The following is a 144,179-nucleotide window of genomic DNA, read 5'->3' on the forward strand; positions in this document are numbered from 1 at the left end:
GAAAACGTACATCAATTCCATCACAGACGCCGACGCCAGCGTCTCTGTGAACACCGACGCGCGGCCGCTGATCGTGGACGGTGCGGCTCGCGGGGGACGAGATACAAGTCGACCGCGCGCCCTCAGGAGTCAGTTCGTGAGCGCACCTGACGATGGCGACATGTTTGATCGCCGAAACATTGCGCCCGTTGGACACTACGAACCGGCAGTACACCCGCGGGCTGTTCGATCAACAAATACGCCGGGAGAAACTGAAGAATCACATAGCAATTATGAAATTGTTCTATCAAGAAATCACGCAAAAAGTCAGTTAACATGAACTTCATATTCCTAAACATGTTAGGCAAGGTATACAGTCCACGGTAGTTTCCACTAAAAGCAGACCAGTCAACCCCATTTGTTTTCAGAATGTGGTAGATTGACAATTTCTGCAGTCTCGACCACTGCCCTTGGTTTCACCATATTAATATAACTTTTTTTTGTGGAGTTCAGTCGATATAGTGGAGGACATCGTCCACGTAGGCAGAGAACGAGTGAGATGGGAACTGCAGCAGTATCACGTCAGCGGCCACTTGTCTAGTGCCTGCAAGGGAATGTAGTACTCATGTCGATTTTAGTTACAAAAAAATCGTGATCAATATGAAACTTCCTTCTGCAGCTAAATGAATTTTCCCGAATATTTCATATCTGTAGAAAGTATGGTGGTAATTCTATGATTCGTTTAAGAAAATCACTTTTGGAACATTATGGTAATTCGTCTCACTAGTAAAGAACATATTACGATGCGTGTGAGCTTGCTGGTCTCGTATCCCAGCATCACGCAGACAGTTCGAGACATACGTACCATTTGTGGATGAGCATTGTCCTGTTAAAAAATTGCACCATAATGCTGTAGAATGAGTGGTAATATTGACGACGAAGGTGTCCTTGACGCACAGTTGTACCATCCGAGTTCCTAAATCACGACTGACATCATGCCCGAAGGTTCTCTATACTATGGCACTAGCAGTAAGTAACACAGGTGTGCCTTTCCAAACGATTGGAACAATGGCATCCTTACCCACGGTCACTTCCATACTCGCCGACGATGTTAATCCGGGGCAGAAACGTTTTTGATCAGCAGTCCACGCTTCCCGTTCACGGCACCACTGCAGATGTAGCTGTTTGTGGTGCGGTGCACACGGCGGCCTATGCCTGTGACGGTAATTCCACGCTCCTATTGCTGTTAGTCTCCGACCATTGGTGCAGTTGACACAGTATGTCTCAGGGAATCGACGACAGTGCTGCCAAAGCATATTACTAAACGCAGCCTTCCGAAATTCCTTCACCAGAGAAGGAGAAGTAAATATTCCAAAATTCGAATCAAGAACAGGTGCCAACATCAGTAACTAGGTATCCTCGGAGTGGTGAAGCAACTTAAATTACTTACTACAAGCAAATCTTCCAGTTCAGACTGTACACCAATTGCGTTCCTTTCAGAGTATGCTGATGCAATAGCTCCATACTCAACTGTCACATATAATCGCTCGCTCGACGGAAGATCCGTACCCAAAAACTCTAAAGTTGCACACGTCACACCAATATTCAAGAAAGGTAGTAGGAGTAAACCACTAAATTACAGGCCCATATCATTAACGTCGATATGCAGCAGGATTTTGGAACATATATTGTGTTCGAACATTATGGATTACCTTGAAGGGAACGGCCTGCTGATACACATTCAACAAGGATTTAGAAAACACTGTTCTTGTGAAAGACAACTAGCTCTTAACACACACGAGGTGTTGAGTGCTATTGTCAAGGAATATCAAACTGATTCCATATTTCTAGATTTCCAGAAGGCTTTTGACACTGTACCACACAAGCAGCTTGTAGTGAAATTGCGTGCTTACGAAACATAGCCTCAGTTATGCGACTGGATTCGTGATTTCCTGTCAGAGAGGTCACAGTTCGTAGTAATTGACGGAAAGTCTTCGAGTAAAACAGAGATGGTTTCTGGCATACCCCAAGGTAGTGTTATAGGTCCTCTGCTGCTCCTTTTCTATATAAAAGCTTTAGGAGACAATCTGAGCAGCCGTCGTAGGTTGTTTGCAGATGATTCTATATTGATATTGTAGGGTAAAAAATTGGCAATTAACCATTAAATAATGAAAAGTCTGAGGTCATCCACATGAGTGCTAAAAGGAATCCTTTAAACTTCGGTTACACGGTACATCAGTCAAATCTAAAGGCCGTAAATTCAATTAAATACCTAGGAATTACAATTACGAATAACTTAAATTGGAAATAACACATAAGAAAAGTTGTGGTGAACGCAAACCATAAACTGCGTTTTATTGGCAAGACACTTAGAAAGTGTGACGGATTTACTAAACAGACTGCCTATACCATACTTGTCCATCCTCTTTCAGAATAGTACTGCGCGGTGTGGCATCCTTACCAGATAGGATTGACGCAGTATATCGAAAAAGTTCAAAGAAGATAAGCACATTTGTACTGTCGTAAAATAAGGGAGAGGGTATCACTGAGATGAGAAAGGATCTAGGGTGGGATTTAGGTGGACGTCATTAAAAGAAAGGCGTTTTTTTTTCTTGCGACGGAAACTTCTCATGAAATTTCACTCACCAGCTCTCTCCTCCGAATACGAAAATAATTTGTTGACACCGACCTATATAGGAAGAAACGACCTTCACAACAAAATAAGGAAAATCATAGCTCACACGGAAAGATATAGGCACTAGATTTTTCCGCGCGCTGTTCGAGATTGGAATAATAGAGAATTATTGTGAAGGTGGTTCCATGAACCGTCTGCCAAGCATTTAAGCGTGATTTTCAGAATATCCATGTAGATGTAGATGTAGATCCATTACTTGTTTTCGGATTGTTGGTGCAGATGTGTAGGGAACAGATGTGCTTGGTGCATGGTACGGCGATTCTCCCTTCTGGTGGTCAGCGTGATCGATCGGCATCTTGGCAAAGAGTGCGCCTGCCCTCACATTCTCATGCAGTGCTACGCCAGACCACTGTCACATCTCACAGCCGCACAGAACTGGATATTGCAGGTGAAATGATGGTGAAACGGAAGCCCACAATGAGGCGCCTACCGCTGTCTGTCAGGTGCTGATAACGCTACATCACACGAGTGTGAGGCTTGTCCGTGTCTTTCACAGCGCTCACTCAGTATCTGGCGCTATTCGCGACCCTTACATATCCTATCAGGCCTGGAAACAACACTAAACACGAACCGTAATAATGCATTCTGGCTGACAGAGACAGAGAACTGCAACCCTAAACATTTACATACCAGTGAACAGGTACGAAATAACACAGAGAAACGATCGTTCCATCTGGGTGCTTCACTTTTTTTTAATCAGGCAGTTATGTCGAGTTGGGCACGTAAGAAGACTTCTTACAACAAGGTTTCCAGCACATATATATAGGGTGTTTCCGTAAGAGCGTGCAAAAATATAACAGGTCACAGAGAATACTCTACTGAGCAATTTGAGGTAGAGAACATGGGGTCGTAAAAGCAAGCTTAACGGGATATGGAAGTAGACTTGTCTATCGCTTTATGTAACATTACTGTTTTCCAGCTTATTTCCAACTAACATGCGTACAAGTCTACTGGTACTGTGCTGCTTCTTTACATCCTTTACTTCCAGCAAGGAGGACGAGCCTGATTACTAGGAAGTCTACCTGCCCGTCTGAATGGCCACCTCTACTTGCGCTTGATGCAAAGGGCTCTACCTGAGTAGTTGGAGAACATACACTTGGCTGTTCGTGAGGGGATGTGGATACGATATGACGGTGCACCGCCTCACTTTAGTGTGGATGTCGATGCTGCGTTTTTTTCGTCGCTGGATCGGAAGCGGAGGTCTTGCGAGACACCTCACCTGAATCCCCTTGATTATTTCCAATGAGGATATCTAAAGGCTCTTGTGCGTGAAACCACAGTGCATACGGAGATGGAATTAGTTTCTAGAATTGTAGCTGCCTGTGAAGTGATTCGAAACGCACCAGTGATATTTGTCAGGATCCGTCAGAATTTCGTTCGCCGATGTCATGGTTGCATAGAGGTTGATGTTAATCCTATTATTTCCTTAAGCTGGCTTCTCCAACGTCGGTTTCCGCACCTCAAACTGTTCAGTGGAGTATCCTCTAACTCTATATCCTGTTGAATTTTCGCTCGCTCTTATATATACTGGCCATTCAAATTGCTACACTAAGAAGAAATGCAGATGATAAACGGGTATTCATTGGACACATATATTATACTAGAACTGACATGTGACTACATTTTCACGCAATTTGGGTGCAAAGATCCTGAGAAATCAATGCCCAGAACAACGACCTCTAGCCGTAATAATGGCCTTGATACGCATGGGCATTGAGTCAGAGCATGGATGGCGTGTACAGGTACAGCTGCCCATGCAGCTTCAACACGATACCACAGTTCACCAAGAGTAGTGACTGGCGTATTGTGACGAGCCAGTTGCTCGGCCACCATTGACCAGACGTTTTCAATTGGTGAGAGATCTGGAGAATGTGCTGGCCAGGGCAGCAGTCGAACATTTTCTGTACCCAGAAAGGTCCGTACAGGACCTGCTACATGCAGTCGTGCATTATCCTGCTGAGATGTAGAGTTTCGCATGGATCGAATGAAGGGTAGAGCCACGGGTCGTAACACATCTGAAATGTAACGTCCACTGTTCAAAGTGCCGTGAATGCGAAAAAGAGGTGACCGAGACGTGTAACCAATGGCACCACTTACCATCACGCCGGGTGATACGCCAGTATGGCGATGACGAATACACGCTTCAAATGTGCGTTCACCGAGATGTCGCCGAACACGGATGCGACCATCATGATGCTGTAAACAGAACCTGGATTCATCCGAAAAAATGACGTTTTGCCATTCGTGGACCCAGGTTCGTCGTTGAGTACACCATTGCATGAGCTCTTGTCTGTGATGCAGCGTCAAGGATAATCGCAGCCATGTCTTCGAGCTGATAGTCCACGCTGCTGCAAACGTCGTCGAACTGTTCGTGCAGATGCTTGTTGTCTTGCAAACGTCCCCATCTGTTGACTCAGGGATCGAGACGTGGTTGCACGATCCGTTACATCCACGCGGATAAGATACCTGTCTTCTCGACTGCTAGTAATACGAGGCCGTTGGGATCCAGCACAGCGTTCCGTATTGCCCTCATAAACCCACCGATTCCATATTCTGCTAACAGTCATTGGATCTCGACCAACGCGAGCAGCAATGTCGCGATAGGATAAAGCGCAATCGCGATAGGCTACAATCCGACCTTTATCAAAGTCGGAAACGTGATGTTACGCATTACTCCTCCTTACACGAGGCATCACAACAACGTTTCACCAGGCAACGCCGATCAACTGCTGTTTGAATATGAGAAATCGGTTGGAAACTTTCCTCATGTCAGCACGTTGTAGGTGTCACCACCGGCGTCGACCTTGTGTGATTGCTCTGAAAAGCTAATCATTTGTATATCACAGCATCTTCTTCCTGTCGGTTAAATTTCGCGTCTGTAGCACGTCATCTTCGTGATGTAGCATTTTTAATGGCCAGTAGTATATATATATATATATATATATATATATATATATATATATATATATATATATATATATGTGTGTGTGTGTGTGTGTGTGTGTGTGAATGTATAATGTTAAAAAGCATCTTATTGGACAATCAGCCCACTAAAATGTTATGATGACTATTGTACAATAACGTTTCCATTATATTCATCAAGTGCCATTCACTTTTATGTTTCATAGCAATTTTGTTGTACAATGTGAACAACGTCTATAAAAAGGAAAGATAATATGTATGCATAACATCTCGGGAATAGAAGTGTACAATTCCAGCTGTTTCTAGTCCGTCACTTCATATGGCAATACGAGCAATATTTTTTATGAAATTAAGAATTATTATATTCCCAGAAAGGTATATTGCAGCTGATGGATACACACGGTCAATGTAATCATATCAGCACAAGAAGAATCTTCAGTAATACTCGTTGACCAAAGAGTGTCGCAGATTTATGCGGTAGTGCATCAGACAGCACTTTTCTGGAAACAAAGTCAGTGTCTTGGTTCGCAGATCTGTATTTGTGATGATCTGCTGCGAATTTGAGCTAGTATCGTCTGTTATACTGACTGAAGTACGAGTCGGGAGAATAGAGGTACTTTGCCGCTGGAAAGCAAATTCTCGCATCTCGTGTCGCGACGCACAGAACCCCTGTGCAGCTGATAGCCCGCAGAACACGGAGAATTGTCTCGACGATCTCTTGTGTTCTTATCGTCGCCACGGGAGCTCCCCGCTTTAATTTCACTTTCAGTATTACTCTCGACGAAGTTATTAGTCGATAAAGCCGTGACGCATCTCCACGAGGTTCAGCTATAGGTACACTGTTGTTTCCCGTATATGTAAATAACCTACTTCCTGCAGACAAAACAGAATTAGTTTCTTGGGCAGGCGGTAAGAGGATTTAAGTGAGAAAAGCACAAAAAGTGTCCCTTGATTCACCATCATTTGCTACGACCCAGAATTCAGCTTATTAGATCATGGTGAGGTAACAACTGGCTGAGATATAAACACTCTAGCGTGCTACTACAAACAAAACCAGCCCACGTCGGACTGCCGGAAAACAAGAAAAATCTAAGTGTTTGAGTTGTGATATAACTCAAGAATGCTCAAATTTAAGTGGCCTGATAAGATAAGAAATGAGTTCCTCCGCAGAATGTACATCTACATGTATGCTCTGCAAAAGCACTGTGTAGTAAACGTCAGACGGTATCAGCGAGGAAAGCAATATATGGAGGACATTGGCAAACAAACAGAATGGGCAGGATGACACAACGTGTGTTGAGGCGTCAGAGAACAGCTTTCGTGCTATTAGAGAGTACTCGAAAGAACTTGCCCCCTTCTAACAGCCGCGTACCGCAAGTCTCTAGTGAAACGGAAGGTTCCAAATAATTGGAAAAGAGCACAGGTAGTTCCAGTTTTCAAGAATTGTCGTCGAGCAGATGCGCAAAACTATAGGCCTATATCTCTGACATCGATCTGTTGTAGAATTTTAGAACATGTTTTTTGCTCGCGTATCATGTCATTTCTGGAAACCCAGAATCTACTCTGTAGGAATCAACATGGATTCCCGAAAGCGCGATCGTGTGAGATCCAACTCGCTTTATTTGTTCTTGAAACCCAGAAAATATTAGATACAAGCTCCCAGGTAGATGCCATTTTCCTTGACTTCCGGAAGGCGTTCGATACAGTTCCGCACTGTCGCCTGATAAACAAAGTAAGACCCTACGGAATATCAAACCAACTGTGTGGCTGGATTGAAGAGTTTTTAGCAAACAGAACACAGCATGTTGTTCTCAATGGAGAGACGTTAAAGTAACTTCTGCCGTGCCACAGGGGAGTGTTATGGGACCATTGCTTTTCACAATATATATAAATGACGTAGTGGATAGTGTCGGAAGTTCCATGCGGCTTTTCTCGGATGATGCTGTAGTATACAGAGAAGTCGCAGCATTAGAAAATTGTAGCGAAATGCAGGAAGATCTGCAGCGGATAGGCACTTGGCGCAGGGAGTGGCAACTGTCCCTTAACATAGACAAATGTAATGTACTGCGAATACATAGAAAGAAGGATCCTTTATTGTATGATTATATGATAGCGGAACAAACACTGGTAGCAGTTACTTCTGTAAAATATCTGGGAGTATGCGTGAGGAACGATTTGAAGTGGAATGATCATATAAAATTAATTGTTGGTAAGGCGGGTGCCAGGTTGAGATTCATTGGGAGAGTCCTTAGAAAATGTAGTCCATCAACAAAGGAGGTGGCTTACAAAACACTCGTTCGACCTATACTTGAGCATTGCTCATCAGTGTGGGATCCGTACCAGGTCGTCTTGACAGAGGAGGTAGAGAAGATACAAAGAAGAGCGGCGCGTTTCGTCACAGGGTTATTTGGTAAGCGTGAAAGCGTTATGGAGATGTTTAGCAAATGCAAGTGGCAGACTCTGCAAGAGAGGCGCTCTGCATTGCGGTGTAGCTTGCTCGTCAGGTTTCGAGAGGGTGCGTTTCTGTATGAGGTATCGAATATATTGCTTCCCCCTATTTATACCTCCCGAGGAGATCACGAATGTAAATTTAGAGAGATTCGAGCGCGCACGGAGGCTTTCCGGCAGTCGTTCCTCCCGCGAACCATACGCAACTAGAACAGGAAAGGGAGGTAATAACAGTGGCTAGTAAAGTGCCCTCCGCCGCACACCGTTGGGTGGCTTGCGGAGTATAAATGTAGATTTAGTTGTAGATGTAGAGTGGACGCCGCGGCAGGCAGCACCGTAGCAGTCCGAACACTCGACCTATTAAAAAACACAACTCACAATATTTGTAACAGTCACTGTACGAGTGGCACTTTGACCAAACTATTCAACAAAAACACCAAGTGGACCCTACCACGAAGTGCATGTGAGCAATGGGGACAGAAGTAACATGTACTTTGCACTCGACGCCGGTAATGCAATCATCGTTTAAGTATACATAATTATTATTGAACTACAATTAGCGGAAATAATGCACAAAAACAGTAAAAAGATAATGTTTCACTTTTCGAAACGGAGGTTGGTGAGTTTAATACTGTCCAAGATTCTCACGGCCTTCCTAAACCTTCGCACATACGTCGGTACATAGAAGAATTACTCCAACATTGTCAGAAAATCGCTGTCAATAACAAAGTAACCAGCTGTGGTTTTCAAACACCGTCAATAACAAAGGAGCTGTCACATACCACGAAGAGGAATATCGCAAGAGGAGAAGGCGGTGAAAGAACGTCGGCGCCAACCAGGACGCCACGACGATAGGAAGTGAATAAGCCTCGGGCGGGCATTAGTGGACAGCATTAGCAGAGTATTAGCATGGCCTAGCAGAGAGTGAGACGAGAACAGTTATTAGTGATCCATATCCATTGCTTGTTTGGACTTCGTCTATAGCGAAGAACATTACTGTTTGCATGTCGCCCATGGCTTGTGACACCGATGTAACTCCGAAGTTAAGTATTGACAATCTGCTTTGTTGAAATAAAAACTAATGTTATTTGCTTGAGTTGTTATATACAATTCCGAGAACGCAACATCCCTTACGCACCCAATACGAGACGATTGGGATCCAATAAGAAACTTGTGAACGACGTTCACAGATACAGACTCATATCCGCTGACGGCGTAAACACTGATAATCTGTTTTTTCTCTCCGTTTCGCCCAGTTTGCTCTGGGCAGAGGAACTGTAGTTCAGTACAGAAGAGTAAAGAAGTATCTCTTTTGCAAAATATGTCCTGAATATCGCCGGGCAGGGTGGCCGAGCGATTGTAGGCGCTACAGTCTGGAACCGCGCGACCGCTACGGTCGCAGGTTCGAATCCTGCCTTGGGCATGGATGTGTGTGATGTCCTTAGGTTAGTTAGGTTTAAGTAGTTCTACGTTCTAGGTGACTGATGACCTCAGAAGTTCAGTCCCATAGCGCTCAGAGCCATTTTGTCCTGAATATCGAGCACTACAGAATGTGCAGTGACCCAGCATGCAGTATGTTAGAAGCTCCGAATGGGCCCGTTTTGTTCTGCACCGCGCACATTAGCCTTTTTGGTGTCAATATTCGATTCGAAAAATATGTAAAATTATGCCAACCGGTTGGCAGATTTTTACATATTTTTCAAATTTGTGTATACGGTTGCTCCAAACGTCAGCCATGTTCAAAGTTGTAATATTCGATTCGCTAGTTGTTATTCCACAAATTGAGTGTAAAGGCACGTGACTCTATGGAAACGTCTTCCTTACAAATCCAACACATATTCCAAGTCACGAGCATTCACACTGGCTTACAGAAGCAGCACGGTATAGTGACAAGTAACAAACTGAACACATTACGCTACACAGAACCAGTCGAAATCAAGCGTTACTTCTACAGAATTGCACGAAAATAAACCTGACCTGGACATTACTTACAATAAGACTGAACATCACGGAACATGCTGTAAATTGTCACCATTGACGCCTATGCAGTGCTGTGCTCGATTTATGAAACTGTGAGACACGGGTAGCAGCTGTGCCTGAGGGTCATTGGTTGATTTTGGGGAGGGGACCAAACAGCGATCTCATCGGTCCCATCGGATTAGGGAAGGATGCGGAAGGAAGTCGGCCGTGCTCTTTCAAAAGAACCATCCCGGCATTTGTCTGAAGTGATTTAGGGAAATCACGGAAAACCTAAATCAGGATGGCCGGACGCAGATTTGAACCATCGTCCTCACGAATGCGAGTCCGGTGTGCCAACCACCGCGTCACCTCAGTGCCTGAGGGATAGCGACAATATCGCTTCCACTGTTTTGATGAACTGTGCCAGTGCGTGAGAATTATTTACGTACACCTAATCCTTCAATTTGTCCCACGTTCCGCATATGACAGAATTTTCGTCCCCACTGTTGTCTCCGTCATCTGTGCAGTCTGAGCGGCGTAAGGTAGGTATTTCTTTTAAAATATGATTAAAAACCCGTTACATGCAGTGATCTTATGAACGAACTAGAAAAATTGTATTTATTTATTCTTTATGTTTCAAGTTGGACGAGCGGTAATCGGAGCGACACGGCCAGGAAGACTTCGCTGTAAGCGCACCACCGGCGCGCCGGACAGCAGATGGCCACCCACTACGACAAAATACCGCCGTTTTGTTCTGCTTCACAGTGAGTATTATTATTGCAGTTGTGGAAAGAAAAAAACGGTGGATGATTTTAAGCTTTGCAGTCCGTGTTTGCCATTGTATCTAGTTTATACAAGGTGTTTCCGTAAGAGCATGCTAAAATTTAACAGCACAATTTAAGGCCGGGTTAAGGCCGGGAACCTGGGGTTGGAGAAGCCAGCGTAAGGAGATAATAGGAATGAAATCAAATTACTGTGTACTTTTATTTACGTCAGTTACAGTTAACTGCAAATACCATCAATGACACAATGAATGTAACATTTGCATAGTATCTTATAAAATGGGCTGAAACTGATGGCCACCAACCTCAATGCGACCATTACATCGGCGAACAAGGTTCTGACGGGGCCGCACAAATATCCATCATGCCTTTCGAATCACATAACAGGCAGCTACAGTTCCGGCAATTCCTTGTTTCCTTGCAGGAAAAAAGGAATGTACATGTAAATAAGCAATGTGTAAACTTGTACGCATGTTAGTTGCCAATAAGCTCGAGAAAAGTAATGTCCGGCCGGGGTGGCCGAGCGGTTCTAGGCGCTACAGTCTGGAACCGCGCGACCGCTACAGTCGCAGGTTCGAATCCTGCCTTGGGCATGGATGTGTGTGATGTCCTTAGGTTAGGTAGGTTTAAGTAGTTCTAAGTTCTAGGGGACTGATGACCTCCCACAGTGCTCAGAGCCATTTGAACCATTTTGAACAGTAATACTAGACAAAGCGGTAGAGAAGTTTACCTCCATCTCTTTCAGCTGGCTTCTCCGCCCCCAGGTTCCCTACCTCAAATTCTTCAGTGGAGCATTCTCTACGTTCTGTTTCATTTTTGCACGGTCTTACGGAAACACCCTGTATAGGATGGTTGCTACTGGTTGTAAAAGTGGATTTTTATACCAGTCAGATTGTGGAAGTAAATACTTTGTTCGTGAGAAGAGAAAAACATTTACGGTATGAAGAATTCATTTTGGCAAATTCGCAACTTGTTTGTAAAAAGTATAAAAACTAAAAATAAAGAAATTATGATATTTTTATACAGTTACGAAATGCATCAAATCAAAGATTACATATTGGAGCTTGTCGTCTCAATTTTATGGAAATGTCTGTAGCTTAAAATACGTACCAAGTTGAACTATAACAGACGTTGTTAAAAAGGAAAAGTGAAGTGAATTAACAATGTTGAACACACCACATACTACAAAATATTAATTCAATCAGTTCCTGAAATTTCACAATATGTCAGGTGCTAATTTTAAATCTTTGATCACACCATGTGCAACATCTGTGAAGTATTTACAACCATGTGTATCAAAAATGCCTCTTGGGTGAAGTGATATGTATTAACAGGATAGAGAAAAGACTGTTTGATGGTGCTAAAAAGTTAGAAGCGCTTTTCTTGGACTATGTGGTAAGTTTACACTGTTCATTTTTTCCACTATTTCGCAAATATTTTCCGCATTTGACTTACGAAATTCAAGTTCTAACATCAAACCTTTTCATGGCAGGAATATGCATTTCACCTCATTCAAGAGCAAAAATAAATGATGTATTAAGACAAGTTAGGTCTGATGCTGAATCCACAGGGTACGAAATGTATCGTGTGTAATAAAACACGAAAATTTCTGACTGAAGGCAATTTCTTTATTTCATACTTCCAGCGCATTGAAAACAGTCACAATTAAAGCTGCAAAATATGGATAAAATTAAATTATAAATTACATTAGTGGTTAACTGATATCAGCGAACAATAAACAACATTCTGAGTATTTTATCCTACGTCGTCGTCCAAATTACGAATCAATCTGCAAAGCGGTGTGACGTTAACCGACTGGTACTTCTAAATCACCGTTTCTAGTATTTCCTGTGATAGGCAGTTCTCCTACTCACTAACAAGGGTCGATCCCGCATCAGTATTGTAAAAATCTTCCGGACAAGTTTTATTTTGGCCATCCTGCATTGAAACATTCAGCCAACAAGCCTCATTAGCCAGTCAAGATTTGTGGCAAAGCACATGTAACGCGGAGCTACTTTCGCCATAAGTTTGTTTGTAGGCGGGTGAGATACTTCGGAACCGTTGTGAGGTCTGCGGCAAGTCGTTTCGTGCCTCTATGTGTGTTTCACTTGCCAATGTTCAGAAGTAATCAGCATTATTAGATGTATTGGTACTGACCCATAAACAGTTGGAGGCTAATGAGGAATGAAGAAGAGCGAAAGCGTCGCCTAAAACATGGATGAAGGGGAGAAATGTTGATAGAGATTGCTCTCTATGGCTCACGGGCAGTTGTTAGTGTTCGAATGGAATTTCTCTTTTCAATCTGAATCGTCAAGCCCATAATATTCCATTAAGATCTGACTTTCTACGTATAATTACAATGATTGTGGCACATGCCGTTCATTTAACTTCAGCACACAAATATTTGTTTTAATAAATGGGAGCTCCTTGCGCACATGCATAAGCTAAGCTAATAATACTTTCCTCGGTCTATTGTGGATCCTAAACGGAAATGAAATGTCTGTGCGACGCTAAGTTCCAACCTGTGTCCCTCTGCCAATGGTACTGTTGCAGGTTGTGACGTCAGGTGCCGGCAGGACTATGTCTACTGCTACTCTGAAAGCCTCTGTACGGTGCATGGCTGGGTATACATCGTAGTAATGTTATTGATTTTCTTTCGTATTCCATACGCGTACTGCGGGGCGGTCTACAGCGCCCTGTCACGGTTCGCGTGGGTCCTCTCGTCGGAGGTTCGAGTCCTTCCTCGGGCATGTGTGTGTGTGTGTGTGTGTGTGTGTGTGTGTGTGTGTGTGTGTGTGTGTGTGTGTGTGTGAGTGTGTGTTTTGTCCGTAGCGTAAGTTAGTTTAAGTTAGATTACGTAGTGTGTAAGCTTAGGGACCGATGACCTCAGCAGTTTGGTCCCATAAGATCTTACCAATTCCATACGCGTACTGAGTCGGGGAAAAGTGACTGCCGAAAGTCTTACCCGTCTTATTTTATTTTCATGATCCCTGTGCAAGATATTCGATGCGGGCAGCGTAATACTCGCACACTCGTTTTCGAATACAGGTCCTCTAAATCTACCCAACAGGGTTTAACTAAAAGTACATCGTCTTTCTTCCAAGAATTCCCATTCAAGTTCCCAGGGCATTTTTGTTGTACTTTCGTACGCGCTATACCGAATCCATGGAGAAGAAATAAAAACTTTGAGGTTCGCCGATGACATTGAAATTCTGTCAGAGACAGCAAAGGACTTGGAAGAGTAGTTGAACGGAATGGATAGGGTCTTGAAAGGAGGATATAAGATGAACATCGACAAAAGCAAAACGAGGATAATGGAATGTAGTCGAATTAAGTCAGGTGATGCTGAGGGAATTAGATTAGGAAATGGGACACTTAAAGTAGTAAAGGAGTTTTGCTATTTGGGGAGAAAAATAACTGACGATGGTCGAAGTAGAGAGGATATAAAATGTAGACTGGCAATGGCAAGGAAAACGTTTCTGAAGAAGAGAAATTTGTTAACATTGAGTATAGATTTAAGTGTCAGGAAGTCATTTCTGAAAGTATTTATATGGAGTGTAGCCATGTATGGAAGTGAAACATGGACGATAAATAGTTTGGACAAGAAGATAATAGAAGCTTTTGAAATGTGGTGCTACAGAAGAATGCTGAAGATTAAATGGGTAGATCACATAACTAATGAGGAAGTATTGAATAGGATTGGGGAGAAGAGACTTTTGTGGCACAACTTTACCAGAAGAAGGGACCGGTAGGTAGGACATGTTCTGAGGCATCCAGGGATCACCAATTTAGTACTGGAGGGCAGTGTGGAGGGTAAAAATAGTAGAGGGAGACCCAGAGATGAATACACTAAGCAGATTCAGAAGGATGTAGGTTGCAGTAGGTACTGGGAGATGAAGAAGCTTGCACAGGATAGAGTAGCATGGAGAGCTGCATCAAACCAGTCTCAGGACTGAAGACCACAACAACAACATACCGAAAAGCTACAATTCTAGCAGCGCGTCTTTGAAATCTTTCCTCTTCTGTTATAACGCCTACGTGATCAGGACTCCAAACGTTGGATCACTATTCCAAATTGATCGGACTGGCTTCTTGTGCGCGATTTACTTTGCAGATGTGAACTCTTCCAACAAACCTATATCTCCATTCGCCTTACTTAATACTGACGTTACGGGATCGTCCCATTTTCATTTCGTTTCTTAGCTTTAACCCTAAATATATGATGTGGCGTGCACAAAACGTTCTTTCTCGTTGTTTTAGACCTTATCTTACATTTATACACATTTAAGTAGAGGTAAAATCCATTACACGAAGAGGAAATTTTGTCCAAGTCGTTATCCAATTCCTCACGGCCATACAACAAAGATACTTTCCTGTACACGACTGCATCATCGGAGAACAAACTCATGGTTCTGCTGATCCTCTCCGGTAAATAGTTTATGTATATGGAAAACAGGGGTCCTATTACGCTTCGCTGGGGCGCACCCCAGTGTTACTTTCGTTTCTGTGGAAGATCCGCCATACAGTACAGCGCACTGCATTACGTTTGACAGGTGCAGCTGGCTTTCAGAGACTCTTACAGAGAAAATAACTCTAGAGATATCTCCCAAAATCGTAGGAAGCTCCCCGCAGCCAAACAGCCCAACAGTCAACGACGACTGCGTGGGAGCAGCAAGGGAGGCGGCGAGACCGTGAGCAAGCTTGCTTACTACCAGGTGTGACGTGGGATTTAGGGTCGGTACTCGCCCTGTGACAACCCCTTTTAACAGTCACGTGCACTCAGGTTTAGGTTTTCTGTGGTTTCCCCAAATCGCTTAAAGACAAATGCCGCGATGGTTCTTTGAGAAGGACGCGACGGATATCCTTCCCCAAATCCAACATGTGCTCAGTGATCTCATTGTAGAAGTGATTAGACATCCTTCCTTCCTCATGAGTGACCTTTGCAACTACGAATCGAGGAATAACTTTCGAGACTTTGTTCAGTAGACTTTTGTGATACACAGTTTCAAACAAAATGGACAAGACTTCGTAGAGACAATGGAAAAGAGATTGAGTCCTGGTTTAAGTGAAAATAAGAGGTGAAGGACTGGAAGGAAAGAAGGAAGTACCAAATCTCAAATCTTTGTAGGTGCGGAAAGCTGAATAAAGCCGGAAATTAGTTCAGCCAAATTTTTGCAAAGTACCTACCCGTCTTCAGAAAGGATAGATTGAATACATTTTCTGGTGGAGTGTTTATTGCTGTGAGAAGTAGTTTACTTCGTAGTGATATTGAAGTATATAGTTCCTGTGAGAGTTAGCATGGGTAACTGTTATACTTGAAACCGCAATAAATTATTAATTGGCTCCTTTTATCAAATCACCGACTCAGATGATATAGTTGCTGAACAGTTCAAAGAAAACTTGAGTGTCATTTCAAATAGGCAGCCACTCACACAATTATAGTTCGTAGTGACTTCGATCTACGCTCCATATGTTGGTAAAAATACATGTTTAATGTTGGTAGTAGGCATAGAACGTCGTAGAAATAGTATTAAATGCCTTCTGAAAGAATTATTTTGAACAACTGTTTCAGGAGCCCATTCGACGTCTAAATGATTGCAAAAATATACTTGACGTCTTAGCAACCAATAAACAAGACCAAATAAGCAACATCATGACAGATACAAGGATTAGTGACCGCAAAGGTGTTGTAGCTAGACTGGATACCGTAACTTCCAAAGCCACCAAAAACAAACGCAAAGCACATCTATTCAAAAAAGCAGATAAAAATTCTGTTGACACCTTCCTAAGAGACAGTCTCCACTCCTTCCAATCTGACAACGTAAACGTAACTCAGATATGGTGTAAATTCAAAGAGTTAGCTTTGTCGGTAATTGAGAGATATACACCGAACATATTTGTAAGAGATGATACCGATCCCCCATGGTACACAAAACAGGTTAGAACACTGTTGCAGAAGCAACGAAAAAAGCATACCAAATTTAAAAGAACGTAAAATCCTAAGGAATATCGAAGTTTTGCAGAAGATCGAAATTAAGTGCGAACTTCAGTGCGAGATGCATTTAATATTTTCCATAACGAAACACAGTCTCGAAATCTGGCAGGAAATCCAAAGAGATTCAGGTCATATGTAAAGTACACCAGTGGCAAGACGCATGAACACCTTCACTGCGCGATAACAATGGTGGTGTTATTGATGACACTGCCACTAAAGCTTAACTATTATACACGGTTTTCGGACATTCCTCTTCAAAAAAAGAACTCGAATTAACGACTTCCAACATGAGTAACTTAGAATCAGGTATCCTTGGTGTAGGGAGGTAGCTTAAAACATTCACGAAGGGCAAGGCTTCTGGTCCAGATTGTATTCTAGTCCCGGTCCTTTCAGAGTATGCTGATATAATACCTCCATAGTTATCAGCCATATACAACCGCTCGGTCGTAGAAAGATCCGTAGCCACAGATTGGAAAGCTGCGCAGGTAACACCAAGATAGAAAATAATAGTCGGCTGAATTACAGACCCATATTACTGACTGCGATTTGCTGTATAATTTTGGAGCATATACTGTTCTCCAACGTTGTGAATCACGTCGAAGAAAACGATTTATTGACAAACAAACAACACGAATTCAAAAAGAACATTCTTGTGAAACACTACTAGCTCTTTAAATTCACGAAGTAGCGAGTGCTATCGACAGAGGACGTCAAATTGATTCCATATTTCTAGATTTCCAGAACGCTTTTCATAAGGTTCCTCACAAGCGACTTCTCATTAAATTTCATGCCTGTGTGACTAGATTCGTGATTTCTTGCCAAAGAGGTCACAGGTAGTAATAACGGACGGAAGATCATCGAGCGAAACAGAAGTTATATCTGGCGTCCCCAAGGAAGTGGTATAGGCCGTTTGTGGTTCCCGATCTACATAAACTATTTAGGAGACAATATGAGCGATCCCCTTAGATTGTCTGCAGATGATGTTGCCATTTATCGTCATTAAAGTCATCAGTTGACGAAGACGAACTGCAAAATGGTATAGCCAAGATATCTGTATGGTGCCAAAAGTGACAGGTGACTCCACGTCACTGAAAAGTGTGAAGTCATCCACACGAGCATTAAAGAAAATCCGCTAAATTCCAGTTCCACGATAAAACACACAAATCTAAAGGCTGTAAACTTACATAAATACTTAGGAACTACAGTTACGAATAACTTAAATTGGAAAGATCACATAGATTAAGTTCTGGGGAAAGCAAATCAAAGACTAGGGTTTATTGGAAGAACACTTAGAAAACATAACAGGTTTACTAAAGAGACTGCTTCAACTACGCTTGTCCGCCCTCTTCATTATTGCTGCGCGCTGTGGGATCCGCATCAGATAGGACTGATGAAGGACATCGAAGAAGTTCAAAGACGGGCAGCTCGTTTTGATTATCGCGGAATGGGTGTGAGAGCGCAACGCATACGATACACGAATTGGGTTGGCGGTCACTAAAACAAAGGCCTTTTTTCTCTGCGGCATGAGCTCCTCATGAAATTTCAATTACCTTCTTTCTCCTCAGACTGTGAAAATATTTTGTTGGTGCCCGTCTACATAGGAAGAAATGATCATCGAATAAAATACGAGAAACTGAAGCTCGCACGGAAAGATTTAAGTGTTCGTTTTCTTCCCGCGTGCTGTTCGAGAGTAAAATGGAAGAGAAGTAGCTTAAAAGGTGGTTCGATGAACCCTTTGCCAGGCACTTAATTGTGAATTGCAGAGCAATCATGTAGATGTAGATATAGAACTAGATGTAGATGAAGGAAGATTAATGTTTGATATCCCGTCGACAACCAGAAAATTAGAGGCGGAGCAAAAGCTCGGATCGGGCAAGTATGGGACGGTCATCAGGTTGTGTGGATTTCAAAAGAATCCTTCCGTCATTAGGGAAACCAGGAATTAGGAACATAAATGCCTTAGGAAAACCGTGAAACAATTCCACATAGATAGATGGGCTCGGATTCGCACCGTGTTCTTCTCGAATGCGAGGCTACAGCTTAACCAATACGCTACCTCGCTCGGCATATAAAGCCCATGCATAATCTCCACCAGCCACCACTTCGCCACTGCTTGCATAACATTAATTTGTACCAATACTAGCTACTCCGAGTCATGTTCAGTCGCAACTATAGGGCGAAGGGAAAATTACTGTTGGTATGTCTCCATATACTCGGTAACACAATTTGTGTTATTCTCATGAAACCGACAGTCCCCACTACTACCACTGACTCGCCTCTACCGGTTGTTAGAGCATACATTACAATATGAAAAAAACATGAGCGTTTCGTATGTTGGTTTGCCCATCTATTCTTTCATCGTTATTACAAACAGGAGTGACCAGCATTTTCCGTCAAGTGGTAGTGTACGATACACGGTACATTCTGGAAACACTCCTGGAAAATATTGTAGCTCTCACTACGAAACAGATTCATTCTGTTGCATTTTCAGTGTCAAATGTAAGGGAAATTCATGACGTACCTTTCACTTTGAGCAGTCACTGCTTCCTTTCTGTATCGGGAGTACCGGTTCCAATAAGAACCTTTTATGAGTTTGTGTGTGGATGGAATTAGTAGTACGGTAGTTCCGACCTCTAGCGTCAATGAATCTTTAACAGTAGAACTTCGCAATATGGTTTTCTGTCTCTCGCCTTTGGTTCAGAATCTAGGCTGGTATATGAGAGATTGAACAAATGTTTGCACCCATTCGTCGCCTATATATAACCCGACCTTCCTAGGTCTTTCCCCCAGGTCTGTGGACAAAGTAAACTTCAAGGTTCAAATGGCTCTGAGCACTATGGGACTCAACTGCTGAGGTCATTAGTCCCCTAGAACTTAGAACTAGTTAAACCTAACTAACCTAAGGACATCACACACATCCATGCCCGAGGCAGGATTCGAACCTGCGACCGCAGCGGTCTCGCGGTTCCAGACTGCAGCGCCAGAACCGCGCGGCCACTTCGGCCGGCGTAAACTTCAAGTATAATTCTCAATGATCTACGACAATCTATAAAGGTTTCTGTTTCTCCATCAGTTTCCGTATAGTCTCTTTTCGAACAACAGAAAACCTATCTTTCAATCACTGGAATGAAAGCTGCCAGCTTCGGATATAATCTCACAGCTAGAAACAAACGAAAATCGAAGGTTATGAGGAAATATAGACCTTATAATTCATCTCGTATCCCAAAACGGGACGACTATGATGAAATATCAATTTTCTAATAAACGTAAACGTATCATTTCATGTGATTAATAATACAGATCCGTCTTATGTCGTTATATGACGCGCAACCACCAGTGTTTGAATAATATAGCATAGAAAAGTCGTCCTTGTCAATGAAAAAATGAGCACTATTCTTTTCAGTTAAATCAATAAAAAATTCAGAAGTAATGTTGAACACAGTTAAATAAATAGTCAGTCCCAAGAAGAAATTAAAAAAAAAAAGAACGAAACATTCAGGTCTCTCAAATGAACAACAGTTGCTGCTAGGGTTATACAGGGCGTTCGGAAAGCTGCTGTGTAATTACAACGTTTGTTGGAAAAGACATCCACGGGCGGCTATACAAACCTCAGCTCGCTTAATTTTATTGGCTAACACTTTCTGCGAATCTGATTGTGATATGCTTCTCAACAAAGAATTTATTTCAGGTATAAGTTACAGAAAGTGTGTAGGCGATTGCAATACAGTAGACATTTTGCTGCTCTCCACAGAATAAAGTCTGGTGGAGAAAGGCCTGACGAGTGGGGAGACCATAGGTTTTCTAAGGGAACACGTTCCCCAAAAAACTTTCCAAAAGACGCTTAGTGTTTCTAGCTGTGTGCCTAGAAGCGCCATCTTGCTGAAACCATGAGTTGCTGATTTCGTCATCTTTGGTCAACGAAATCATGGTTAACTGTTCATGGTTTCTTCAAAAATTAAAGATTCAGTTATGCTCCGTCTGGATGCTGCCACCCACACTCCAACTGTGATCACGCAGTGGTGTTTCAAGCACAGCACGTGGATTCTCCGTTGACCATAACCGTGTCTTTAATGAGTAAGCTTGAGCAGGCAAGTACAACCAGGCCTCGTTTGTACAGAAGGTGACATCACGAAATTCTTCTCAATAAACAATTTGCAGTAAGGGACCGAGCGAGGTGGCGCCGTGGCTAACGTACTGGACTCGCATTCGGGAGGACGACAGTTCAAACCCGCGTCCGGCCATCCTAATTTAGGTTTTCCGTGATTTTCCTAAATCGCTTCAGGCAAATGCCAGTATGGTTACTGTGAAAGAGCACGGCCGACTTCCTTCCGTATCCTTCCCTAACCCGATGGAATCGATGACCTCTCTGTTTGGTCCCCTCCCCTAAACCAACCAACCAACCAACTGCAGGAAAGGATTCGGTTTTCATGACCTGAGTCTTTCAATTCATGCATTGCTCTCAGTTTATACATTTCAATATTTGCGATGCTGCATTATGCGCGAGAGCGAGCCCGATACGTCTTTCGTGTACCAGTTTGCGAAAAAATCTTGCTGTGCTCTGCTACATAGATCAGAAACATGCAACAACAACTGTTCGTTTAATTTAGCTGGTCTTCTACTTCATTCACTGTGTAACACTGCTCCTATCTCTCGAAATTTGTCAATAAGTCGATGAACCACATTATGCTGAGCTGCAGCTGCTTCTGGGAACTTTTCAGCACGTACCTCCTGTACTAAAACTGTCTATTTATCGACGAAACACATGTTCAGCAAGGAAATATCTTACTCAGTTGAAACAACCATAACATGAAAGCAAATTGAACAGGTAAATACTTCACATCCCGTTTAATTACTTTCATCAACGGAACGAAATAGTTAAATGTTACGAAACAGTAGAACAAATTAAAAAAACTCGTGTATGTATGAAAAACAGTTCTCCTAACTTGTTTTCTGCAAATTTAGTTTCGAACGTCCAAAATAATGTACACCTGCAGTCCAGCGCGCGACGACTTTCCGAGCGCGCAGTATAAGAGCTCAAATGAGTGGAGACTGGCTCACATGATATGGTTAGATATGCCGGAGGATCTTCAAGTGTATTAAAATGAGTGCCTGCAGTCAGTGAATGGAAGAATGACGACATGCAGAGAAGACTACTTCGGGATAATTGACAAAATTGTTTACTCTGGGACTGCTGATGAATCAAATTGGAACAGTTCAATGACAAGTAACTGTCGTATTAAGTGGGCACGTACAACCTCTATAAAGCTCAATTCCGTTCCGGAAAACCCACTAGCAGCACATTCAGACGAGATTAGGGCAACAGCTCTTCTACATCTACATCTACATACATACTCCGCAATCCACCATTCGGTGCGTGGCGGAAGGTACCTCGTACCACAACTAGCATCTTCTCTCCCTGTTCCACTCCCAAACAGAACTACGGAAAAATGACTGCCTATATGCCTCTGTACCAGCCCTAATCTCTCTTACCTTACCTTTGTGGTCTTTCCGCGAAACATACGTTGGCGGCAGTAAAATTGTACTGTACTCAGCCTCAGATGCTGGTTCTCTACATTTCCTCAGTAGCGATTCACGAAAAGAACGCCTCCTTTCCTCCAGAGACTCCCACCCGAGTTCCTGAAGCATTTCCGTAACACTCGCGTCATGATCAACCCTACCAGTAACAAATCTAGCACCCTGCCTCTAAATTGCTTCTATGTCCTCCCTCAATCCGACCTGATAGGGATCCCAAACGCTCGAGCAGTACTCAAGAATAGGTCGTATTAGTGTTTTATAAGCGGTCTCCTTTACAGATGAATCACATCTTCCCAAAATTCCACCAATGAACCGAAGACGACTATCCGCCTTCCCCACAACTGCCATTACATGATTGTCCCACTTCATATCGCTCTGCAATGTTACGCCCAAATATTTAATCGACGTGACTGTTTCAAGCGCTACACTACTAATGGAGTATTCAAACATTACGGGATTCTTTTTCCTATTCATCTGCATTAATTTACATTTATCTTCAGCAGGGCGCCGAATCTGGACGCTCATTATACTACCAAGGAAAAATCGATTGCTTTAGAAATGTAGTACACCACACGAGACTCCCGTCGAGGATCACGTTCCTAACTTCTAAACACGGAGAGGGCTCGGAAAATGGCGACAGAACTTATACTTAACAGAACGGAACGTTGATACGACGGCCACGTCGTGGGCATCCGGTGGCGCACGGACTTCCGCACTAGAACAGTCAGTAGGTGTGCACGTCGAGGAGGAATGATTTAACAAATTAAAAATTCAGGAAGTTTGTTTCAGGGTTTATCCAATGACCTTTCTGGCACTGGACGAAGACGAAACAGTCTCCCAAAGGTGATACAAACTTTACGCGTTTTTTCACCGTGATGCGACTGTATACGATGAAAAACTTTCGTTCGCATTGACAGGATTTTGACGGACGCCTGTATTTTCCAACAATTGACCAGGTTATCGTGAGCCAACTGTGAAAATAATTCAGACACCAGGTTGCGACTAGTGAGCCTACGCTGCGGTCTGGCACAGTGACGGGAGACGAGACGAGGTGGACTCACCAGCAGAGAAGCAGCGCGTGCCATGTCGGGGCAGAGCAGCACAGTGCGTGTGGCGTGCAGCGGGGTGCGGCGTCGGCGGCGGAGGTCCAGGGCAGACTGGTGGGCGCGCGCCACCGCCCGCCGCTTTATACCGCACCCAGCCAGGACCAGACCAGACAGGTGCAGGGGGTGGCCAGGGGCCGCAGCGCACCGCACACCAGCCACCTTGCGGGCGCTGACTGCCTGCACTCGCAACACTCCACGCTCCGCAAGTCATCGCCTCTCTGCCCGACACGCAGCTGGCTCACTGCTTCTTTACATCACCCATCCTATGGGATGCTAACATACACTGTGTAAGTAGGCTGTTTAGGTTGTTATATCGGTAACGCCACGCAGCGCTCTGAAAATCACTGGCTGTGCTGTGTGCAGTCTGTGGCTGGTTTGCATTGTTGTTGGTCATTGTAGTGTTGAGCAGTTGGCTGTTAACAGCGCGTAGCGTTGCGCAGTTGGAGGTGAGCCGCCAGCAGTGGTGGATGTGGGGAGAGAAAGGGCCGAGTTTTCAGAGCGGATGATCTGGACGTGTGTCCATCAGAGACAGTAAATTTGTAAGACTGGATGCCATGAACTGCTATATACATTATGACTTTTGAACACTATTAAGGTAAATACATTGTTTGTTCTCTATCAAAATCTTTCATTTGCTAACTATGCCTATCAGTAGTTAGTGCCTTCAGCAGTTTGAATCTTTTATTTAGCTGGTAGTAGTGGCGCTCGCTGTATTGCAGTAGTTCGAGTAACGAAGATTTTTGTGAGGTAAGTGATTCATGTAAGGTATAGCTTATTGTTAGTCAGGGCCATTGTTTTGTAGGGATTATTGAAAGTGAGATAGCGTTGCGCTAAAAATATTGTGTGTCAGTTGAGTGTTGATCAGAATAGGTAAAGAGCGAAACGTCTGAGTACGTTCAGTTCTGCTCAGCTGTTTGAAAATAAAATAACGTAAGGGTTTTATCAGCACAGTAATTCATTAATTTTTCCAAGGGGACGTTTCAACTGTTACACGAAATGCACTGAAGTACCGCTTACGCAGGGTATAAAGACCACTGCAATGGTGCAGCTGTCATTTGTAACCACAAGGGAAACTCCCCATCGTACCCCCGTAAGGTTTAGTGGTAAAATGGCCGTGTGGATAGCCCGTCAAAAACTGAACACAGATCAAGCATGGAAACAGGAAGAAGGTGTACTGAAATGGGAAAAAAGAAGCAAAATACAAACAGTGAACGGTCCGAGCTCAACGTGTGCAACATCGAGTGAATTACAAGAATCTCAGCGTCCAATGCCGGCACGGTAGCTCAGCGTGTTCGGTCAGAGGGTTGGTTAGCTGCCCTCTGTAATAAAAAAAAAAAAAACTGAGTGAATGGATCAATAACGAACTTCAATGGGCGTCAGGAGACGTCCGCCACGAACGATTGCAACGAACTATAGCGAACAAAATGAGTTAAAAAAAGCGTGTTTGGTCAGAGGGTTATGCGCCCTCTGTAATAAAAAACTGGGTTAATCGATCAATAACGAACTTTAACGGTTTTTTTATGACGTCCGCCCCGAGCAGATGCAACGAACAGAAGCGAACATAATGCGTTTTTTTTAAAAAAAAAAAAGTCTGTGGTTATAGTTTTGGACTCCAAAGCGGAAGATCCGTGTTCAAATCTCCCTCGTGCCCCACTTCTTTTTTCTACAAAATTATGAACTTCCCGTCCAGTCACTGACGTATCTTTTCTCCTTCTGTAGTCTTGGAAATTGCCATCCTATGCACTCTACGTTTCCAGCATTTGTAGACTTAGAGAAAGCTTTTGACAATGTTGACTGGAATATTCTCTTTCAAATACTGAAGATGGCAGGGGTAAAATGCAGGGAGCGAAAGGCTATTTACAATATGTACAGAAGCCAGATGGCAGTTATAAGAGCCGAGGGGCATCAATGGAAGGCAGTGGTTGGGAAGGGATTGAGACAGGGTTGTAGTCTCTCCCCGATGTTATTCAATCTGTATATTGAGCAAGCAGTACAGCAAACAAAAGAAAAGTTCGGAGTAAGTATTAAAATCCATGTAGAAGAAATAAAATCTTTGAGGTTCGCCGATGACATTGTAATTCTGTCAGAGACAGTAAAGGACTTGGAAGAGCATTTGAACGGAATGGATAGTGTCTTGAAAGGAGGATATAAGATGAACACCAACAAAAGCAAAACGAGGATAATGGAATGTAGTCGAATTAAGTTGGGTGATGCTGCGGGAATTAGATAAGGAAATGAGACACTTAAAGTAGTAAAGGTGGTTTGCAATTTGGGGAGCAAAATAACTGATGATGGTCGAAGTAGAGAGGATGTGAAATGTAGACTGGCAATGGCAAGGAAAGCGTTTCTGAAGAAGAGAAATTTGTTAACATCGAGTATAGATTTAAGTGTCAGGAAGTCGTTTGTGAAAGTATTTGTATGGAGTGTAGCCATGTATGGAAGTGAAACATGGACAATAAATAGTTTGGACAAGAAGAGAATGAAGCTTTCGAAATGTGGTGCTACAGAAGAATGCTGAAGATTAAATGGGTAGATCACATAACTAATGAGGAGGTATTGAATAGAATTGGGGAGAAGAGGAATTTGTGGCACAACTTGACAAGAAGAAGGGACCGGTTGGCGGGACATGTTCTGAGGCATCAAAGGATCTCAAATTTACATTGGAGGGCAGTGTGGAGGGTAAAATCATAGAGGGAGACCAAGAGATCAATAGACTAAGCAGATTCACAAGGACGTAGGTTGCAGTAAGTACTGGGAGATGAAGGAGCTTGCACAGGATAGAGTAGCATGGAGAGCTGCATCAAACCAGTCTCAGGACTGAAGACCACAACAACAATGCACTGGTTATAGAATATCAATCATATGGTTAAAATACATTCGTTGCAAATAAATGTGATGAATAGTGACAGCAAGCAAGATGGTACACTGACCTCTCACAGAATGAAAACAATAAACAAACGGGTTTGAACTACGTTATAACAAATGAATTCAAGAATAAAAACTTCCAAAAAGGAACGCAAGAGTCATAATATGTGTTGCTAGTGCAGAACAAAGAGAATGTAGGTACGTGTGGAGGTTCCTTCCTTACATCTCGCCGTTGGAAATGGACGTTACTCCATGACACAGACACAAATTTGAATACAGGGAACAGACACACCAATGATACGATGAACACATCATAACTTCGAGAAAAATTATATATATGGACCACGGAGGAGATCTGAATACAGATGTCCCGCATCGCACTCCAACGTCGTGATCACATAACCACAATGCCGTGGCTCAAGATTTTGCACATCTTGAGCTTGGAGTGTTCACTCTTTCTATTTTGCTTCTTTTTTCCACAGCCCAATACACGTCCATCATGTTTTCATCATTGATCTGTGTTCAGTTTTTGACAGACTATTTGGAAATTTGTGATAAGGTCTTATGGAACAAAACTGCTGAGGTCATCAGTCCCTAAGCTTACACACTATTTAATCTAAAAGTAACTTACGCGAAAGACGTCACACACACACGCCTGAGGGAGGACTCGAACCTCCGACGGGGGGACCATGACGAGACGACTCAGACCGCACGGCTACCTCGCACGACTTTGATGGACTATCTGCCAGGCCTTCTTACCACTAAATCTGGGGGGTGGGGGTGCGATGGGGAGTTTTCCTTGTTAGGTGATATTCATGTGAAAAGTAATTATGGCTGTGCGACAGGAATCAACAGAGTTTGAATGTGGATGGTAATTAGAGCTAGATGTATGGGACATCCCATATCAGAAATAGTTAGGTAATTCAATATTCCAAGATCCACAACGTCAAGAATGTGCCAGTAATACGACATCTGAGGCACTACCTCTCACCACAGACAACACAGTGGCCCACGACCTTCACTTAACGACCGAGAGCAGCGGCGTTTCCATAGAATTGTTGGTGCTAACAGACAAGCAACATTACGTGCGATAACAACAGAATGTTGGACGTACAACGGACGTATCCGTTAGGACAGTGCGGCGGAATTTGATGTTAATGGGCTATGGCAGCAGACGAGCAATACCAGTGCCTTTGCTAACAGCATGACACCATCTACAGCGCCTTTCCTGGACTTGTGACCATATCGACCTTAAACGTCTGTGCAACCGTGGCCTCGTCAGATGAGTGCCGACTGCACTTGGAAAGAACTGAAGGTAGAGTTCGAGTGTGGCCCAGACCCCACGATGTCAAGGACAGCTAGTCAACAAGCCACTGTGCAAGATGGTGGTGGCTCCATGATGGTCTGGGTTGTGTTTAAATGGGATGGGCTGCGTCCTCTGGTCCAGTTGAACTGATCACTAACTGGGAATTTGTATGTTCGTATACTTGGAGAACATTTGCAGCCATTTATGGACCTCACGTTCCCAAACAACGACGGAATTTTATGGATCACCATGCGGCATTTCGCTGGGCCACAGCTATTCATGACTGGTTTGAAGAACATTCTGGACAATTCGAGCAAATAATTTGGCCAGCCATATAGCCTGACATGAATGCCATAGAACGTTTATGCTACATAATCGAAGGGTCTGTTCGTGCACAAAACCCTACACTGGCGACATTTTCGCAATTATGGGGAGCTGTAGAGGCAATGTGGCTTATTATTTCTGCAGGGGTCTTCCAGTGACTTGTTCACGCCACGTCGAGCTGCTGCACTACCCCTGGCAAAAGGAGGTCCGACACGGGTATTATCAAGTACCCCATGACTTTTGTCACCCCAGTTTATTATTTCTGAGCAAAATTCCACTGGACGGCTTCACCTTTCATTTCACTGTCCCAGGCAGTTTTCTGTCATAATTCTCCCTTTTCCTACCATCAAACTCCCATCCCTCATCCCAATGAAGTTTTCACCCTCCCTAATGAACTGAGTGATCGCTTTTACCTCATGTCACGTTTCTTGTGTGTGTGTGAAATCTTATGGGACTTAACTGCTAAGGTCATCAGTCCCTAAGTTTACACACTACTTAACCTAAGTTATCCTAAGGACAAACACACACATCCATGCCCGAGGGAGGACTCGAACCTCCGCCAGGACCAGCCTCACAGCCCACGACTGCAGCGCCTTAGACCGCTCGGCTAATCCCGCGAGGCTCACGTTTCTTCATTCTCTCCATCATTGCGGAGCCATACCAGGAAGCAGCAAAACTGGCAGCTGGGAATGGTAGATCAGTTCTCCTACCGCTCGACTTTCCATCTTTTGTGCGTGCCAGTGAGAACACATGGACCTAGTCAGGCTTGGTAAGTGACTAGCGTTGTTGACACAGCGTAATTTCTAGCATAGGTGGCGTCCTGATGGCGTCATGAGAAGCAACAATTACCGAACTAACTCTATAATAAACAGGAAATGACAAATTCAAATCAGTTATAACCCAAGACAAAATACTAAACCTTTTTTCACAAAGTTGAATGACATTACCAAGAAAAAATACAACACAATGGAAGCACTGTGTATTACACGCATAACAGAATAATGTAAGGGGCTACCAAAAAGTTTCCGTATGAAGGCCATACAGTCCAAAATCAGTGTACCGATCGGGCAAAATCACTATGAGCATTGAGGCAATCATCCCACCGATGCACGACATTGAAGACATCTGTTTGGTAAAACGCCCTGTCCTGCTGCATGAAGAACTCCGTCACTTCCTGATGCGCGTCCTCGACCGACACGAATCGTCGACCTTTCACGGCTCTGTTTAAGGAATCGTAGGTGGGATAATTGTAAGGAAAGAGGTCAGGACTGTAAGGCGGACAGTCGCGAGTCTTCCACCTGAGTTGACGTAACTTCTGCGCTACGACATTTGCAGTATGGGGACGCGAGTTAGCAGAAGGCAGCACGGAATTTGTCACACCATTCCACAACGGCGGTGTTTGACAGACATGCTGCCCCACACACATTTTTCATTTTCCGGTGATGGTCCTTCGGCAGCCAAGGAAAGAATAGCAGCATGTTGGTTCTGTTTGGACCCATCTGGTAATTACATAGCCATAGTTAACGTTTCCACATTTATTGCACGCACATCAGAAAGTCACCAATGCCGGCCCAGTCTCTTTCCCGGATGTCGGGGTCATACATCCACACCAGTGTGGGGCTACGTTGCATATACGCTGCAGCAGCGCCCTCATACAGAAGCTTTTTGATCGCCCCTTATATATCCCATAACCACAAGGGGACGCCAAACAGTTCTCATAGAAGAATTCCAACTCAAAATCCGTCAAAATAGAAAAGAATGTTTACAATTCAACACCACTAATGAACAACAAAATATAATTTGGAATTACAAAAGTAAAGAAATAACAGGCTCAATGAACATGGCCCAAAATCACCATCCACAGCACCAAGCTACAGGAAATTTTCAAAATCTCAATAATTTATTAAATCAGCCAAAATTATCAAATACCATGTTCCACTGTCTTTAGCACTCATGAAATATGTGAAAACGGCTATGCACTTCACTGTATATGGTAATCACACTTTAAGCAAGGGAAGAGGGTGGGGGGGGGACGATGTTTCTCAAATTTTTATCACGTTTATCAAAGGCTCCACTTGCTAATCATGGCAATATCAACGAAGAATTAATTTATAAATGCAGTTTGTTGAAACAGACCACGTAACCACTTGAGGTGGAAACTATTAAATAATTCCAGACTATTTGTTAGTAAGTTCACTGCAAAATCACAACGAACATTAACTGATCAAAGAGTGTCTCAAGGAATTAAAAGAAAAACCCCAGTGAAAAATACCATGCAATGATAAACAAATACCATACAATAATGTTTGAGAATTCCTTCAGAAGAACAAAACGTAAAACAAAATTTTAAAAGCCACCAAAATCTCAGCCCACATCACTACCACAATTTCATACGATATACGTAAGATATAAAACCCATGTTTTTAAGGTTCAGTCTCACATACTTTTCATATCACGGATCCAGAAGTTCTCACAGAAATCCCATCTCATTCAAATTTCACCTTCACAGAAACCGCGCTTGAAATAGTGCTCGAATAAAGGCCACAATACAAAAAATGCAAAATTATTCCCACAGTAATACTACTACACTCGAAGTTTATGACAAGAAATTCAGTGTTAAAACACGCTTATGCACTAAATTTCGCCACAGTTTACTAAAAACTGACACCGAACATAATTATACGGTAGAAAATGTAGAACATCTTAATGATTACTGTGCCAGGTTAATAATCCATTGAAATCACTTATTACCCATGAAATAGAACAGCTATGTTTTGTCGAACCCACAAGGACGGTGAACCAATAGCATGTTAGAACCAGCATTAGCAAAGTGGGAGAAATGAGAACCAAACCTCGACTAATATGTTGCAGATAGTTGAAGCCTTCAGAGCTGAATGCAGCAACACTTGTTAAAATTATGAATGTTCTCAATACTTGGCACATAACAGAAAAATTTCAATGAAAATGTATTGGAACATTAAACGCTGAGTAAATAGTCACACTCAAATGATATTCTTACTCAAATTATTTAAGAAAGAAAGCACACAATGAACCTGACTGACACATTTTACCAAAGGTTCTTAAATCAGTCCCTGCAGTTATAGTATAGACTATTCCTTTAACATCAGCAATCCCATTGATGCTGGATCTTAAACATGTACATAATTCTTAAGTAATGAGCACACAAACTACAAATCTACTGATCTAATTTCCTGTGAATCTGGATAAAATATATGTAAATAATTGGAAGATGCCTCAAAGGAGCTAATTTTGGCAACAGTTCACCAACTCAAAGTTAGGCTGAAAGGATTTCACATATGAACGCTCAAAGTTTCCCGTGACGCTGATTAATCTACCTATGACTGATCGGAAGATGCGCAGAAGATAAATAATCCTGGGATCAGGTAGGTAATTGAGAGTGAACTTGTGACAGGATTTCATGCATAATCAAAATTCCCAGTGAAACTGGGTAATATACACATCAATAATCAGAATCAAGAGCTCCTTCATCTGCACTGTTCGATGTGTTCGCCTACTGTCAACCATAAAAATGAAATCGGGCCCGAATTCAGCAGTGAAATGATGCACATGGGGAAAGGGTACAATGTCACGATGACAGTGACCCGTGAGTGTCTCATGGTCTAAGATTTGGAGGTCAATTCGCCCACTTAACATTATGCCTCTTACAGCATGAGCCGGCCGGTGTGGCAGAGCGGTTCTAGGCGCTTCATTCTCGAACAGCGCGACCGCTACGGTCTCTGGTTCGAATCCTGCATCGGGCATGGATGTGTGTGCTGTCCTTAGGTTAGTTAGGTTTAAGCAGTTCTAAGTTCTAGGGGACTGATGACCTCAGATGTTAAGCCCCATAGTGCTCAGAACCATTTGTACCATTTGATCTCACACCATGCCACCTGAACCACCAAAACGATCATGTTTGAGAATGCTCCTGGGTGCATTATGTACCCTCACATGGCGAGAGGTGAGAACAAGTAATACACGTAGGAAGAATGTCGAACATGATCGCTTCGGCGGTCCAGACGTTACGGTGTGGGGAAGCATAATACTGCCAGGGCGTACTGATCAACGAATCATTGAACGCAATACACTCACTGATCATTGTGAAAGTATACTCCTTCCACATGTGCGCCTTTTCAGGCCCTGACTTTATTTTTATGGATGACAGTGCACGACCACATCGAACATTGCAGGTGAAACAGTTTTTGGAGTGAGACGATATTCTGCGAACGGACCGGCCTGTCCGTTCAGTAACTTAAATCCCATCAAGAACTTGTGGGGTAAGTTGGCGAGTAGAGCTGCGATATGTCGACTTGCATCAACGACCATACAGTGCCTGTCAACCAAGCTGGTGGAGGAATGGAAAGCGCTACCACAAGAATTCCTTACTAACTTTGTGGCCAGTATGGGAACAGTATGAGAATGGTGGACATGAATTGCTAGGAAGAATTGTGACAGGTGATGAAACATGGCTCCATCATTTTTCACCAGAGACGAAGAGGCAATCGATGGAGTGGCAACATGCAAATTCACCCAAGGAAAAAAAATTCAAAACCACACCTTATGCTGGAAAAGTAATGGCTACAGAGTTTTTCGATTCCGAAGGACTTCCTTGTGGACATCATGCCAAGTGGAACCACCATAAATTCTGATGCGTACGTGACGACACTGAAGAAACTTCAAGCTCGACTGAGTCGTGTTCGACCACATCGGCAAAAGCAGGATGTTTTGCTGTTGCAAGACAATGCACGGCCACATGTCAGTTAAAAAACCATGGAAGCGATCACAAAACTCGGATGGACAACACTGAAACACCCGCCTTACAGTCCTGACCTGGTTCCATGTGACTGTCATCTCTTTGGGAAACTGAAAGACTCTCTTCGTGGAACAAGGTTTGAGGATGATGACTCCCTTGTGCACACTGCCAAACTGTGGCTCCAACAGGTTGGTCCAGAATTTTACCGTGCGGGTATACAGGCGCTGGTTCCAAGATCGCGTAAGGCAGTTGAGAGGGATGGTAATTATTTGGAGAAATGAAAACATTGTTCCTAAAGGATGTATCTACACACTGTAAAATTTTCAAACATGTAGAATAAAAGATGGATTTAAAAAAAAAATAGTGCGCATTCCTTTTGAAGTGACCCTCGTACTTCAAACCAATCACGAACAATTGTTGTGTGGGAACATGATGTCCATGATTGGCTGCGAATGCTCTCCAATAGCCGAACACAATCATTTACAGTCAGTGATCTGTTCAGGTGGACCACAGGTCCCAGTATATTCCATGTAAACACATCCCATACCATTATGGAGCCACCACCAGTTTCCACAGTGTCTTGTTGACAACTTGGGCCCACGGCTTCGAGGAGTTTGCGCCGCACTCAAAACTCACCATCAGCCCATACCAACTGCAGCCGGAATTCATCTGACAATGCTGCGGTTTTATAGTCGTCTAGGGTGCAACTGATGTGGTCACGAGCCCAGGAGAGGCGCTGCAGATGATGTCGTGCTGTCAGCAAAGGCACTCGCGTCGATTGTCTGCTGCCGTATCCCGTTAACGCCAAATTTCGTCGCACTGTCCTGACAGATGTGTTTATCGCACGTCCCACATTGCTTTCTGAGATTATTACACATAGTGTTGCTTGTCTGTTAGTACTAACTACTCTGCGCAACTGCCGCTGCTCTCGGTCATTAAGTGAAAGCCGTCAGGCACTGCATTGTCTGTGGTGAGAGGTAATGCACTATACGATCAAAAGCATGCAGACACGTGGCTGAAAATGACTTGCAAGTTCGTGGCGCCCTCCATCGGTAATGCTGGAATTCAGTAAGGTGTTGGTCCACCCTTAGCCTTGATAACAGCTTCCAATCTCGCTGGCATATGCTCAATCAGGTACTGGAAGGTTTCTTGGGGAATGACAGCCCATTCTTACGGAGTACTGCACTGAGGAGAGGTATTGATCTCGGTCGGTGAGGCCTGGCACGTAGTCGGCGCTCCAAAACATCCCCAAGGATGTTCTATAGGGTTCCGGTCAGGACTCTGTGCAGGCCAGCCCATTACAGGGATGTTATTGTCGTGTAACCACTCCGCCACAGGCCGTACATTATGAACAGGAGCTCGATCGTGTTGAATAATGCAATCGCCATCCCCGAATTGCTCTTAAACAGTGGGAAGCAAGAAGGTGCTTAAAACATCAATGTTGGCCTGTGCTGTGATAGAGCCACGCAAAACAACGAGAGGTGCAAGCCCCCTCCATGAAAAACACGACCACACCATAACACCACCGCCTCCGAATTTTACTGTTGGCGCTACACATGCTGGCAGATAACGTTCACCAGGCATTCGCCATACCCGCCGTGTGGGATTAGCCGAGCGGTCTAGGGCGCTGCAGTCATGGACTGTGCCGCTGGTGCTGGCGGAGGTTCGAGTCCTCCCTCGGGCATGGGTGTGTGTGTTTGTCCTTATGATAATTTAGGTTACGTAGTGTGTAAGCTTAGGGACTGATGACCTTAGCAGTTAAGTCCCATAAGATTTCACACACACACACACACACACACACACACACACATTCGCCATACCCACACCCTGCCATCGGATCGCCACATTGTGTACCGTGATTCGTCACTCCAACGTTTTTCCACTGTTCAATCGTCCAATGTTTACCCTGTTTACACCAAGCGAGTCGTCGCTTGGCATTTACCAGCGTGATGTGTGGCTTATGAGCAGCCGCTCAACCATGAAACCCAAGTTATCTCACCTCCCGCTTAACTGTCATAGTGCTTGCAGTGGATCCTGATGCAGTTTGGAATTCCTGTGTGATGGTCTGAACAGATGTCTGCTTATTACACATTACGACCCTCTTCACGTTTCCACTTCACTATCACATCGGAAACAGTGGACCTAGGCATGTTTAGGTGGTTGGAAATCTCGCGTACAGACGTTTGACACAAGTGACACCCAATCGCCTGACCACGTTCGAAGTCCGTGAATTCCGCGGAGTGCCCCATTCTGCTCTCTAACGATGTCTAATGAGTACTGATGTCGCTGATATGGAGTACCTGGCAGTAGGTGGCAGCAAAATGCACCTAATATGAAAAACGTATGTTTTTGGGGGTGTCCGGATACTTTTGATGACGTAGTGTACCTGAAATTTGATATTCTCGGCACATTCTTGACACTATGGATCTCGGAATATTGAATACCCTAACGATTTCCTAAATAAAATACTCTAAATAGAACATCCCATGCATCTAGCTCCAACAACCATTCCACGTTCAAACCCTTGTAATCCCCCTTATGCAGCTACAGCAGAGTCGTAAACCATTTCGCATGAATCACCTGAGAACAAATGGCAGGTCCACCAATGCACTGCCCTTTTATACGTCATGTACACGACACTACCGCCATCTGTATATGTGCATATAGCTATCCCATGACATCTGTTACCTCATTGTACACCCATATTGTGCAACCACTGCAAAATGCACGGCTTAGGGTTCCTGGAGCTATCTTCTCCTTCCACACACGTAAGGATCACGGGAAGATTGACTTGTTAAACGCTTGTGTGTTTTCTGTAATTAATCTTATCTCGTGATGAGCATGGGAACGAGGCGTACGGGGTTGTAGCACTTTCCTAGAGTCATCATTTAAAATCGGTTCTTGGAATAAAACCAGTACTGCAGTGCTGCTGTCGTTGTTGTTGTTGCTCTTGCGGTCTTCAGTCCAAACACTGGTCTGATGCAGCTCTCCACGTTAGTTCATTCTGTGCAAGTCCCTCCGTCTCTTCATAACCAGCCCAACCTACATCGAGCCCAAACTACTTTCTATTTCGTCTGGGTCTCGCTCTACCATATTTAACTGCCACAAATCTTTTCCTTAATAACTTGATAACTCCTCGATACATCAAGGTCTAGCCGGCCGCGGTGGCCGAGCGGTTCTAGGCGCTGCAGTCCGGAACCGCGGGACTGCTCCAGTCGCAGGTTCGAATCCTGCCTCAGGCATGGATGTGTGTGATGTCCTTAGGTTAGTTAGGTTTAAGTAGTTCTAAGTTCTAGGGGACTGATGACGTCAGATGTTAAGTCCCATAGTGCTCAGAGCCATTTGAACCATTCTTGTTAAGTCCCATAGTGCTTAGAGCCATTTGAACCATTTGATTGCTGCGCGAACACTATCTCCACGTACGCGTACTCCATAATTACTCTACCACGCAAACATTGGGGCTGCACGTGTGAGACGTACCCGGGGGTTCCACTGGGGGCCGAACTGCACGATAACCCTGGGTTCGGTATGGGGCGGCGGTGGGGTGAGTGGACTGCTGTAGCCTGTTGTGGGGTGAGAACCACTGAGGGCTACGGTGGGGACGAAGCCTCTCCGTCGTCTCTAGGTCCTCAGTCCCATACAATACTATACAGTTGAATAACATCGGGAATAGTCTAAAAATGGCTCAAATGGCTCTGAGCACTATGGGACTTAACATCTGAGGTCATCAGTCCCCTAGAACGTAGAACTACTTAAATCTAACCAACCTAAGGACATCACAATCATCCATGCCCGAGGCAGTATTCGAACCTGCGACCGTAGCAGCAGCGCGGTTCCAGACTGAAGCACATAGAACCGCTCGTCCACCGCGGCCGGCTGGGAATAGTCTACAATCTTGACTCACTCCCTTCTTAAATAATGATCTCTTGCTTGTCGTTCAATTCCTGTAACTGTAATCTCTGTACAAGTTGCAAATAACCTTCCGCCCCGTGCATTTTATCCCTGTTACCCTCAAAATTTCAAAGACTGTAGTCCAGCAAAAATTGTCAAAACCTTTCTCTAACTCTACAAATGTTACAAACGAAGGTTTCTCTTTCTTAAACCTACATTTTAGGTTAAGTCGTAACGTCAGTATTGCATTGCATGTACGGACATTTCTCCGGTATACAAACTGATCTTCTCTGAGGTGGGTTTCTATTAGATTTTCCATTCTTCTGTATATAATTCGTGTCAGTATTTTGCTACTATGACCTATTAAACTGATGATTTGGTAGTATTTAAATCTGTCAATACCTGATTTCTTTCGTATTGTAATTATTACATGCTTTCTGAAAGATAGTTTTACGACACGTGCTTGAAAATGACCGGCTTTTGAAATTGGCCAGTTGCACAGATAATAAAAAGAATACAGCCTGCTTGGACCATGCTTTCATTTAGGTAATAAGTTAAAGCTGTGGATCCCTAGAAAAATAAAATTTCAAATTTCTTGCTTAAGTGTAAGGGTTTTTTTGGCTTTCTCATGTGCAAATATAGTGCACACCAGGTGGAATAATTGTGTCGTCTTTCCCAAGGATCTCAGTAATTCTGAGGAAATGTCGTCTATCGTAAGGACCTTGTTTCCATTTAGGTATTTACGCGCTCTGTCATATTCTTCTCGCAGTATGATGTCTCCCATCTCAACTTCACTTACTTCCTCTTCTCGTTCTATAATATTTCTCTCAAGTTTGTTTCCCTTATGCAGATCCTTTCACCTCTCTCTTCTTTCTTTAGTACCAGGAAGCCACTTACACTCTTGATTTTCGCACAGCTACTTCTCTTTTCTTTGGAGATCTCTTTAATTTTCCCACAGGCAACATCTATCTTTCCCCTCATTATGCATACTTTTACAGCCTTGCAATTGTATTACAGCCATTCCTGTTTCGCCATTTTATCTTTCTGCCAGTCTTACTTTTTATACGTCTGTATTCCTTATAGCCTGTTTAATTTGCTGTATTTTTCTATTTTCTCCTTTCGTTAATCGGTTTCAGTATCTCCTATATGTCACAGGGATTTCTAAAAGGCCTTAACCTTCGTACCTATTGATCCTAATCTGCCTTCTCTATTTTATCTCTCAAAGCTATCGATTAGTTTTCTATTGCGTTCCGTTCCCCCGCGTTAGTCTAACATTGCTGTGAAACTCACAATAACCTTTAGTCCCTTGAATTTATCCAGGCCCCATCTCGTTAATTTCCTACCTTTTGCAGTATCTTCGGTTTCAATCTGCAGCTCATAAACAGCTCATTACGCAGTATGTATGCTAAACATATTTGCGTAAATAATGTGTAATTATAATTTGCTTCCTTTTCTACATGTCTGTAACAGTAGTTCCACTCAAAGATATTTCTTTCAAACAGTTCTTGGATAATTGTCCCATATGAAGCGACCTAGTGATAAATGGCCACCTGTAGAAACATGTTTGTCGAATGTGGGTGGCTACACCTTCGATAAATATTCTCTGTTGCACATCGTATGTATGCTCAAAGTAAATGTGTGATCGGAGTGCAAACATAATTTATGCCCCTTTGTGACATATCATTAACATCACATGCTCCAGAGCAAACCCTTACCACGGCCCCAGTGTTCTCTTACAGTGACAGCCTCTAGTTCATTTTTAACTGTTCGTCGTTTTGACGAGTACAGTATGCCTTATTGTGGTTGTGTGATTCTCCACTCAAAATGTGAAGGCGAATAGATGTATACGGCACGTTTGATGTCGAGACAGACAGGCTGTCACGCTGTCAGACACTGAGACCCATGAACGGACTCAGGAAGAAGAGAAGTTGACCTAATACACTGATGAGCCGAAACATTATGACTACCTGTTTAATAACGTATTGGTCCATATCTGAAACACAATACAGCAGCGATTATGCGTGTCATTGATTCGACTAGTTAAAGGTGTGTCTCCGGGGCATGTGGCACCAGATACTTACGCATAGGTGACGTAAATTACAGGCTGCTAATTTATGGGTGCAGAGGTGGTGCCCCGTAATAGCGTCAAAGACGTGTTACATCGGGTGCAGGTCAGCTGACTTTCGTAGCCAAGACGTTAACGTGAGTTCACTAACAAGTTCCTAAAACTACTGTACAACGATTCCAGCCCTGTGAACCCGAAAATTATCCCGTTGGAAGTTGCTATAGTCTTTGAGGAAGATACCATTCACGAAGGATTGCACGTGGCACGTAATGTTCACACAGTCCAGAGCTGTCATGATGCTTGCGACCACTACTGCGCGTCCCCTGGATGATGACACATCTGGATACGACCGTCTATATCTACAAAAATACTCCGAAAGCCACCATACGGTGCGTGGCGGAGGGTACCTTGTACCACTGAAACATCCCCTTAGAAAAAATCATGAATTACTGTACTGATAAACCTCTTACGTTATTTGATTTTCAAACAGCTGAGCAAAACTGAACGTACTAAGACATTTATCTCTTTACTTATTCTGATCATCACTAAACTGACACACAATATTTTTAGCTCAACGCAGTCTGACTTTCAATAATCCCTACAAAAGAATGGCCCTGACTAACAATAACCTACACCTTTCATGAATCACTTACCTCACAAAAATCTTCGTTACTCGAACTACTGCAATACAGCGAGCGCCAATACTGCCAGCTAAATAAAAGATCCTAACTAATGGTTGAAATGGCTCTGAGCACTATGGGACTTAACATCTATGGTCATCAGTCCCCTAAAACTTAGAACTACTTAAACCTAACTACCCTAAGGACATAACACAACACCCAGTCATCACGAGGCAGAGAAAATCCCTGACCCCGCCGGGAATCGAACCCGGAAACCCGGGCGCGGGAAGCGAGAACGCTACCGCACGACCACGAGCTGCGGACAAAGATCCTAACTACTGAAGGCACCAACTACTGATGGGCATAGTTAGCAAATGAAAGATTTTGATAGAGAATCAAACAATGTACACTCCTGGAAATTGAAATAAGAACACCGTGAATTCATTGTCCCAGGAAGGGGAAACTTTATTGACACATTCCTGGGGTCAGATACATCACATGATCACACTGACAGAACCACAGGCACATAGACACAGGCAACAGAGCATGCACAATGTCGGCACTAGTACAGTGTATATCCACCTTTCGCAGCAATGCAGGCTGCCATTCTCCCATGGAGACGATCGTAGAGATGCTGGATGTAGTCATGTGGAACGGCTTGCCATGCCATTTCCACCTGGCGCCTCAGTTGGACCAGCGTTCGTGCTGGACGTGCAGACCGCGTGAGACGACGCTTCATCCAGTCCCAAACATGCTCAATGGGGGACAGATCCGGAGATCTTGCTGGCCAGGGTAGTTGACTTACACCTTCTAGAGCACGTTGGGTGGCACGGGATACATGCGGACGTGCATTGTCCTGTTGGAACAGCAAGTTCCCTTGCCGGTCTAGGAATGGTAGAACGATGGGTTCGATGACGGTTTGGATGTACCGTGCACTATTCAGTGTCCCCTCGACGATCACCAGTGGTGTACGGCCAGTGTAGGAGATCGCTCCCCACACCATGATGCCGGGTGTTGGCCCTGTGTGCCTCGGTCGTATGCAGTCCTGATTGTGGCGCTCACCTGCACGGCGCCAAACACGCATACGACCATCATTGGCACCAAGGCAGAAGCGACTCTCATCGCTGAAGACGACACGTCTCCATTCGTCCCTCCATTCACGCCTGTCGCGACACCACTGGAGGCGGGCTGCACGATGTTGGGGCGTGAGCGGAAGACGGCCTAACGGTGTGCGGGACCGTAGCCCAGCTTCATGGAGACGGTTGCGAATGGTCCTCGCCGATACCCCAGGAGCAACAGTGTCCCTAATTATATGCTGGGAAGTGGCGGTGCGGTCCCCTACGGCACTGCGTAGGATCCTACGGTCTTGGCGTGCATCCGTGCGTCGCTGCGGTCCGGTCCCAGGTCGACGGGCACGTGCACCTTCCGCCGACCACTGGCGACAACATCGGTGTACTGTGGAGACCTCACGCCCCACGTGTTGAGCAATTCGGCGGTACGTCCACCCGGCCTCCCGCAAACCCACTATACGCCCTCGCTCAAAGTCCGTCAACTGCACATACGGTTCACGTCCACGCTGTCGCGGCATGCTACCAGTGTTAAAGACTGCGATGGAGCTCCGTATGCCACGGCAAACTGGCTGACACTGACGGCGGCGGTGCACAAATGCTGCGCAGCTAGCGCCATTCGACGGCCAACACCGCGGTACCTGGTGTGTCCGCTGTGCCGTGCGTGTGATCATTGCTTGTACACCCCTCTCGCAGTGTAAGGAGCAAGTATGGTGGGTCTGACACACCGGCGTCAATGTGTTCTTTTTTCCATTTCCAGGAGTGTATTTACAGAATGAGATTTTCACTCTGCAGCGGAGTGTGCGCTGATATGAAACTTCCTGGCAGATTAAAACTGTGTGCCCGACCGAGACTCGAACTCGAGACCTTTGCCTTTCGCGGGCAAGTGCTCTACCATCTGAGCTACCGAAGCACGACTCACGCCCGGTACTCACAGCTTTACTTCTGCCAGTACCTCGTCTCCTACCTTCCAAACTTTACAGAAGCTCTCCTGCGAACCTTGCACAACTAGCACTCCTGAAAGAAAGGATATAGCGGAGACATGGCTTAGCCACAGCTGGGGGATGTTTCCAGAATGAGATTTTCACTCTGCAGCGGAGTGTGCGCTGATATGAAACTTCCCGAGTTCGAGTCTCGGTCGGGCACACAGTTTTAATCTGCCAGGAAGTTTCATATCAGCGCACACTCCGCTGCAGAGTGAAAATCTCATTCTGGAAACATCCCCCAGGCTGTGGCTAGCCATGTCTCCGCAGTATCCTTTCTTTCAGGAATGCTAGTTCTGCAAGGTTCGCAGGAGAGCTTCTGTAAAGTTTGGAAGGTAGGAGACGAGGTACTGGCAGAAGTAAAGCTGTGAGTACCGGGCGTGAGTCGTGCTTCGGTAGCTCAGATGGTAGAGCACTTGCCCGCGAAAGGCAAAGGTCCCGAGTTCGAGTCTCGGTCGGGCATACAGTTTTAATCTGCCAGGAAGTTTCAATTTATTTACCTTAATAATGTTCAAAAGTTAATATATATGACATCCATCTTTACAAACTTCCTTTTTATGACGGACACACGTCCGCACAAAACTCCGTCATCTCTCTCCCCACATCCACCACTTCTGACGGCTCACCTCCAACTACAATAGCGAATATTCCAACAATGCCAACCAGCCACAGACTGCACACAGTACAGTCAGTGATTTTCATACAGAGCGCTACGTGGCGTTACCGACATAACAACCTAACCTAAACAGCGTTACAGACCACTACTAGTCATTCATTTTCCTGTTCCACTCGCAAATAGAGCGAGGGAAAGACGACTATCTATACTCCTCTGTACGAGCCCTAATTTTTCTTCTCTTGTCTTCTCGGCATTTATCTCGGTGGCAGTAGAACCCCCCTGCAGTCAGTCGCAAATGCGGGTTCTCTACATTTTCTCAAAAATTTTTAGCGGAAAGAACGTCGTATTTCTTCCAGGCATCCCATTTCAGTTCACGAAGCATTTCCATAATACTAGCGTGACGATTCAGTCTACCGGTAAAGAGAAAAAAAAATAGCAGGACGCTTCCGAATTGCTGCAATGTCTTCCTTTAATCCAAAGAGATATAGATACCAAACACCCAAACTGTATTCGAGAAAGGGGTCGGCCTTGTCTTCAGCGCGCGGTTTCCTTCATAGATGAGGTACACTTTCTTGGAATTCTTTCAATAAACCGAAGTCGATCACACGGCTTCAGTACTAGCAACCTTACGTGGTCGTTCCATTTCATATCGCTTTGAAATGTTAACTGACATGACTGTTCCAAGCAGCGCAGCACTAATACTATAGTCGGACTGGGTTGTTTTCTACATTTCCAGTATTTTCCATTCATCACACAAAATAGAAATTCTGTTTAAATCATCCTGTATCCTCCTAAGACCACTCAATGAGGACACTTTGCCGTACACTACAGTGTCATCTACAAAAACAGTAGCAGCTTGCTGCTGACCCAATGCGGCATATCGTTTATGTAATGTAATAAAAGAAGGTAGTCCTACATGTATAACACTTCCCTGCTGCACTTATGACGATACTTTTGTCTCTTATGAACGCTCGCCGTCCAGGACAAAAATGGTTCAAATGGCTCTGAGCACTATGGGACTTAACTTCTGAGGTCATCAGTCCCCTAGAACTCAGAACTACTTAAACCTAACTAACCTAAGGACATCACACACATCCATGCCCAAGGCAGGATTCGAACCTGCGACCGTAGCGGTCGCGTGGTTCCAGACTGAAGCGCCTAGAACCACTCGGCCACAGCGGCCGGCTCCAGGACAAAGTCCTAGGCTCTATCATTTAAGAAGTCTTCGAGCCATTCACATATCTAGGAACGTATTCTCTATGGACGGACCTCTTTTAACAGCCTGCAGTGCGGCACTATGTCGTACGTCTTCTGGAAACCGAGGAATATGGAGTCTTGGTAAGTTTCCTGAGGTATGTGGTACCAGACGCCTAGGAACAGGCCATGCAGTTCTAGTAAATTAAAGAGCAGTCGCTTCTGAGGTTGGAGATGGCGCCTAACAGCATCCCAGAGGTACTACCTCAGATTCAAATCGAGCGAATTTAGTGACCAAGACATCCACGTCAGTGCTCTATCGTGCTTCTCAAACCACTGCCGGACGATTCTACTCCTGCCATACGGTTACCCTACCGCACGATGCCATCGCCGTCGGAGAAGACGTCAAACGGGAAGGGATGCAAGTTGTCCGCAATAACGTTCACGTGGTTCCCAGCTGGCACGGTGCCTTGCATTACGACCATAGGTCCCGTAGGAGCCCAGGAGAATGTCTTCCATTTCATAACGGTGCCCCCACAGGCCTGCCACCGTGGCGCAGTTCATATTTTTAGCTGTCGTCCGCCTGGAAGATGGAGTATAAGGACGCGGCCGACGACCCAATGTAACAAGAAACGTGATTCATCCGATCAGCTGACACGTTTCCATTGATCCACGATCCAATCTCGATGAACTCGTGTGCACTGTAGTCATCGACCGCTTGCTCCAGTGCCTCGTGTTCAACAATGTTTGGTGACTGTGCGCTCCGGGACATTTGCCCCTACACCAGCGTTTTACTCTGTCTTCAAATCTGCCAGAGATCACTACCGATCTTACTTTACAGAGTGGCCAAGTCTGCGACATTCACGTTCTGTGATAAGGCGTGAGCGCCTAACACGATGTGCCTAATTTGTACTGTAGTCAGTTTCCATAGACGTTCACGACGGAGCTACACTAGCGGCGACAATAACTTGTCTCTTACCAGCTTTACTTACGTCAGTAATTTCCCTACTGGCGGCCCGAATCTTTGTTGGAATGATTCACCACTCGTCTCTACTCCACTTATAATGTAGGGGACGGACAAAAATATGGAAACATCAAAACTACACATTACTAAGGCCATTACTGTGTAGGAAACTAGTTGGGATTCGAAACAGCTTCCAGTCCTCTCAGAGTGGATAAGTACAGGTCTTGTATAGTTTTCAAGGGAATCTTACACTATTCTTCCTACAAAATAGTGGCAAGTTTAGATAACGATGCTGGAGGTGGATAGCGATTACGCAATCTTCTCTCCAAATAAAACAGCAAAGGCTCAATAGCATTTAGATCTGGTGACTTTGGTGGCCAGGTTAGATACGAAATTTCGTCCTTGTGCTCACAAAAGCAGTCCTAGACGACACGAGCTGTGTAAACAGGGGTCCTGTCATCTTGAAAGACTGCCTCACCACTGGGGAACAAACAGTGTACCACAGGATGAACCTGATCAACCAAAGTGGTCACATAATTGTTGGCAGAATGCGACATTACAATGTAACCCTGGGACCCAGGGATACCAAAATATGGCTGTACAAACCGCTACCGAACCCCCAGCACGTTTCACTCATAGGACATAAACTCGGCCAAAAGTTGGAAACAGTGTGATACGAGACATATCATACCAAACGACGTTGTTCTATTGCTCCGGAGTGGAGGTTTCTCGACATCGGCACCACGTTTTCCTGCACGAATATTTGCAACACTATATGTAAAGCTGGAGGGGGGAGAAAGGAAAGGAAGGATTACTGACGTCATCTGCATTGGCACGTCACTCTGAATCACGGGGACGAGTTAAAGTCCGTACCGGACTGGGATTCGAACTCGGGATCTGCTGCTTGCTAAGCAGGTGCGTTAATCCCTGCACCATCCGGGACACAGTGTTACCACAAGTGCGCGGACTATCTCGGCCGACGCGCATTCCCACAGGAGATCGGATGCATTTGTGCATCCGCACTGAAAGTGGACCAACTGTCCCTCTAGGCGAATCAGTTGTATAAATGCGTGGACCTGTCCGAAAGAATAGACCATTCATATAAGTTGCGTCACTGATGAGTGTTTTAGAATCTACATCTACTACATCTACATCCATACTCCGCAAGCCACCTGACGGTGTGTGGCTGAGGGTACTTTGAGTACCTCTATCGGTTCTCCCTTCTATTCCAGTCTCGTATTGTTCGTGGAAAGAAGGATTGTCGGTATGCTTCTGTGTGGGCTCTAATCTCTCTGATTTTATCCTCATGGTCTCTTCGCGAGATATACGTAGGAGGGAGCAATATACTGCTTGACTCTTCGGTGAAGGTATGTTCTCGAAACTTCAACAAAAGCTCGTACCGAGCTACAGAGCGTCTCTCCTGCAGAGTCTTCCACTGGAGTTTATCTATCATCTCCGTAACGCTTTCGCGATTACTAAATGATCCTGTAACGAAGCGCGCTGCTCTCTGTTGGATCTGCTCTATCTCTTCTATCAATCCTATCTGGTACGGATCCCACACTGTTGAGCAATATTCAAGCAGCGGGCGAACAAGCGTACTGTAACCTACTTCCTTTGTTTTCGGATTGCATTTCCTTAGGATTCTTCCAATGAATCTCAGTCTGGCATCTGCTTTACCGACGATCAACTTTATATGATCATTCCATTTTAAATCACTCCTAATGCGTACTCCCAGATAGTTTATGGAATTAACTGCTTTCTGTTGTTGACCTGCTATTTTGTAGCTAAATGATAAGGGATCTATCATTACACTTGTCTACATTGAGACTCAATTGCCACTCCCTGCACCATGCGTCTATTCGCTGTAGATCCTCCTGCATTTCAGTACAATTTTCCATTGTTACAATCTCTCGATACACCACAGCATCATCAGCAAAAAGCCTCAGTGAACTTCCGATGACATCCACAAGGTCATTTATGTATATTGTGAATAGCAACGGTCCTATGACACTCCCCTGCGGCACACCTGAAATCACTCTTACTTCGGAAGATTTCTCTCCATTGAGAATGACATGCTGCGTTCTGTTATCTAGGAACTCTTCAATCCAATCACACAATTGGTCTGATAGTCCATACTCTCTTTCTTTGTTCATTAAACGACTGTGGGGAACTGTATCGAACGCCTTGCGGAAGTCAAGAAACACGGCATCTACCTGTGAACCCGTGTCTATGGCTCTCTGAGTCTCGTGGACGAATAGCGCGAGCTGGGTTTCACACGACCGTCTTTTTCGAAACCCATGCTGATTCCTAAAATTTCTAGTCTCCAGAAAAGTCATTATACTCGAACATAATACGTGTTCCAAAATTCTACAACTGATCGACGTTAGAGATATAGTTCTATAGTTCTGCACATCTGTTCGACGTCCCTTCTTGAAAACGGGGATGACCTGTGCCCTTTTCCAATCCTTTGGAACGCTACGCTCTTCTAGAGACCTACGGTACACCGCTGCAAGAAGAGGGGCAAGTTCCTTCGCGTACTCTGTGTAAAATCGAACTGGTATCCCATCAGGTCCAGCGGCCTTTCCTCTTTTGAGCGATTTTAATTGTTTCTCTATCCCTCTGTCGTCTATTTCGATATCTACCATTTTGTCATCTGTGCGACAATCTAGAGAAGGAACTACAGTGCAGTCTTCCTCTGTGAAACAGATTTGGAAAAAGACATTTAGTATTTCGGCCTTTAGTCTGTCATCCTCTGTTACAGTACCATTTTGGTCACAGAGTGTCTGGACATTTTGTTTTGAGCCACCTACCGCTTTGACATAAGACCAAAATTTCTTAGGATTTTCTGCCAAGTCAGCACATAGAACTTTACTTTCGAATTCATTGAACACCTCTCGCATAGCCCTCCTCACACTACACTTCGCTTCGCGTAATTTTTGTTTGTCTGCAAGGCTTTGGCTATGTTTATGTTTGCTGTGAACTTCCCTTTGCTTCCGCAGCAGTTTCCTAACTCGGTTGTTGTACCACGGTCTTGCAGTTTCCTGCTTTTGGATCTCCCCTCGTGTTGATTTAGTGTTTACAAGGTTCGCATGTGCGACATTCAGTTCTGCATTGACTTTTGTTGCTTGTCGTCACACTATTTTTCGTCACAGTCCTGTTCAATGACCGTACATCCCAATTACTCAACGCACACTTTCGTCCGCATTGCGAATTGGCGGATGATGTTTTTCCTCTTTCCCTGTGTGGAGTATAAATCTTCGATACGGTGCCTCTTGAAACGCCGAAGGCTTCGGTTACGAAAGCACCAATCACACCAACACCAACAATTTGCCCACTTTTGAATTCATTTAGCAGAACCACACGCAGCGCTTTTCTGATCACGACTGACGCCTGAAACGTATTGAGGACATTTCACACGTGCCGTTGATGGACAAATATTCCAGGTTGGCTAGCATCTGTATTTATGATGAAGTATGCGTCTCTAGCGATGATTCCGTATTTTTGTCGAACCCGTGCATAGTAGCTGCTGATATGTGAAGTACTCACTATCCTAAGCGTTTCCAGTTGTTAATAATGTTGTGGCTCCACAGTGTGTACTGAAAGACTCACGTCTAGGTCATATTCCGATTTATATAAACGAATTACCAGTCCCGGCTTTATATCTATCAGTAGACGAGCACTGATGCACGTTTAAAAACCTGCCACTGCTCCTTCCACCAGCTGTACGACCTTTACCACTTATTACACTACTAGCCATTAAAATTGCTACACCACGAAGATGACGTGCTACAGACGCGAAATTTAACCGACAGGAAGAAGGTGCTGTGATATGCAAATGATTAGCTTTTTAGAGCATTCACACAAGGTAGGCGCCGGTGGCGACACCTACAACGTGCTGACATGAGGAAAGTTTCCAACCGATTTCTCATACATAAACAGTAGTTGCCCGGCGTTGCCTGGTGAAATGTTGTTGTGATGCCTCATGCAAGGAGGAGAAATGCGTACCATCACGTTTCCGACTTTGGTAACGGTCGGATTGTAGCCTATCGCGATTGCGCTTCATCCTATCGCGACATTGCTGCTCGCATTGATCGAGATCCAATGACTGTTAGCACAATATAGAATTGATGGTTTCAGGAGGGTAATACGGAACGCCGTGCTGGACCCCAACGGTCTCGTATCACTAGCAGTCGAGATGACAGGCATCTTATCCGCGTGGGTGTAACGGATCGTGCAGCCACGTCTCGATCCCTGAGTCAACACATGGGGAAGTTTGCAAGACAACAACCATCCGCACGAACAGTTCGACGACGTTTGCAGCAGCGTGGACTATCAGCTCGGAGTCCACGGCTGCGGTTACCGTTGACGCTGCATCACAGACAGGAGCGCCTGCGATGGTGTACTCAACGACGAACCTGGGTGCACGAATGGCAAAACGTCATTTTTTCGGATGAATCCATGTTCTGTTTACAGCATCATGATGGTCGCATCCGTGTTTGGCGATATCGCGGTGAATGCACATTGCAAGCGTGTATTCGCCATCGCCATACTGGCGTATCACCCGGCGTGATGGTACGGTGTGCCATTGGTTACACGTTTCGGTCACCTCTCGTTCGCATTTACGGCACTTTCAACAGTGGACGTTACATTTCAGATGTGTTACTACCCGTGGTTCTACCCTTCATTCGATCCCTGCGAAACCCTACATTTCAGGTGGATAATGCACTACCGCATGTTGCAGGTCCTGTACGGACCTTTCTGGATACAGAAAATGTTCGACTGCTGCCTTGGCCAGCACATTCTCCAGATCTCTCACCAATTGAAAACGTCTTGCCAATGGTGACCGAGCAACTGGCTCGTCACAATACGCCAGTCACTACTCTTGATGAACTGTGGTATCGTGTTGAAGCTGCATGGGCAGCTGTACCTGTACACGCCATCCAAGCTCTGCTTGACTCAATGCCCAGGCGTATCAAGGCCGTTATTACAGCCAGAGGTGGTTGTTCTGGGTACTGATTTCTCAGGATCTAAGCACCCAAACTCCGTGAAAATGTAATCACATGTAAGTTCTAGTATATTTGTCCAATGAATGCCCGTTTATCATCTGCATTTATTTTTAGTGTAGCAGTTTTAATGGCCAGTAGGGTACATCATTGAGTTCGTTGTTGAGTGCGACTCACAGCTACGCCTCCTGTGGGCCGGAGTTCTTATTAAAATCCGTTGATTGCTGTGAATCTGAAACCAGTAATCCGTTTAAATAAATCAGAATTCGATAAAAACTGTGAACCCTCCAGTTTGTTTAAATATCAAGATACCTGGTCCGCTCCAGAGGGCCACGTGACTTCATTTATTCATGTAATGTGATATAGTAGGTGCCCATCTACATTATATCTATAACTTCCTGTAATTGACGTTGGCTGGTGCTAACGCTGAGAAAATTGCACTTTTAACGCTGTTATCACAAATTTACGGTACAGGGGTGTTAAAGGTATCGTGGTGGCAGTCGGTTATACACGGTATGCCGCGAATAATTTTATTCTGCCATCATAATCAAAATTTACTTGAAATTCCCAAATATTGACGCGCTTATGATTATTGCACGACCCTGCTTTTTTCTTTGCCTTCGCACAGGCAGTAGTTCCCATTCTCGACCAGCGCAATCACTCTCTTGTATGCCAGTTGCAAAACGAATGGATTGCTATTATCGCCAGTGTGATGTAATGTTACGTTGTGAAAGAAAAGGCACATTTTAGTTTTGCCTCTGCAACCAGTGTCTAGAACATCACTAACAGAAACCTCAGAAAGTAAGACGAGACGCTAATGAAACTAACGAAACATAGAATAATTAGGAGCCATATTGAACCCTGAAGTCTGGCGGATGTGTATGAGTTTCTCGGGATGCTTGTTATCAATTTTCCCTCATACGCCATGGCAGGGGGTGTTACAGACGAAATTTTACAGTTTAACGGGGGCCCCAGGCGAAAGATTGTTAATTGTAATGTGTATCCCACGTTTCATTCTAGTAACCTTATCCTATGCCTAGTCCCTAATGTTTTCGGTGTTTAAAAAATAAATAAAATCCGTTGTCAGTAAGTCCGTCAGCAAAGAGAACCGTTATTTTTTTTATTAAATACTTTATCAACTGACTTACAACTTCTGAACGTATCAGAGTTTTGTGGTTGACTCGAATCTGTACCGACATAAGTTTCGATGAAATGTGTGAGGAAAGTAACAGTCAGAGTAGATGGAACTGTCAACACATGACTGGATTTAAAATTAGCGTGGACCAATGAGTCGCATTCAGCTGTCGCTCTAAGAGTTGTACAACACTAATTCTCATATTAATGTTCGACAATATAAAACTCGTAGTTATCATGTAACCATTAGGTATCAAATTAGCAGAAAAGTGTGTCAAATGTTGGGCAACGAGTAGAAACCCACGCGTAGAGACATGAAGTGACATGCTTTCAAGGTTCAAACGTAGGTAATGTAGGTGTCAGACCTCGATTCATTGTTGGGATATTGGGGAAAATGCAATAGGTCTATAAGTGATGTTGCTTACAAGACACTTCCTAAGATACAGCCCAAGAGCGTAGGTCTCAAACCAGACAAAACTAACAGAGAGTACTGTGGAATATTCCGTCGGTTCTTGGAGGACCATAGACATGTTAGCAATTTGAATACAAAACATTAATGTTTTGTAGTAACATTTATTAATTCGCTATGAATCGGCTTTCGGATTCTTAGGCCATCTTCGTATAACTTAATGTTGAACAGCTAGTGTTGTGTGGACTCTCTGTTCAACAATTAAGTTATCTGACAATGACCTAAGAAGCCGAAAGTCGGTTCATTACGAACTAATAAATATTATTGTGGAACATTAATACGTTGTATTCAAGTTACTAACAAATAGTATTAAACATATTCAAAGAAATGCATCACTAACGGCTGCAGGTTCGTATGACTCGTGGGAAACTGACACGAAAATACAGAGAACCCGCAATGGCTGACGCTTCAAGATAGACATCGGGCATCAATAGAAAATCCACTTACAGAGTTTCAAGAACTAGCATTAAGTGAGTAATATAAGAATACACAACAGCATCCTATGTAGTGCTCCCGAAGAGGCAGCGAAAACAACATTAGAGTAACTACATCCGGGCCACAGGCATTCCAGCAGTCGATCTCGTGTCTCACACTCAAGTGAAACACGAGTAAATCCTAATATATAATACAATGGATATTATTCTCTGTCACGCACTTCAAAATGGTTTTCAGAATACAGATGTAGAAGTACAAACGTGGGCTAGCTCTGCGGTACTCACGTGTTTCGAAGAGTGACGGTTAATTACGTCGCTAAATTCATTTGACATCTGTAAGACATGTTCTGAATAATATGAAGCGAATTTTGATGTAGTGGTTTCTTTGTAAAATTGTTTCAAACTGTTAATGAAATTTTATACTTATTATACGGGACAATATGAGATTATTTAATCCGTGTTACGTATGAATTTATTATAACTGTAGCGCTAGTAGTTACCGCCAAAGATAAAACAACCAGCTACTTTATCTCTGAGACAGATGAAGAGTGAGGTTACAGTCTGGTTCCTACATAGGCCGGACGTCATTTTGAGCAATACGAGGAAGCAGTAATTCGCATTGTGTAAGTCTACATGTTCTAACGAGATGTCTGTTTGATGAAAAAACGTAAGTGTTCTCAGGTTTTCTATGGTAACTATAAAAGAAAGTACAACCAATACAATTGCCCAGTCCGCAGCACTGTATGATTTTAGACCATAAAGATGAGAAAAATCTATTTTACTGTCAGTAGTGACTTCTTAAAAGTATAATCTTTTCGCTAATTATTGCGTTCGATGTTTAAATAAACGTTCCAAACAGTAAATTATAATAGTATTGCTCCTAAATAATGTGGAAATCCCGTGTTTTGTGTATATAAATACTGATATTTCTTACTGAAACAGTACTGTATGCTCCTGCAAATAACTTTTGCTTTCAGAAAACATCTATTTACATGGCGATCCAGTACTAGAACAAGCGGATATAAATTGAAAGTAAATTTGATAGAAGTAACGATCGCAGCCAGCGCCGTATTACGATCCTCTGAAGACAGCAGAGATACGCTTGTCCATGAACATCAACACTAGGTAAGGACGGTGTCTAATACCAACATTTCTTTGCTATACACAAGTAAAAATTTCTGCCAAATACGTAATGTAAATTTTGATAGTTTCAAATCCCAGCAAATTGATGAAGTACAACACAATAAAAAAGCAGAGTATTGTAAACGGTTTTTCAACTTACTTTCGCTTTATTAGCAGCCCATACACAATAATCACATCACTGGTGAAACGATAAATATTTCTGACAGTCAGTTAAATTGAATAACTGCTTTCTACTTGCAGCGATTTTCTGGATTCCTGCCAAACAGCCCTAAAATTTTGTGTCGCTGACACACCTGTACTGTTCCATAATTGAACTGAAAATAGTTTCTATCCACCGTTTTTGACCAGTCGTTTCAGAAGCATCTCTTCTTTCTAAGGCATATTCCGGAATTGTGAATAGGCTCTCAGTCATTGCCTCTCAATCAATACCACTTGTAACGCCGTAATATTTGAATGTTTGGCAGTAAGTGCCTGATCTTGACTCAGATGCGGTATATCAAAACAAACAAACACACACACAGGACGCAGTCTTTCCCTTGGAAAACCCTTCAGTCCTATTCACTGGGATATAATGTGAAGGGTACCAATTTGCTCAAGTTGTGCAAATAAATATAAAAATAGAAACCAATCCACTTTTTTTCCAAGTTAGAGATGTATCATGTAGGGAAAAACAGCATACCTGTACGTGAAAAATGGCCGCGATATGTATTCTGTCTCTAAAAACCGACCTTTTCAGTACACTAATACTTCCTTAAAATAGTGAGCACTGTGGTTATTTGTGTGATTTCTGTTTCGGTTCTGTATTACAAGTTTATGTGTTGGTTGTTCATTTTTATACATGTTGTAGTTTGATCTTGTTTCGATAATGTATTATCAGAGCATTCCGAAGTCAGGGAATTTTGCTTCAGACCATGCTTAAGATTTGAACTAGAATATCCGTGCACTGCGTGGCTGTACTGACAGTGGAGTCCTGGCATATAAAAAAAAGCATTATCGTTCAGCTTCTTAAGAAAATATATAAGAACTTTCCAGTAACTGCTGTCTGATCTTCAACACTCTTATCCAAGAAGTAATTGAAATGATCGGCGACCCCTCTGTATAAGCACGATAGTAGGCCGGTAATAGTACTTTGTATTTACCTGATTATTCACATATACAGACGACGTACTGTTCTATAACAATCACATATGAATATCTTGTGGGTATAAAATTACGTTACTGGAAGTAAGGTCGTACAATCATTAGCCGCATACCGGCGTTACATGGCGTGAAGTGACAGCTTATTAATTATTCGTAGAAATGCTTTCGCTTGTCTTGTAAAGTACTGCATGTCGTCATTTGTGGCCAATTCGCGGACGAATGTCACTCGACATTCCTAGCCAAGAGAACGATGTATAAAACGAATTATTGCTACATTTAAACTATTTCGAATTGGAGATAGTTAGGTTGGTCTACAATACAATTTTGCGATGCCGCTCTACAGGCATAGCACGGTCCCCACAAAAGCAACAAATTTTTCGAGACAGCAACATAGTGCCTCCTCACTCACTTGGATGCAAGAGTCGCAGCAGGTGCGGCGCAGTGCAGCCACAACGGTAGTTCGTTCTACAGTAGTACAGTTCGGGCGTTGTTATCACTAGTTTTATTACAAATTCTCATGTAAGAAAGAGAAACAACACAAAAACGATTGTGAGGAGATTTTCTGTAGCAAGGTCTCCTCAGCCCTGTTAGCATTCTGCTGCGAACGCTCCTTTACCTGCGAGTTCAAAAGTAGCTGGTGAACAAGAATACTTTTGCAGGTTTTTTTCATTTTTGTTAATCTCCTGCAAAAGACCAGACTAAAATTTTGTAATGAAATAATAAGTTGGGCAATGTGTTTCTAATGTTCCTTTCGCACACTCCGAGCCAGCGTTTTATAGCATGAGCCAACAAAAAAGTATTTTCGTTTTACTTTTCTTTTGGGGAATAGTTTACTTCTATTATTTTGCAGGCGCTGACTCCATATATGACCTCTATGACTCACCGTTTTGGCATTATGCGACTTCGTTATAAACCGAAAAATGCATAATACATGTAATTAGAATGAAAAGTAGTTTAAGGGGAGTTACAACGGAAATTCTTTTCACATTTTCGGATTTTTATCTCATTATGAAATTTGCAATTTTCCAAATAAAATGATATGTATATAACTTATAAACTCGCATGGGAAGTATTTCTTTTTTAATACGATCAACACCGGTTGAAAATGTTGAAATTTTTACGTGCATTACTTGAAGATCTAATAAAATCGGTAATTTACTATAGAAGGCTGTGGGTTGCTGTGTTATAAAGGTTAAACTACGTGTTTGTATTGGCCATGTCCAGAAGAGATGGGCACCAGGTTGAGGAAGTTGAAACAAAGTTTGAGAGAAAAGAAACTTTCTGACGGTAAAACCATAAGAGGCAGGCTGACAGATAAAATGATTGATGAACTACAGCAGTATTATGAGATGGCCACTAGAAATAATACTGAAGATTTGTTGAAAATGAAGCAGGCAGTATGGGCTACCTTCTTCCACAGACTGTCAACTGGTGAAAAACCGATACACCACCTTTGCCCTCCTGGATCTGAATCATGGCGCAATTACTGCAATGCCCAGTACTCAAACAGTTAATACGGCTACGAACATTTCATCCCAGCAGCAGTCAAGGATATCATAAAACCTATTTACAGAGACCTGGAAAATCCTGAATTACTGAAGAAGTGTCTGCATGGTCAGACACAAAATCCCAATGAGTCATTCAATATGAAACTTCCCCTTTGAACAATTTATACAGGACTGTGCTTAACCTGACACACAATATTTTGTTAGCGCAACGCAATCTGACTTTCAAAATTCCCTACAAAAGAATGGCCCTGACTAACATTAAACTATACCTTTCACAAATCACTTACCTCACAAAAATCTTCGCTGCTCAAGCTACTGCAATACAGCAAGCGCCACTACTGCCAGCTATATAAAAGATTCAAACTATGGAAGGCACTAACTACTGATAGGGATAGTTAGCAAATGAAAGATATTGATAGAGAACGAACAATGTATTTACCTTGATATCATCATATATAAATATAGCAGTTCATGACAAATTGCAAAACTCCGCCATCTCTCTCCCCACATCCACCACTGCTGGCGGCTCACCTCCAACTGCGCAACGCTACGCGCTGTTCACATCCAGCTGCCGCTGCCCAACACTACAATGGCAGACAACAATGCAAACTAGCCACAGACTGCACACAGCACAGCCAGTGATTTTCATATTGAGCGCTACGTAACGTTGCCAATAAGAAAACATAAACAGCCTACTTACATAGAGAAAACATAAACAGCCTACTTACATAGCCCCCATGCTCCCAACAAAAAATTTTACAAAATTTTTTTGGGCAGTGGACAATAATGATTTGATAAAATTTTTCATAATTACAATAACAAAGAAATCAAATGCACACACTTATTGATACAACGTTGGTCAAAAGCTAAAATTTTGTCACAGTCCATAAAGACAGTCCTGATCATTCGTTACGGTAAAATATCAGTGTTTTTCTCAAAGTCTGAGCAGTAAAAGAAAATGCACACGGAAGTAGTGGATTTCCATGCAGTCTTGAAGAAGTAGTGTTGTCCTTCCAACGGAAAGACAGTGCTGACTCTCGACATGCAGACAAGTATTGGGTCACAACAGAGCAAACCCACTGCAGAGTCAGTCGAAGTTTTGATGAATATTGGTAGGTAGGTCATCACAGAGCAGACCCACCGTAGTCCTGGTAGAGATTACGATATTGGTGGGCCACCAGAGGTGCAGACCCACTGCAGTCCTTGTAGAAATAATGGTATTGATGGATCATCAAAGATGTAGACCCACTGTAGTCCTTGTAGAGATAATGGTATGGTGGATCATCAAAGGTGTAGACCCACTGTAGTCCTTGTAGAGATAGTCAGCAGCCATCTGTTGTGACTGTGCAGGTGCACAATCACCATTGAAGAGTCTTGCGGATAATATAGCAAGTCCATCACCACCACTTGTGCACTCACAAAGTTTTTTGGAATTGTCCTTAGAACGAGCAATGCTGTTATCCAGTCCCTTGCTGAATTATCAACACACGTGCAAACACTATCAGTTCCTACTTCTCACATATTGTCCATATACTATGACCAACAGAAACGTGTGCAGTGAAATGTAACTTACATGTTAATAATATCATGAACTGGTGACAATTACAATTTTATAACATAAGAATACAATAACAAAGGTACAAAATACATCATTAAAAACATAACTATACAGATAACATTTGTAGTAATAGGGGCTTTACAAAAGAATAGAAATAAACATATACGTCAGTGTTACAGGAATTATGACATGAGTACATACATAGAAGATCAGAATAATTATTGAAACATCAACTTCACACATGAGCATTTAAACAGAATGAATAATGTCTAACATATTTACAAAGTAAATAACATATTATTAATGCCAATTATATTTGAGGATAACAGTATTCCTCATCATAGTGAATGTAGCTTAATATTAAAAGAGAAAAAAATTCTATGAAACTACACAGAGACAGGAAGAAAACAAATACACAAGGGTACACAAACACGTACTGGGATAACACAAAAGGAAAGGACAGGGTTCGTTTTCAGTGTAACAGTTGGTACTGCAGTCCATCCCAAAACTTCATTCTATAGATCTTTCGTCTTATTTCAACCTTTGCTTCCACCAAAAAAATCTTATCCAAGCATGCTTTCTGTATTCTGTTCATATTTCTTTCAAAATAATTATTTCTGATTGTACAATACTCATTTGGGCCCAAATCCTTTTTATATAACTTCGCAATGCATTCTTTACCTATTCTCCATAGTCAGTTTCTCATATAGTCTACCCCCTCTTAAGCTAACTTAAATCTACTGAGCTCAGATGCTAAACTAAGGGACGAGGCAATGCAGCAGCACGTAAAACAATTATTATAAACAGCAATGAAAAAAATGGAAAATTGCAAAGCAAGCTACAGTATAAATTAGCAAAAGTCAAATTCAATAACACTATGCCTGGCAAACAGCAGCAACTTATACCTAAACATGACATAGCGCAAGCGGAAAAAATATTACACTAAAATGGCCATGTCTAATACCTATGTCACATCTTAACATTAGAGTGATGCATCACAATTTATTCTACAAAAGAAATTACCAAGTACTTGAAAAGAAAATTATGAATGCAGTTCCTGTGAAGGTAAATGTCGCTTTGTGCTCCCTCATTTTTTTTGAAAAAAATTATTATACACTCGATCTGTAGACAGAAAATATTTATATTAGTACATCTATAAAATTTTATTTTAACCAATGCTGCAGTGCAGCTAGAAACTTGATATTAAACAAAATGTGTAAATAAATACATAAAGCAAGCCATATGGCATTTTTCTTAACTAGCAAGGCAATAGCTGTGAAATGTTTCTCATCGTTTCATTAGGCATTTCAGTAAATATCATAAATTACGAGCTCCACAGTATGCTTTCAACAAGGAGATGTCAGTAGCGCGGACAATGGCCTTCCCTTTCTTTTTTTTCTACCTGTGCTTCTGACGAGGCACTCACACTAATGGCTTGTTCTCCAGGCGTCTGACACACCTGGGTGCCCACGACGCATTATGTGCAGGTGGTCACTTAACTTTCGTACGGAAATATTTACGACAGCAGTTTCCGCTACAGTGACAGTCATATATACAAAATTTCACAGGTCGAGAATTTACTTTGCAAATGTGTAGAAACAAAATCCTATGAATATAACAGTGTCCAAAAAAATTTTCAGTGGCATTGTGATACATTCACACATGATTCACACATGTACACACATTTCATAATTCTAAAGTACGATTCTTGGTTTCCAACATCCTTTTCCATAAGTCAGAGTCCCTAATCACTATTCATTACTCCTTACCTTATTACACATATTTATATTCGTCGACATGTCAACCTTGCGACGACACTTCAATATTTCATCATAATAAATACATAGCATAACCAAATTCCTCATATAGCACCAGCTTATTAATCATAAACATACCTCAGCAGCATAATACACATCGTCGTCGTAAAAAAATAACATCATAACACCTCAGTCAAATCTCAAAATCGTCGTAGCTTCCTCCAAGAATTAAAAAATTCTCTGCTCATGTCAAAAGTGTCATCTGCCTCAAACGTACTTTAAAAATCATGAATCCATACCAAATACATCATTCAAAGCTCTCATAGAATCACAATGGTTCCAAAAAAATATGAACAGTTCACAAAGTACAAACAACATACAATTTTGTAAGTGTGAAGTTATCCAACGGTGTAATTACGTAAACGTCTGTCACTGATGTAGTAAAATAAATGCTTGTCTCTCTCAGGTAAATGATCAGATAGCTGTGTAATTCTGTGTTAGAGAAATATGGTACCGATGTGTAACGTTGTATAAGCAAATACCATATTAGCTAGGGCTCCTTGTGCTTGCCAAACACATGATACACAAAGTAAGCGTGTACCCCCCTGAGGATAAATGTAATTATACTCCCAGGTGTTACAAATTACCGCAATGGAATGAAATGTATCACGGAAAACTTTCTTTGTAATTCAAAAATCTTTAAAAATAAATGTTTTAAGTACAAAATTAATCACTCAAATACGTGTACTGTAGCGCTAAATGTGCGTCTTGTTGCAACATAATCTGTGTGGAAGTGTCGTAGTTATCGTCCTCCGAAAGCTAAGTTCTGCATAAGTCAATGTACTTACCTCATAATACACAAAAGTGAAATGCTTTGCGTATAGATATCGTAGTTATTACGCTTATTGTTGTAATGAAGAAAGTACTGTACAGTAACGTATTGTTATGCCACGAAAAAGGCTGTCTCATTGTTGCTATACCACAAAAGTTACTACTAAAACATGTTTTTCTTCCTAGAAGAATTCAGAAAACTGTGCAGATATAAAACAGATACACTGCAAAAGCAACATTGTGAATTGTCACTCATTAGTAGCGTCGTGATAACATCGTGTAGCTGTCACATAAACTAACCACTGTGTCCTCTGGTATCTCACAGAAAGTACTTTAAATTCAGAATGTATTTTCAAGTAAACCAAAAGTTGCATTAAAATCTCATTAGCAGTACCAGTATGTGTCCTAAGTATGTAAGCCTGATAGTCGTTACGTAATCGTGCAACTAACAAGCAAGAATGTACAATTAACAACACTGTGTCGTCTGTTCATTATAACAATGCATTCGTAATTTCTGTTTAAATAAGTTCTCTTGGTTCTAGACTGGATATTTAACTTCAAACATTGTTGCATGTTAACAGTTTCTTAAGTCTAGTAATGTAAAGTGAAAAGTTTTATGGCAAAGACAAAGTTAAAAAGCAGATTATCTTTCAATAAACGGTTTTACATGTGAAATGTGGTGTAAACCTTTACTCTTCCTAGTACGCAGACTTTCAACTTCAACGCAATTATCATGTGGTATACGTCGGTAAAGAATGCTAAATCTTTTCTCAAGGCTAGCGTCTATGTTATTTTTCTCTGAGCCAGCCGGTGCACGTGGGTGCCTGCGGCGCGAGTCATTGTCTGTCTCTTTGTTGGCGCGCGTTGTTATTGGGATTAGGAGACCTAACTTCTACAAATTCGCCTTGCCGAGAGGGCCCAGCTCTGTTAGAATCCCGCCAGTTCTGATGAAATTCACGTCTGTCGTTTTGTCGGTAGTTTACATAGTTTCTTGTTTGTCGGTCATGTGGTGGAGAATTTCTCCCTGAATCGTAACTCTGCGCCGAACTGTTGCGTCTGAAGTTATTCTGCCTCCCTTGATAATACTTGTTTTGGTTCCCATATTGTCTGTTTCTCTGATTGTCTCTGTGATAGTCATTACTACGGAAATGCGATCTTTCTCTGTAACTATTATTACTCTGCCAACGGTTGTCGTATGGGTGGTGTCTGTTTTGGTCACGATTTGCGTTGTAAGAATAGCCTTGTCGTGTCCACTTATTATTTCTTTCATCGCGGAATTGCGACGGATATGACCTGTAATTGTTATGTTCCTGTTTCCGCTTTCCGCGATTGTCAGTGTCAGTTTCTAATTCTTGTAAGAGTCCTTGAAATGCTTCAATGTCGTCTTTGCAACATCCTGCCAAAATAATATGTCGTAAATGTTCAGGCATTTTGATTAAGCAAATGCGGATGAGTTCTGAGGGGCTGTATGGGTTTGACAGGTACTGATTCTTGTGCAACATGTCTTCAAAATATTTCACAAGACTGGAGAATTCAGATTGTTCGAAATGTTTCATCATTATGATGCCATGTTTTACGCGGTCTTGTGTGGCTTGAGACCAATACGCTGAGAGGAAGGCATGGTAAAATTCTCCTTCACTGTGGCAATCGTGAATGACCGATCGCATTCTTACAGCTGGTTCATTCTCTAAGTAGCCACACATAAATTCTAATCTGTGTTCCAACGACCAGTTGGGAGGAAAACAATGAGAGAATTGATGGAGCCATGCTTGTGGATGAATGTCGTTGCCAGAATTCTTAAATGTTTTGAATTTACGTGTAGTAATGAACAGCTTATAGTCAAAATCATCATGTCGGCGAGTCGCATATCGGTCATTGTTAGGTCGTGTCGGCCGTTCCATCTCAAAATTCGGTGCACATTGCCAATTTCTTTCATAACTTCCGAAATGCCCTGTGTTATTATTTTGTGGCTGTTCCGTATTTCTGTGTCCCTCTTCCCGTATTGGGGCGCGAGTATCCTCTGAAATACGTAATTCTTGTATTACCTGTGTCAGCTGATCTCGTACTTCTCGGATTTCTCTTTTGTACTGTGTATTGATTTGATTTTGAATCTGTTTGAATTTTCTAATTTGTTCATACTCTTCTGTGTCAGTGAAGGCTACAGGTCTTGTGTCATTCAGATCATCATCTACCTTTGTAGATAAGTTAGTGACCTTATCCGAAAGTTCGGCTACTTTCTCCGATAGTGAACACATTTCCTCAGCGTGTTTTTCTGAACCAAGTTTCAGGGTGTCCATTTGTGTTGAAATCGTATCTACTGTGTCCTTTAAGTTTTCTTGAGTTTTTACAAGTTGCGTAACCGAATCGGTAGATGCAACTGAGTCAATTTTAGCTTGCAAGGTGTTGTGATTTTCATGAACAATGGTTTGCAGTTCTTTTATGGCTGCTTCGTGATTCTGTAATACATTTTCATGCCGCGAAAAAATGGGTTGAAAATGCTCACAAATTTGGGGTTTTTTGTCATTACAGACTTTTTGACATTTCGATTCAATGTTATGTAGCTCACTAGTTAAATCTTCACGTGTTTGTTCAAGTGTGGTGTCTAACTTTTGAAGATTTTGTCCCATTGCGTCTAACTGTTGCTGTGTTTGTCTCTGGTGTTGTTCCATTGTGTCTAACTTTTGAAGATTTTGTTCCACTGTGTCTAACTTTTGCTGTGTTTGTCTCTGATTTTGTTCCATTGTGTCTAACTTTTCAAGCTTTTATCCCATTTGTTGCATTAATTGTAATAACAATGCACTGGTGTCTGAAACATGTTCCTCAGTGCTTTTCGACAGTGAATTTGCACCGGCAACATTCACATTTTGACGAGCGGAAAATGTGTCTTGACTCATTTGAGAAAACGGTGAGAACCCAAAACCTGAGTCTGTAGTATTTGCAATATTGTGTTCTGTCATTCCCGATACCTGAGGCGAGCTGTTGCCGACCAATCGATCGATAACGCTTCCCTGTTCACTACCTGTTTCACTGTCTACACCATTGTTTGCCGCCCGCTCCATTTCCCTATGCGCAATTACCAAATTACTACTTTGAACATTAGTTAATTCATTACCCAGTGGTGCTGGCAAGCTACGCTCGTCGTCACTATCATTTCTCAATTTACTTTGGAGCCTAGTGTTACGTTTTTCACACGCCATAATTGTCACAATATTTCACACGATAACACAGAAAAGCACAATTTGAAGTGCAAAAATAGGAGAACACATTAACATAGCACTGAAAATAATATCTAGTTAATTGCAAGCGTAGCTGCGAAATACTTGGTGCAAATCTATATGCATGCCACAACTGTTTTACTGTACAACAATGAAAGGCTACAACTACAAAGGGGATTCTCTCTACAATTACGTGCTAGCAATAAACAAAAGCTACACTAAGTACACAACTACAAGAAAAAATCAGAAGATTCCAGTGAGGTATCCTGGCAGGGTCGCCATATGAAACTTCCCCTTTGAACAATTTATACAGGACTGTGCTTAACCTGACACACAATATTTTGTTAGCGCAACACAATCTGACTTTCAAAATTCCCTACAAAAGAATGGCCCTGACTAACATTAAACTATACCTTTCACAAATCACTTACCTCACAAAAATCTTCGCTGCTCAAGCTACTGCAATACAGCAAGCGCCACTACTGCCAGCTAAATAAAAGATTCAAACTATGGAAGGCACTAACTACTGATAGGGATAGTTAGCAAATGAAAGATATTGATAGAGAACGAACAATGTATTTACCTTGATATCATCATATATAAATATAGCAGTTCATGACAAATTGCAAAACTCCGCCATCTCTCTCCCCACATCCACCACTGCTGGCGGCTCACCTCCAACTGCGCAACGCTACGCGCTGTTCACATCCAGCTGCCGCTGCCCAACACTACAATGGCAGACAACAATGCAAACTAGCCACAGACTGCACACAGCACAGCCAGTGATTTTCATATTGAGCGCTACGTAACGTTGCCAATAACAAAACATAAACAGCCTACTTACATAGAGAAAACATAAACAGCCTACTTACAAATAATCGTATATGGACTTGTTTCCCAAAAAAGGTTTTTGTTGGAATGAAGACACTAAAGTGGGGGGGGGGGGGGTCAATCATGCTGTTATTGCTTTTCATGAAGGCAGCATTGGTAGGGTGAAAGTGCTACAGCATATGGGAAATAATCCTGCTGGAGCAAATTGCATCAGAGAACTTGAACGGATTGACAAGGTTCGCACTGATAAAGCAGCACAGTTGGCCACTGAGGAGTCCAGAAAGAAGGAAAGAAGAAAAAACTTGTAAAAAGATCAAGAGAATGATATACGATATGGTGCAGGGTGCTTCTGAATGACAAAAAATAAAAAATTAAGCATATATGAAACTTCAGAAGCCGTTCCCGAAAATTTACATTTTCTGTTGCATTTTTCCCTAAATCTCAGAAACCACTTCGAGTAGAGTATTCAAATTTTCAGGGAGTAATAACATACATATCCTGAGTCTACTGAATTAAAAGAAGAACATAATGTTATGTATAATTAAAATTATTTAGGATAACGTACTAAAAAAAGTACACAAAATTTTAACCGTGTAATTAAAAAATTGTATTTCCGAAAGCAGTGGCTGAAATGCTGCTATTTGCAGCTCAGTAGACTCAGAACATACTGTTTAATGGTCTGTAAAAGTTTCATGGCAATGGCAACAGTGGTTTCTGAAATACAGGGAAGCCAAGTCACTAAATTTAACATTGGCGGGATAGGACATTCCAACTCCCCTTAATTTTCGATATGAAAAATGATAATAATGAACTACAAATATGAAATACCCCTTTATTTTACATTAATGATGCCTATATTGGCTTATGTTTCGCGTTTCACATGTCTTAAGGCGACTAATAATAGCTATTTCTCTTATGAGTTGCCTGGTGTATATGATGACGTAATGACCAACATAATCTCCTACCGTATTGCTGTTTCGCCGGCCTTGATATGGTCTCTGTATCACTTTAATGTCCTAATAGAAGTGCACATCTTGTTTCTCACTGACGTCTCCCAAATACTCACGGAAAAGATCCAAATAACTGTTCAAATTGCCTACATTCTTTACGCTCTCGGACTTTTGCAAAGTGTTGGCTGCTGTAGAAATATAAACTGAATTCTTCTTGTTGCTTAAGAAGATTGTAAAAACCTCCTCCTGTGATACCAAGTCACTCTTTCACTCAAAGTCATTTTTTATTCAACGTTTGAGAAGAACATATTTTTCCAAATGTGACGTTCAGCAAACCATCTTCGTTGAAATTCGAGGAAACTCCTCGCAGAAACACTCGAAACATTTTCCGTTTTTGGATAAGACCATTACATACTGCTTCATTCGGCCAAACGTGATGTGTAGAGGTGATGATACAATTTTGATCGGATAAACACGATTCTTGCACAAAAAGAAGAAGTCCCAAAGAACATGTTACAATATCTACTAACAAGTGTATCTAGTGTCACCGAAACTTCAAGTTACTATTAACAGAAAGATTTACATAACTAAAATAGCTGAAATGAATTATTTAATGTTCAACTGAACTGTAAAAAACAGTCGAAGTTACTGTCCTTTTCTTATCATATTAGGATTCTCCGCGCTAAAATTACAAGGACAAGTCACCTACACTGAAAAAGGGCTCTAATCGTTGGCCTATGCAATTATTAACTTTCTGCAGGTTGTGACGAACTTTAATTGTTCTTATAATTATTACAATCCTCATTTTCACTGACGAATATGGGGACGATTCTGGAACAATGGAAGCTTCACTGTGTTTCGAAAATCTGAATCTTCACGTTTACCATGGGGCATTTATTTTACACCTTGGAGAAATATGAGTGTACAAGATCCAAGAGAAACATATTTTTGATGAAGGGGACACTGACAGTTAACCGTTTCTACTGTTTTCTCATGACTAGAAATATAAATTCATGTAGCAATACGTCACTCAACTGTGGTAATAAACGCTTTGTCACCACTACCAGAGAGCAGATAACATGTGGTAATAACTAACCTAGAAGGGTTAACTACTAGTTTAGCTGCAGGCTCTTCCGTGTTAATGAAAATGGAAGACCTCAGTTGAGACTCTGGTATACTGATGTCTTTCTACCAAGTTGTGTGAAGGAAGAAATACACACTCAGCCCCATTCACACGATGCGTTTATTGATGTAGTTCCACATCAGTAAGTCTGCAACTCCGTGGCTCAAAAGTAAAGTAGCAAATTACAAGTCTCGGGTTCGAGCCCCGGTAAATACCACGGTTTTTAAGCGTCACTTATTACTTCTTTCACATTCGTTTGTTGATGTGAAAAATGTAGAGTTGCATCGTGGTTTGGAGTCCACATTAAACTGCAAATCTCCATATAACTGACTAGGTAACTCAGTTCAAAGATCGTATGAAGGGAACGGAATAGCACTTCCAGCAGGAACATGCTTAGGAAAGGTCCGTGGTGTTCAAAACAATCTTCGGATTATGACCGCTTTACTTTCAGTCTAGTACATTTCCATCTTCAACAAACTTCTTCCGATAATTAGTAGGTGCTTTAAATATCTAATAACGATACAACACAGTGCTGTTCATTTTACTTCTCAGTTCACTTATAGTATTATAATTTTTAAGCAGACGATGATCAGTTTGTTTGTAAAATATTGTACAAAATTTATCAAAAGTGATTAGTAAGCTACATAGACTGTGAGTGGTTCAATCAAAATTCACAAGTGACAAAGCATAGTAACTTTAGTCACCTGTCACTAACACAGGAAATCGAGTACTGAGTGGCGGTCAACGATTCACTAACCTCGACGTTCAACCACGACTGACTTGGAAGAACAGGTAGACAATGAAGTAATTTGGTGTAGCTAGAAGCTGTACAATCAGAAAGTGACAAAAATGTTAGGCTCTGTTTTATGAGGTGGAGGCGTTAATGGTGACTGGGATTTCAAAAACACACCAAGTACTTTCTGCAAACTCTAATTTTCTTATACGTATACTGCACAAAAGTAACATGTTATTGTAGGAAATATAATTAAATGTTTCTCGCGACATCTGAATCTCATCTTTATTTCCGTTAGTGATGGAAGCTGAAGAAATGAATTAAAATGTGTGCCATGGTCAGAACTTGAATCTGTGTCTAACAGCCATGTATGCTAGCGATTACACTACCACAGCACTACACCTAGCATAGCTGCACGGACTACCCTAGTTCAATGTCCTGCCTAACACAAACTTCAAGGGGAAAATAAGCTGAAGATGTGAATTGAAGTTTGTGCTAGGGATGGCACTGCACTAATATATTCCATGGACCTACGTCAGCTGTAGAGCTGTGTGGTGTAATGGCTAACATCCCTCCTTTGTAAGCAATGAAACGTGAGTTCAGGTCCCACCCATGCCAGACGAATCTTCCAGGCCACTACTGGCCACAAGTCTGGAAGAATCTCTCCGAAAAAGCCATACCTCCAGAAGCTACGTGGTACAAAGTCGTACACAAGACGATACGCACAAACGAGCGCCTAGCACGCATCGGCATGTGTGAGTCGCCGAAATGCGAAGCGTGCAACCGAATAGACTCCCTGGAACACCGCTTCACATGTCGGACAAGCCAGCAGATATGGGAGACATGTAGAAGAATGGTGGCACACATGAACAGGGCGGACCACCGTAACATAGAAATCACGGCTCTCACCATCCCAGAGGCAAAAAGCTTCCCTCGGCCAAAGCGCGTCGCGACCATGTGGACACTTGCTATGACAGCGCATGCTATAATCACCAAAAAGCAGACGGACGCAGTACAGTTCCTCACAGATCTCTGGGAGGAGCACAAAAGTGCCAGGCAGAAAAACAACTATCGCCAGACGTTCCAGAACTATCTGCAGATCGAGCTGGACGCCGCCTTCAAAGACGCCCTCCGTCCCCACACGCCGCGACCGCCGCCGCCGCCGCCGCCGCCGCCACCGCCGCCGCCTCCACCACACCGGCACACGACGCCGACACACCACGTCCTCCCATAGGCCCTCAAGAACTCACCGTTTGCTGACACAGACACCCTCCCATCCTCCAACACCCTCAAAGTGCGTGTTTAATGAGTGTTTGATTGTGCTTGTGTGACAAGTGGCAGAGCATCATCTGCGTTCTCACATGTGAAAGAGTGCGATACAGCAATCATATCGTCACACAACTAGGGAAAGTGCTTAAATATTGGTGATCTCCTGCGTGTCAAAAAGGTGATTATGTAAGTACTGCACAAATTCAACTAACATTCGTTTTAATAATCGTGGAAACCATAAACAGTTGTGACTAAAAGCAAAATGACGATTCGCAATGATTTATTATCATATATCAAATGATTTCCTCTCACTTTCTCTCCCTCTCCCTCTCTCTCTCTCTCTCTCTCTCTCTCTCTCTCTCTCTCTAACACACTCTCTCTCCATCTATCTACCTATCTCTCTCTCTCTCTCTCTCTCTCTCTCTCCATCTCTCTCTCTCTCTCTCTCTCCCTCCCTCCCTCCCAATCACTATCTCCCCCAACCACAATCAAACTATCCATATATATGAATATACATTGTTTTGTTGAGTGTACCATGGAAATATGTCATAGTCCATAGGTTCAACCAAATTTAAAGGACGCCATCTTTTGGCGCCAACCAAATTAATCTCATTAAATGCCATTAAATACTCATAAAAAAAGTACAGCACCAATAAGTGCACATAGAACTGGAGCTGAAAAAAGACTAGAAAACAGACAAATATAAAATAAAAAAATAAGAAGTACGTATTTAGAAACAAATTTGCTTAATAGAGAGAACTAAATCATAAACAAAATACAAGAAAGACTATAGGAAAGAAAAGATACGATTACTGTATGTGTAAAACCTAAACGTGCCTTTGATCAAGCAATGTATTTGTTAACTTGTAAATAAAGGTTACAAAAAAAAATTGCCACAAATTTTAATTCCTTTCCTCTGCTTCCATCATTATCATATTCTAGAAAAGCTGAACTATCTTGTACTCAGAATATTTGGAGCTATACAATTATAAGAGTAAAATACTAAGAGGATTGCATTTTTTAGGATTGGAACAACCTGGAACATGGAAATTGTGAATATAACTTTTAAATATACGGTTTCTGGAAGAAGTTAGATGTTCATCGAAAAGTGGAGAATGTGTACTTTGAACTAATGTATTTCAGTCCTAAAACAAATAATTATTAGCGTGGTCAAATTTTGAGAAGCACATTGTTTTAGAGAATTATAAATTAGGTATGGTACAGTAAATAAAATTTCTGCCCAAAAACTAATTATACAGTGTAGCCCAACATTACGCTAGCACAGGAAAGGTTCAGTTAAAGAAAGGAATAGACCACAATTCTCAAACATGATTGACTTTATTAAAATATAACTCTATGAGCAAGTTTCATTCCTTGGTACTTATTTTAAAAAATACAGAATCATTGCGCTTCCAGACTTGATCATACGCAAGGGTAGACAAACATCAGCTCATTTAGTATTGAACTTTTAGGCAAGCTATTAAAATAATAAAAGACTAAAATATATTTTACAAAGCAGTAATATTTAAACAATCAATACCAAAGCAATCAGAATCCAATAAGCCTGGTACTTCAACTAGAAGAATAACTAGGCCAGAATATAACCTTTGGTCTTACTCTAAGCCGGCATCTACCAATGAGATGACGATTAAAAAAAATCACAGAGCATAAAATTTTAACACAAATTTCCTCATAAAAACATTACGCTAATTAAATGCAGAAATCTTTCAAACAAATTCAAGCTGACAAGTAAATTACTTTAGAGTTAACATCTGCAATAGTTCAACACAGGATCATTAAACAACATTAAACAAACTCTTCATTTTAAAATTAAGATACCACTCACGCAACTACAAATGCATCAAGATATAGTGGTTACAATTGGAGGCGTATACTTAAAGCAGATGAACAGATAGAGAAAGTGTATGAGGATATTGAAAGGGTAATGCAGTATGTAAATGGGGACGAAAATCTAATAGTCATGGGCGACTGGAATGCAGTTGTAGGGGAAGGAGTAGAAGAAAAGGTTACAGGAGAACATGGGCTTGGGACGAGGAATGAAAGAGGAGAAAGACTAATTGAGTTCTGTAACAAGTTTCAGCTAGTAATAGCGAATACCCTGTTCAAGAATCACAAGAGGAGGAGGAATACTTGGAAAAGGCCAGGATATACGGGAAGATTTCAATTAGATTACATCATGGTCAGACAGAGATTCCGAAATCAGATACTGGACTGTAAGGCGTACCCAGGAGCAGATATAGACTCAGATCACAATATAGTAGTGATGAAGAGTAGGCTGAAGTTCAAGACATTAGTCAGGAAGAATCAATACGCAAAGAAGTTGGATACGGAAGTACTAAGGAATGACGAGATACGTTTGAAGTTCTCTAACGCTATAGATACAGCAATAAGGAATAGCGCAGTAGGCAGTACAGTTGAAGAGGAATGGACATCTCTAAAAAGGGCCATCACAGAAGTTGGGAAGGAAAACATAGGTTCAAAGAAGGTAGCTGCGAAGAAACCATGGATAACAGAAGACATACTTCAGTTGATTGATGAAAGGAGGAAGTACAAACATGTTCCGGGAAAATCAGGAATACAGAAATACAAGTTGCTGAGGAATGAAATAAATAGGAAGTGCAGGGAAGCTAAGACGAAATGGCTGCAGGAAAAATGTGAAGACATCGAAAAAGATATGATTGTCGGAATGACAGACTCAGCATATAGGAAAGTCAAAACAACCTTTGGTGACATTAAAAGCAACGGTGGTAACATGAAGAGTGCAACGGGAATTCCACTTTGGAGGACTTACGGTCAAATAAGGCAGAAGGGATAGATAACACTCCATCAGAATTTCTAAAATCATTGGGGGAAGTGGCAACAAAACGACTATTCACGTTGGTGTGTAGAATATATGTGTCTGGCGACATACCATCTGACTTTCGGAAAAGCATCATCCACACAATTCCGAAGATGGCAAGAGCTGACAAGTGCGAGAATTATCGCATAATCAGCTTAACAGCTCATGCATCGAAGCTGCTTACAAGAATAATATACAGAAGAACGGAAAAGAGATTTGAGAATGCGCTAGGTGACGATCAGTTTGGCTTTAGGAAAAGTAAACGGACGAGAGAGGCAATTCTGACGTTACGGCTAATAATGGAAGCAAGGCTAAAGAAAAATCAAGACACTTTCATAGGATTTGTCGACCTGGAAAAAGCGTTCGACAATATAAAATGGTGCAAGCTGTTTATAACGATATGTTTACGTAATGTGTATACATAAACATACAGTTATAAATGTCCCCGTTCGTAGTCGCTAATTATGGCAATATGTTTACTTTTGTGCTGTAATATACAGCTATAATCAGCGGTGGAAACGTATTTGCGAACGCCGACCGTGTGCGGCTGTTTCTTGTTGGATCGTCTGATCAGTCGGAAGTTGCATTGCAGAGGAGAGTAAATGCCTGTTAAAAATATAATTTTTTTTTTTTGACGGAGTGAGACATAGATTCTATATTAAATAAATAGTCCATACACCAATTCCATTTAAATCTGAATTTATGGCAATTAATAGATGAACTTACACTCCAATGAAAGATTTAACATGGATTTCGTTTTCACTGGCACTTCTCGTAATGAAAGCAATACCTTTGACGTTTTCACATACACGTCGCACAATAAATCTACTGCTATGCACTTTTAGTATTACACATTTACTTTACACTAAAACAATATTATTTTTAACGATAATAATACGGCGGCAAGACAAGCGCGTCCGACACAAGTTACAAGAGACAAGAGAAGAATGAGTAACTGTTCATCGAGAATATCTCGTACCTCAAAAAAAAAGTGTAAAAGTGTTCTTTTTTTGTACGTTTTTCGCGCCGCGGTTTTCAAAGTCAATAACTCACAGCATCTCTGACGGCGCTTCGACAATAAACAAGTTACGTCACAGGTCGTTCACCTTTTACATTGTCGCAACATTATTTGCTAACTGTAGCTGTTGCCGAGCGACTGCTCGATTAGTGAATGGTTTAAAATGATAAGGCAATCACATAATGTTACATGTTCGAGATTCTGAAAAAAGTAGGGGTAAGCTATAGGGAGAGACGGGTCATATACAATATGTACAACAACCAAGAGGGGTAATAAGAGTGGACGATCAAGAACGAAGTGCTCGTATTAAGAAGGGTGTAAGACAAGGCTGTAGCCTTTCGCCCCTACTCTTCAATCTGTACATCGAGGAAGCAATGATGGAAATAAAAGAAAGGTTCAGGAGTGGAATTAAAATACAAGTTGAAAGGATATCAATGATACGATACGCTGATGACATTGCTATCCTGAGTGAAAGTGAAGAAGAATTAAATGATCTGCTGAACGGAATGAACAGTCTAATGAATACACAGTATGGTTTGAGAGTAAATCGGAGAAAGACGAAGGTAATGAGAAGTAGTAGAAATGAGAACAGCGAGAAACTTAACATTAGGATTGATGGTCACGAATTCAATGAAGTTAAGGAATTCTGCTACCTAGGCAGTAAAATAACCAATGACGGACGGAGCAAGGAGGACATCAAAAGCAGACTCGCTATGGCAAAAAAGGCATTTCTGGCCAAGAGAAGTCTACTAATATCAAATACCGGCCTTAATTTGAGGAAAAAATTTCTGAGGATGTACGTCTGGAGTACAGCATTGTATGGTAGTGAAACATGGACTGTGGGAAAACCGGAACAGAAGAGAATCGAAGCATTTGAGATGTGGTGCTATGGACGAATGTTGAAAATTAGGTGGACTGATAAGGTAAGGAATGAGGAGGTTCTACGCAGAATCGGAGAGGAAAGGAATATGTGGAAAACACTGATAAGGAGAAGGGACAGGATGATAGGACATCTGCTAAGACATGAGGGAATGACTTCCATGGTACTAGAGGGAGCTGTAGAGGGCAAAAAGGAAGACAGAGATTGAAATACGTCAAGCAAATAATTGAGGACGTAGGTTGCAGGTGCTACTCTGAGATGAAGAGGTTAGCACAGGAAAGGAATTCGTGGCGGGCCGCATCAAACCAGACTGACGACCAAAAAAAAAACTTAAAGCAGGATTACACAGCTTTCCTAACATTACACACGTGCTGCCGCTCTTGGTACGAGCCCTTTTACTCTCCAACAATCGACAGGCCCAGCTCTCCCGTCTCCTCAGGCAGATCGTTGTACACACGGGAGAGAACACAAAGTAACAAGACAAGCTTCTAAAACACGCAAACAGATGATGTTAATTCAACAAGCCTCAAACACATGTTCATACGTGCTTCAGGGAACACAGGCCAGACCATAATGACAATTTAAACTATGGCCTGGAAAGCTTCAAGCAACCAATTGGTACAGTAAATAAAATACACTCCTGGAAATGGAAAAAAGAACACATTGACACCGGTGTGTCAGACCCACCATACTTGCTCCGGACACTGCGAGAGGGCTGTACAAGCAATGATCACACGCACGGCACAGCGGACACACCAGGAACCGCGGTGTTGGCCGTCGAATGGCGCTAGCTGCGCAGCATTTGTGCACCGCCGCCGTCAGTGTCAGCCAGTTTGCCGTGGCATACGGAGCTCCATCGCAGTCTTTAACACTGGTAGCATGCCGCGACAGCGTGGACGTGAACCGTATGTGCAGTTGACGGACTTTGAGCGAGGGCGTATAGTAGGCATGCGGGAGGCCGTGTGGACGTACCGCCGAATTGCTCAACACGTGGGGCGTGAGGTCTCCACAATACATCGATGTTGTCGCCAGTGGTCGGCGGAAGGTGCACGTGCCCGTCGACCTGGGACCGGACCGCAGCGATGCACGGATGCACGCCAAGACCGTAGGATCCTACGCAGTGCCGTAGGGGACCGCACCGCCACTTCCCAGTACATTAGGGACACAGTTGCTCCTGGGGTATCGGCGAGGACCATTCGTAACCGTCTCCATGAAGCTGGGCTACGGTCCCGCACACCGTTAGGCCGTCTTCCGCTCACGCCCCAACATCGTGCAGCCCGCCTCCAGTGGTGTCGCGACAGGCGTGAATGGAGGGACGAATGGAGACGTGTCGTCTTCAGCGATGAGAGTCGCTTCTGCCTTGGTGCCAATGATGGTCGTATGCGTGTTTGGCGCCGTGCAGGTGAGCGCCACAATCAGGACTGCATACGACCGAGGCACACAGGGCCAACACCCGGCATCATGGTGTGGGGAGCGATCTCCTACACTGGCCGTACACCACTGGTGATCGTCGAGGGGACACTGAATAGTGCACGGTACATCCAAACCGTCATCGAACCCATCGTTCTACCATTCCTAGACCGGCAAGGGAACTTGCTGTTCCAACAGGACAATGCACGTCCGCATGTATCCCGTGCCACCCAACGTGCTCTAGAAGGTGTAAGTCAACTACCCTGGCCAGCAAGATCTCCGGATCTGTCCCCCATTGAGCATGTTTGGGACTGGATGAAGCGTCGTCTCACGCGGTCTGCACGTCCAGCACGAACGCTGGTCCAACTGAGGCGCCAGGTGGAAATGGCATGGCAAGCCGTTCCACAGGACTACATCCAGCATCTCTACGATCGTCTCCATGGGAGAATAGCAGCCTGCATTGCTGCGAAAGGTGGATATACACTGTACTAGTGCCGACATTGTGCATGCTCTGTTGCCTGTGTCTATGTGCCTGTGGATCTGTCAGTGTGATCATGTGATGTATCTGACCCCAGGAATGTGTCAATAAAGTTTCCCCTTCCTGGGACAATGAATTCACGGTGTTCTTATTTCAATTTCCAGGAGTATAAAAAGAAATTAACCACACTTGATAAACCATCAAAACACGGGCATTTCACTACTAAGGAAATTGTTCAGGACTGGCAGTGCTTCCAAACACAGTGCATGCGCGACCCACGCCTCCTTGCGGCTGTGCGTTCACTCTCTCTTCACGTGCTCGTCTCAGGCGCGCGCTGTATAAGCAAACTTTACGCCAGACGGGATCGATAATCGCTAGGTCGATGTGCACACATCATACAGCTATCACCATCTCTCTGAAACCTAGGCCAGGATTTAAAATAACTTAGAAAATACTATGAGAATAGTAATGTATGAATTTTGTGTAATTATAATGTATGCATCACGGATGAAAGAAAGCAGAAAGGGGAAAACTTTTGTAATAGGAGTGGTATGACACATAACAGGATAATCCAAACTCGCTCTGCTACAACACCAATAAATTGATATCAAGATCGCACTGCTTTCAGGTGCTGGTGTGACACAAAAATCGTCTGGCAACCCGTTTACAAAACCTTGTTCAGTTAGCCACAGGAGTATGATTCATCGACAAAATACTTCAAAATATAAAACATTGAAGTTACTGTCAACAAAACGGATTGGATTTTATTCATCATTTAAGATACAAACCACAGTAAATAGATGAGAGGCGCAATGAAGAGCTTGATTAGAATCATATGTCTGCCAGTCGATCTAGAGCAGAAGTAACTAAAGGCTTTTGTCTCGTAGATCATGTGCAAATTTTCCTGTTTTGGGTAGAGCCTCTCCCTTTCATAACTTGATTTTTTTCGAATTTTTCACCTTCAAATGTACTTTTAACAGCTGATACACTGCTACTCACTTTGATAAGTTTAACTGTAGGAATGTAGAGAGGAAACATAATAATGTAAGTTTATACATTTATTAATTTAAATAACACAAAATGGAAGTATAGTAAACTTAATACTTTAATGGGTGGAACGAGCCTGATTTTTTATCACTAATTTTTCAATATTTTGCTTCAAGTTAGTAAGGTTTAACTTGACATGACTTGGTCTATGATTTGCTGACCGTTTTACTTTTATTTGTAAGAAGACCGGCAAACGATCCACGAAGTATAAGGCTGGAAAAACTATCAAAAATTTCCTCTTGATAATCCATGTTACAGAATAGGTAACAGGCATGTATCTGAAGCCAGCATTGCTGATGCCCCTCGCTATGCTGTACCTAAAATTTTTCGTTGGTGCTTATTCCTATCAGTTCTTCTTGTGATATGACATACGTTTCTTAAATATAATTCTGTGGACTGATAATCCTTCGTGGTGTTTCCATAGTAACAACATCCTCAAACTCAGGATTTTAAACGCTGAACATAAGGTGGAATGCCATCATCATGACTGTTTGTCTATGACAATTTGGAAACTGAGAAAATTCACGGCGTCCATCATTTTCCTTCATTAGCTTCATTCTGGCAAGAAAATTGAAATGATGGGTTTGGTTTTATCAAATTTAGGCTGATATTTTGTAGCTGTAAGTTAATCTCCTAAAATTTGTTAAAGGAATGTGTTAAATAACTTACGTGTGGTTTCCCTTTCATTAAATTTTGTTTTAAAATTGGATCTATAGGATCCAAAAACTTTGAACAGTTTCAAAAAGTGAGAAAAATCTTATCAAACATAGGCCTTTTGACAGCCAGCGTAGTTTTGTTTGTGAAGGAGCTATTCATCAAAGTTCTCGCCATTTTCTCCACGTAACTGTGCAAATAACATAGAAACCAACCTGCTGTTTCGAATTTTGTTCATTATGTTAATGACAAATTGAAGAAACTGATGCAATCTACCATTCTGACCTTTTTTTGACTAAACATTGTCGCTGGATGACGCAGTGTATTGAAAACACTCCAGTGTGTTTTGTTTTACATGGCTAATAAATCAACGATAGAGCCCAAACATGACAGGTGTACATCTGATTTCGGAGGAATATTTAACGAATGGATTGCGGGCAGTTCTTCAGGGAATTCTTGATCCAGAAAAATACAAATAACACCAATAACAATACTTCATTAGCAGGTAAAGTTGATTCGGGACATTATACTTGAACATCTCGCCGACAGCGAGATCATTAGGGATAGTGCAGAAGCTCGCAATATGAAGGATGGAGAAGGAAGTCGACCGTGTCCTTTTCAAAGAAACCATCCCAGCATTTGCCAGGAATGATTTAGGGAAATCACAGAAACCTAAATGTGGATGGCCGGACGTCCTCCCGAATGCAAGTCCAGTGTGTTAATCGCTGTGCAGTCTCGCTCTTTTAAAGTTGATCTTTCAGCTTTATTGAGAAACGGGTCATTATCACATAATTACACTAGATGCTTTCAGTATCATAACTCATGTCATCAATACGTCTATTAATGTTGCTGTTGCTCAAAGGAATTCTCTGGACTATATCACAAACAGGACAGTTTCTAAAACATCTTCAGTGGCTGGTAAAATTATGGTTCCTTCATGACACGCGGTTTTCAAGGTTTGCTGTAAATAGCGAGATATTGTGAGGCCCACAAACCATCATCTCTTTGGGACGTCGAAGCAAACATACTGTCACCGTGGGTCTAGTTTGAAGATTTTCTTTGTGTATTTGAAAATATTTCAAATCTTTGCCTAATTGACTCCTTCTCAGGTGATCCTCCGGCTCTCATGATTTCATAGCATCTTTGATTAACACTTTGTTGCGTAAAATACCCATAGATAACCGTCTCCCTGACAACGATGAAATGAAGCCAAACATCTAATAATCAACATTTTACTGTGTACATTTCTTTTTAGATTTGGCCATGTTTAGTATCTATTATCCATGGACAAAAATTAAGCAATTTGGGTAAATACGTTACGGCACAGGAATCAGACTCAACCGTCTTAACCACACCTCATGATAGTTGCGTCTCTACGCTATGGTAGCAACTACAAAAGAAAAATTTAATAATAAAATTATTTATTTGCTTATCTCTGGCATTCCCAAACATGACATTGATTCACTTTAACTTGTATGGTATCTAACTACAGTCTGTTTACAAAGAGATGAAAGAGGGTTCCCTAGTTCTGGATCGGCAGAAGTCTGCCAACCTTGCATATGTAACATCAGATCTTGCATATGTAGTCATTGTGAAGAGATTGCTGCTCCGTGTTGTGTCACAAATTAATACCTCTCTAGAAGAGTGACGAAACTGTTCGCGGCCCGTCACAGGCAGCGCCAGATATCCTTTCAGCTCCTCAAAGGAAGGCCAGGAATGGTATTTATACGGAGTGGAGCTGGAGAACTAATAACGCAGCTGAATGTTGCGAGCAGGAGAGCGAAGATAAAGAGCTGTTCCGCCTCCTCTCGTGGCAGACGAGACGAAAAGTGACGTTCAGGTTTGTGAGAAGCATTCATAATTTTGGTTGCGACATTCTCAAATGGAATCCACTCTCGTGGGCCCCCATTTACAGCTAATACACCCCAATTTTTTTCCGTGATATGCACCTCTTGTAGGTTGGAGTCGGCCCTTGTTGGTTGATAACGTTTTTGGAATCACTGATGCAGAGGTAATAAAAACACACGCATAACCACATGCTGATTTCCATTTTAATGTAAATTTCCATTAAATGTAAAGGACACCTCGTAAGAAGAAAGGTCTCATCCAGTAGAGAATTTCTATTGGTTTTAGCACATTACATATCAAAAGTGTAAGTCTGATTTCAGGAGGCAGGCTTAATAGATTATTTTAGCCCTCTAGCTCCACAAGCAGCAACCAAATGTACTTACTTATTGCAGACGGTGCCGTGCGTAGCACAAAATTTCATATGAAGTCGCCTGTCGCGTTCGTACACTGTTCACCAAGGAAGCACCCTCACCGTTGCAACGAAGCATCTCGCAATACATTCGCGAACTGTGAAAGTCGGAGCCCGTGTATGGGGGAAACCACAACTGAGAAAGTTTAACACGCTATATGGAACTCCAGACTTATTACACTCATGTCAGAGTGTACGCCGTGTTCACTATTTATGAAAAGTTGAGGGTACAGTTACAGTTGGTCACGGATGATGAAGACATACACAATTCTACAGTCCTCGCTTGGAAATTGGGGCCTCTCGAAGATTCGTGAGATGTAAAATCCTCGTTAATATACTGTCATAATTACATAAAACCACTAGTACTCTGTTGCCACCACCATAGTATCTTTCTCAGACTTTACAGAGTTACTGCCACCACAATTTATTAAGATTTAATTCGACAAGAAACATTGTTACTGGATCAGAATCTGAGTCTTTAAATGAATCTTTGTTCATAAATGACTCCCTACAAATTCATAAAAAAAGGTGTCAGTTTGGAGTCCTTTCCTAATCGGAAAGTGTAGAAAAATATGTAGTGAACGAGGGGAAACATCAACGTTGTTTCAGTGACAATATTGGGAAGTTACTTCGGTATCAGAGAGCGTTCGACAGCAGTCCTTGATGACAATCAAATGTTGAACAAAGTCAAAACAAGCAAGACGTTTTGATATATGCGCAACATTTTTACTTTAGAGCGGTGAATAAGACTTTTAGCTTTACGTAAAATGAGTCAACAGCTGTTTCCACATTTATAGTTCGAAGCTGTGGTGAGATGCATAGATGAGTTACCTTTACCATTCCTCCACTCTCCTGTGCACTCGCTAATGATGCATACCAAGAGCGAAAGTCGGTAAGTCTCCATATGAATGAAATCATTATGTGTAGATACCGTTGGTAATGATGGAATCTACACCAAGGACGATTAAATGAAGCTCAAAATGACAAATTAAATCTCTAGAATTTCCTTCAACAGGAATATTACAATACCTACGGTAATTCTATCTATACCAACTATTTCGTAGGTCGATAAAAATGTCAGAGTAAGTAATGGTTTGAGAGAAAATACTAACATGTTGAGGCTTTTACGACCTTTTCAAGGCGAGCGACAACAAGCAGCACATGAAAAATAATAACCCTCAACTATTAGTTTAATGATTATTAGAAGCAAGGAATATGTACATGGCGTACGGGAAACAAATGCGCAGTGCTAAAAGCTACATACAATGCGCACTCTGAAATAGGCATACCAGCTTCCTGCTACATATACCAATAATATTTAATCTATATCACTAACTTGGAAAGTGCTTCTACGATTCAGGTGTATGAGAATTAAACGTAGGCCAATGAAGCCGTTAATAACTCAGTGGATCAGTATTTATTTCTCACAGATCGTTGCTGCTCTAAGTTGCTAAAGGACTAGGAATCTGGGAACCCGCTTTCTGTTTGCAGCACTTGGAAATTTGTCCCTTCTCCACTGGCCGTCACGTGGAAGATCAGCTCAAGGGCAGTCACAGTATTTCGCAGTTCTCTTAATATGAAAAAACCTGACACAGACTGGACTAAACGCAACTAATTTTGTTTTGTTCAATACGTTGGATGAGTTATTGTATCAGTGTGTGTCCAACAAACTATCGCTCACTCGTCGAATATTAAGATATTTGTTCGGTTCAAGGTTACAACTAGTGATAAGCAGAATTTGTCTCAGCATGCAGTGGAATCGGAAATTCCCACGATAGTTTACTTGTACGCCATCCGCTACAATGTCAATACCGTCCACACAGAGAGAGCATGATTTCCTCTGTTTCACCTTGTATTTTGCGCTGAAGAAGTCTCAAAAGTACACAAAAAGAAGGAATCAATAGCTTACGTCACTGTTCGTTTCGATACTTTTGTTCCATTTTATCGAGGTATCGATACAAATTTACTTATTGCTATCGATGCTATTTACCTCATCGAATCTTGTTTTAGGATGCATCTATGAGGTAGCAAAGATGAGCAAACAACAGATGGTGAAATAAGTCAGTAGAGAATTGAAAAAATCAACCAAAAGCGCATGTAAACTTTAGATTCTATATCAAGTCACGTTAAGACTTACTCTCAGAAAAACTTGACAGCACGAGTTCCAGTATGAGTCAACACACGTCTTACTACCTACAACCTAAAATAAACTATGACGAGCTAAAACATTATGATCAGCTCTTAATGGCGTGTTATTCTGCACTTGGGACGTAATACAGAAGCCATTCTGCATAGCATAGATTCGAAGAATCCTCGGCAGTTTTCTGGACGTATATGGCACCAAGTGACTACACAGTGTCTCGTAATTTGCGTAAATTACTGGTCGGTGCATTGTGGGCACGAAGCTCCTGCCCAATAGCGTCACAGATATGCTTCCTAGGGTACAGACGAGGTGAATTTGCTGGCCAATACGTCACGTGAGTTCAGTACCATGCTTCTCAGACTACCGTAACTTGTTTCTGGCTATGTCCCACGGAGAGTTATCCTGCTGTAACATGCCATCACCGTCGGAGAAGACATCAAGCGTGAAAGGATGTAGATGGTCCGCAATAATTTCACGTAGGCCTATCTGTCGTGGTTTCGATTCCACCAGACGCATATCCCCCATAGCAAAATGCTGCCCACCACCGTCCTGTGCCCGTGGCGTAGTGAAGGTTCCGAGCAGCATTTAGCTTGGATTGCGGTGTATCTGGACAGAACCATCACCTGCGGTAACAACTAACTTCATATGACCAGGTGATGCGTTACCATCGATCAATGCTCCAGTCTCGATCGTCCCATCCTCACTACAATCTTAACTGACGATGCCGCTGGATCAACATTGGACGACATAGGGGTCATCCTTTGCGGCGCCGGGTAATAACGATGTGCCTTTCTAAAACTCGCTTACGTCAATGGGTCACCCCATTTGCTGTCCGTATCGTTGTTAGAATGATTCGCCATTCCTCTTTTCTGCTTTTATATACCTTCCTTACCGCTTACGGTGATTGCAACACCTCTCCGTCACGTAGTGGTAAGTGGCCTTAATGTTTTGGATAATTATTGTATATGTCGTGTAACTATCACTCACGCGGGGAAAACTGACTAAATTCAAACGTACACTACCGATAATTTTTGCAGCGCACGGTTCGTGAAATGAACATGTGAGACGCCATTTGTTTTCCGCCTAATACACTCTTAGTAGAAAGCTGACCCATAACGAGAGAGCTATAAAAGCTGGTCTCAAACTGATACTCATACAGGTACTGACTGAAATATACCCGGATGTCAACGTTTAACGAGGACGTAGTTGGGCTCAAAGAAGCCGGATGGAGTACTAGGCGAATCGCTCGAGATTTAAATGGGAGCGATGTTGGCAGGAATGGGTGAATCATGACCGAACGCGGCTTCAGGAAGGAAGCAGTCGACCTAGAGAGACGACAGAACATGACGATCGGACAATCGTGAGAGAGGCACTCAGAGCCTCTGATTCATCACTATCATCGTTTGACGTGCAACTGGTGCTTCAGTGCCCACAATGACCATTAGTAGGAGCTCACAGAAAGGGGTCTGAGCTCACGGCGCCCCTTGTGTCCAATATCATTGACCTCTACGCACCAACAAGCCCCTATGCAGTGGTGGTTCGAATGGCTCTGACCACTATGGGACTTAACATCCGAGGTCATCAGTCCCCTAGAACTTAGAACTACTTAAGCCTAACTAACCTAAGGACATCACACACATCCATGCCCGAGGCAGGATTCGAACCTGCGACCGTAGCAGTCGCGCGGTTCCTATGCACTGGTGTCGGGAACATTCGACTGTAATCTCACCCTTACACCACAGCGGTACGTCGGGTACGTCGACAACGTTCTACAACCCTTTTTGTTGCCATTCATGGCAAGTCATCGTGGGATGACTTTTCAACAAGATAGTGCTCGCCGTCGAGAGGAGTGAGTTTCTACTTCTTGTCTTCGTGCTTGCCAAACGCTACCTTGGTCAACTAGGTCACAGGACCTGCCCCCAAAATTTAAACGTTTGGAGCATTATGGCAGGGCCGTCGAACTAGCTCGGGATTTTCACTATCTGAATCGCCAGTTGGACAGAATTCGGCACTATATCCCTCAGGAGGACAGCCAAAAACTCTATCAATGAATGCCAAGCCGAATAAGTGCTTACATAAGGCCCATATGCGTTAGTGACTTGCTTATTTTGTGAAGCCCTTTCTCTCGAGCTGATGGTCCACGCTGCTGCAAACGTCGTCGAACTGTTCGTGCAGATGGTTGTTGTCTTGCAAACGTCCCCATGTGTTGACTCAGGGATCGAGACGTGGCTGCACGATCCGGTACAGCCATACGGATAAGATGCCTGTGATCTCGACTGCTAGTGATACGAGGCTGTTGGGATCCAGCACGACGTTCCATATTACCGTCCTGAAACCACCGATTCCACATTCTGCTAACAGTCATTGGATCTCGACCAACGCGAGCAGCAATGTCGCGATACGGCAAACCGCAATCGCGGTAGGCTTCAATCTGACCTTTATCAAAGTCGGAAACGTGATGGTACGCATTTCTCCTCCTTACACGAGGCATCAAAACAACGTTTCACCAGGCAACGCCGGTTAACTGCTGCTTGTGTATAAGAAATCGGTTGGAAACTTTCCTCATGTCAGCAGGTTGTAGATGTCGCCACCGACGCCAACCTTGTGTAAATGCTCTGAAAAGCTAATCATTTGCATATCACAGCATCTTCTTCACGTCGGTTAAATTTCGCGTCTGTAGCACGTCATCTTCGTGGTGTAGCTATTTTAATGGCCAGTAGTGTACTTATCGCAATGACACCGCTGAAAGGAACGTACGTTTAATCACTTTTGTTTTCCGAAATGAGAGTCGGACATGGTTCCCTGTGGATGATCGCATCACACTATAGCGATCATCTTGTGCATCAACAGAGGCGAAACGTAGTGTTCACATAAGGGAAGAAACAAGGTTTTATAAGACTTAAGAAGATTAAGATGAGAGAAATGAATGAGTATCTCAAACAGAATCAGACAGAATTTACGTATTTTGCATGAATTCAGGTACATTACAACAGCGCGAACAGTTTATCCGAGAAGAAAAGTGACGGAGTTCCATTGCGAAAAAATTTAGTTAGAAACGTATTTATGCAGCGTATGACATTAACAGAAAATTTCGATGATAGTAATTTCAAAAATGAAAATACATATTTGCGTCATTCCAAACACCATGTCTGAGAACCAAGGATGAGATTGTATTACCAGGACATTCCAGAACCAACCACTGACAAGGAACCCCTTAAGTAGTGAGATCACCAGTTCAGTCTTAGTAAGGCTCATTTGAAAGTGTTGTGTTAACAATTATGACGGGAATAGTTATAATCGTGTGGGGATTTGTAGGACTGCCCATGATAGGTCAGGGGAGCACTACACGGAGAAATCAGTGACTCGGTTAGGGTAGCAGAGTATTTGTGGAGTGCTTGCTAGGTTGAGGCCAGGAGGTAGTTCGTGGTGCTCTGATGACCACTCGCCAGTCGATACGCAACAAGGGAAGTCAGACGGCGTTCAGAGCAAAGACACTTCGACTGTCAAAATTTTATCAGTAATCTGTCGAAGTATTCGTAATAAAGTTCCCTCCAGGAAAGTTCCCGCACTCACATTATTTTTGGACCAAGAGCTGGCTGAAACCTCAAGTGGAAAGTTCTGACATACTTAGCGAGTCGTGGAGTGTATATCGGAAAGACAGGTTAGAGGCTATAGGATAGTACGTGTTCATTGTAGTTGATAAAAATGTTGTCTCTGTTGAATTCGAAGTTGAGTGTGACAGTGAAGTTATCTGGTCATGTATAACAGATGTAGGTAAACCAAGTTAATTGTTCGATGGTTTTACCGGCCACCCGACTGTGCTTTGACTGTTCTAGAGTCATTCAAGGGAAGTCTACGGTCAATAGCGCGTAAATAGCCAGATCATGCAATACTGGTTGCAAGCGACTTTAACCTGCCAAGTATAGACTGGAATGTCCATGTATTCATTTCGGGGGAAGGAGTGACGGGGGTTACAGACAGATGGTCATGCGAAATACTGTACTTTTGAACACGTTTTATAAAAACTGTCTTGAGCAGCTAGCTAGGGCGCCCAGACGCAATGGAAATGTCTTAGATCTTGTAGCGACTGAGAGGCCAGATCTTATCGACACTGTCAGAACAGAAAGGTTGATTAGCGTTCATGATGTCATTATACCAACTATGGTTACGAAAGTTAATAAATCAGTCAAGAAGGCTATTAGAATGTTTCTGCTGGATAGAACAGATAAGCAGTTGTTAGCATCTCACTTAGAAAGTATTGACAGTAGAAAGTAGTTCCAGTAAGATGGACGTACAGGAATTTGGGCAAAGTTAAATCAGATTTAAGTCGTGGTCTGGAGAATTATGTCCCTAGTGAGTGGATTAAAAACGGAAAAGACCCACCATGGTTTAATAACGAGGTTCGTAAGATGCTGAGGACGCAGAGCCTGTTGCAGTCCCGGTTCAAAGAGAGCGCACAGATGACGACAAGCAAAGGTTAGTAGAGATTCGTGCGTCTGTGAAAAGATTTATGCGCGAAGCAAACAACTACCACCGTCACACCTTGGCAAAGAACCCGAGAAAATTCTGGTCATACGTAAAATCGCTAAGCGAGTCTAAGGCTTCCATTCAGTTCTTTGTTGACCAGTCTGGTGTGGCAGCTGAACATAGCAAAACGAAGGCTGAAGATTTTAATTTCACGTTTGAGAAATCGCTCACACAGGGGAATGGTACAAACATACAGTCATCTGCCCATCGAATAGACTCCCGTATGGACGACATAGTAATAAGCATACGTGGCGTAGAGACACAACTGAAAGATTTGAAAGCAAATCAATCACCAGATACAGATGGAATCCAAATTCGGTTTTATAAAGCGCACTCTACGGCATTGGCCCCTTACCTGCATTGCATTTATCATGAATCTCTCGCCCAGCTCAAAGTCCCAACGACTGGAAAAAAAGTGGAGATGACTCCAGTATATAAGAGTAGTAAAAGAATGTACCCGCAAAATTACAGACCGATATCCCGAACTTCGGTTTGCTGCAGAATCAGTGAACATATTCCCGTTACGAATATAATAAACTTACTTGAGACTGAGAAGCTTATGTACACGAATTAGCAAGGTTTTAGAAACCATCGCTCTTGCAAAACTCAGTAGAAGGCAATATGTGGCGCGTTGAATGTCGTATGCATCATTAGCCTTTTGAGACCTCGCACTCAAGGCGTTCCTTGTGAATAACTCAGAATTAGTACGTAAGCACAATATGTTTTTAGAATTATTTTTGAACATTGTACGTGGAAAAAGCGATCGTTAAAACTATATTATAATTATTTCAGTAAAGGCAATCTTGATCTCATAGAAGTCGTTTATTTCATTCGGTGACCGGTTTGTTGGATTACCATCAGAGCATTTTATTTCATGGCTAAGCAGTGTTCTGTACGACTCTCCTGAGCGGGCTGCTCTATGCTACCGTTTCTTACTGTCGGTAAGGAGTAAGGGTTCTATAAGAGATAGAAACTGTTCACCGAATGGAATAAATAACATATACACTACCAAGATTGCTTTTATTGAAATAGTTTTGGTATGTTTTTTCTGTCCTGTTTGTCGCCTTGGTTGTAGCGAAATAATGACTTTTTTGCAGTATGAGTTGAAGATTCCTTGAGCAACGTTACCTGTGCAATACAGTTATTATTTATCTGTTGTACTCTTGACGATCTTTCACAGTATCTGTTAAATATCAGTTATTGTTTTTGTCCCATCTTAAGGCTACTGCACACTGTGTGTTATATAAAAGGTGGAAACTTTATCAGCTACTGCAGAAAGAACAAGTTTATGTACGTTCGAGGGAAGTGGAGCAGCAAAGCAGGCAACAAGATTTAAACTGTGCGTGGCGCAGCAGTGAACGTGACAGAACACACGTAATGAAGAGAGAAGAAAAGCAAGCGGTATTACAGATTAAGAAATGCAAAGAAAAGGAAGCGTACCTGCGAGAAGGCGGGAGCATTCGCCCTGCTGTTTGATAGAGGGAAACTGGTTAGATATGTTAATTATTCTAGAAAAAAGTTACGAAACTCAGGGAAGGGAGTGTTCCAACTTTTCCGAAAATGCTACAGACCACTGAACTGTGCGCCAAGTGCAGGGTAGCTTGTTTCACAGGTGGCGGCAGTAACAAAGAGGGACATTGCAGATGTTTTTATTCTTGGGATCGGCACAGCGAGGTTACTAGATCATTGTGGCACCGTATTCTGATTATGATGAGATGGCAGCTACTGGTTGTCTAATGCGGCGCACCAGGCCTGATGAGAACTGAGGAGCGGATGGTAGTCACAAAACCTGTCTGCCCCAATAATAATAACTTGGCGTCTGAAGCACTGACATGGTCAAGTAAACGGATGTGCAGACGCAACACATAGTCATGCCGATTCGGTTTTCACGGCGAATATGGAGGTTCGACAGAACGATGGATTGAGTAAGTTTACGTTTCGCATTCTCTGGAAATGTGTACTGAAATGTCTGGAGGACATAGAGGCAAATGGAAGTTTCCCTGGACGTGGCGACTGTATTTTTTGCCCAACTGAGCAACTCGTTCTAAGTTGCGCCGAAGGTTTCCATCGTTTTCTGATACAGTACTGACATACCGTAAGAAAATTTGGAGGCAATTGTTCGTGGAGTTCGGAGATTTTAAATTTCTTACGGGTACTCAAATTACGCGAAATTTCTTCGGGTTTAGTTTAAGGTCCACATTTTCGCCCGGTTGAAAACTGAAGGCAGGCTGCCAGTCATCTGGTCTATTGCACCACCAAATTATTTCACGTAGGTGACACAAATTGGGCAGGCATCCAGTTTCTCATCGACATCCACACTTCTGCAAATATTTGTTACTATGTGAGATAATGTTTGTAGATTTCCTTCGTAAACGTGTCCTCGTGGACCCTATGTTTTTAACTGTTCATACGCCTTATACTAGGAACACCTCTGGTCGCAAAAAGCAAACGTTCAAATATTCAAAATCGTTACAGCGATCTCATTCTGTGCGTTGCATCGAAATGAAATTCAGAGTCCTTCTCAAACTGATAACGAGACGAAAAATGGAACATTGCCTGTGTGTTTCGGATGACAAGAGACAAATCGTAATAAGGCGATAATAACAATAACAATAATAATAATATCGTAACAATCAAGAGCAAAGCATCTTTCAAAAACGAGCATTTCGGCAGTAGTAATGCTTTTCTCCCCAACGAATGACGCTCTTAAGAAATGTACTCCCTTCTTCGATTGATGCAAAACGTACATCTGTAAGTGATTTTCTGCTTTACTGCCATTCGTTAATGTTCGGTGACTATTCTCGTGCACACCATTCTCAACTTGTTTTTGTACTGTATGAAACACAAAATAACAAATAAAATAACTTGCTTCCTCACCGCCATGTTTTAGATCAACATTTTCCATCAATTTAAAAAATTCCGTTGCACTGTAGCCGCTTATTTGTTTATTGAAGGCATTATTTGGCCTCATGAACTATACTGTGCGCTGCTCAAGACATCCTGAAATAAATTCGCCGCGCGGGACTAACCGAGCGGTCTACGGCGCTGCAGTCATGGACTGTGCGGCTGGCCCCGGCCGAGGTTCGAGTCCTCCCTCGGGCATAGGTGTGTGTGTTTGTCCTTAGGATAATTTAGGTTAAGTAGTGTGTAAGCTTAGGGACTGATGACCATAGCAGTTAAGTCCCATAAAATTTTACACACTTTTTTTAAAAATAAATTCACAAGTGCTCACTAAGGAATGAATTTGTGATCTCCATTGCCTTAAAGCAGGATGGAAGTGATGTGTGTACGTGTGTATTTGTGTGTGTGTGTGTGTGTGTGTGAGAGAGAGAGAGAGAGAGAGAGAGAGAGAGAGAGAGACAGGCAGACATACAGAGAGGGAGGGGGAGAGAGAGAGGGGGGGGGGGGAGAGGGGTGAACCGAGAAATCGCAGTTTTGAAAGTTCTTTTTGGGAACTGGCCGCGACAAGTTATCGCACTCATAAGCGCTGCACAACTAAAGTGCATTGCTCTCTCCGGTATGTCGACAGCGCTTGGTGTTCAATGTGCTGCGGTAGAAGACCTAGAGGAGAATATGTAAGGACACGTAGAAGCGTTCCAGAATAAACACTCGTGTTGCCAAATGCATGTCACTGCTCTTCGTTCCTGGTCGGACGGAATAAAAATGCACGTTAGTGAAAGTTGACGCAAGCGGGGAAAGAGTGCCCTCGAAGTGATGAGACGCGCAGGAAGTGGAGGGCCTGGTAGTCGGGCGGCGCGGCGTGTTTACACTGCATTCTCCACGCCGGCGGCCGCCAGATAAGAGGGAATCTCTGGTGAAAGACGAGAAGAGCCTCTCCACCTCTGCAGGTACGCCAACAAGACACACGTCGCGGCCACAAAAAACCGGCCCGCCGTGCCCGGGCGCTCAGCGCTCGCCCACCTCGTGGCTGCCGCAGCCGTTGCTCTTTTTGGGAGGCGAGCCGAGCGGCGGCCAGCGCGGCGCAGGTAGGCAGGAGCTGACCCAGTTTCCCACGGAGCTGCCGCCGCCTGCCGGCTATGCAACCCGTCGCTCACGCCGACGTTCGTTCTCAATGGAGACCACTCTCGCTTAGTACAGCTACCTGTTGGATATCATATGCATTTGTTACTGAGCAGCGAGTGAGCTGTAGGTTCAGTCGCCTAATTTCAAAAGTTATCCCTATCATTCGTGCACACAGGCACCTTTCCTACGCGAAGTATTAGAGGTGTGTGTAAGTGTAAATGTTCCCGCGAGACTTGAAGTTCCATTTCGTCATTGCCTGATAGCTTTCGTTAGTCACATGTATAATTTATCCGCGTATGCAGTTCGTACCGAATCGGTATTCAGCAAGCCTAGTCGGCAGTGACGTGGAGTACCGAATACGCTATGGCACTCGCCATACATCCTTCTCCGCGTGCACTTCATAACCGGCTGGGGCCGAATCGCCAGTGTTGGTAAGACTCCATTTCCGTACTCCCAGACACGTTTCACATGCTGCTGCCTTTGAATTAAACACTGTGCGAAAGCAATAGATGGCGTGAGCTCGTGAATGACCTGTGCGGGAACTGCAAATCGCCGACATCAACATTGGTTCGACGTACGTACGTTCAGTTCGACTATAAGCTTAAATTGTCATCTCAGATGAATGCAGAGATTAATTATATTTTAGAACAGCTCGTCATACTGTTCGTATGAGTTCACATTGACGACAATACGGTAAATTTTCTCATTGCGTATCGAAATCATAATGTAATGGAAAACAAACAAAAACTGTGATTTTTTGTTTAAATAGAAGAACCAGGAAACTGCACAAGAAACACAACTTTTCTAAAAATGAAATTGATTTTCAGTTGAAGTGGTTTGAACAAAGATACAAACAGAATGTCATCAGCATGTTATGCTCACAGTGTCCTGTCACCAGCGTGTTACGCACTGTTCATATGTACACTCAGTTTGTAGCTATGGAAATCTTTTCTGTGGAACATACGAGCAAAATATGATGACAGTTTCATAGTACAGTGCCACAGAAATACTAACCGTAAATACCAACCTAGCTCTTTGTAAAGATCGGTTCAAAATATTGGGAATTTAAACTACATTGTATGAGTACATTTAGATTATTTTAAGCCAGGAGCCAAGAAACAAGGCAAACCGTTAGCTGTACAGACAGGCCATGCTCTTTAACTGGAGGATCGACTACAAATTTCAGAAGACACATAATGAGATTTACCAACGAAAGTAACGAGTTACAAAGACCTTGCAACGCGTATATTTCTCGACAATACTGACCACATACGGTAGAAAATTTCGTTGCATCTTTTACGGGCCTAGTCTGTAGTGGAAGGTTCGCATTTTTACCGCAAAACGAAGCAGGACGATGTGCCCCAGAGTGCAGTATCCCTACAGATGCTAAGGCACAAGTATTTTGAGACACCACGGAAACAGTTCTCTACAGACAACTAACAATTAAAGGAAATTCCTACGGCTATTTCGTGCAGGACAATGGAAGAGCACACACCACCAATGCGACAGCATCAGCGTTTGTAAAAGGACTTTACAGCTTTGAAACTTTGTGTAGATTTATAAGTATGAAAAACAGACCTGGTTTGTGTCATTTCTGCAGCAAAGTAGTACATCAAGTTTTTTGTGACTTATTGTCGCGTCCCAGCACAGATCTGTAGTGCGATCGGAACGTTGACGACAATCAAGAGGGTTGTTGGGGTGTCCACGTTTGTTGTCGGAGATGAGAGGGAGAAAGCTCTTCGAGGTGAAACTGGTTGGTTATTGGTTGCAATGGTAATCTTTTTAGGATTAATGGCAGGATGGGTATGCTGAAGAGTTCGGTGTTTATTTAAGTAATGTCTTTATTCTCTTTGATAACTAATAAAAGAGGTGCCCGTTCCTAGCCCTTTCTGTATTACTTGTCAGACTCAACTTATTCTTATCAACAGGCCACTCGCCTAAGCTTACAAGAGACAATTACTATTCCATAAATTGTTCTTGTTAATTAAGAAGCTACAAATGCTAGCTGTTCCTTGAGACAAAGACAGATCGTCTATGTTCAGAGCTATTCGCCGGAATAGATAATGATTACTTATCTTGCAGTTGATGTGCGTGTCTCCAGATCTGATCATCGACTTCTCACTGCGAATATTACTTCTGCATACTCAGGTTGCTGCTGCCTGGCGTACTAATGCTCTCGAACTCCTCCGTCAGACTACTCCATCAGAATTCTCCGTTAGATTGACTCTTCTCATTTCATCTCTTGCTTATATACCGTCTAAGTTGCGGCTGACCCTCGATAATAGCCTTTCGGGATATTTCCATTAGCCGGCTCCCTTGACACGTAAATACTTTAATGTTGAATTTCTCCTAGAGGTTTCCGCTCGACGTTACCACTTAAGTATACTGGAAAGCTTCTGTTGATGTCAGGGCTTGTATCCCTTGGCGCAGTCTCAAATAGTTCCATCACGTGTTTAGTCCGTGATCTGACGGGCTACTGGAGGTTCTTACTTTACGTAACATATGGAAAACTTCTGTTGTCGTCCAACTGCAGTTCAAATAATGTCTTAATGTGCGTGTTTTGATCTTATGCGTCTTATCTCTCTCCCCTTCACAAATATTCTCCACTAGGGTTTCTCAGTGCTTAAACTCTGAGGCTTCGAACTTCATGAAGTGACAATTGTCCTCTGCTCATTTCATCTGACAAGTAATGCTTAAAAAATCATTATTAATTTGTTTTTTTCTTGGGACTCGAAATAGCTAAACATCTTGAATGTGACTCAAATCGATTTCTTGCCAAACTCGCTCCAGCATATCAGGAGTAACTTATTCAACTGAGACGTAGATTCTTGCTCAGAACTGTGCTAGAGAAACGAGCAGCGGTGATACAAACATAGTATCCTGGTCGAATTCCTACAAGAATAAATCGAGGGGGGTCAGTTCCGGTGAAAGTGTGGAAACGCAATCGGCGCACCTCGGCCAATCCATTTACCTGGAAAACAGTTATTGAGGAAATCCTGGACATCAGTCAGGTAGAGAGGTGAGGCATGGTGACTGAAGTGTAACTGTGCCGCGTCCTTGGTCAACTTCATGTCAGCGAGATTAAAAAGACTTCCAGCATACTACAACACACTATTTCGTAGATTATTTTCTCTTAGTGAAAGAGAGAGTGGTAAATTTTGTTGTTTCTCAGTGCACAAAACAAGTTACATTTTGTGCTATCACGACCATGTTCTCAGGTTTGCCGCGGACTTTCTGAAAATAACGTTTACACTGGAATATTCGTCCTTATCTATTAGATGTAACATTTTCCCGTGAAAGTCCTGACGAGCAATCGTATCAATGTCTTTTAGCTCTTGCACTACTATTAATTTGTACGGTTTGAGATTTGAATGTCTTCCGAAATATGCCAAACAGTAACATGTGTACGAGCTGCTCGCGAGGTGCACTCTGGGTCGATTTTGTAGGAATGTTAACAAAGCTTTGGTCTACCTTGCTCTACAACGTCGTCAGACTGAGGCGATCAGCATGAGGTTTCTTTTGTGCCATACCGAGCGCCCAGCTTCAACAAAACACTTGTGCCATCGTAAATAGCACTACTCCTGAGAGGCTCTTTATATCATTCGGTACGAAAATTTCGTTGGACAGTCGTCTCCGATTCTTCAAAACAAAACACACATCGAGCACCTTCGTGATCACCGAAGGTAGCCATCTTTTCGTCAGTTGTCGCTAGCGTTTGTGGTGATGCGATCCGGTTGTAGAGTGCTACGTGACTCAAAACTTGAAATATTTTCCTACAAAATTACGCCAAGACTAGGTTTATAACTCATATGAATAAGTTTGTATGAATTTTCAAGTTTGCAAATTCCCCTCATAACCAGGTGTTTTTGATAGTACGAAGTATCGAATGAGTGCAGCAATGGTTCATAGTGAAAAAAAAAAAAGGCGCTCCAATATACACCTCTTCATCATGATCACATTCCAATATCCAGTTGCAGTACTCAAGTTGGTCCACAGTATCTGAAATGCTCAGTCGATGCAGTGCTGCTGCTTTGTCAACTTCCAGATTTAGTTTGTGCACCAGATCCTACCAGTCTGAAGTACTAAATGGCGCAACGGTTTTCTCGGCCTTCTTTTTCTAAGGCCTACTTGGCTAAAGCCGATACGCCACCTGACGATGTGTGGGGAATGCCCTGCAGTGTATGCGGCGACTGGGGCCTGCCTCTCTGTTGCTGGTTCCACAGCTACGTCGGACACACTGAACTCCTTGGTGGGACATGATGTCATTCTGTTTTGTACTTAGCGCCTTCTTTTCTTTATGTCAAATAACGTCACAAACCTGTATTTTATCGTTCAATACGACTAGCGTTTTCACAAGTGAGGAAATTTTCATAAGAAAACGCTTTTTAAAACATCTATTCTTATTTATGCACTGCGCCGCTTTTTTGCAAGAGCTAAAGAAGCTTATTATTTCATATATGATGTCTCTGTCGTGAGAGAGAAATAGTAGGAATAATACCAACTCCTCATCCAACCTCTGCAAAGTGTTACGAAAATACTAGCAATAAAATACAATTTCTAAAGACACAGTAACACAAAATTCACCACTATACCATGAGCGTGCAAGACGACAATAGGTTGATTTGAGACGTTAACAAATGACACACCCAACCCTTCAGTGTCAAAAGTTTCTTCCAGACAATGCAAGACGTTGTTGTTCAATGGCATGCCATTCTGTCGACTATTGGCGTGAATGCCGCCATTTGAAATAAACTGTTAGTTCTCATCCACAGATCGTTTTCGAACGATATTAGGGAGGACGGCTTGGTGTCTTTAAATCTACATCTACAGTTATACTGCACAAGCCGCCACATGATGTGTGACGGAGGGTACTTCAGTTACCAGTGTCTTTTCCCCATGTACTGTTCCAGTCTCAAATGGCGCGTGAGAAGAATGATTGTCGGTAAACCTCAGTATTAGTTGTAATTTCTCCGATTTTTTTTTCTTCTAAATCGTTTTGCGATTGCGAGGCGTTTGTTGGAGGAACTAATATTCTGCGTGACTCTTCCTGAAATGCTCTCTCTCTCTCTCTCTCTCTCTCTCTCTCTCTCTCTCTCTCTCTGTCAGTGACCAGAACACGACGTAGGCATTTCGAATGACTAATTTTTAGTTTAACAGCTACCGCATCACACTAGGGAGTTATTTCGTGTATATAATCCACTTTGCTGAACATTCTCGTAAAGCCGGGTTCACACACGCAAGTGATGCGGTACGACAGCTCGTGACTTTCTGTAGTGGCATCATGAGCTCCCGTTCACAAATTCTACGTAGCTGCGCAGCTTTCGATATGGTGTCAACTGAAATCATATGATCGGGTATGAGTGTTACAGTGTCCGTTATGGTATTAGAGCTGTGACAAGAGTTAAACACAAGGAAGCCGAAACACAAATGTTGGATCTGAAAATAGACCACAGAGACGAAAACACGGTATGCAGTGCCAACAAGCAAGCGCTGGCATGTCAATACCATCTGCAGACACTCCACTCTTCTAAGATTTTGCAGTGGTATTGTATTCGCTTATGTAGGCATTTCGAATAACTAATTTCTAGTTTAACAGCTACCACATCACACTAAACAGCTATTTCGTGTATATAATCCACGATTTATACAACGCTTGGTCTCACAAATCACGAAGTTTATACGATTCGCTTTTTTGGTTACGTATATTACGTTTATTTATTTGTTTATTTATTTTTATTTTTCGCTTTTTTGGTTACGTGTATTAGGTTTATTTATTTATTCATGCAAAATTTTTTAAGATTGTGGGATACGTCCTTAATTTGCAAATACTGCCCACACACACACACACACACACACACATTCACACACACACACACACACACACTCAAACGCGCACATACAGACACGCGCGCATGCTCACTAATGCAGAAGAACGTAGCTTGCTGTTCTTGTAGTTCCAGAAGTTGAGAAAGTGTTCCTGCCGACCACTGTTTTCACATTTTTCAATAATAAAGTGAAAACACACTGAAATCGGATGGATTACAGCAACAATTACTCCACGATAGTGCGACAGAATACTCATGTTTCGAAATACTGCCACCAGGTAGCAGTGGTGGAAAGAAAATGGCGCAACAAAACACAACCAAGTTGCACTTTTTGTGGCATGAGAAATGCTGCGTCTCTTAAGTTGTCCAACTAAAGACTGGAAATTGGAACTACACTATGCCACTAGTTGTGGCGACACTATTGTTACGTGTGTGGAAACGGGTAACACTCTCGAACCGAGTAAATGATCCCGTAATGAAACGAGTGGCTCTCCATTGCATCTCGGCTATGGATCCTACTTGGTAAGGGTCCCATTGTGTCGAACAGTATTCAAGAATCGGTCGGAGGAGTGTTTCGTAAGCAACTCGTGTCGTGGATAAATTACATTTCCTTCCCTTGAGATTCTCCCTGTGAATCTCAGCCTGGCATCTGTTTTTCCTAGTATTTGATTGATATGGCCACTTCAGGTCACTCCTAATGGTTATGCCTAGATATTTCACGGTAGTTACTGTTTGCAGTGAGTTGTCTCTAATGGTTTAATAGATCAGTAGCAAAACTACGCTCAATACGTTCCATTTATTTACGTTCACAGTCAGTTGCAAGTCTCCGCAACAATCGTCGATCCCCTGCAGGTCTTCCTGCATTTCGCTACCGTCTTCTGCCGCTGCAACTTTCCTACAGACAGCAGCATTGTCCGCGAATAGCGTGACGTAGCCTCGGACTATTAGCCACTAGATCATTAATACACACATCAAAAAAAGTTTTGTATCACCCCAGTTCCCCGAACACCTGAAGATAGACATTGACTTTAGATGTTGTATCACAGACACAGTCCCTTTGACTTCAGAGATATCACACAACCCGCCCAAAGATGTAAACAACCATGAACGAGCAGCGCCTATTAGACGGAGGGGGTCAACAGCCGATCACTTCCAGTCATTCCACCAGGAAGGAAGTACACGGCTCGTGTTGTATGTAGTTCAACCATGCCTAGACGGTCAATACCGCGGTTCGATCATGTCTGCATTATTATTTTGTGTCAGGAAGGGCTCTCAGCAAGGCAAGTGTCCAGGCGTCTCGGAGTTAGCCAAAGCTATGTTGTTCGGACATGGAGGAGACACAGAGAGACAGGAACTGTAGATGAAGTGCCTCGCTCAGGCCGTCCACGGGCTACTACTGCAGTGGATGACCGCTACCTACGGATTATGGCTCGGAGCAACCCCGACACCAAAGCCATCATGTTGAATAATGCTTTTCGTGCAGCCACAGGACGTCGAGTTACGACTCAAACTGTGCGCAATAGGCTGCATGATGCGCAACTTCACTCCCGACGTCCACGGCGAGGTCCATCTTTGCAATCTCGACACCATACAGCGCGGTACATATGGGTCCAACAACATGCCGAATGGACCGCTCAGGATTGGCATCACGTTCTCATCACCGATGAGTGTCGCATATGCCTTCAACCAGAAGTGTTTGGAGGCGACCTGGTCAGGCTGTACGCCTTAGACACACTCTAAGGCACACTGCTGTTTTGGGGTGGCATTATGTCGGGCCGATGTACGCAGCTGGTGGTCATGGAAGGCGCCGTAACGGCTGTGCGATACGTGAATGCCAGTCTCCGACCGATAGTGCAACCATATACGCAGTATATTGGCGAGGCATTCGTATTCATGGACAACAATTTGCGCCCCCGCCGTACACATCTTGTGAATGACTTCCTTCAGGATAACGACGTCGCTCGACTAGAGTGGCCAGCATGTTTTCCAGACATGAACTCTATCGAACACGCCTAGGATAGATTGAAAAGGGCAGTTTATGAACGACATGTTCCACCAACCACTCTGAGGGATCTACGCCGAATCGCCGTTGAGGAGTGGGACAATCTGGACCAACAGTGGCTTGATGAACTTGTGGATAGTATGCCACAGCGAACACAGGCACGTATCAATGCAAGAGGTCGTGCTACTAGGTATTAGAGGTACCGGTGTGTTCGCAATCTGGACCACAACCTCTGAAGGTCTCGCTCTATGGTGGCACAACATGTAATATGTGTTTTTCATGAGCAATAAAAAGGACTGAAAGAATGATTATGTTGATCTCTATTCCAACTTTCTGTATGGGTTTAGGACTCTCGGAACCGAGGTGATATAAAACATTTTCTGATGTGTGTATACATTGTAAACAGTAACAGCCGTATAACACTCCCTTGGTGTACTCTCGAAATTACCTTTGCATCTCACGACTTTCTTTCCTGGCGTGACGTCCGCTGTCGATTGGCCTCACCCAGTGCAGTTTCTGCCCACGGGTGGAGCTGTGCTGGTAGGCGGCACCTGTGCCTGCCGCCAGAACGGACGGAGCAGCCGCTGACTGCAGCCGCGCTCGGCAGCCACACACTACGGCCTGGTTAGCCTAAACTGTCGGCGCATAAATTCATATTTATGAAGTGGTATCTCGGAGGGAAACAAGCGCAGCCTCTCCGCTTAATGGAGCTGGCCGCCCCGGCGCGCCGAGATAAAGGCGAGCAGAGAGCAAAGGCGCGCTGAGCAGGAATGCGGGCGGCCCACCCCGACGTCTTTATGCTGCGATTATGAGCGGCCTCACCTCGTAAATCCAGCCCTCTAGCCGGGCGGGCCGTCAAGCAAACAGTTTCGCTCACTCCCGCTGCCAGAAGTAGAGTAGTCAGTTAGCCAGATACGCTGGCTGGCCAGAAACCTCTGTGGATCCCAATGCACGCACTGTAGTTGACACCAGAAATCTGGCTTCACCGCAACCTTTTGTGACTTTATTATAGTTCTTTGCTGAGTGTTTGGCGCCAGGAATACTTGTTGTTCAAAATGGCTCTAAGCACTATGGGACTTAACATCTGAGGTCATCAGTCCCCTAGAACTTAGAAATACTTAAACATAACTAACCTAAGGACATCACACACATCCATGCCCGAGGCAGGATTCGAACCTTCGACCGTAGTGGTCGCGCGGTTCCAGACTGAAGCGCCTAGAACCGCTCGGCCACACCGGCCGGCAATACTTGTGGAGCAGTAGTTCGTTGCAAAGTGATTTTTTCAGTCCGTCACTTCAGTTACGTTACTACAATCCACCAACAATACCGCCCGCATCTGTACCCTGCAAACTAGCCTCTGGTGCTCGGCGGAGCGTACTTCGTATACCATTGTCACTTCCTCCCTTGCCTGCTCAGACTGCGGAAGTTGCGCGGGAAAAATAGCAGTTGGTCGACCTACGTCTGAACTTGAAGCTCTAATTTTAATATCATGGTCTTCCGACGAAAATTATGTAACACGAACAAATACACCAAGCGCCAAAGAAAATGGTATGGGCATGCATATTCAAATACAGACATGTGTAAACAGGCAGAATACGGCGCTGCGGTAAGACAACAAGTGTCTGGTGCTGTTGTTAGATCGTTTACTGCTGCTAACATTTAAGTGAGTTTCAACGTTGTGTTATAGTCGGCGCACGGGCGATAGGACACAGCATCTCCGAGGTAGAGATGAAGTGGGGTGGGGATTTTCCCGTACGACCATTTCACGAGTGTACCGTGAATATCAGGAATCCGGTAAAACGTCAAATCTGCGACCGGATCTGCGGCCGGAAAAAGATCCTGCAAGAGCGGGACCAACGACGACTGAAGAGAATCGTTCAACGTGACAAAAGTGCAACCCTTCCGCAGACTGCTGCAGATTTCAATTCTGGACCATCAATAAGTGTCAGTGTGCGAACCATTCAACGAAACTTCATCGATATGGGCTTTCGGAGCCGAAAGTCCACTCGTGTATCCTTGATGACGAGTGCGCCTCACCTGGAATAGTCAACACCGACTGTTGATGACTGAAAACATGTTGCATGGTCGGACGTGTCTCGTTTCAAATTGTATCGGGCGGATGGACGTGTACGGGTATGGAGAGAACCTCATCAATCCGTGGAACCTGCATGTCAGTAGGGGAGTGTTCACGCTGATGGGGGCTCTATAATGGTGTGGGGCGTGTGTAGTTGGAGTGATATGGGACCCTTCATACGTCTAGATACGACTCTGACAGGTAACACGTACGTAAGAAAATGTTCAAATGTGTGTGATTTCTTAAGGGGCCAAGCTGCAGAGGTCATCGGTCCCTAGGCTTACACACTACTTAAACTAACATATGCTAAGAACACCACACACACCCATGCTCGAGGGAGACGTACGTAAGCATCCTGTCTGATCACCTGCGTCCATTCATGTCCATTGTGCCTACCGACGGACTTGGGCAATTCCAGAAGGCCAATGCGACGCACCACACGTCCAAAATTGCTACTGAGTTGCTCCAGGAACAATCTTCTGCGTTTAAAGACCTTCGCTGGCCACCAAACTCCCTAGAGATGAACTTTATTGAGCATTTCTGCGATACGTTGCAGCTTGCTGTTCAGAATAGATCTCCTTCCCCTCGAACTCTTACGGATGTATGGACAGCCCTGCAGGATTCAAGGTGTCAATTCCCTCCAGCACTACTTCAAATATTAGTCGAGTCCATGCCACGTCGTGTGGCGGCACTTCTGCGTTCTCGCGGGGGCTCTACACGATATTAGTTTGGTGTACCTGCTTCTTTCGCTCTTCAATATATTCTGCGTGAGTTTTATGGGAGCGCACACTCTCGGTATTTGAACAGTCGAGAACACCGTAGCGCAAAACGTCTCTCTTGTACCGCCTGCCACTAACATTGGATTAGAATATCCGTCACGTAGCGTGCTGATCTTCTTTACGTCCTATTTTTTTCCTGTATCAATTCTACCTGGCAAGAGTCGAAGGATGAGCGACTGTATTCAAGTATCGATCGAAGAAGAGTTTTTACAGTACCTCCTTCGTTCGTGCCGTATACTTCCTGGGAATTCTTCCTATGAATCTGTCTGGCAGCTGTATTTTCTGTTATTAGGTTTACGTAATAGTTCGAATTTATGTAGTTCCGTTCGCTTACTAACACGTATTTACTAGACGGACTGTTTCCAGTGATTGTTCAGGAATCGTCCAATGAAACAATAATGTGTCTTTCCGTCTATTTATGCGCTGTACATACTACTGAAAACACATGTACAACGGGAAGTAAATCGTGTTCCACTGATTTGTGCTACTCCCTGTTGACAATATACACTAGTTCCGTCCTGCTTCTTAAGCCCCCTCTTCTTTTTGCGGAGTGTCTGCCAATTTAGATTTTGTGTCTGCCAATTCAGATTTTCAACATTCATTTTGCTGTCAGTTGCTAGGCAAGCAAGTCTGTATTATATCCGCACTTCCTGTGTTGACCCTCGATAACATACGGTGCTCTGGTCTACTAGGACTCTCACACACATGATGATCCCGAATTCTTTGTAACAAATCTGTTTCATCGAAAAATTTTCCATTACCCTTCATTTCCAGTACTCTGTCAGTTTATCTTCAACACAGACAAAAAGATCGTCGGTCCCCATGCTCCCAGGTACTATTAAAAAGTTATTTGCATGTGATGGACAACAGCTTCCCTGTCTTGTCAACTAGCAGTTCATAGGTTGTAGAATGTACAGGTCTCTCAATTTCAAAACCATTTTCACCGGTTTCAGCCATTTAAGTTCGGTATTTCCCTTTCAAGCACGTAATACTGTAATCCAGTCAGGTTCAGGTTATGATTTTTGTGATCAAGTATTTTGTTTAGAAGGTGAGGGAGCTAGGAGGTATCAAAAGCTTTCCGCGATCCAGGCATTAACGTGGACCACACCATCAACAGCTGCTGTTTTGTTCGACTCGATTCCCGAGCAATACGTGCCGGTTCCAACGCTGCTTCGCACGTACTGGTTAGGGATGGGCAAGTTTTTAAAAGAATCGATGTATGTTGTGTCAATATTCATACGACGTTTATGTTATCGAGACACATACGTCGAAATTTCTATGTATAGGTCGATATTTCCTATATTTACAGGAATTTTTAAAAAAATTGATCGAATTCAAGAAATGATTAACTTATATACTTAAAAACTGACCAATACTTTACTATATCCAACATTTACCAGTGAAAGTTACACAATTTACAATAAAATCAATTACGTACAAGAAACTAGTTAACGAAACCAATAATCATCACCAATGTACACTGAAGTGCCAAAGTAACTGATACACCTGCCTAATATCGTGTAGGGCTTCCGCGAGCGCGCAGAAGTGGCGCAACACGACGTCGCATGGACTCGACAAATGTCTGAAGTACTGCTGGAGGAAACTGACACCATTAATCCTGCAGGGCTGTCCATAAATACGTAAGAGTATTAGTGGGTGGAGAACTTTTCTGAATAGCACATTGAAAGGCATTCCAGATAATGCTCAATAATGTTCTTGTCTGGAGAGTCTGGTGGCCAGCGAAAGTATTTAAACTCAGAACAGTGTTCCTGGAGTCCCTTTGTAGCAATTCTGGACGTGTGGGATGTCGCATTGTCCTGCTGGAATTACCCAAGTCCGTTTGAATACACAATGGACATGAATGGATGCAGGTGATCGGACAGGATCAGACCTGTCACCTTTCAAAGTGGTATCTAGACGTATTGGGGGTCCCATATCACTCCAACTACACACGCTCCACACCATTACAGAGCTTCCACCAGCTTCAATAGTCCCCTGCTGACATGCAGGGTCCATGGATTCATGAGGTTGTCTTAATAACCGTACACTTCCATCCGCTCAATACAACTTGAAACGATACCCGTCCGACCAGGTAATATGTTTCCAGTCATCGACAGTCCAATGTCGGTGATTACGCGCCCATGCGAGGCATAAAGCATTGTGTCGTGCAGTCATCAAGGGTACACGAGTGGGCGTCAGCTCCAAAAGACCATATCGATGATATTTCGTTGAATGGTTCGCACTCTGACACTTGTTGATGGCCCAGCATTGAAATCTGCAGCAATTTGCGGAAGGGATGCACTTTTGTCACGTTGAACGATTCTCTCCAGCTGTCGTCGTTGTCCCGTTCTTGCAGGATCTTGTTCCCGCTGCACTGATATCGGAGATTTGATGTTTTACCGGATTCCTGATATTCACGTTGCACTCGTGAAATGGTCGTACGGGAAAATCTCACTTCATCGTTACCGCGGAGCTGCTGCCTCCCATCACTCGTGCACCGACTGTAGCACCACCCTCAAACTCATTACAACCTTGATAACCTGCCATTATAGCAGCAGTAACCGATCTAACAACTGCACCAGACACTTATGGCCGACCACAGCGCCGTATTCCGCCTGTTTCCTTATCTCTGTATTTGAGTTGGCATGCCTATACTAGTTTCTTTGGCGCTTCAGTGTATATTAACTGAACTCCCGTTTGATATGCTCCCTTGCAGACACAGTCGTTTTAGAAATTCATATCAGCTTGAAGCCAAACCAAATACTGTTATACAGGTATTAACACCTTTTGCACACAGTCACAGACACACAGGTAACAGCGTGTGGACTCTGACACACAACGCACTGACACTGTGTTCAGTTCAACTACGAGTATATACAGTACGTCACATCGCGATAACCAGCGAACAATAGCAGAGCACCTAAACAACTAAAGACGCAGCTGGTAGGAGTGTTCGAGGTTGCGCCATTCTTAGGTGGATGTTCTAGGTGCTGCGTGAATAGGTGCGCCGTATTGTCAATAGATGGCATGCGCCATGTGATATGCGACACTGAGCTGCGCCGTTCTTGGGAATATTGTTCGTGCCAGATGTGCCTGACAAATGACGAGCCAGCAGAAATGAAATGGCTGGCGAGAGAGAAGTCTCGGCTTCTTGGAAGTGAAGCACTTCTGATACGTGTTCTGAGCGAATAATATTGTACTCACCACATACATTTCAGACAATAGAGTTCATTTTCCATTTAATAACAGTACGGTAATGTATCTTATTTTTGTGCTAGTGTACGTTACCTGTACTGCACGTTTAAACGCAGCCAAAACCTCTCAGACAAACAGAAGCTAAACGATGTCAAAGTTAGCGTAAGGAGGGCTATGCGTGAAGCGTTCAGTGAATTCGAAAGTAAAATTCTATGTACCGAGTTGACAGAAAATCCTAGGAAGTTTTGGTCTTACGTTAAATCAGTAAGTGGCTCGAAACAGCATATCCAGACACTCTGGGATGATAATGGCATTGAAGCAGATGATGACACGCGTAAAGCTGAAATACTAAACACCTTTTCCCAAAGCTGTTCCACAGAGGAAGACCGCAATGTAGTTCCTTCTCTAAATCCTCGCACAAACGAAAAAACTGCTGACATCGAAATAAGTGTCCAAGGAATAGAAAAGCAACTGAAATCACTCAACAGAGGAAAGTCCACTGGACCTGACGGGATACCAATTCGATTCTACACAGAGTACGCGTAAGAACTTGCCCCTTTCTAACAGCCGTGTACCGCAAGTCTCTAGAGGATCGGAAGGTTAAAAAAGATTGGAAAAGAGCACAGGTAGTCCCAGTCTTCAAGAAGGGTCGTCGACCAGATGCGCAAAACTATAGACTTATATCTCTGACGTCGATTTGTTGTAGAATTTTAGAACATGTTTTTTGCTCGCGTATCATGTCGTTTCTGGAAACCGAGAATGTACTCTGTAGGAATCAACATGGATTCCGGAAACAGCGATCGTGTGAGACCCAACTCGCTTTATTTGTTCATAAGACCCAGAAAATATTAGATACAGGCCCCCAGGTAGATGCTATTTTCCTTGACTTCCAAAAGGCGTTTGATACAGTTCCGCACTGTCGCCTGATAAACAAAGTAAGAGCCTACGGAATATCAGACCAGCTGTGTGGCTGGATTCAAGAGTTTTTAGCAAACAGAACACAGCATGTTGTTCTCAATGGAGAGACGTCTGCAGACGTTAAAGTAGCCTCTGGCGTGCCACAGGGGAGTGTTATGGGACCATTGCTTTTCACAATATACAGGGTGATTCAAAAAGAATACCACAACTTTAGGAATTTAAAACTCTGCAACGACAAAAGGCAGAGCTAAACACTATCTGTCGGCGAATTAAGGGAGCTGTAAAGTTTCATTTAGTTGTACATTTGTTCGCCATTTCAGCCAATAAAGTTTTTGGTCCCTTTTTCTTCGAAGGTGCTACTGTAACTGGACTACAGTATCTGGAGATGTTAGAGAATTGGCTGTTCCCTCAGCTCGAACAGGAAGCACAACAATTCATATTTCAGCAGGATGGAGCGCCACCACATTGGCACTTATCTGTCCGTAACTACCTGAACGTCAACTACCCGAGGCGATGGATCGGCCGCCAGGCAGCCAGTGACAGAGCACGTCATCACTGGCCTCCAAGAAGCCCTGATCTTACCGCCTGCGATTTTTTCTTATGGGGGTATGTTAAGGATATGGTGTTTCGGCCACCTCTCCCAGCCACCATTGATGATTTGAAACGAGAAATAACAGCAGCTATCCAAACTGTTACGCCTGATATGCTACAGAGAGTGTGGAACGAGTTGGAGTATCGGGTTGATATTGCTCGTGTGTCTGGAGGGGGCCATATTGAACATCTCTGAACTTGTTTTTGAGTGAAAAAAAACCTTTTTAAATACTCTTTGTAATGATGTATAACAGAAGGTTATATTATGTTTCTTTCATTAAATACACATTTTTAAAGTTGTGGTATTCTTTTTGAATCACCCTGTATATAAAAGACCTAGTAGATAGTGTCGGAAGTTCCATGCGGCTTTTCGCGGATGATGCAGTAGTATACAGAGAAGTCGCAGCATTAAAAAATTGCAGCGAAGTGTAGGAAGATCTGCAGCGGATAGGCACTTGGTACAGGGAGTGGCAACTGACCTTTAACATAGACAAATGTAATGTATTGCGAATACATAGAAAGAAGGATCCTTTATTGTATGATTATTTGACAGCGGAACAAACACTGGTAGCAGTTACTTCTGTAAAATATTTGGGAGTATGCGTGCGGAATGATTTGAAGTGGAATGATCATATAAAATTAATTGTTGGTAAGGCGGGTACCAGGTTGAGATTCATTGGGAGAGTCCTTAGAAAATGCAGTCCATCAACAAAGGAAGTGGCTTACAAAACACTCGTCCGACCTATACTTGAGTATTGCTCATCAGTGTGGGATCCGTACCAGATTGGGTTGACGGAGGAGATAGAGAAGATCCAAAGAAGAACGGCGCGTTTCGTCACAGGGTTATCTGGTAACCGTGATAGCGTTACGGAGATGTTTAGCAAACTCAAGTGGCAGACTCTGCAAGAGAAGCGCTCTGCATCGCGATGTAGCTTGCTGTCCAGGTTTCGAGAAGGTGCGTTTCTTGGTGAGGTATCGAATATACTGCTTCCCACTACTTATGCCCGCATCTCGTGGTCGTGCGGTAGCGTTCTCGCTTCCCACGCCCGGGTTCCCGTGTTCGATTCCCGGCGGGGTCAGGGATTTTCTCTGCCTCGTGATGGCTGGGTGTTGTGTGCTGTCCTTAGGTTAGTTAGGTTTAAGTAGTTCTAAGTTCTAGGGGACTTATGACCACAGCAGTTGAGTCCCATACTGCTCAGAGCCATTTTAGCCACTACTTATACCTCCCGAGGAGATCACGAATGTAAAATCAGAGAGATTCGAGCGCGCACGGAGGCTTTCCGGCAGTTGTTCTTCCCGCGGACCATAAGCGACTGGAACAGAAAAGGGAGGTAATGACAGTGGCACGTAAAGTGCCCTCCGCCACACACCGTTGGGTGGCTTGCAGTGTATAAATGTAGATGTAGATGTATAACGTGTTGATCCAGCCAGTCATGAGGTGAGAGAAGAGCACATTCAGCGCCATAGTTGGGAGCAGGGATGTATTTAGCACCATGCACCTATCATTTGCACTGACAGAAACGTCACAGGAAGTAAGAAGCTCTCATAAACATGCAGTAGACAGGGTGGTCCATTGATTGTCACCGGGCCAAATATCATACGAAATAAGCGTAAAACGAAAAAACTACGAGGACCGAAACTTGTCTAGCTTGAAGGGGGAAGCCAGATGGCGCTATGGTTGGCCCGCTAGATGGCGCTGCCATAGGTCAAACGGATATCAACTGCAATTTTTTAAATAGGAACCCCCATTTTTATTACATATTGGTGTAATACGTAAAGAAATATGAATGTTTTACTTGGACCACTTTTTTCGGTTTGTGATAGATGGCGCTGTAATAGTCACAAACATATGGCTCACAATTTTAGACGAACACTTAGCAACGGGCAGGTTTTTTAAATTAAAATACAGAACGTAGGTACGTTTGGCCTTTTTATTTCGGTTGTTCCAATGTGATACATGTACCTTTGTGAACTTATCATTTCTGAGAACGCATGCTGTTACAGAGTGATTACCTGTAAATACCACATTAATCCAATAAATGCTCAAAATTATGTCCGTCAACCTCAGTGCATTTGGCAATACGTGTAACGACATTCCTCTCAACGGCGAGTAGTTGGCCTTGCGTAATGTTCGCACATGCATTGACAATGCGCTGTCGCATGTTGTCAGGCGTTGTCGGTGGATCACTACGGCAAATATCATTAAACTTTCCCCAGAGAAAGAAATCCGGGGACGTCAGATCCGGTGAACGTGCGGGCCATGGTATGGTGCTTCGACGACCAATCCACTTGCCATGAAATATGCTATTCAATACCGCTTCAACCGCACGCGAGCCATGTGCCGGACATCCATCATGTTGGAAGTACATCGCCATTCTGTCATGCAATGAAACATCTTGTAGTAACATCGGTAGATCATTACGTAGGAAATCAGCATACATTGCACCATTTAGATTGCCATCGATATAATGGGGGCCAATTATCCTTTCTCCCATAATGCCGCACCATACATTAACCCGCGAAGGTCGCTGATGTTCCACTTGTTGCAGACATCGGAGGTTTTCCTTTGCCCCATAGTGCATATTATGCCGGTTTACGTTACCGCTGTTGGTGAATGAGGCTTCATCGCTAAATAGAACGCGTGCAAAAAATCTGTCATCGTCTCGTAATTTCTCTTTTGCCCAGTGGCAGAACTGTACACGACGTTCAAAGACGTCGCCATGCAATTCCTGGTGCATAGAAATATGGTACGGGTGCAATCGATGTTGATGTAGCATTCTCAACACCGACGTTTTTGAGATTCTCGCGCAATTTGTCTGCTACTTATGTGCGGATTAGCCGCGATAGCAGCTAAAACACCTACTTGGGCATCATCATTTGTTGCTGGTTGTGGCTGACGTTTCACATGTGGCTCAACATTTCCTGTTTCCTTAAATAACGTAACTATCCGGCGAATGGTCCGGACACTTGGACGATGTCGTCCAGGATACCGAGCAGCATACATATCGCACGCCCGTTGGGCTTTTTGATCACAATAGCCATACATCAGCACGATATCGACCTTTTCCACAATTGGTAAACGGTCCATTTTAACACGGGTAATGTATCGCGAAACAAAAACCATCCGCACTGGGGGAATGTTACGTGATAACACGTACTTATACTTTCGTGACTATTACAGCGCCATCTATCACAAAGCGAAAAAAGTGGTCCAACTAAAACATTCATATTTCTTTACGTACTACACGAATATGTAATAAAAAATGGAGGTTCCTATTTTTAAAAAACATAGTTGATATCCGTTTGACCTATGGAAGCGCCATCTAGCGGGACATCCGGTTTCCCCCTTCAAGCTAGACGAGTTTCGTTCTTTGTAGTTCTTTAGTTTGATGTTTATTTCGTGAGATATTTGGCCCGGTCACTATCAATGGACCACCCTCATGTTGAAATATGGTTCTCATTTGTAGTACTCAATAATGAGATTCAATTAAGCCCATGTAGGACATTTACTGTCAGACTGCAAAGTGCCTATGAACTCAGAAAAGGTAAACAATAATAATATCGCTTTCGACATTCCGTATTAAACATAGATTAATCGATATTTTGAAAATTTAAATATCGACGACGTCAACGACATTATTTTGACGAAATGTCGATATTTTGACGTATCGACATTTTCCGCCCGTTTACAACGCTGGTACCGGTGCCTCCACTGCCGCATACCGAATCCCCGTGACCAGCGCGGCTCCCGCATTCTTGCAGCGCACCGCCTTCGCCTGTTAAGCAGCCGGCTCCACAAAATATTGGACGCCGCCCCCCCCCTCCCCCTCACAAAAACACGACACCGGACGCCCGCCGCTGGGCCCACTCTTCCCGACCTACCGTGGGACCCACTACGGAAATTACACCCACAGTCCCAGAAATGCCATTTTGTAGCTATTACGTGGGAAAATGCTTCCCCGCGTCCCCGAACGGAACAAAACTAATTCGAGTGCCTAACGCTATTCAAACTGGACATTCGCCCATACAGTTGTCTTTCAGACTTGTCGAGAGACCCCTATTTTCCTCTCGTTCCATGTATATCTTGCTGAATAACCTGAGTAAAGAAGCACACAGTCACATCAAATGCTCCGTGAATGCTAATTTGAGGGAAAATGTTGCCCTACGTCTCTGGATGCAACAGAATTAATTTTGATGACAAGAACCATTCAGATTGTTGCCCATTTGATGTCTTTGAGACATGTCGATACACGTCTTTAATTTATTCTCGTTCTACACACTTCTTTCAGAAGAACGTAAGTAATAGAACACACACTCATCTCAAATGTTCAGTGCACGCGAATGTATCTTAAATGCGACACCAACTACTCCTTCCAGTTTTTTGGCGTGCACTTAACACACCCATATATATATTCCAGTTCATGGTGTCTATCACTCACACATTGCTAAGTAATACATAACCAAATTTCGGAAACAAAATAAAACGTTCAGCTATGAAACACCAAAACGAATATTACGTTTATTCAGTTCAACTACTGTGAACGTTCAAACTCACGAGCAAACACAATAAAAAATCAGTATCACAGAAGATAGAACTAGACGTCGTAAGAAAATTGTTAAAGGTTAATTACTGAAGCATCTGAAACTAAGATAAGTGGAGGAACATTCTCAAAAAAATTTTGGTAGACAAAACAATTAAATGAAATTGGAAAATTTTTATAAAGTTATACAGAAAAAAAAATCATTCATGTTGTTAGTAAACATCAACTGCAATTTTCCTCCACATGCGTAGAGCAGAAAAAGAACAGGCTCGTAAGGAAAATTCTAAGCTTTACCCCATCAAAGAAAGGTGCTTCGTTGTTGGCTAATAGAAGACAACATAGAGATCTAAAAGAAACTGACATTCGCGAGAAAACTTTCAAGACACAGAACTCTGAATTCGAATTCACAAGTACGAATATGATGAGAAGCTCGTTTCACAAAAATGGCTCAAAAAACACAAGAAGAAACATAGCAGATGCTATGCTTGTGAAATACGTTGCATCATCAATCTTATGTCTTTTCAGCAAAAGTTAGTGACCGGTCACACGATTCTCTTTAAAATCTTTTTACGTTTTTCCCGGTTTCTGCATCTCGTAGCAGCTGGTCCCATGTTTCGTTTGTCTTCCCCTTTTTATGGCCCATCCATCGTTTCGATAGTCTTCCCCACCACCTTTTCCCTTCGATGCCTTTCTACATCCGGGCAGTTTAACATTAGGCAAGCCCACGACTAATTTTCCTGGGAACAAAGCACAGAGGTTGTTTCCCATTGCCTTCCCCTGTCGGCACATTAACAATAATACTAACTATACAGCAAAAAGGATTCAATGTAGAAATCTTAGTAATTGACAATACATGGGGACTCTGCCGACTAAACCTTATCAATAGGGCCTACATCACCACTTGTTTACAGCAAATGAGAGAAGAAAACGCAGGAACCGAAAACATGATCGATGGTTCAAAATGGTTAAAATGGCTCTGAGCACTATGCAAGTCAACTTCTGAGGTCATCAGCCGCCTAGAACTTAGAACTAATTAAACCTCACTAACCTAAGGACAGCACACACATCCATGCCCGAGGCAGGATTCGGACCTGCGACCGTAGCGGTCGCTCGATTCCAGACTGTATCGCCTAAAACCGCACGGCCACTCGGGCAGGCCGTGATCGATGTTTCCATTAAGAAACCTCAAACTTCATTACACAAACGAATTTATACTTATTGTTGATTTTAATCATCTAGTGTTTTAAAGATTTCGTAGAACCATTAGCTTTGTCTTTGGTTACTAATGAATCGTTCATTTGTGCAGAATCAGCCAAAGTAAACTTACAAAAATATTATTTGATGCTCTTGACAAGGATGAGTGCGTCACAAGCATATTTATAGATTATTTTAAGGCTTTTGATACTGTTCATTATAAGATTCTACTAAAAAAAGCTAGAATCATAAGGAATAAGAGGTGTAACTAATGACTAATTCTGATCATATCTAGCAGGTAGGGTACAAAGAGTTTAGGTAACACATATTTCAAATAAGTCTGAACGTCTGGTCAAACAATCAGAATCATAATACATTACATTATGGATCAGGGGGTAACAAACTAGGACCAACACTGTTCGTGATATGCATCAAAAACTTTCCCAGTTGTGTTGGTCACAGGGAAAAAAATTCCCCTTGCTGTTGAGAGCTATATTACAGTCACTGCGATAACAAGAGACCTCCTTGGAGAAAAGCAGATGAAATCCTCATAGGAGTTAACAGACGGTTAATATGCTATAAAGTTGTAATGGACGTAAAGAAAACAAATGGCATCACTTTCAGTTTGAAAACGTAACTTTACACTGCCCATCGTCAATCTGCATGTCAAAAATCTTATGTTTCAGAATGGCACTAACAATGGGGCTGTAATAGTGAAATAGAAACATTAACACCCAAAAGCAACACTAAATCGTTTGAAAAATTTGTAGAAGCTGTGGATCCATTTTACAAAAAAACAAGAAATAAAATGTAGATGGTACCTCTGTTGACTGTGCAACACACACAAAAATGTAAGAATGAACAATGATTCTCAGTTAAAGTGGTGTTTGTGCCACGTCGCTCCGCATGTCTATTACATTTTGTTGCTGTGTTTTAATATACAGTATAAGAACATTATCGGAGTCTAGCGAGTAGGCAGACTCAGCGAACGATGCGGCAGATGGCCACATAGCATGAGAACGGCCGGGCGAGCAAGAGCCGTATCATACTGGAACAGAGAGAGACAGGGGGGGGGGGGGGATTCAACCACCATGCTGGGCGCCGAGGAGCGAATCTCTTATTTATATTTAATGTTTAAATATTACCACACAGCTCCAACCGTGCTCATGACGTTCCTTGCACTAAGAACATGTTACCAATAATTTGAGTATCATTCATTTAATCAGGAAACGCAAATTACAAATTTTAGTTACTGTCAGTATTCACTGATGGAAAGGATGGACCAATTCATAAGTCTGCTCTGAGAGGGCAGGCGCCAAACTGCTAAGATAGCTTAATACTAAACTACGATCGGTTTCCAAGGAGGTAACACATGAATCTATGTATAAAATCTGATTTCATGTAAAAACGGAAAAATTTGTTGAAAACTTTCCTCGGACGTCATAGTTGTGCGATGTTGTGTTAATCCAAGGAAGTCTACGATCGATTTTCGAGGTGACAACACGCGAACTAGTGCGTGAAATGCAGCTCCGCGTAAAGACGGAATTAATTGTTAAAGTTGTCTCGGAAAACATGTTTGTGCGATCTCACGTTGATTCTAAGAATGTTTGAAGCATTTTTGTGGATTTTGCGGTTTTCAGGAACTAATGATTAATGACTAGGATCTTGAATGTCAACGATACACTCGCTCCTGAAATCGTTTTACTATTTTTGCGACAGAACAAATGAAACAAAATTAGTTGGGACACTAGCATTTTACGCGTCTTATATTCTTAGCATTTAAACCTATCCACTTGTCACATTATTATGTACTGTTTATTCTACAAGTGTTAGAGCTCGCGACTGGCGTAGAAGAAACCAACTGGGGCAAAACTACGAGACGCGAGGTAAACACAAGTTGGTTACAATTCAGTTACGATAAGTAGGGGGCGGACGTACTAGACTTTCGTCATCAGCGCGTTATGCCCTTAAGAGTCCTGTCATCTGTGCGTAGCAGCAAGTCTTTTAATTAATTACTATTCATATGTACACTCGTTTCTCAGCCATTGAGCTCTTTTTATGCAGAACAAGTGCACAAAATATGAACACAGTTTTCAAGCCATAGAAAAGAATCAGAAGAATACCCAAAAATTGTACAGATCTGTTCAAAACACTGGTGATTTTAACTACACCATGTGAGTACATTTACTAGTAAATTATTCCCTTGAAAGATAACATAGATAACTGCTCCCCAAACAGCTCTATTCATAATCATGGAACAAGATCTTGACTTAACTTATGTTGACCAAGAATAAATCTATAACTCAAAACAGCATTTTCTACTAAAGTATAAAATTGTACAATAAAGTTCCCAATGAATTTAAGAAATTACTGAAACGATATAATTTGGCTCAAATGCCACTGAGCACTTTGGGACGCTGGCCGAAGTGGCCGTGCGGTTAAAGGCGCTGCAGTCTGGAACCGCAAGACCGCTACGGTCGCAGGTTCGAATCCTGCCTCGGGCATGGATGTGTGTGATGTCCTTAGGTTAGTTAGGTTTAAGTAGTTTTAAGTTCTAGGGGACTGATGACCACAGATGTTAAGTCCCATAGTGCTCAGAGCCATTTGAACCATTGAACAGGAGGACCACCTGCACACCCGATCTTGAAGAGGAGGTGTTGGACCGTGTTGCAGCGGACCCCAGTACAAGTTAACGTCGTATCGCACTTGTAATGGGAGCTGCACATACTAGCGTGAGACGAGTACTCTACGAACAAATAATTACACCCATATCACGTACGACGAATCCATGCAGTGCTTGTGACTGACTTTGAACCAATGGTCGCATTGTGTCAGTAGTTGATGCAATAATGGATTGATGGACAAGATTTCCTCCAAATCGTGCTGTTCACTGACGAGGCCTCCTTTGATCGTCATGATATTTCGAACAGCAGGATTAGCCATATGTGGGATGAGGAAAACCCTCACGTTTTAGTAGAGTCATACCATCAAGTACGTATTTCTGCGAATATCTGGGCCGGCATTGTAGGCGACAATCTCACTGAGTCATTTCTTCTACCTGGACATCTGAATGGCCACCTGTACTTGATGTCAAATCAAACACGTTTCAGCCCTCTGGTTTCCAAACTTATTTCATTTGGATACTAGTTTCGGCGATTTACTACGCCATCTTCCGGCCCGTGACCGACATGTAGGAATATTCCTCTGCGGTTCTAGTCAAAATAGGATCCAGCACTCGAATACTGGTATTAGTGCATTTCTGCTTGCTGTAGCGATCACTTCAACCTGTTTTGACCATAACCGAGGTGGAATCTTCCTAAATGTCGGTCACGGGCCGGAAGATGGCATAGTAAACCGTCGAAACTGGTAGCTAAATGAAATAAGTTTGGGAACTAGACGGCTGAAAGGTGTTTGATTTGACATTCTGTATTGAACAGCACTGAGTCCCGCAAGCATCTTTGAAAAGATAGACATACAAAGACCTGTACTTGAGGTTCGTGCAAAAAGTTCTACCTAAATTCTTGGTGAACGTACCCTTGGCTGTTCGTGAGAGGATGTGGATACAACATGATGGTGCATCGCCTCACATCAGTGTGGATGTCCGCAACCAACTCAGTGCTGTATTTTCTGGGCGCTAGACTGGAAGGGCCTGCGAAGTCACCTGACCTGAATCTCGTTGATCATTTCCTATGGGGATATCTAAAGTCACTTGTGTATGAGACCCTAGTGGATAAGGAGATGTAATTAGTTGCCAGAATTGTAGCTGCCTGCAATGTGATTCGAAACGCACCGGGAATATATGTCAGGGTGCGTCAGAATCTTGGTCGCAGATGTCATGGTTCAAATGGCTCTGAGCACTATGGGACTTAACATCTGTGGTCATCAGTCCCCTAGAACTTAGAACTACTTAAACCTAACTAACCTAAGGACATCACACACATCCATGCCCGAGGCAGGATTCGAACCTGCGACCGTAGCGGTCACGCGGTTGCAGACTGAAGCGCCTAGAACCGCACGGCCACACCGGGCGGCGCAGATGTCATGCTTGCATTGAAGTTAATGCTTGTCAGTTTCAACACATTTTGTAAGGTACAGTACGAATGGTACGTTCATTTTGTTAATGATGGTATTTGCAGTTACCTGTGATTAATTTAAATGAAAAAGTACAGAGTAATGTGATTTTATTCCTATTATCTCCTTAAGCTGGCTTCTCCGACCCCACATTCACCACCTCAAATAGTTCCGTGGAGCATCCTCAATGTTCTGTTAAATTTTTGCGCGCTTTTACGGAAACAGCCTGTATATACATGGAAATGTAAAATGTCTTTCCCCTGTCATTGAAATAAACCGTTCTGCTGTGGAGTACAGTGCTGAGATTACATGCATCCAGACACTAATTAGGACCTTGGATCCGCAAACTTTCCCCAGTATCTTCTATTCCTTTTTCTCGATAGCATGACATTAATGCTTATTGATGTCTCAGTTACGTAAAGTGCTTCTGAGAGAATGATTTTCTGGTAATTTTGCTTTGGTGGTAAGGGATGTCTTGTCACAGATATACCAGATGACTGTGCAGAGGTATGGACTAGTATTTTTCGATACTCCATCGTTGCAGAGTTTTCGATAATTTCACCCAAGTACTTGTAGTGTATAACCAGTGTGGTGTTCCTGAATCTCGCCACGAGGAAACGCAGCTCTGCGTGCTTAGCGGCCATGCACAATGTCTTCTCGTAAGGGATTTGGGGGCCGGTTTTGATTACTATCTCATGAAGGATCTTGACTGACGTGGTGGTCTCGGTAATTACTGCTAGGTCGTCAGCAAAGGAGGGGCATTTAAAACTGATTAGTTCACTTTTTGATCCCACATATATTACTTGTATTTCTTTCTGACATGTTTTGGTGATATTTTCTAGTAGTAGTGTGGAAAAAGTAGAGATCTCATCGTTGTCTTATTCCTCTTTTCTTTCAAATTTCGTTAATGAATATTACTTTACAGACTTTTTTTATTACAGTCTACTGGATTAGGCTGCCTCTTTCATTATGCATATCACATTTATGTAACACATTAAAGAAGATGGCATGGTCAGTAAAGTTGTGAGCTTTATAAAATGTAACAAAGATGCCATTTCCAGAATGAGGTTTTCATACTGCAGCGGAGTGTGCGCTGATATGAAACTTTCCTGGCAGATTAAAACTGTGTGCTGGATCGAGACTCGAACTCGGGACCTTTGTCTTTCGAGTCTCGGTCCGCCACATAGTTTTAATCTGCCAGGAAAATTTCATATCAGCGCACACTCCACTGCAGAGTGAAAATCTCATTCTGGAAACATCCCCCAGGCTGTGGCTAAACCATGTCTCCGTAATATCCTTTATTTCAGGAGTGCTAATCCTGCAAGGTTCGCAGGAGAGCTTCTGTAAAGTTTGGAAGGTAAGAGACGAGGTACTGGCGGAAGTAAAGCTGTGAGGACGGGGCGTGAGTCGTGCTTGGGTAGTTCAGTTGGTAGAGCACTTGTCCGCGAAAGGCAAAGGTCCCGAGTTCGAGTCTCGGTCCGGCAAACAGTTTTAATCTGCCAGGAAAGTTTCAAAGATGCCATTCCACGAGTCGACTGACGGGGCTGTAATATCACCTTGAGTTTTCTTACCCGTTATGTGGACGGTCTGAATTGTCGGAAGTTCGACTGATATTCATCTATCATCCTTCCGTTTGCCTTGTTAATCTGGTAAGGAAGGTGCGTGGGCATACTATGTTGGTGACTGATGAGACGTGCATCGGTAATTGTTTGGATCTGTATTGCCAACTTTTTGTGTAGTGGATGAAACAAAGCAGCTACAACTACTATATTTTTTCTTTCATTCATTTCAGATACTTAAAATTGTCTTAGGAGGCAATAAAGTACTCATGAACCAACAATACTGTCTACTATTTCATTCGTTTCAGTAAATTACTTTCGTGTACACTGACTTAATTCAAATCTAGTGACAAGAGAAAATCGTTTACACAGTGTTTCAAGATTTTCGACATTTTTTAAAAGCTTTCAACGTTGCTTAAAAGACTGCTCCATCATCGCCTAGAGGGAACATGGAATGTTGGATTGAGAAGAATACATTTCGAAGGGTTTCAGCCACTGCTGTGTCTCCCCCCTCAATATGTCAGCGTTTGACAACATATGGATGTTCTTACTTGTTATTCCCGAGCACCTGATGGACTGTCGCCTTTGAAACGAGGCCCTTCAGTCGCATTGGCTGCAGTAAAAAGTCCCCCTGTAGGTGTAGTGTGGGGAGAGGCAGCAGCACATTAGAAAGTGAGTGAGTGAGTGGGGCGAGGCGCCAGCGCAGGGCAGTCTGGCGCGCCGTCTGCATTCCACCCCTCGCTTTCACTTCCACCCTCGCCCTCCCGCTGTTCCCGTTCTGAGCAGCTGCGTCATCTTCTCCCAGTGGGGGAGAAGCCAAGGTCACACCGGTAAGAAAGTGGCTCTAAAAAGTTCCGTGAATGGCATCACAGAACAAACAACACAATTCAGGCACGATATGTTTATACAATTATTTTCAGCCATAATGGCTATGTTTGTGAACCGTGACTGTGTGAGATAAATATTTATTTCAAGTTTCTGGTTCAAAATGGTTCAAATGGCTCTGAGCACTATGGGACTTAACATCTATGGTCATCAGTCCCCTAGAACTTAGAACTACTTAAACCTAACTAACCTAAGGACATCACACAACACCGTCATCACGAGGCAGAGAAAATCTCTGACCCCGCCGGGAATCGAACCCGGGAACCCGGGCGCGGGAAGCGATAACGCTACCGCACGACCACGAGCTGCGGACTCAAGTTTCTGCTGCCAGTCATTTTTTATGTTATGCAGCGCGTTTCGAACATGTTCTGTTCATCTTCAAGCGTTTGTACATACATACAGAGAGAAATGTTACTTAAAACTAACAGTCTTAAACTAGATAAATCTAGAGCACTTTGTTTTTTACTGTAGCTGCTGCTGTGGCATTTGGGGGAAAGAGGGGGGCAGTGTACATCTACAAATCGAAATCAGTGATGTCTTCTGCTGGTTTTCTTCTTTGTTGTTGACTATGAATATCACAGCCTGTATCGGATGCAGATAGATTTGCATCAGTTATGTGTTACGAAAATAGTGTGAAAGGCTTTCATATGACAGTTGATCACTTACAATCACATCATCTTGCTGCTTCACTTGCATCACTGGTGTAATGGCGGAGATGTTGTTTGACATTACACTATTGCACATTATATTTTGTCACTGATTGCCACTGCACAAATTGCTTCGATGTTATACACACAACACAAGATGGCGGGCTGTAGCATGTGTGTCTGTATCGATTATCGAGGTTTTGTATCTATATTCTTGGTTCTAGTCAATTATTTACATTGACATTTCTTGAATCTATTGAGTTAGAACTGGCTTAAGACTGTTGAAGAATTTTGAGTTTTTGAATACAGTTATTTCATTAAGAATGTTATCTCCATGCTTTGTGTTATATATGAAAATTTCTATTTCTTCAATGATATCCATTCTTTTAATTTTTCCTATTTTGTGTAAAATTTCGATGTTGTCTTCGATTTTCAAAGGGTGGCCTGCGTCTTTAATGTGAGTTGCTACTGCTGATTTGTTACATTTATCAAGCCTGTAGCAGTTTAAATGTTCTTTGAATCGGGTTCTGAAATTTTTGCCTGTTTGGCCGATATAATATTTATTACACTGGCTGCAAGTAATTTTGTAAATGCCAAATGTATCAAGACTTGTATCTGGTGGTATTATATTGCTAATAAGCTTTCTACTTAGGCTGTTGTTGGTGCTGAAGCTATTTTTTACTTCTGGGTTTTTGAATAGTCTTGCTAATTTGCCAGACACTAGTCCATGATATGGCATTTTTACATATTTGACTGCTGGGGCACTGTCAGTTGTGAGTGTAGTTTGATGTTGTTTGTTCAGTTTATTTTTTATCTGTTGTGACGTATTAAGTAGAGAAGGGTCGTATCCATTGTTTATTGCAGTATATGTTATGGTTTCTATTTATTGTTGGAGTTCTGTATGTTTAAGTGGAAAAAAGATTCTGTTTTGATATTTTTATGTCAAGCAAAGGAAGAAGACAACACCATACCTTTTCTTGACAGCAGCGCCAAGGCTCGAGATCAACGGAATTATAGGGAACTTTCCAACACGCGTAAAGGAAGAACCCCTAATACAATTTAGAACGATAGTCAAACGTTAAGACGATCATATATCGGCGAGAAATCCGAGTTGCCGGATTGCAATGACGTTCCTCAGGAGCCTCTTATGAAGCAATGAGCACTTCAACTACGAGAAGACGGTGATAGACTCTGGCGGAGACACGGCAGCTGCAAACTATGTAGCAATTTTCAGTATTCCCTGGAATAGCATTGAACAGAGACTGCGTATCTCTACTTCAGAGAACTAACTTATAGAAATTTCAGTAATAACAGGTACAAATTACTGTTTATTACTTGACTGTTGTACTGTAGGGCAAGTGGTGCTTGACTGATAGTGAATTACTTCAAAGTGTTGATTTATGATTTAGGCCAAGTGGCCAGCAGTTAGCAGGCCGTACGGCAGTGAAAGCATGCGACTCTGATAATGATCTTTGTAAGTGATTATTGGAAGCATCTGAAATTGTCTTAAGCGGTTTTGGTCTGACACCTCAGTAAACAAATGTGTTGACAGGACAATAAAGGAATTTACTAAAAGTAATAACTTGCGACTTCAGCAGATCAATCCTGCCAATTCCATGAAAATTACCAACCGGTTATAACCGAACACTCATCCCAATCTCTCATCTCCGCTATAAAGGTTGAAAAAACAAGCTAACTAAACCTATGTTGTCGTTAACGTCCTGATCACGCCATGCAGTGGACACCGAAGCCAAAGCAAAAAATTATTTGGGGTGGGGAAACTGTGCCGGGACGCGACAACTGCGTGCTTGATCCTTGCCGCCCAGCTTGATATTAAACCATTAGTACCAAGTTTCATTCTTTGTGGTGACAATATAAGGATAAGATCTCGGACTTCGGTGCCAATCACATTCCAATAGTTTTTGTGTTCCTTAGTTACTTCTCGACAGTCAATGTGTGTGGCAAAAATAGGCAGCACACCTCCCCGTACCCAGATAGACGTTGTTACTCTCCCAATTCCCTCGATATCGTTCTCAAAGAGAGTCGTCGATTTGCTGTACCGTCGCTCTTATGTCACGTTCACTGTCGTTATATCAGTTACCCCCCCTGCAGGTCCAGGGTAAGAATAGGCCTGAGGTATTCCTGCCTGTCGTAAGAGGCGACTAAAAGGAGTTTCAACCGTTTCAGCCTTCCATGTGATGGTCCCCCTTGGGGTTTGACCTCCATTTTTCAAAATTCTACAGAAGTACGAGCTTTTTGGGGAAGGATGCCTTACGTGGTGTATCACTGGTCCTCAGTGCACTAAGGCCTTGGCACTCAGCATTGTAACGGCGTTGTAACCACACCCACTATTCCTCAAATTGGGCCTAAACGCCTGATGGGTTGCATAAGTCACGCCCATAGTGCGTCTCCATCTGCACCTACGATCATGATGGACTTTCCATGGCACCCGAAATCCAGCACTGTAGCCAGCCCGTTGTGGTGGGGTCGTCATGTACCCTCTAGGTTGTAGCCCCCTGACAACACAGGGATCGTACTGCCGATACTGCACCCTCCCCACGTCGGCCAAGGAGTAGATGCCCGTCTCCTTGGGGCATCAGGACTCCCGGCAATGGTCATCCTGCCAGGTGGCCCCTGCTGAGGCTGGGTGGCGCCCGTGGGGAGAGCCCCTGGTCGGAGTGGGTGGTATCGGGGTGGACGTTTCGCAGATGAAACGTCAACATGTATCAGGTCGATCTGCGGCCAAGTCTTTTAAAAAGAAAGGTACTGTCTCTGGTTCTGGTTCTCCTGCCCTTCCCCCCTTGGGCACTCCCTGGGAGGAAGGACAGGCCCGCCGGCTTGGGGCGAAGTACTTCCCCCTATATTTAGTCTGTTCTCGGACCGATGGGGGGACGTTCGCCACCTCCAAGCCCATGTTCTTTGTCCAGCACATCGAGGATATCTTCGAGGAAATCGAGGCTCTCAGTGAAATGCGTTTGGGGTCCGTTCTTATAAAGACCACCTCCGCCACACAGTCGGCGGCGCTCCAGGCATGTGACCAACTAGGGGACATCCCAGTGTCCATTGTCCCGCATCTGGCACTGAGTAGGACGCAGGGGGTTATTTTTCATCGGGACCTCCTGCTGCAAACTGATGAGGAGCTCAGGGCCAACCTGGAGCGCCGAGGCGTGCATTTCGTCCGGCGAGTCCAGCGCGGCCCTAAAGACCGTCGCATCGACACCGGGGCCTTTATCCTCGCCTTCGAGGGGGACGTTCTCCTGGAGAAGGTAAAGGTGATGTGCGACCTTACGTCCTGCCTCCTATGTGTTGCTTTCGGTGTTTGCGCTTTGGGCACATGTCGTCATGGTGTGAGCCTGAGCCCCTTTGTGGCGATTGTGGACGTCCTCTTCGTGAGGAACATACATGCACCCCACCACCGCCATGCGTCAATTGTCCTGGCATCCACTCACCTAGATCTTTAGACTGCCCTGCGTATCAGATGGAGAAGAAGATTCAAGAATTAAAAACTTTGGATCGCTTCTCTTATTCTGAGGCCAGGAAGAAGTATGACCGCCTCCATCCCGTGACGTTAACAACTTCGTTTGCCTCAGTCATGTCCACTCCTTCCACAGTATCCTCACCCCTATCCTGTCCCCCCTCCACCTCCTCAGCCCATCCGGGGTATATGCCTCCACCTCCCAAATCCCTCCCTTCCAAATCCTCCTCCCTCGCAGCCCCTGCCCCCTCTGCACCAGGGGCCACCCTTCCTCCTCCTCCCCCTCCACCACCTGAGAAGCGATCCTCTTCTCAGGTGTCCATCGGGGAAACGTTCCGGACCCCGGCTTCCAAGGTCCGGCGTTCCAAAACGGACCCCGCGCGTGAGGACCTTCTTCGGGTCCAGCCCACCATCCCCGTGCCTCATTGGACTTCCAAGAAGGCCTCCAAGAAGAAGTCTTTATCCCCCTCTCCACCCCGGCGCGTTTCGTCTGACGCTCCATCCGTGAGTCGCTGCTCCCGGCCGTCCTCAGTTTCGCCGGGACGCTCTGCTGCCAGGCGCTCAGCTGGCCTCTCATCGGCGAAAGATGCTGCCCCTCCTACGCACCCCGGGAAAGCAGCCACAGCTGGTGACGACTCCATGGAATAGGATCCGCCTCCCGCCGGTTGTAGCGTTGTTCCCTCGAAACCTGGCCATCCGCGGCTGTCGAGGTGACCAGCTCTTCACCCGTTTCGTTCCCCCTTTTTTTTCTGACTAGCGATGGCTTTGTTACATTGGAACATAAGAGGTATTCGATCTAATCGGGAGGAATTACAACTGCTCCTCCGCCTGCACTGTCCGCTCGTCCTTGGTCTCCAGGAAACCAAGTTACGCCTAACTGACCGTATTGCTTTTACCCACTATACCGTGGAGCGGTCTGACCTCACCCCTGTGGACGGTATTCCAGCTCATAGTGGGGTCATGTTGCTCGTTTGGGACGATGTCTATTACCATCCCATCCCATTGACCACCCCACTCCAAGCAATAGCTGTCCGTATTACTCTTTCTCCCTTTACTTTTTCTGTTTGTACCATCTACACTCCATCGTCATCCGCAGTTAGTCGGGCTGACATGACGCACCTGATTGTTCAGCTTCCTCCGCCGTTTTTATTGTTTGGCGACTTCAATGCCCATCATCCCCTTTGGGGCCCTCCTGCATCCTGTCAGAGAGGCTCCCTCTTGGCGGATGTCTTCAACCATCTCGATCTTGTCTGCCTCAATACTGGCGCCCCGACTTTCCTCTCGGACTCTACTCATACCTACTCCCACTTGGACCTCTCAATCTGTTCTCCCACTCTTGCCCATCGGTTCGAGTGGTATGTCCTTTCTGGCACCTATTCGAGCGACCACTTCCCCTGTGTCGTTCGTCTCCTGCACCACACCCCATCCCCACGTCCTTCGAGCTGGAACATACTGAAAGCTGACTGGGGACTTTACTCCTCCCTGGCGACCTTTCCGGACCACGATTTTCTCAGTTGTGACAGTCAGGTGGAATACCTCACGGCTGTTATCATCAATGCTGCCGAACGTTCTATTCCTCGTACTACCTCTTCTTCACGTCGCGTTTCCGTCCCCTGGTGGAATGAGGCTTGTAGAGACGCTATCCGTGCTCGACGACTTGCTTTACGCACCTTTCGCCGCCATCCTACGTTGGCGAATTGTATTGGATACAAAAGACTCCGAGCGCAATGCCATAGAGTCATCAAAGACAGCAAAAAAGCTTGTTGGGCCTCTTTCACCAGCTCCTTTAACAGTTTTACTCCCTCTTCTGTCGTACGGGGTGGCCTGCGCCGGCTGTCGGGCATTAAGGCCCACTCCTCGGTACCTGGCCTGACTTCAGGTAATGAGGCCCTTGTTGATCCTGTGGATGTCTCCAACGCCTTCGGCCGCGTTTTCGCGGAGGTTTCAAGCTCCGCCCATTACCACCCTGCCTTCCTTCCCAGGAAAGAGGCAGAAGAGGTTCGGCGACCTTCCTTCCACTCGCTGAATCTGGAAAATTATAATGCCCCCTTTACTATGCGGGAACTCGAACGTGCACTTGCACTGTCCCAGTCCTCTGCTCCGGGGCCAGATGCCATTCACGTTCAGATGCTGGCACACCTTTCTCCGGCAGGCAAAAGCTTCCTTCTTCGTACCTACAATCGCGTCTGGACCAAAGGTCAAGTTCCCATGCGTTGGCGTGACGCCGTCGTTGTTCCTATACCGAAATCTGGGAAGGATAGACACCTTCCTTCTAGTTACCGCCCCATTTCTCTTACAAGCTGTGTCGGTAAGGTGATGGAGCGCATGGTTAACGCTCGGTTAGTTTGGATTCTTGAATCTCGACGGCTACTTACCAATGTTCAATGCGGCTTTCGTCGCCGCCGCTCCGCTGTTGACCACCTTGTGACCTTGTCGACATTCATCATGACCAACTTTTTGCGAAAGCGCCAAACGGTAGCCGTGTTCTTCGATTTGAAGAAGGCTTATGATACCTGTTGGAGAGGAGGTATCCTCCGCACTATGCACAGGTGGGGTCTACGCGGTCGCCTGCCCCTTTTTATTGATTCCTTTTTAACAGATCGAAAGTTTAGGGTACGTGTGGGTTCCGTATTGTCCGACGTCTTCCTCCAGCAGAACGGAGTGCCTCAGGGTTCCGTCTTGAGCGTAGCCCTTTTTGCCATAGCGATCAAGCCTGTCTCGGGCTCTGTTTTTGTCGATGACTTCGTGATCTACTGCAGTGCCCAACAGCCTATACTCATGGAGTGTGGCAAATGGCTTCCGATTCGCTGAAGAGAAGATGGTTTGCAACAACTTTTGGCGATATAAAGCGTTCCTTCCGCCATCCTTACATCTCGGTCCCGTTGTTCTCCCATTCGTGGAAACAACCAAGTTTCTAGGGCTCATACTGGACAGGAAACTTTGTCGGTCTCCGCACGTCTCTTATTTGGCTACCCGTTGTACACGTTCCCTTAATGTCCTCAGAGTTCTTAGTGGTTCATCTTGGGGAGCGGATCGCACTGTCCTGCTTCACTTGTATCGGTCCAAAGTCCGATCGAAGCTGGATTATGGGAGCCTCGTTTACTCGTCTGCTCGGCCATCCCTCTTACGCCGTCTCAACTCCATCCACCATTGGGGGTTACGTCTTGTGACCGGAGCATTCCACACTAGTCCCGTCGAGAGTCTTTATGCTGAAGCTGCCAAATTACCATTGACCTACCGGCGCGACGTACTGCTGTGTCGGTATGCCTGTCGGCTGTTGTCAATGCCCGACCACCCCTCTTATCAGTCCTTCTTCGCCGATTCTCTCGACCGTCAGTATGGGTTGTATGTGTCTGCCCTGCTGCCCCCTGGAGTCCGCTTTCGTTGCCTGCTTCGACAATTGGATTTTGCCCTCCCTACCACCTTCAGAGAGGGTGAGAGCCCGACACCACCTTGGCTCCAGACTCCGGTTCATATTTATCTCGACCTCAGCTCGCTCTCGAAGGAGGGTACTCCGGCTGCAGTGTATTGCTCACGGTTTGTCGAACTTCGTGCGTGACTTGCCAGTCACACCTTTATTTACACTGATGGCTCCAAAACTGACGATGGTGTCGGCTGTGCCTTCGTCGTCGGGGCCGTCACTTTTAAATACCGGCTCCTCGACCAGTGTTCCAGCTTTACGGCCGAGCTTTTTGCTCGCTATCAGGCCGTTCAGTATGCCCGCCGCCACCGCCATTCATCGTATGTACTCTGCTCTGATTCACTCAGTGCTCTTCAGAGCCTTGGAGCTCCATATTCGGTCCATCCCTTGGTGCAACGGATCCAGCAGTCCCTCCATTCTTTTGCTGATGATGGATCTCCTGTCAGCTTTCTGTGGGTTCCCGGCCATGTAGGAGTGCCTGGGAATGAGGCTGCTGATGCTGCAGCCAAGGCTGCAGTCCTCCTGCCTCGGCCAGCTTCCCATTGTGTCCCGTCATCGAACATTAGTGAGGTTGTCTGTAAGAGGCTTGTGTCGTTGTGGTGGGATACTTGGTCATCACTTCAATGAAACGAGCTCCGGGCAGTAAAACCGTTCCCAACTGCTTGGACAACCTCCTCCCGACCATCTCGGCGAGAAGAGGTCCTTCTGACCCGGTTGCGGATTGGGCATTGCCGGTTTAGCCACCGCTACCTGCTCTCCGGTGACCCAGCCCCGCAGTGCCCTTGTGGTCATGCCTTGACAGTGCGCCATGTTTTCTTGTCGTGTTCCCGTTTTAGTCAATCTCGTGTTGTCCTGTCTCTGCCATCTACTTTACAGGATGTTTTAGCTGATGACGCTCGAGCAGCTGCTCGTGTTCTTCGTTTTATTACTTTGACTGGCTTGTCCAAAGACATCTAACTCTTTCACTTATTTTATCTGCATCCTTGTAAGAACTTTCTGGTGTCCACCCCCCCCCTTGAGTTTTACTAGATTCTATGTGCTCTAACACTTGTGACTGGGCGCTAATGACCTCCGTAGTTGAGCGCCCTTAAACCCCAACAAAAAAAAAAGTTATATCAGTTACGTTCGACTTGGATGTAGCACATTATCAACAGTTTTCTTTTCATCCCAAAAGCTTTGTTTGTGATCCAGTCGTCAAGAAATACTCCATTTCGGATTCTGCCCCGCACAGTTGCATCAGCAACACAGGTATGGGTGTAGTTGTTTTCAAAAGTTCGTAACAAAACGTTATTTCTATGCGCTGCTCCAGTGTGCTCGACTGAGTGCATCAGTTCAGTGCGTTCGACTTTACGTAGATTCCCTAGCGTATACGGTTTTGAATCCGCACTCATACACTTTAACAGGCTTTGTCATCACAATTAACATTTGGATAGCGTAGGCCCTTATTTTCCGTGCTTACTAAGAAAAATTGGAGAGAATTTTCTCGTTTTGCAAGGCACCAGTTGATATGTTTTGCTTTACTCCAACGTGTGTCACCGCTTTCTGTGCCATTCTTTCTGCAAAATTATTATGACCTGATAACATCTATTGGCGATTATATGAATTTGAACTTGAAGTACAAAGTGTGGTGTAGCAGTTCCATCTTTTTTTTTTTTTTGTCTACAGTCTACTGACTGGTTTGATGCGGCCCGCCACGAATTCCTTTCCTGTGCTAACCTCTTCATCTAGTACCACTTGCAACCTACGTCCTCAATTATTTGCTTGACGTATTCCAATCTCTGTCTTCCTCTACAGTTTTTGCCCTCTACAGCTCCCTCTAGTACCATGGAAGTCATTCCATCATGTCTTAGCAGATGTCCTATCATCCTGTCCCTTCTCCTTATCAGTGTTTTCCATATATTCCTTTCCTCTCCGATTCTGCGTAGAACCTCCTCATTCCTTACCTTATCAGTCCACCTAATTTTCAACATTCGTCTATAGCACCACATCTCAAATGCTTCGATTCTCTTCTGTTCCGGTTTTCCCACAGTCCATGTTTCACTACCATACAATGCTGTACTCCAGACGTACACCCTCAGAAATTTCTTCCTCAAATTAAGGCCGGTATTTGATATTAGTAGACTTCTCTTGGCCAGAAATGCATTTTTTGCCATAGCGAGTCTGCTTTTGATGTCCTCCTTGCTCCGTCCGTCATTGGTTATTTTAGGTAGCAGAATTCCTTAACTTCATTGACTTCGTGACCATCAATCCTGATGTTAAGTTTCTCGCTGTTCTCATTTCTACTACTTCTCATTACCTTCGTCTTTCTCCGATTTACTCTCAAACCATACTGTGTACTCATTAGACTGTTCATTCCGTTCAGCAGATCATTTAATTCTTCTTCACTTTCACTCAGGATAGCAATGTCATCAGCGAATCGTATCATTGATATCCTTTCACCTTGTATTTTAATTCCACTTCTGAACCTTTCTTTTATTTCCATCATTGCTTCCTCGATGTACAGATTGAAAAGTATGGGCGAAAGGCTACAGCCTTGTCTTACACCCTTCTTAATACGAGCACTTCGTTCTTGATCGTCCACTCTTATTATTCCCTCTTGGTTGTTGTACATATTGTATATGACCCGTCTCTCCCTATAGCTTACCCCTACTTTTTTCAGAATCTCGAACAGCTTGCACCTTTTTATATTGTCGAACGCTTTTTCCAGGTCGACAAATCCTATGAAAGTGTCTTGATTTTTCTTTAGCCTTGCTTCCATTATTAGCCGTAACGTCAGAATTGACTCTCTCATCCCTTTACTTTTCCTAAAGCCAAACTGATCGTCACCTAGCGCATTCTCAATTTTCTTTTCCATTCTTCTGTATATTATTCTTGTAAGCAGCTTCGATGCATGAGCTGTTAAGCTGATTGTGCGATAATTCTCGCACTTGTCAGCTCTTGCCGTCTTCGGAATTGTGTGGATGATGCTTTTCCGAAAGTCAGATGGTATGTCGCCAGATTCATATATTCTACACACCAACGTGAATAGTCGTTTTGTTGCCACTTCCCCCAATGATTTTAGAAATTCTGATGGACTGTTATCTATCCCTTCTGCCTTATTTGACCGTAAGTCCCCCAAAGCTCTTTTAAATTCCGATTCTAATACTGGATCCCCTATCTATTCTAAATCGACTCCTGTTTCTTCTTCTATCACATCACACAAATCTTCACCCTCATAGAGGCTTTCAATGTATTCTTTCCACCTATCTGCTCTCTCCTCTGATTTAACAGTGGAATTCCCGTTGCACTCTTAATGTTACCACCGTTGCTTTTAATGTCACCAAAGGTTCTTTTGACATTCCTGTATGCTGAGTCTGTCCTTCCGACAATCATATCTTTTTCAATGTCTTCACATTTTTCCTGCAGCCATTTCGTCTTAGCCTCCCTGCACTTCCTATTTATTTCATTCCTCAGTGACTTGTATTTTTGTATTCCTGATTTTCCCGAAACATGTTTGTACTTCCTCCTTTCATCAATCAACTGAAGTATTTCTTCTGCTACCCATGGTTTCTTCGCAGCTACCTTCTTTGTACCTATGTTTTCCTTCCCAACTTCTGTGATGGCCCTTTTTAGAGATGTCCATTCCTCTTCAACTGTACTGCCTACTGCGCTATTTCTTATTGCTGTATCTATAGCGTTAGAGAACTTCAAACGTATCTCGTCATTCCATAGCACTTCCGTATCCCACTTCTTTGAGTATTGATTCTTCCTGACTAATGTCTTGAACTTCAGCCTACTCTTCGTCACTACTATATTGTGATCTGAGTCTATATCTGCTCCTGGGTACGCCTTACAATCCAGTATCTGATTTCGGAATCTCTGTCTGACCACGATGTAATTTAATTGAAATCTTCCCGTATCTCCTGGCCTTTTCCAAGTATACCTCCTTCTCTTGTGATTCCTGAACAGGGTATTCGCTATTACTAGCTGAAACTTGTTACAGAACTCAATTAGTCTTTCTCCTCTTTCATTCCTAGTCCCAAGTGCATATTCTCCTGTAACCTTTTCTTCTACTCCTTCCCCTACAACTGCATTCCAGTCGCCCATGACTATTACATTTTCTTTCCCCTTTACATGCTGCATTACCCTTTCAATATCCTCATACACTTTCTCTATCTGTTCATCTTCAGCTTGCGACGTCGGCATGTATACCTGGACTATCGTTGTCGGTGTTGGTCTGCTGTCGATTTTGATTAGAACAACTCGGTCACTGAACTGTTCACAGTAACACACCCTCTGCCCTACCTTCCTATTCATAACGAATCCTACACCTGTTATACCATTTTCTGCTGCTGTTGATATTACCCGATACTCATCTGACCAGAAATCCTTGTCTTCCTTCCACTTCACTTCACTGACCCCTACTATATCTAGATTGAGCCTTTGCATTTCCCTTTTCAGATTTTCTAGTTTCCCTACCACGTTCAAGCTTCTGACATTCCACGCTCCGACTCGTAGAACGTTATCCTTTCTTTGATTATTCAATCTTTTTCTCATGGTAACCTCCCCCTTGGCAGTCCCCTCCCGGAGATCCGAATGGCGGTCTATTCCGGAATCTTTTGCCTATGGAGAGATCGTCATGACACTTCTTCAATTACCGGCCACATGTCCTGTGGATACACGTTACGTGTCTTTAATGCAGTGGTTTCTATTGCCTTCTGCATCCTCATGTCGTTGATCATTGCTGATTCTTCCGCCTTTAGGGGCAATTTCCCACCCCTAGGACAAGAGAGTGCCCTGAACCTCTAACCGCTCCTCCGCCTTCTTTGACAAGGCCGTTGGCAGAATGAGGCTGACTCCTTATGCCGGAAGTCTTCGGCCGCCAATGTCGATTATTTATCAAAATTTAGGCAGTGGTGGGGATCGAACCGGGGTCCGAATACGTTTTGGTTATTTTTTTTTTTTGTAACCATATATATTTATTTAAATATTTTAACAACTATACATTTAAAAAAAGACATTTTATTCTATTAATCTATTATCCTAGTGATGGTTAATATTATTGTCATTTTATATGTTTTCGTTTTTCTCTTATTGTTTGTTCCTTAAACCCTTTTACATGGCCATTTGTCGTCTTTTTTTTTGAGGGGGGTAGACATTGCAGGACAGGCATAACAGTTTATATTTGGCATCGTTGCATTGATTTGAGTTTATGTTTCTGTATGTGATGCACTTGTGATGACACAGGCACATTGTGTATCCTGGTTTGATCTCTTCCTCTAGTTACACTGTTTAGTGGGACAGTATGAAGGACCGTCACCATGATAGGTGGAGCAGAAGTGGAAGAAACTTTTTTTTTTTTTTTTTTTTTTACATATACTACAGAATATACCTAATTGAAGAAGAGAGAAAATTTTGTCATATTACATAAGAGAAGCAAAAAGGATAGTGTGAGTAATCAATAGAATTTTATAGGCACAAAGTAAAGGAAATCAAAATATCTAATAATAATGAGTAGTTGGCACTTTCCACTAAGGTGCACTATGTGTCACTGATTCCACTAGGAAGAAACACTTTATACTACTATACTTCACTATTTGATGCGAGAAGAGAAAGCTCTTTATCTTTTGTGTTGCACTTGTTCACTATCACTGCACACATTATTCTTGTGGTGAGTGTGGTGAGGTGGCTGGTGGCGGTGCTGAGGGTCACAGACTGGGGAGGACTCTGGCGATCGCTGTCTGCAGTGGAATCTGCAGGAAGTTTTTGAAGTTCTCGTGGTATCGCCTGTACTGCTGGGCCGTCTTCTTCTCCTCCCAGAGGTCCATCAGGAAGGCCAGCCGGTCGGTCTGCCTCCGCGCTACGATGGCGTGTGCCGTCATGGCGAGGATCCAGAGAGTCGCCAGTCGCTTGGGTCGTGGAAATGGGTTGCAGTCTGGGGCGGTGATTGCTTCCACTGTGATGCTTCCCGGCGCCGTTCTGTTGATGTGGGCCACCATCTGCTGGCACGCTTCCCAGATGTTGATGGCATTCCCGCACGTGAATCGGTGTTCGAGGGTGTCAGTCATGCCACATACGTCACACTTGTCACTTGCGACGAGTTTTATCTCCGCCAGTCTTTGGTTGGTTGGTACCGTTCTGTTAATTATTTTGTACCATGTCTCCTTCGCATGTTTAGGTAGCACGTTTTCTGAGACGTTCCCCCATATCTGTTTCCAATTGTATTGCGGGAGTTTTTGTTCAATTTTGTTTTTTGCCGGCTTCCCCCTGAGGGCCCAGTATATTCTCTTGGCTGTTCTGTGGCTGGGGTTCGCCACGGTGTCCAGAACGTAACTTTTGTTGGCGTAGTGCAGCCTGACGTGTCGCATTCTGCAGGGAATGTGTCTCGTGTCGACCGGCGCTTCTTGTGATGCGGGCTTGTATCTTCCAATTATCTTGGCTGTGACGCTGTCAGGGTTTTTGTCCTGGATGGCGAGCGTTCGTTTCAGTAGGAGGGCTGCACATTTGGTCTTTATATCAACTAGACCTAGTCCCCCTTCTTTTGTTGGCAGCGAGCACGTTGCTTGCGCCACTTTGAATATATTTCGACGCCACAACAGGTGGTACACTGCGCTCGTTAGTGCTCGCGCAATTTCTGTCGGGATGCTTAAGATTTGCGCCAGGTACCAAGCTTTCGACAGGATCGTCGTGTTTATCAGTTCTGTTTTCTGGTGGATTGTTAGCTTCCGGTTCGCGTGCTGTCTGGAGAGACCTCTTATGGTGTGTAGCACGTCCCTCCAGTTGTATGCGGCCATTCTAAGTGGACAAGACTGTATATATATTCCAAGAACTTTATGGCTTTCTGCTATTTTATACCATTGGCTGTCTGGTTTGAGTCGTTGATTCCCTATCGGCAGTAGCACTGTTTTTCTGGGGTTGGTTTGGGCGCCTGACGCTTTTTGGAATGTATTCATGATGGTTTCTACTCTCCCAATATCTTCCTGGTCTTCAATAAAGATGCCTAGGTCGTCAGCGTAGGCTATACATGCTACTGCTTTGCCTCCTACGGAGAAGCCTCTGATGTCGTTTGTGAGTTTCCGCAGCAGTGGGTCCAGTGCTATAGCGAATAGAGCCATTGACAATGGACAGCCTTGCCTCACGGATCTGTCCAGTTTTATCAGTTTTGTTTCCCAACTATTGATTATTACTGTCGATCTCGCAGTACTTAGTATCTTATGGATGATTGCGATGAAGTTTTGCCCAAACCCGAGTCTATTTAGTGTCTCTACGAGATATTTGTGGTCGATCCTGTCGAAGGCTTTGTTGAAGTCCACCGAAATTATGGCACCTGCGCTTCTGGTGGTGGCTGCTTGTGCTATTATGTCCCTGTAGGTGCATGTGGCGTCAAATATATTTTTCCCTGGTACCGCACATGTTTGCCACGGACTGATGACTTTCCTCATCGCAGATTTCAGGTTGTTTGCGATGCATTTCGCTATTATTTTATAGTCGGCGTTGAGGAGCGTAATCGGACGAAACTCTTCAATGCGGCGGGCGGCTCTCTTCTTAGGGATGAGTGTTATGGTCCCTTCGGTCAGCCCAGGTGGAATTTCCGCCCCATCGAGTATCTCGTTCACCATTTCCGTGAATTGCTCTCCTAGCACGTCCCAATATGCGAGGTAGAACTCGAGCGGGATGCCGTCGGCGCCGGGTACTCTTCCTCTTGCGCTGGTCCTCATCGTTTCTTTGATGTCATCCACGTCGACATTTTCTGTCAGCAACGCCCTGTCTGCGTCTGTGAGCACGCTCCTCGTCTGCTGGAGGATTTCAGCAGTTGCCGCGTCGTCTGTCGCTTCTCGACGGAACATGTCTCGGAAATAGTCCTCGATGTGCTTTGTTAACTCCGTTTTCGTCGTGAGCATCTTACCTTGGTTGTCCTGAAGCTCATATACACACTTTCCTGCGCCTCTCTCCCTTTCCCTATTTAGGTGGTGCATGGTGAGTGGCTCTTCATCCACATCGCCATATGTTTTACTTCTTGTGAGGACGCCTCTTATTTGCTGTTTCTTTATTTGAAGGAGTTTTGCCTTGATTCTCCTCACTCGCGGCAGGTATTGCTGGTCGTCTGCTGGTGCGTCGAGTGCGTCTTTCAGGCACTGCTGGTAGAACTCGGCCGCGGTTCGCCTCCAGAATGACTTTTCCGCGCTGTATCTTATCAAAAGGCTGCGCATTGTCGGCTTCGCTCGTGCCAGCCACCACTCGGTCGTGCTGCTGTAGCGTGCGCGCTGTGCCAGGCATTCTTGCCACATTTCCACTATTTGCTTGCGCAGTTCCGCGTCCTGCAGGTGTTCCGTATTTAGCTTCCACGTGCTTCTTTTGCTGACGTTCTTTCCTTTTTGGAGATGCAGGCTGCATTCGTAGCTGCAGTGGTCCGAAAAGATGACAGGATATACTTCGACGTGCGCAACATTTTTAGTTGCTGCTCTGCTGATATATATACGGTCCAGTCTGCTTTTACCATTTTTGTGGTGGTATGTAAATTCAGTGTGTGTTGGATGGAGAAGGCGCCACGAATCTTCTATTTTCAGTCGTCGAATCAGTTCTTGCAGTTCTGGGCACATGTTTGCTACAGGTATTTGGTCTTCAGCTGCGGCGACACAGTTAAAATCTCCTCCAATGATGATGTTGTTATTGTTCTGCATCAGCAGTTCGGCTACTTCTTCATTATAGAAGGTGCTTCTTGCTCGCTTGTTGTGTGTGCCAGAAGGTGCGTATATGTTGATAAAGAGCGTCTTTTCTATGCTTAGCGCTATCCCTCGGCCGCTTGACAACATTTTAGTTATGAATCGAAGACGCTACCCCTAGACCACGTGCCCTCTTAAACGCCCTAAATGTTCACAAACATTATAGTCGTATGAGTTAACCGTGCCCTGTCCTGTCTTCACCACAGCTTCTTCTGATGTTTAGGGCTTTCTGATTGTATATCATTAATGACATAAATGTTTACAAATTCGTCTCATTTGAGCAAGAATATGGCGAGGAAGAAAAAGATTTATGGAGTTTTTACCAGAAGTAGTCGCTGCTCAGACAACTAACGGTGGTATTTAATCACCGCAGGAGATGTGGTACAGCTTCCGGTATATTCTGGCGGACACCGGTCGAACAGCTAAGCACTGAATGCGGCGACATGGTAACTCGTGCTGCGTGATAGACAGCCGTCAGCACTTGCCAGAAATGAAATCATTAAATTATTTATATACCTTACCACAAGGCGACAAGGTTTTTGGTGGTACACGCATGGTTTCTGTATCACTACTCAAGGAGCGACAGTTATATTAGTTTACGTTTACACCTATATTCATGTGATACTGAGCTGAGACATTAAATGCTGTACGTTTATGTCATGCTGAAAATTAAGCCTCCGGCACAAAAGTTAGAAATAAGACTGTCATTCAGTTGTCCGCATGTCCCACATGACGCTGTCATATTTATGTTCGGTATTATGTCTACCATTTATTTTACATTTCTATCATTCAGTTGTTACCTGAAAAAGGCCAAATAAGCCTAAGACTACAGTATGAACAGAAACCAGTAGAACAAAAACATTGCACCTGTTACTGAACATCCGCAGCTCGTGCTCGTGCGGTAGCGTTCTCGCTTCCCGCGCCCGGGTTCCCGGGTTCGATTCCCGGCGGGGTCAGGGATTTTCTCTGTCTCGTGATGACTGGGTGTTGTGTGATGTCCTTAGGTTTGTTAGGTTTAAGAAATTCTAGGGGACTGATGACCATAGATGTTAAGTCCCATAGTGCTCAGAGCCATTTCGTTATTGAACTTTAAATTCATTCTACAGTTTGTCATATGCAAATAGCAAGTACGTTATCAGTTTTCTGTTTGTACAGGGGGAAGCGAAGGGGGAAGAAGATTGTTGAATTCTTCTTACGACGACAATGTACGGGAGGTCGAGCAGTCAGGACTTGTATGTGGGCATCCAGGGTTGCCGTTAAATGACAGAACAGAAAATTACGTAAAATAAAGATAATACATTCAAATGTACGGTATACAATGGGCTCGCATAGGGCGGAAGTTACCAGGTTTAGGCCACACTAGGAGGTCGAACAACTAATTAAGTGGGCAACGGATAAGGAGGCGGATCATTGTAAACTGATGTCGGTGGCTGGTCATGGAACGCAGAGCCGCAGGCTGTGCCACCTAAGAAGACGACTGTTCTGCTCGAGGTCTGGGTCACAAGAGAGAGAAGCAACTGTATTCTGCACTGCAGAGTCCTCCAGCGTCCACACACGTGGCCTGGATCCCACCCTCGCTATTGGCAGACAACTTGTGTCACGGAGGCGCAGTGGGTGTTGCTTTGGGAAACTTGCAAAGACCTGACTAGGCCTTTGGAATAAATTTTTTAAATCAATTCCCTAAAATATTCCTTGACTGGCTGCCACCCTGTACATGTTTTCAGTCCATATCCGAATGAACATTGCTGTACTATATCACGTTATTTTCCTTGTTACTGTTGGTGATGCTGTAGTCTTTCTATCCTTTAGACGTGTCAGAACCCATGTTTCTTTTGATTTCTGTGTTTCTGACTGTTACTCCCACAAAACACAAGATGTAACTGTAAGATCTTCATTTGCTTCATTGCCTGTTTTTTTTTTTATTTTGGTTCACGATTTTCAAATTTTGCCGATTTTTGATGTGTGTAGCAAGTGTGTGTGCGAGCGCGTGCGCGCGCGCCCTTGTGTGTGTGTGTGTGTGTGTGTGTGTGTGTGTGTGTGTGTGTGTGTGTGCGTGTGAGAGAGAGAGAGAGAGAGAGAGAGAGAGAGATGAAGAGGCAGACAGGCGGATAGACAAAGGCAGAGAATAATAGGGACATATGGGAAGGAGGTGAAGACTTTAATGTAAACCGTAATCATATGTTCTTTTTCTCGAGGGGTGGGCGGGGGCGAGTATTTATATAGTTCTTCTACGTACTGTACTAAATGACGTGTTATTGGAGAGTGATTTGTATTCCTTTAGTACATGTTTTCCTTGAGGTACAGATTTTTTATATGATAATTCTCTTCCGTTGTTAATTTTTAATGAATTTTTATATAAGTTTAAGTGTTTGTTGGGAGGTGATTTTGCAAATTAGGTGATCCACAAATGTTGAGTGAGAGCTATTAACTTTTAATCTTCTGAGATTTTCTGCCTGTCTGGTTCCAAAATTCTTACATGTTTGGCCCATATGTACAGATTGCAATTGCAAACTAATTTGTAGGTACCAGATTTATTATTTGGTGGTTAGTCCTCCAAGTCTGTTTTGTACTGTGTTGACAGTTAGCTATGTTATGCTGACTACCTGTCTAATCAGTATTTTGCCGATCCTATGAATGACTTTGTTGTTGTAATGTCACTATGACCCATTTGCTCCTTACTGTCTGCTGATTTGTTGAGTCCTGTGTTACGTCTTCGTGTACGTTTCAGGTTGTGTGTTGTCTGCTGCTTTATTTTGTTTTTTATTTGCTCTACTTCGTTATATAATAGCCATTCTCTAGTGCTATTTGCTTTATTGTGTTTAGTTCTTCTATGTAGTCTCGTTTGCTCATAGGTATTTTGTTCAGTCTGTGTAGTAAACTAATGAATGATGAATTGTATTCGTGAGTGGATGGCGTTTGTCATCATTTAGCTTTTTTACACAAATGTGTGGTTTACCTGAGCCGTGTTGGCTCGTTCTATGCTTTTAGATCCTTGCCTACTGGCGCGATTAGGGAGGCATAGTTGCTGATGTGGGTGTTCGAGTGTTGTTCATTTTCAAATGCCGTCTGTTCTGCCCTTGCGGGTGAGGTACTTGTTACTAGAATGTCGCCTGTGCTTCCGTTGAGGTTGCTCCCGCCCCGCTGTACTTCCTGTGGTTCTCCATCAGTCTGTTTGAAGAGTTTTTTGGTGCCTCTGTTTCGTGTTATTTGAGTGCCACATTTGTGTGTTTGAAAATTTCTTTTAATTACTACTTGTTCAATGTCTACTTATTTGTCAGCTTCGCCCGGAATTAATTGTACTATGTTCTAGGCCGCCAAATGTGTTAGTGACCACAGAGGCCGAAATTGAACTTGATTTGTATTGGAAGTTGTTCCTTCCCTGACTGATGTAGCGACTATAAAATTGCCTACAGCTGTTGTAAGCAAATGGTAGCACCCCATTGAATGTTGGCTGTTTTGCGTAAGTGAGTTCCATAATTCTGGTGAGATTTTGCGCTACCAGGAAAATTAATATTTATTGTTCCAAATATTGTAGTTGATTGAGTGCTAGACCTCAAGCAATGCCTGTTACCTCGAAGCCACTTAAGTTAATGTGTTTGAGACTTGTGTGTGATTATTATATTAAATTGTTATGTGTTATTGTAACATTAAGCGGTTAACCCTTGTTGTTGTTGTGGTCTTCAGTCCTGAGACTGGTTTGATGCAGCTCTCCATGCTAATCCTGTGCAAGCTTCTTCATCTCCCAGTACTTGCTGCAAACTACATCCTTCTGAATCTGTTTAGTGCGTTCATCTCTTGGTCTCCCTTTACGATTTTTACCGACCACACTGCCCTCCAATACTAAATTGGCGATCCCTTGATGCCTCAGAACATGTCTTACCAACCGATCCCTTCTTTTAGCCAAGTTGTGCCACAAATTTCTCTTCTCCCCAATTCTATTCAATACCTCCTCATTAGTTATGTAATCTACCCATCTAATCTTCAGCATTCTCCTGTAGCACCACATTTCGAAAGATTCTATTCTCTTCTTGTCCAAGTCCATGTTTCACTTCCATACACGACTACCCTCCACACAAATACTTTCAGAAACGACTTGCTGATACTTAAATCTAAACTCGATCTTTAGAAATTTCTCTTCTTCAGAAACACTTTCCTTGCCATTGCCAGTCTACATTTTATATCCTCTCAACTTCGACCATCATCAGTAGTTATTTTGCTCCCCAAATAGCAAAACTCCTTTACTACTTTAAGTGTCTCATTTCCTAATCTAATTACCTCAGCATCACCCGACTTAATTCGACTTCATTCCATTATACTCGTTTTGATTTTGTTGATATTCATCTTATAATCCCCTTTCAAGACATTGTCCATTCCGTTCAACTGCTTTTCCAAGTCCTTTGCCGTCTCTGACAGAATGTCAATGTCATCGAATCTCAAAGTTTTTATTTCTTCTCCATGGATTTTAATACCTACTCCGAATTTTTCTTTTGTTTCCTTTACTGCTTGCTCTATATACAGATTGAATAACATTGGAGGTAGGCTACAACCCTGTCTCACTCCCTTCCCAACGACTGCTTCCCTTTCATGCCCCTCGACTCTAACTGCCATCTGGTTTCTGTACAAATTGTAAATAGCCTTTCGCTCCCTGTATTTTACCCCTGCCACCTTCAGAATTTGAAAGAGAGTATTCCAGCTAACGTTGTCAAAAGCTTTCTATAAGTCTACAAATGCTAGAAACGTAGGTTTGCCTTTCCTTAATCTTTCTTCTAAGATAAGCCGTAAAGTCAGTATTCCCTCAGGTGTTCCAACATTTCTGCGGAATCCAAACTGATCCTCCCCGAGGTCGGCTTTTACCAATTTTTCCATTCGTCTGTAAAGAATTCGTGTTAGTATTTTGCAACTGTGACTCATTAAACTGATAGTTCGGTAATTTTCACATCTGTCAACACCTGCTTTCTTTGGTATTGTAATTATTATATTCTTCTTGAAGTCTGAGGGTATTTCACCTGTCTCATACATCTTGCTCACCAGATGGTAGAGTTTTGTCAGGACTGGCCCTCCCAAGGCCGTCAGTAGTTCGAATGGAATGTTGTCTACTCCCAGAGCCTTGTTTCGACTCAGGTCTTTCAGTGCTCTGCCAAAATCTTCACTCAGTATCGTATCTCCCATTTCATCTTCATCTACATCCTCGTCCATTTCCATAATATTGTTCTCAAGTACATCGCCCTTGTACAGACCCTCTATATACTCCTTCCACCTTTCTGCTTTCCCTTCTTTGTTTAGAACTGGGTTTCCATCTGAGGTCTTGATATTCATACAAGTGGCTCTCTTTTCTCCAAAGGTCTCTTTAATTTTCCTGTAGGCAGTATCTATCTAACCCCTAGTGAGATAAGCCTCTACATCCTTACATTTGTCCTCTAGCCATCCCTGCTTAGCCATTTTGCGCTTCCTGACGATCTCATTTTTGAGACGTTTGTATTCCTTTTTGCCTGCTTCATTTACTGCATTTTTATATTTTCTTCTTTTATCAGTTAAATTCAATATTTCTTCTGTTACCCAAGGATTTCTACTAGCACTCGTCTTTTTACCTACTTGATCCTCTGCTGCCTTCACTACTTCATCCCTCAGAGCTACCTATTTTTCTTCTACTGTATTTCTTTCCCCCATTCCTGTCAATTGTTCCCTTATGCTCTCCCTGAAACTGTGTACAACCTCTGGTCCAGATTGTCCAGGTCCCATCTCCTTAAATTCCCACCTTTTTGCAGTTTCTTCACTTTTAATCTACAATTCATAACCAACAGATTGTGATCAGAGTCCACATCTGCCCCTGGAAATGTCTTACAATTTAAAACCTGGTTCCTAATCTCTGTCTTACCATTATATAATCTATCTGATCTACACTCCGGGAAATGGAAAAAAGAACACATTGACACCGGTGTGTCAGACCCACCATACTTGCTCCGGACACTGCGAGAGGGCTGTACAAGCAATGATCACACGCACGGCACAGCGGACACACCAGGAACCGCGGTGTTGGCCGTCGAATGGCGCTAGCTGCGCAGCATTTGTGCACCGCCGCCGTCAGTGTCAGCCAGTTTGCCGTGGCATACGGAGCTCCATCGCAGTCTTTAACACTGGTAGCATGCTGCGACAGCGTGGACGTGAACCGTATGTGCAGTTGACGGACTTTGAGCGAGGGCGTATAGTGGGCATGCGGGAGGCCGGGTGGACGTACCGCCGAATTGCTCAACACGTGGGACGTGAGGTCTCCACAGTACATCGATGTTGTCGCCAGTGGTCGGCGGAAGGTGCACGTGCCCGTCGACCTGGGACCGGACCGCAGCGACGCACGGATGCACGCCAAGACCGTAGGATCCTACGCAGTGCCGTAGGGGACCGCACTGCCACTTCCCAGCAAATTAGGGACACTGTTGCTCCTGGGGTATCGGCGAGGACCATTCGCAACCGTCTCCATGAAGCTGGGCTACGGTCCCGCACACCGTTAGGCCGTCTTCCGCTCACGCCCCAACATCGTGCAGCCCGCCTCCAGTGGTGTCGCGACAGGCGTGAATGGAGGGACGAATGGAGATGTGTCGTCTTCAGCGATGAGAGTCGCTTCTGCCTTGGTGCCAATGATGGTCGTATGCGTGTTTGGCGCCGTGCAGGTGAGCGCCACAATGACTGCATACGACCGAGGCACACAGGGCCAACACGCGGCACCATGGTGATCGTCGAGGGGACACTGAATAGTGCACGGTACATCCAAACCGTCATCGAACCCATCGTTCTACCATTCCTAGACCGGCAAGGGAACTTGTTGTTCCAACAGGACAATGCACGTCCGCATGTATCCCGTGCCACCCAACGTGCTCTAGAAGGTGTAAGTCAACTATCCTGGCCAGCAAGATCTCCGGATCTGTCCCCCATTGAGCATGTTTGGGACTGGATGAAGCGTCGTCTCACGCGGTCTGCACGTCCAGCACGAACGGTGGTCCAACTGAGGCGCCAGGTGGAAATGGCATGGCAAGCCGTTCCACAGGACTACATCCAGCATCTCTACGATCGTCTCCATGGGAGAATAGCAGCCTGCATTGCTGCGAAAGATGGATATACACTATACTAGTGCCGACACTGTGCATGCTCTGTTGCCTGTGTCTATGTGCCTGTGGTTCTGTCAGTGTGATCATGTGATGTATCTGACCCCAGGAATGTGTCAATAAAGTTTCCCCTTCCTGGGACAATGAATTCACGGTGTTCTTATTTCAATTTCCATGTATACAACCTTCTTTCATGACTGTTGAACCAAGTGTTAGATATGATTAAGTTATGCTCTGTGCAAAATTCTACCAGGCAGCTACCTCTTTCATTTCTTACCCCCAATCCATTTTCACCTACTATGTTTCCTTCTCTCCCTTTCCCTACTCTCGAATTCCAGTCACCCATGATTATTAAATTTTCGTCTCCCTTCACTACCTGAATAATTTCTTTTGTCTCATCATACATTTCATCAATTTCTTCATCATCTGCAGAGCTAGTGAGCATATAAACTTGTACAACTGTAGTAGGCATGGGCTTTGTGTCTATCTTGGCCACAATAATGCGTTTACTATGCTGTTTGTAGGAGCTTACCCGTACTCCTATTTTTTATTCATTATTAAACCTACTCCTGCATTACCCCTATTTGATTAACCCTTAGTAATTTTTTATTGTAAAATTCTTGTTGTTACACGTTGTTGGGGCCAAACTCATGTTGAGCTTCTGGTCTTGGTCTGAGAATTTCCGTAAGTTCCACGATTATTATACATGACTTATATGTTTGCTTGTTTTCTCTCAGACTTACGAGCTGTTCGTAGCGTTTGGAGGCGGTGCTGCGGGGTCCTATATGTTACACGCCGGTCCACCGGGCGTATCCTGTCCGCGTCGGCTGTGTACGCGCCGCTTCCCGTCTCGCCGCAGTTTCTGAGACGTTAAGGCGTCATGCCTTGCAACGGCACCCCTCATAAGTTGAGTACCCATCTTGTAGCAGTCGAGCGTAGTTTAGCTCGTAGTGCCTATTATTCTTCCATCTTACTGAGGCCTGACCTGCCGTACCTGCCCCCTGCGAGGTTTCCCTGTCTGGAGTTTGGTTTTTAACGTAATACTCGTAGTTTTGACATTGGTGTAATGCCCAATTGTTAAATTGTATTTTATTATTTTTCCACGTCAGTATCTTGAACATGCCAAAGAACCTTCCCTGATCAATCAAATATGTTTTCAGAACTATGTGGTTCACTTTGGCCAGTGTTATAAGAAATTTATCTTTTATTTATATTGAACTTATTTGTGTGCTGTTTAGCTGTAAATCTGAATGGAAGAGTTTCCATTTTTAATGTTTGTTTAGAAACGCTCTATATTTATGGTGGTAAAATGGAGTAAAAGGATTAAAAAGAAACGTGTTTTTTGCCAGGTAAACTTCTGTAATTGATCGGTTTCCAGAATTGTTATTTAACTTTCACCAGTGTCGTAAACAAATTTATTTATGTATTTAATTATATTGACCCTATTGGTGTTCTGTTTACCTGTAAATATGAATTGAAGAGTTTCCATTTTTAATGCATGTTTGAACAATGCTCTGTATTTATGGTGGTAAGATGAAATAAGAGGATTCAGTGGAAATGCGTTCTCTCAGCAGCTCAATTATAAGATTTATCTGTGCAATAAACATTGTTGAACTCTTGGGACGCAAAAGATGACTTGTGGTAAATGGCCTGCACCCGCTTCCACGCCAGTTAAGTTGTTTTTTTTTTTATTGTGGGGCGTCGGCTGACATTTCATCATCTGCTAGGTAGATTACATCATCTACAGATCTGTACCAGTACTTCGTTTTGTACTGCTTTGGCCTAACATTATTGTAAAAGATCTGATTTCCTACGTGAATTTTGAAAATGTCACCCAGGAGACCACTGATTGCTGATCCCATGAGAAGTACTCGTCGAGAGTAAAATTATTATTCATTCAACAACAGTTTTCTTCTGTGATGAGCTTGAGAATGGCTGTTATTTTCTGTACATTTGTTGCAGGTGTATTTCCTTTTACCTGTCGACGTCGCCCTATGATATTGATAGTGTCTTGTTGTTGATCTGTTTCATACGTTTTCTATTACATCACTTGTGTTCATTGACCTATTTTCTGTGTGTTTGTATACTGTGTGTAATAATATGTGTGTATATGTGATTAAGTGGTAGTTTGGTGCATTGATGAAATTTGCAACAGGTTTTAAAGGAATGTTTGGTTTGCAAACTTCAGTATTGTATTTATTAGGTCAGTTGTTACTTCTGTAATGTTGTAACTGTGAGTGAATTCTAATGTTTTTTCGACGTATCTCTTCTCTTTCGTAACTACATTTGAAGGTCTTATTTCAATAGTGGTGCAAGTCCATTACCTCCACTTTTCTGTCTATAATGCTTCTGAAATTAATGGTCGAAACAAACAGAAAGAAAGGTTCATCTCTAGCAAGGAGCCATACGCTTGAATATTCCTGGTATCTCAACTGCAGGTTTTTCAGCGCTTATTTAACAGAATGAACAAAAATGGACTTGTACCACTATTGAAATAAGCCCTGTTACATGTCAGCCTTTCTGATGATAACATTTTCCTACTTTGCTTTATTTCTGTGGTTGTCCGACATTTTGTAATAGGTTACCAAGAAACGTTCAGTGAGTTTCTTCGAGTGATTAATAGTTTCGATTTTTTAACATTTGTATTGCACAAGAGGCTTAAATAGCGAAAACTCAAGACTTCGAGGACCCAATTAGTACAACTACGTTTTAAGAAGAATTGGTGATGAATTACCTGCACTCTTGGTGATAGTTTTGTCGTACATCCCTTAAGCACAGATATGTTCCAATGAATAGAACATAACACAGTTCACACATCTGCAAAAAAGGAAACAGAACTTATCCACGCAACGAACAGTTCATATCGATCTTAACTGAAATCTGGTAACATATTCTGAGTTCTAGCCTTGTGACCTAACTGGAACAAATTGCCTCCAGCACAGAAATCATCATAGCTTCTGGAAACATTAGTCAAGTGCAACTAAACTTTTGCGCTTAACACGACCTCAGTGACAAGGCTAGAGAAAACCAGTCTGATTACATGTTTCTATACTTTCGAAAATTTCTTGATTCAGTACCACATTGACAGCTTCTAACGAAAACTCTTGCAAATTCCAAAGTACCAGCAAAATTACTTAAATTCTCATAGATATTGTTAGGCCAATGTTGCCATACTTCTTCAAACGAGATACTTATAATTCTTGAGTACTGATGATCATGGGGATTGTAGTAGAATACTTTAGAATTTTCTGTACTATTCTTAGATAATATTTTGATATTTGCCAATATAAGGCACTTAAGGTCAATACTACATTTTTTCCCCTCCCATGGGAAGTTTCTCAATCTATGTATATCAAGAAAGTTGTCCACTGCCATAACTTACAAGTGTGTCCGACATTTTCTAACCCTTTTGGATTACTGTACTGTTCAACTATCGTTACACTCTTTAGTTGCCACTTAACCAGTTTTATACTTGACGCAACATTGCATTTCCTGACACTCAGCTAATGGGTATAAGTCCGTTATTGTCTGACTTTAACTAGTAAAATATTCGACCAGTTGTTAGGTATAGTGGCATTTCGACCTATGCAGAAAGTTTCTGACTCATTAAGGTCATTAGACAGAATATGATGACACTGGATGATGTACTTAAGATCCGAATAGTCATCTCATACGCTACTACACCTGCCCTTAATGCAACCTCAGAATGATTTGACATGGTTATACGTCATACCCTTAGTCTTAGGGATCGTATACATTTCATTTTGAGATTTATCTTCATACATATAGGCGGCATCCTATATTTCTCTTTTTCTTCCTTTCCTTTTTATTCAATCGATTCCACTTGGCATAATCCTGCATAATTGTATAGGACTTATATGTAGGGAGATAGACATTTCTATATATACAGAGATTGAGAAACTTCTTTGTAACCATGACAACATGAGGCAGCTACTGGCATTGCATTAATCCACTCAGCACAATGTGGGGTTGTCCTACATATGGGTCCTAATGAAGTGTCTACGATTACCAGGTGTTTGATGATTTTATAGCACGATTGTATTGGTTTACTTCGGTAATGCAATTGGGTTTTAAGACAAACTCTTTTATGCTTTTTATCGTTAATATTGCGGCAGCTGTTTGTCATACCATACATAATACGACCTAGACCACATATGAGTAACTATGTATTCTGACGTGGTTGTCACATTTTGTTGTATTTTAATTTATTTTCTTGTTATTTATACCAGTTAATTTTTAATAAAAAAATTATTCCGCCGTTCCACTGGATATACGAATGTATGCAGTACATGTGATGTGTTGCATGGTCTATTACAGCTGTGTGTTACGGTTTTATGAATAATAGCGTACACATATGTTCATATATCATGCGTTATTTGAGTAAAACAGGGAAAGCTATTAACAACAGCATGACATAGGCAGAAGCATATGTACCCTAATGTTACATATAGTTTTAATCATATACACTATATCTACGTATTTGAGCCACTTACATAGTTAACATGATACCTGTCAATTGTTAACGTATGTTCTATATTTTTTATAATTTTTTTTATAGTACATTTCTTCTACTCACTGTACAGGGGCCTGAAGATGGCATTAATGTAATGCCGAAACTGGTAGCACATAGAAGTTCATAAAATAAAATAAATTTCTACAATACATACGACTGTTGGTAAATTATTGCATCAAGAAGTTCA

Source organism: Schistocerca americana, chromosome 4 (assembly GCF_021461395.2).
Source record: "Schistocerca americana isolate TAMUIC-IGC-003095 chromosome 4, iqSchAmer2.1, whole genome shotgun sequence".
Lineage (NCBI taxonomy): Eukaryota > Metazoa > Arthropoda > Insecta > Orthoptera > Acrididae > Schistocerca > Schistocerca americana.